The following is a 144,179-nucleotide window of genomic DNA, read 5'->3' on the forward strand; positions in this document are numbered from 1 at the left end:
TAGGTCTCCTGGCGTTTAACAGCGCGTCAGCGCTGTGTCCGCCAGGAGATCTTTTGTCAGCGACTATCATTCCCAGGAGACAGTCCTGGCCACGCGCATCCTTCCAGGCGATTTGTAACTGGAACGCGCGCTGTGGCCAGGCGCTGTCTCCTGGGAAGCGCAAGCACCCCACACGCATGCGCATACACACACACAAGCGCCCATGCACGCACGCACATACATACATACAGAGACACCCCCCCTGACACATACACACACGCGCGCACACACACACACACGTGCACCGAGGCCCCCCCCTCCCTCCCTCCCTCCCCCGCCGTCACCGTCGCACGCATACATACACACACGAGCATACACGCACACACACACACAAGTGCACCAAGCCCCCCCCAGCCTTTTTTTGAACTTACCTGGCCAATGTCGGGGACTCTGCTCAGCACGCGGCGCCCAACCTCCTGCTGGCGCGGCCCCGGGGCTCCACACCGCTCACAGGAGCCCCGGGCCGCGAGACGCAACGACTCCGTCTGTCTCCTCTTCCGGTCTGAACGTGGCCCCGCCCCCGTCACAGGCGACCGTGCCTGACTTCCGTGGCGGCCGCGGCGGCATTCCGGGGGCATACTCAATTCTATATTTAAAGTGCCTCCTACTGTGTAATGTGACAGGCGGCCTGAAATTATGTTTTGCGAGACGTTTTTATTGCAGAGAAACATTTGCAAATGGGAATATAAGCGCCCCTCAGTCCACACACTGATTTTCTAGAGGTTGACAACAGCCTCCTTTTGAGCGCATGGTGAATATCCACAGGAAAACAACATCCCCCCCATACCGCCCACTACAATCATCAATTGGGAATTGGAAGCACCCCCTTTAAGCACCCTATAAGAACTCACTGACTATGATAAAGCCCCAAGAAGCTCACCCTTACGGCCCACACTCAATAGCAACAGAGAAATATTTACGCCCTGATCATTAACCGAGAGACATTTCCCCTTCCTGCACAGACAATGTCAAACTGCACATCTCGTCGTGTTTCCGGTTCCTTTGAAAACATGTTAGGTTGATGAAAGTTTAAGTGAAAGGGGCACTTTAAGTCGTTCTGCAGAAGGATCAGGGGCTGCCTGGCTGTCCTGTCTGGTGCTGCGGAGACAGGGAAGGGGTGTGCTGAAAGCTGAAAGCAATGCAGCCCCAGTGCCAGACTCCCTTGCCTTTTCCCAGTTTGATGCAGAAGTATTTTACAAGGAAATAGAACAGTCTCTCACAAAAGTATGCAGAAAACGGTGAGACCTATTAAATGAGTGCAGAGTGGTGAGTAGTGAGTGCAGAGTGGTAATGCAGAGTAGTGAGTGCAGAGTAGTGAGTGCAGAGTAGTGAGTGCAGAGTAGTGAGTAGTGAGTGCAGAGTAGTGAGTGCAGAGTAGTGAGTAGTGAGTGCAGAGTAGTGAGTAGTGAGTGCAGAGTTGTAATGCAGAGTAGTGAGTAGTGAGTGCAGAGTGGTAATGCAGAGTAGTGAGTGCAGAGTAGTGAGTGCTGAGTGCAGAGTAGTGAGTGCAGAGTAGTGAGTGCAGAGTAGTGAGTGCAGAGTGCAGAGTAGTGAGTGCAGAGTGCAGAGTAGTGAGTGCAGAGTAGTGAGTGCTGAGTGCAGAGTAGTGAGTGCAGAGTAGTGAGTGCAGAGTAGTGAGTGCAGAGTAGTGAGTGCAGAGCAGTGAGTGCAGAGTGCAGAGTAGTGAGTGCAGAGTAGTGAGTGAAGAGTAGTGAGTGCAGAGTAGTGAGTGCAGAGTGCTGAGTGCAGTGTAGTGAGTGCAGTGTAGTGAGTGCAGAGTAGTGAGTGCAGAGTAGTGCACTTTTATAAGTCTTCACATCCACACTTACCACTTGAACAACATACCGAGGAAAGTGTTCCTCTCCATTGCTAACAAGTTTTACCTGGTTACTTTCCCCCTCTCTGCACACTCTCGCAAAATGTCCCTTCCTGTTACACTTCATACATGTTGCATTGCGGGCAGTGCAAAGAACATTGTTCGCAAGGTGGTTACTGCTGCCACACCTAAAACACTTTAACCCTTCGGTACCTCTAATAGGTTTTTCTGTCTTGACTTCTCTCGCTTTGACTTTCAAAATCTCACTGTCATTGTTGTCATCCTGATACCCTTCGGCATTAACTACACTACAAACCGGTTCTTTGGGTGGGTTCATTTCTAAAATGCACTGAGCAGTGAGTTCAATAGACTGTGCCCTACTAATAGCTTCTCTCAAGGATGGGTTTTTGGATAGGAGTTTCTCTCTAATGCCGGGATTGTGGGTACACTTTACTAACGGACCCCTGATGAGGGAGTCGTTCAGTTCCCCAAACTCACATCATTGGGTTAGACCCCTGAGAACTGCAATGCAATTGCTAAACGACTCTTGTTTACCCTGCACCCGAGAAAAGAACTTGTGCCTTTCTAGGACAACGTTTACTTTGTCACCAAAGTGATTTTACAATTTCATAAGAGTGATTTTGAACACATCTGAATCAACCTCATCATCTTCTAGCTCAGGATCAGGTAGGGCATCGTATATCTTTCTACCTTGGACCCCAAGATTGTGCAACAGGACATGTTGTTTTCGAACAGCAGAGAACTTTTCCCCCCCAATTGCAATAAGGTAGGAATCGAACAGGTTAATCCAATCTTTCCAATGTATTTCAGGATCCCCAATTTCATTGAAAAAGGAAGGAGGTTGACTCATGGACGAAGCAGCCATGGCGGAGGGAGGGGAAAAAATTCACATAAATCAAGGACAGAGAGAATGGTACTATGTATGTTATCACTATATGGGTTTACTTGGAGGTACAGTGGCACCCAATGGCTAGAGGTACTACCACGTTAATACATCCAGCATGTAAGGGTGGAAGGAGTATAAGTGCACTTGACTGAGGGGGCGCACATAAAATGCACACCTAAAGTACTCTATTGACGTACCAACTTATAAAACTGGATATATGTGAAGTACAAAAGGTACATGTAAATACTATTTGAATAGGAAGTCACAGGTTGTACGGTATCACTGAAGGTAAGAACTATGATGTACCACGAGGTCAAAATACCCCCAAATAATAACCAAAACACAGCAAGAGTATTGTATCCTGGAAAACTGAGGGGGAAACACAGGAGAACAGAAATCATCAATTACCCAATCAATCAATCAATCATGAAACTTGTATAGCGCACTACTCACCTGGCAGGGTCTCAAGGCGCTTGGGGGAAGGGGGCTGCTATTGATCGAACAGCCAGGTCTTGAGTTGTCTCCTGAGGCGAGATGGTCCTGGGTCAGCCGAAGATGTATGGGGAGGGAGTTCCATGTCTTGGCTGCCAGGTAGGAGAAGGATCTGCCTCCGGCGGTGGCGCTTCGGATGCGTGGTACAGCGGCGAGGGCAAGGCTTGTCGAATGTAGCTGGCGGGTGGGCGTGTAGAAGGTCAGGCGGTCGTTGAGGTACTTGGGGCCCAGGTCGTGCAGAGATTTGTGTGCGTGGGTGAGGAGCCTGAACGTGATCCTCTTGCTGACGGGGAGCCAGTGGAGGTCTCTCAGGTGGCCGGAGATGTGGCTGTGGCGGGGGATGTCCAGAATGAGTCGGACGGAGGCGTTCTGGATGCGTTGGAGTCTTTTCTGTAGCTTGGCTGTGGTTCCGGCGTAGAGGGTGTTTCCGTAGTCCAGTCGGCTGGTGACGAGTGCCTGGGTGACCGTCTTCCTGGTATCAGTCGGGATCCATCGGAAGATCTTGCGGAGCATGCGTAGGGTGTTGAAGCATGATGAGGAGACGGCATTGACTTGTCTGGTTATCGAGAGGGAGGAGTCCAGGATGAAGCCCAGGTTGCGTGCGTGGTCTGTTGGATTGAGAGTGGCGCCCAGGGCGGGGGGCCACCAGGAGTCGTCCCAGGCGGAGGGCAATGGTTCCAGGACGAGGACTTCCGTCTTGTCTGAGTTCAGTTTCAGGCGGCTGTCCTTCATCCACTCGGCGACGTCTTTCATCCCGTTGTGTAGGCTCGTTCTGGCGGTGGTGGGGTCTCTGGTGAGGGAGTGGATCAGTTGGGTGTCGTCGGCGTAGGAGATGATGTTGAGGTTGTGCTGGCGTGTGATGGCTGCCAGAGGTCTCATGTAGATGTTGAAGAGGGTGGGGCTGAGTGATGATCCTTGCGGAACGCCGCAGATGACTTCGGTTGCCTCGGATCGAAACGGGGGGAGGCGGACTCTCTGTGTTCTTCCGGTGAGGAACGAGATGATCCATTCCAGTGCCTTCTCTTGAATACCGATGTTGCTGAGGCGCTGCACTAGGGTGCGGTGGCAGACGGTGTTGAATGCTGCAGAGAGGTCCAGGAGTATGAGGGCCGCTGTTTCCCCGTTGTCGAGCAGGGTTCTGATGTCGTCGGTGGCTGCGATGAGGGCGGTCTCGGTGCTGTGGTTGGCTCGAAAACCAGACTGTGAGGGGTCGAGGGATCCGTTTGTCTCGAGGAAGGCTGCAAGCTGTCTGTTGATGGTCTTCTCAATGACTTTGGCAGGAAAAGGGAGGAGCGAGATGGGGCGGAAGTTCTTGAGGTCGGTGGGGTCAGCTTTTGGTTTCTTCAGTAGGGCGTTGAGCTCGGCATGTTTCCAGCTCTCCGGGAAGGTGGCGGTGTTGAAGGAGGTGTTGATGACGTCCCGGAGTTGTGGTGCGATGATGGAGTCGGCCTTGTTGTAGACGTGGTGGGGGCAGGGGTCGGTCGGAGATCCGGAGTAGATGGTGTTCATCGTGCGGGCTGTGTCTTCGGTGGTCATGTGGTCTAGGTGTGGAGGGTGGCGGTGGAGGGCATTGGTTCGACGGTTGGGTGCGTTGATGGTGCACTGAAGCTGTTGTGGATGTCGGCGATCTTGCGGTGGAAGAACAAGGCGAGAGAGTCGCAAAGGTCTTGTGAAGGAGTGATGTCGTTGTTGCCGGTGCTGGGGTTGGAGAACTCCTTGACGATGCTGAAGAGTTCCTTGCTGTCGTGGGCGTTGTTGTCCAGTCGTTCCTTCAGTGATTTCTTCTTGGTAGTGCGGATGAGCTGGTGGTGCTTGCGGGTGGCGTGTTTGAGGGTGGTCATGTTGTCTGTAGTCTGGTCGAGGAGCCAGGCTTTCTCGAGGGTGCAGCAGTTTTTCTTGGAGTCTTTGAGTTCATCGGTGAACCAGGAGGCTTTCTTGCTTCTGGGTCTGCTCGTCGGGTTCTTTAGTGGCGCGAGGTCGTCAGCGCAGTCGGTCAGCCACTTTGTGAAGTTGCGTGCTGCTTTGGTGGGGTCCGTTGAGCTGGCGGGTGGGTTCTAACTGAGGAAGGTGGTGAGCTGCTCGGCGGTGATCTTGCTCCAGCTCCTCTGAGGAACCTGTTGCAGGTGGTGGCGGGTCATGGTTCTTCTGAAGCTGAAGTGGAAGCAGCTGTGGTCGGTCCAGTGAAGTCCTGTGGAGTGGCTGAAGGTGATGCGCTTGCTGGATGAGAAGACTGGATCAAGCTTGTGGCCGGCGTAGTGGGTGGGGGTGTTGACCAGTTGCTTGAGTCCGAGGTTTGCGAGGTTGTCCAGCAGGGCGAAGGTGTTGCGGTCCTTGTTGTTCTCCAGGTGAATTTGAGGTCCCCTAGGAGGATGTAGTCAGCGGAGCGGAGGGCGTGCGGGCTGATGAAGTCTGTGATGTCTTCACAGAATTGTGTACGTGGTCCTGGTGGTCAGTAGATGAGGGTGCCTCTGAGGGTCGTCTTTGGGTCGGTGTGTATCTGGAAGTGGAGTTGCTCAGCGGCGGCGAAGGTGTTGTTGGAGTCGGTCGTGATGCGGATAGTGTTCTTGTGTACGATGGCGATGCCTCCTCCAGTCTGGTTGACGCAGTCTCTCCGGGTGATCTTGTATCCGTCTGGGATGGCGATGGCGATGCCGGGTGCGGAGGAGGCGTTCATCCAGGTTTCTGTGAGGAAGGCGACGTCTGGTGAGGTAGTGTTGAGCAGGTTCCAAAGTTCGATGGCGTGTCTGTGTATGGAGCGGGTGTTGAGCAGGATGCACTTGAGGTGGCTGTTGTTGGTGCTCGGCTTGGCGGGTGCGGTGCAGGTCCGGATGCAGGTGAACTTGCAGGCTTGGCAGGTGAATGGTCCGTGGGTGCGTTTCGGGGTGGCTCGGCAGCAGGCAGGGGTACGGCCGGCGTTGAGTGCGTTGAGGGTGGCGGCGTCGAAGGTCCGTCGCGTGGGCAGTGGTCCTCTAGGGACATCTTGTATTTTTTTGCATATTTGTTTACCCGGTCCCTCACTGGTCTTTAGGGTATCTCCCTCATTGTGTTGTGAGAATGAAATAGACACAGCTGGGGGACAGTACCGTGAGGCGGCAGCTAGGGAGGCAGGCAGAGGGCAAAACGAGGCTGTGAGCAGCAGCTACGGCAACGAGGGGGCACACACAGCTGGGGGCCATGCGGCGCGGGGTGTCCTGAGAACAGGTCACACTGGGATGTAGGGGTAACTATAAGGATACTACAAGTAGATTGACTTACAGTAGAATGTTTACATGTCCTGTATAGAATGGTTTATACTGAGGCAATACCGCATATAAATGAAGATATACATGGTGTGTGAATCACCGCGGAGAATGTAGTGACTCACTGGCACGAACCGTTGCTCAAACATGGACCGAGTTGCTAGAAATAGTAACCACGTCCCTAAGTTGTTAGCAAGGTGCGCGTACCACCGTCGATACACACTCAAAATAATAGTTTACCGAGTCTCCTCGCAGCTCACTTTTCCGCGGCCCCTAAATTGTTCCACATGAAAAGTATATGTTGCTTCAGGATGACGTGAAAGAAAACCAAGAGTCTCACTTGATTCATTTAAGTGAAATTGACACGAGAGTTATGAAGAGAGCTTCGCTATAAACCAAGGGCAACTCCTGAAAAGGCGGCCCCGAGGAGCTGGAGCGGCAATTGAGACACGAGCACAGGATTGCATCAGACACGAGAGGGCAGCGGACAAAGGGGAACACACAGGCTGCCGCCGACGCGTGCTCCCAGGCGCTGAAACACCGGAACAAGCGGCCGGGGCGTAAAGATCCGCGTTAGTCAGGATAAACACCGGGGCCACACCAGCACGCTGGCAGGGGCGGCCTTAGGCACGTGCAAGCTGTGCACCTGCACAGGGCCACCAAACCCCAGGGGCCGCCACGCCAATATATATCCTTAATGTAATAATCCTCTGAGGAGGGATACATATTTGCGTGGCAGCCTCCGGCTCTGTTCCACTTCCAAACACCCTGACTCCCTGCAGCCCCGCCCGGACCCCCTCTTCCAGGGGCCCCTACCTACGCTCCATGCCCAGGGCCACCATGAGCCCAGAGCCGCCCCTGACGCCGGAAACTCTTCAGAGGCAGCTAGGAACAAACTCGCCTTCCCCACGGGCACAACAGCGGGGAAACGAAGGTGAGCAGGCTACGGTGGGCCTTTTGTGAGGAGAACTGTAAAAGGAAACTGCCGGCCCCACAGAGAGACACACTCCGTAATTGTAGGATGACAGGCGCTGCTGACAGGATTCAAGGCTATCTGAACCGGCAAGAAGGGGCAACCTGGCACTCACGAACTACAAGGACCTGGAAGGTGGCAAAGGAGAATCCGCCCTTAGACCTATTGGTGATTTGCGCACTGTATAAGAACCTATGACTATGACTATGACTATGACTAATCCGATGACAGGTTATCACTTCTCAAACTCGTACGCTCGGACAGGAGGAATAATCCTCTCGCAGCAGGGCAGCCACTGACAAGGCATCAACCTCACAGGAACCGCGGCAAGGTCAATCACACCGCGTGAACACAGGGTCCGGCACAGGGAGGGATGTGGCATCAGATGGCACGAACTGTGAAGGGAAACCACAATCCACAGCTGTACTCACGCTTCCCTGGACCTTGAGCAGCTGAAGGTAGAATCAACTTTCTCCGCCAGGACCCTCACCATCTGCAGGAACCAGCACGAGGATCACCGAAGTACCCGTCACCAAGGATAATCATCTTTCACCTCATCAACATCAGAAGGTGACCTTCCTCACATAGCACATCTGTTTCACCTTGAACTCGAAGCAAATGGAGAGAGTACAGAAAGGGGAGGTGACAGCACGCCCCCCTGCGCCGGTTTCATCGCCAGTGTTGTAATGAAGACGCTTGACGCAGGAAGAACGACCTTTATTCTGTCACCCACTCTCCAAGACTGCCTGAGGGATGCCAACATTCTAAGGCAAGCTCTAGTGGGACATACCAACAGGGGAAGGGTAGAGAGGCGGGAAAGGAATGTACCACCTGAATACATAAACAGAAAGGAAGATTACAACACACTGCGAATCCCTCTCTGTGGCTTCATCACTGCGAATCCCTCTTCACGGCTTCATCACTGCGAATCCCTCTTCACGGCTTCATCACAGTGAATCCCTCTCCTCGGCTTCATCACAGCCAATGCCTCTCCGCAGCTTCATCATTGACTGAAGTGGAGTCTGAAGACCCAATCTATGTAGGGTCAGCCTTCCCATGCATGCAGACTTTTTTTCATACTTGTCGCTTGTGTGGTGGAATTGGATAGGAAAAAAAGGAAGACAACTCCCAGGGGACTAAGGACAATGTGATTTTATTTTACCAAAGCAAGCTCCTACTCTGAGACAGGGGTGGTTCCTCTTAGGGGCATTTGGGACAGTGCCCCTCCCTCGATGTAGCTGTGACACACTGCAGGTATGATCCATGGCGACTAAATACCCTTTAGTGTGGAGTGGGACAGGCTGAAGTACTGTGACCCCAATTATGTAGGATGAGGAGGCGGGCCCTGTCACAGTGCACCATGTGACATATTCCATCTGGATGTTGCCTGCTGCCTTAAGTATACACGTCCGATTGACCGCTAGCTTCAATGTGCCCAACCTGAAATGCGTATATTTGCTGTCTGTATATTTGCTGCATGACAGCGCTATGGGGAAAAAGACCCAGTCCACCTGTACTCTAACAGAGCGCTGGGTTGGCTCGCCCCGCTCCGCCAATCGCGATGCGTCTTTCAAGCTTTGAGTTAAAATACAGAGCATGAAAGCAGCATTGTGATTGGCTACGTTTGTAGCACTCTCGCCGCAACCACACAGGAGACACTAACTGCTGCGCTCCCCAGGAGGACTGAGGATGCAGAGAAAAGTGAGATCTGCCTTTCAAATAGTAAGATCATTTTGTGATTTATTTTTGTTTAATCTATTTTTTTGCTACAACACTTTAAAATAAAGTGCTCTGGGGGTTTTAGTCTCTGAAAAATAACAAGTAACAACAGGGACACTTTTAGGGGTGGGCAATAAATTATGCTCCGCTGGTGGAGTTTTGGCCACTCCGTGTAATGCACAGGGCCGGCTGCAGAATTTTCATCTAGATGGGCCAGGGGTGCATTCGCGTTGGACACGTTGGCCCAGTTTTTGTCGTTTCTGTAGATAACCTTCAAGCCCTAGATACATCATATCTACTTCCAAACAGGCACCATGATACACATGTCAAATCCGGTGTGTATACAGAGCAGGTTGAGGGTAGGGTAGTGGTAAATTGAGCTAAGGGTAATTTTAGTGCTTAGGGGTGAGTAGTGGTAATTGGATGTATGGGTAATTTAGGATTATGGGGTGGATAGTGGTAAAGGGATGTACACATTTGGGGGCCGATTCCGATTCGGGAAAAACCGCTCCGAACAGCCGTTCGGAGCGCTTTTCCCGTACAAATCGTACCCTGCAACGTCCCCCGTACGTACGACAAAGTACGATTCGTACCAGGAGCAGGACTCCTTACGAATCGTACAAAGACCGTACGACTCGAATCCCCGCACGAATCTCCCTCGGAACCCGCTGTACGCGACATCTGTACGGTTCGCGGCTGCTTTTTCCGACCCGGCAAGTATGATTCGTCTCGGGTACGCACCGTACGACCCTTTTCCTATGGGAGCTGAAAAGAGCCGTAAAAGCAGAGTTCACCCCGAAACAGGTACGGAACGGCCCCCACGGGTATGGTGCGTACCCCCCATGATCGCAGGGGTACACGCCGTACCCCTGCGATCATGGGGGATACGCGCAGTACCCCGCGATCTTGGGGTGTACGCACCGTACCCCATGTTCGCTGGGTGTACGGTGCGCACACCCTGCGAACGCGGGGTACGGAGCATATCCTCCATGATCGCAGGGGTACGTGCCGTACCCCTGCGATCATGGGAAGTACGTGCCGTACGCTGTGTATGTGATTGTGCACTTTTCCGTACGAATCGCCCTTACCTGACGTGGACCGCATGAATCGCGTGCCGATTCCCCGGCCGGATCGTACTCGTCGGGTCGTACAGCATGTGTACGAGTCGTACGGTTCACTGTTTCAGCCCTGCAATATGTACAGATCACGACGATTCGGACAGATTGACGGAATATGGATCGTACTACGCGACTCGGACGGACAGGTATGATTTGTACGGCGATGGCTCCGGATAAAAATCGTTTGGACGTTTTTTTCCCGGATCGGAATCGGCCCCTTTGTTTGTTGTAGTCTTTGTTTCTATTGAATTCATTAGACAAAAACCAAATACCAATGATTTGTGAGTTTGAAGTGGAGGACTGGAAACAATGACCATGTTTACATGGAGGGAGGTTTTCATCCTACACACAGGTGAATGCTTCTGCTACGTACAGAAAGCTTCCTAAATGGAATGGGGCCTGGCCAGAACTGCTGGAAGTGAGATTGAAGCCATCAACTCTGCAGTCTGCCATCTTCCTGTCCTGTGCACAGGAGTTGGGGAACACCATATTACTTGGAAGTGTTAAAACTGCATTTCTTCCAACTCAAGGAGCTGAGTAAAAGGAATAAGGTAGATAAACAATAATAGGTTAACATAACAGAAATCTACAAGAACTGGTGGCAAAGCAGAGACTCAAAATGTGAAGATGTACAGGAGAAAATCCTTGCGATCAAACGTTGAGGGTCCAAAAGAAGTGAGTGAACCCAGAGTAACCACAGTACACCTCCAAAGAGCTCCTATCCCCTGAGAGTCAGGGTGCCATCTCATCATAATTTCAAGATGAGGCCCCTCAACAAGATGCCACCTTTCATCCCAGACAGACAGGAAGCTGGGTGCGGGCAGCGTAACGGACAGACATCAGGTTCATGGTAACTCACTCTGGGTTAATCTCATGGGGTCCCACCACACCAGCCGTCCCCCCCCCACTGCAGTTCTGAGAAAAGTGCGCTGAGTTCTCACATCATCGGATCTGACGTTTGATGCCCAAGTCGATTGTACAGTTGGTACATGTTTCTATATTTTAAGAACCCTCAGAAAGGCGCTTCCACTCATTCTCTCGGAATTACATCGGGCCACTATCATCGCACTGATTACCTCTCGTCTCGATTACTGTAACGCCCTAGACCTTAACATCACCGCTGCATCACTGAATAAGCTCCAGGTGGTACAGAACGCAGCAGCAAGACTGACTCTCAATATTCCCACACACCAGTCTGCCAGAGAAGGGATCCGTTCCTTACGCTGGCTCCCTATCAGGGAGCGCGTTGCATTCAAGGTCTTAACCTCATCACTGCGGTGCGAATTCCGCGCCAGTGCTGAAGATTCTTATCGCGGGCGTGGCCATGACGGCTCCCGGCCGTCATCAGCACACGCCCACCGTGACTCATGACGGCTGGGAGCCGTCATCAGCGTCGAAGAGGTTAAGCACAGTATATAAGGCCCTGCATAGCAACGGCTCGTCCCAACTCAAACCCTTGTTTCAATGGTATACTCCAGGGAGGGCTCTGAGGTCATCCACACAGCACAAAGTGGTCTCGCCCAGATGTCCCAGATCCAGATGGGGTGGCCGCTCCTCTTCAGTTGCCGCTGCCAAGCTCTGGAACTCACTCCGCCCGCCATTGCCAATGTAAGCTCTCTTCCTGCTTGCAGGAAACTCCTGAAAACATGGTTATTCCCCTCTTAATCTGCTGTCGCGCTTCTCTCCCTTGCTCATGTCTGCCCAGCGCCTTGACACCTCTATAATATTAAACTCTGTGAAAAAAGCCTCACCTCCAAGAGTCTTCATCTCTGGCCGCGGTCAGGGGCGTCGCCCCTGCGGCGTGGCCCCTAGCGCAAGAAAACAACTGGGTCCCCATTTGAACTGTGAAATGCAGCAATTATCAGGGTTCAGTGGCCCCCTCTGGTCACCGGGCCCTGGTGCCCATGCACCTGCTGCACCCTGGTATCTCTGTTTTATCTTCTACTTACCAGGGTTCATGGCCCATCCTCACCCTAAGCCCCCCCCCCCCCCCCCAAGTAGCCAATTTCTAGCACAGACCCCTGCCTCAGTCTCTGGGCTGCGGCTCAATATCCAACCCTCTGGGGTGCCCCTCCCCACACTCAGGGGGCCTCATAGCCGCTCTTATACAGGCATGACTGGAATTTGAATGTTCGCCTTCCATATCTAAAAGAGCGAATAGAAGACGAATGCAGTTTAAAATGTGTTCACAGTTACACATATGACCCGATCGATAAGTTAGTAAAGTAAACAAAATCAGAAAGGGAATGCTTGAAATGAAAATGAACAATGTTACATTAAGTTTTATTTACGGATCACGTCCAAGCCCTTTGGAGAATCTCAAAAATGTGAACAAATGGTCAGTGTGTTTCTGTGGGAAGGTGTCATCCCCGCCCCCCCCCCCCCCCCCCCCCCCCCCCAGAGCTATGCACTCGCAACATGTACTGACCTACCTTGGACTTAACATTTAAACTTTGCCTCACAGCACGATCCAATCAAACAGTGGCTGCCGGGCTCAGGAAAGGCCAAGGCGTTCGGAGGCTTCATTTGTGTCCACGGGGTCTGGGGGGCAAAGGTGAGGCCCACAGAGAAGCAGGCAGGGCCGGCCTTGGATTGGACGACATGGGCTCAGGCGGCCAATATTCAGAGGGACTTAAAGAACAGTTTACAGAAAGGTCCTGCAAATAGCAACACCACCTACCTTGGCTCCAGTAATTCAGCTTAAAGTGCTTTTAATCATTCTTAACGTGCTGAAATCAATGTTTCGTAGCACCCCATAAGCCCCCTACTTTGCACTCCCATCTACCTCTCACCACTGCCGTCACACACCAACACCCTCACCCCCCAGCAAACAGCTTGGAACCTGTCGGAGGGAGCTAAGGTGTGGGTGAATAAGGTGAGCTGAGGGAGGTGCAGAAATGTGTGTTCTGAGGCAAGCCGCTGCCTTGATGTAGCCGGCCAGGGACTGACCTGGGAAAAGCATCTCCTGACTCATTGTATTCACCAGTAGTTGCGAGGGTGACACAAATTCTTACTTCCACCGAGGGTGCTAGTGAGGCAATGGCCGCCCTGATAGGAGGCACAGCAGGGTGGAGCCCCCAAACAGCAGTAAAAGCTACTCTGGAGAAGAAAACCCCCCAGAACAGATGGAAATCCAAATCTGCGCGGGTGCACCTCATGCCTGAACCTTTCCCCGGATCAAAGGCTGCCTGAAAGGACACTTGCTGGGCTACTAACCACGGACTTTGCCGCTTTCTAGGGCCCCGCTGCACGGGCGCCGCTACTAAGGACACGGATACACCACGGAGGGACTGCGAGGTCCAGCAGGACTAGCGAGCCACACCTGCAGCCTCTCCCCTCAGTGGCCACGCCCCCACCTGGGAGGCTTAACTTCAGTCCTTGCCGGGCAGGCGCCGCGCTAAGCCCGGGCCAAGGGCGGGCCCGTTCGAGCACGGGCGAGACCGGACCGGGCCACCCTCCTTGGCCTTTCCCTTTGAGCACCTCTTTTTCCATTCTGAGCTTGCCCAAGGACTATGGCTACTAGAGAAACGAGGAGCAAAACCATGCAGGCTGGTGGCCATCCACAGGTACTTTGGGCAATTACTTTGTCAAAGCTGGTTCAATGCTGCGCTGCCCCAGAGCTGCCGCGCTGCCCCAGAGCTGCCGCGCTGCCCCAGAGCTGCTGCGCTGCCCCAGAGCTGCTGCGCTGCTGCCCCAGAGCTGCTGCGCTGCTGCCCCAGAGCTGCTGCGCTGCTGCCCCAGAGCTAATGCGCTGCTGCCCCAGAGCTGCTGCGCTGCTGCCCCAGAGCTGCTGCGCTGCTGCCCCAGAGCTGCTGCGCTGCTGCCCCAGAGCTAATGCGCTGCTGCCCCAGAGCTGCTGCGCTGCCCCAGAGCTGCTGCGCTGCCCCAGAGCTGCCGCGCTGCCCCAGAGCTGCCGCGCTGCCCCAGAGCTGCTGCGCTGCCCCAGAGCTGCTGCGCTGCCCCAGAGCTGCTGCGCTGCCCCAGAGCTGCTGCGCTGCCCCAGAGCTGCTGCGCTGCCCCAGAGCTGCTGCGCTGCCCCAGAGCTGCTGCGCTGCTGCCCCAGAGCTGCCGCGCTGCCCCAGAGCTGCCGCGCTGCCCCAGAGCTGCCGCGCTGCCCCAGAGCTGCCCCGCTGCCCCAGAGCTGCCGCGCTGCCCCAGAGCTGCCGCGCTGCCCCAGAGCTGCCGCGCTGCCCCAGAGCTGCCGCGCTGCCCCAGAGCTGCTGCGCTGCTGCCCCAGAGCTGCCGCGCTGCCCCAGAGCTGCTGCGCTGCCCCAGAGCTGCTGCGCTGCCCCAGAGCTGCCGCGCTGCCCCAGAGCTGCTGCGCTGCCCCAGAGCTGCTGCGCTGCCCCAGAGCTGCTGCGCTGCTGCCCCAGAGCTGCTGCGCTGCTGCCCCAGAGCTGCTGCGCTGCTGCCCCAGAGCTAATGCGCTGCTGCCCCAGAGCTGCTGCGCTGCTGCCCCAGAGCTGCTGCGCTGCTGCCCCAGAGCTGCTGCGCTGCTGCCCCAGAGCTAATGCGCTGCTGCCCCAGAGCTGCTGCGCTGCCCCAGAGCTGCTGCGCTGCCCCAGAGCTGCCGCGCTGCCCCAGAGCTGCCGCGCTGCCCCAGAGCTGCTGCGCTGCCCCAGAGCTGCTGCGCTGCCCCAGAGCTGCTGCGCTGCCCCAGAGCTGCTGCGCTGCCCCAGAGCTGCTGCGCTGCCCCAGAGCTGCCGCGCTGCCCAAAAGCTGCCGCGCTGCCCCAGAGCTGCCGCGCTGCCCCAGAGCTGCCGCGCTGCCCCAGAGCTGCCGCGCTGCCCCAGAGCTGCCGCGCTGCCCCAGAGCTGCCGCGCTGCCCCAGAGCTGCCGCGCTGCCCCAGAGCTGCTGCGCTGCCCGAGAGCTGCTGCGCTGCCCCAGAGCTGCTGCGCTGCCCGAGAGCTGCTGCGCTGCCTGAGTCAAAGGAAGAGAGGGGAGAGACCACATATCTGACAAAATATGGGGCTTTTTTCTGTCCCGCAGCGCCGGCGCTGCGCCAACACACACACCCTTGCGCCACAGTGCAAAGGGGCAGCCATGATTCAGCAGTGCTTTTGAAAGGCCAGCAGGGCTGGGGAAGAGCCGGTCAAGTATCATGCACATCAGTACAATGCCTCCGAAAGGCCGGTGGGGCTGGGACAGAGCCAGTCACACGTCCTACACCTCAGTACAGTGCTTCTGAAAGTCTGAAAGGCCTGTGGGGCTGGGACAGAGCCAGTCACACGTCCTACACCTCAGTGCAGTGCATCCGAAAGGCCGGTGGGGCTGGGACAGAGCCAGTCACACGTCCTACACCTCAGTACAGTGCTTCTGAAAGGCCGGTGGGGCTGGGACAGAGCCAGTCACACGTCCTACACCTCAGTACAGTGCTTCTGAAAGTCTGAAAGGCCTGTGGGGCTGGGACAGAGCCAGTCACACGTCCTACAGCTCAGTACAGTGCTTCTGAAAGGCCGGTGGGGCTGGGACAGAGCCAGTCACACGTCCTACACCCCAGTACAGTGCTTCTGAAAGTCTGAAAGGCCTGTGGGGCTGGGACAGAGCCAGTCACACGTCCTACACCTCAGTACAGTGCTTCTGAAAGTCTGAAAGACCTGTGGGGCTGGGACAGAGCCAGTCACACGTCCTACACCTCAGTGCAGTGCATCCGAAAGGCCGGTGGGGCTGGGACAGAGCCAGTCACACGTCCTACACCTCAGTACAGTGCTTCTGAAAGGCCTGTGGGGCTGGGACAGAGCCAGTCACACGTCCTACACCTCAGTACAGTGCTTCTGAAAGGCCTGTGGGGCTGGGACAGAGCCAGTCACACGTCCTACACCTCAGTACAGTGCTTCTGAAAGGCCGGTGGGGCTGGGACAGAGCCAGTCACACGTCCTACACCTCAGTACAGTGCTTCTGAAAGGCCGGTGAGGCTGGGACAGAGCCAGTCACACGTCCTACACCTCAGTACAGTGCTTCTGAAAGTCTGAAAGGCCTGTGGGGCTGGGACAGAGCCAGTCACCCGTCCTACACCTCAGTACAGTGCTTCTGAAAGTCTGAAAGGCCTGTGGGGCTGGGACAGAGCCAGTCACACGTCCTACACCTCAGTACAGTGCTTCTGAAAGTCTGAAAGGCCTGTGGTGCTGGGACAGAGCCAGTCACACGTCCTACACCTCAGTACAGCGCTTCTGAAAGGCCGGTGGGGCTGGGACAGAGCCAGTCACACGTCCTACACCTCAGTACAGCGCTTCTGAAAGGCCGGTGGGGCTGGGACAGAGCCAGTCACACGTCCTACACCTCAGTACAGCGCTTCTGAAAGGCCGGTGGGGCTGGGCACACTAGAAGCAGTCACATGATGTAGGGGAGGGACAGAGGCCGAGCAAAGATGCCAAGGGCTCTAATGCAAGCACATCACCCGATTAGGTCATGAAATACAGGGTTAATTGTGGTTCAGATGGTAGTTTCCCGGGCCCCTGTGCCACTGCACCTGCCGCACTATTTATAGCCAGCCTGTGTGAAGGGCGGATGGGATTATGACAAAGGCAGTAACATGTCAGTCCGACACATGAGAGCCTGACATGTGACTGACTGTCCTGGCCAGGCTGGCCTATCAGAGGCCTCGCCCAGCCTCCCCGCAGGCCCAGGTAGCGCCAGGAAGCCCACACTTCCACACGGCAGCGCTGGAAGAAAGGGCCCTTTCACCTCACACACACACGGCCCTTTCAGGGGCCGGACAGACCCCGCTGCTCCTGGGCTGGGGATTTTCCAGGTGGCACTCGGTGAGCACAGAGGCCTCATTCATGGCGCTAGGCCGCGGAGCCCAGCAGCCTCGGCGGCTTCCGTAGGTGTGGGGGCAGGACTGGGGCCCCGCACCTCATAAACCCCGGGCCTGCTGCACCCAGACTTCCTAAGGCTTTCTTCATCTACTGCCCCAAAGAGAGGGAGTCCCGGCTCCTGGAGGGGAGTGACAGCCGAGGGCCCCAGGGAGTGACAGCCAAGGTCCCCAGGGACTGACAGCCGAGGGTTGTGCTGGAGACAGGAGGCGCTGGACAGCCCCAGGGAGTGACATCCGAGGGCCCCAGGGAGTGACAGCCGAGGGCCCCAGGACTGACAGCCGAGGGCTGTGCTGGAGACAGGAGGCGCTCGACAGCCCCAGGGACGGACATCCGAGGGCCCCAGGGACGGACATCCGAGGGCCCCAGGGACGAACAACCGAGGGCCCCAGGGACTGACAGCTGAGGTATTCAGACAGCCCCGGCCGGTGTGAAGCGGAGGTGCTCTGGGGGTCGCAGCTTAATTTAGACCCCACCCAGGGTTTCCTCTCAGCTTCGGTTGTTGTCTCACATGTGACGTTTCCTCATCTCTCGGAGGCACACAGGAGGTCCCAGGGAGGGAGGCGGAAGCGCAGAGGGGACCCTCAGCCCGGAGAGAGATCCCACTTGCACCCCCGGGGCCGAGATGAGACTGCTTTGCGCCCTGCTGGCCCTGGGCCTGTGGGGCCTGTGTCATGGAGGGCTCAAGAGGGCCCCAGAGAGTGCTCGGGGCCCCAAGCAGGAGGGAGCCCCGACCACCCTGGCAAAGGAGAGGGGCCCAGGGGCCAAAGCCGCCCGGCCAGTCAGGAGGGCCCCCAAAGCCAGCCCGACTCCGAGCGCCAGAGGGGCCCAGCTGCGAGAGTCCGGCCTCCTGCAGGTCATCCAGGCAGGTAAGGAGTGACGTCAAGAGGCGAGCTGCCCTCACGCACTGACCACCACGAGCTGCCCTCACACACTGACCTTCACGAGCTGCCCTCACACACTGACCACCACGAGCTGCCCTCACGCACTGACCCTCACGAGCTGCCCTCACACACTGACACCCACGAGCTGCCCTCACACACTGACCACCACGAGCTGCCCTCACGCACTGACCCTCACGAGCTGCCCTCACGCACTGACCCTCACGAGCTGCCCTCACACACTGACCACCACGAGCTGCCCTCACACACTGACCCTCACGAGCTGCCCTGACACACTGACCCTCACGAGCTGCCCTGACACACTGACCCTCACGATCTGCCCTCACACACTGACCCTCACGAGCTGCCCTCACACACTGACCCTCACGAGCTGCCCTCACACACTGACCCTCACGAGCTGCACCCACACACTGACCATCACGAGCTGCCCTCACACACTGACCCTCATGAGCTGCCCTCACACACTGACCATCACGAGCTGCCCTCACACACTGACCCTCACGAGCTGCCCTCACACACTGACCCCCACGAGCGGCCCTCACACACTGACCCCCACGAGCGGCCCTCACACACTGACCATCACGAGCTGCCCTCACACACTGACCCTCATGAGCGGCCCTCACACACTGACCCTCACGAGCTGCCCTCACACACTGACAACCACGAGCTGTCCTCACACACAATCACGAGCTCATGCAATGTGCATACAAAGTGTCACTCATTTGGATTGAGAATGCATTCACTTAACTAGCAATGTCACTCATTCGGACGAAGGTGTCACTCGTATAAACGACCAGTGTCTAAAATGCCTTTTGTTGTAATAAAGGTGTCACTTATTTGGAATAAGACTGTCTCTAACCTGTGCTAACAATATCCCTTGATTATATAAAAGTATTGGCGACGTGGACACAAAAGAAATCACTTATTTGGGCTAACAGGGACATTCAGTGAGACTGTCACTCATTTCTACTAGCATCACTCATTCTACCAACGTCACTCATTTGGATGCCCAGTGCCAGTGATTTGTACTGGCAGTGCCAGGTTCAGCAGGGCTATCTTCATTTGGATTTTCTTTGTCACTTCTTCGCAGGGACAGTCCAGTTCCTAGTTCTTTAACAGCATCCCACATGAGGGACACAAGCGTTCACTCATCCTAATTTACATTGACGGTAATATGAATTAAGAATGTCATTCATTTTACTATTATTGTCTCTTGTAGACGAACTGTCACACAGTTTTAATAAAGAGTCTCTAATATGGACTAGTAGTGTCACTTATATGTATTTATAGTGTCACTAACATTTGTTAACAATGTCACATACTTGTATTAACATAGTCACTCATTTATACTTACAGCGTTACTCATTTATACACAGTGTCACTCATTTATACTTACAGTGTCACTTATTTATTCTAACAGTGTCACTTATTTATTCTAACAGTGTCACTTATTTATTCTAACAGTGTCACTTATTTATACTAACAGTGTCACTCATTTATACTAACAGTGTCACTCATTTATACTAACAGTGTCACTCATTTATACTAACAGTGTCACTCATTTATACTAACAGTGTCACTCATTTATACTAACAGTGTCACTCATTTATACTAACAGTGTCACTCATTTATACTAACAGTGTCACTCATTTATACTAACAGTGTCACTCATTTATACTAACAGTGTCACTCATTTATACTAACAGTGTCACTCATTTATACTAACAGTGTCACTCATTTATACTACCAGTGTCACTCATATATACTAACAGCGTCACTCATTTATACTAAGTGTCACTCATTTATACTAACAGCGCCACTCATTTATACTAACAGTGTCACTCATTTATACTAACAGCGTCACTCATTTATACTAACAGCGTCACTCATTTATACTAACAGCGTCACTCATTTATACTAACAGCGTCACTCATTTATACTAACAGCGTCACTCATTTATACTAACAGCGTCACTCATTTATACTAACAGCGTCACTCATTTATACTTACAGCGTCACTCATTTATACTAACAGCGTCACTCATTTATACTAACAGCGTCACTCATTTATACTAACAGCGTCACTCATTTATACTAACAGCGTCACTCATTTATACTAACAGCGTCACTCATTTATACTAACAGCGTCACTCATTTATACTAACAGCGTCACTCATTTATACTAACAGCGTCACTCATTTATACTAACAGCGTCACTCATTTATACTAACAGCGTCACTCATTTATACTAACAGCGTCACTCATTTATACTAACAGCGTCACTCATTTATACTAACAGCGTCACTCATTTATACTAACAGCGTCACTCATTTATATTAACAGCGTCACTCATTTATACTAACAGCTACAGCTTCACTCATTTATACTAACAGCGTCATTCATTTATACTTACAGCGTCACTCATTTATACTAACAGCGTCACTCATTTATACTAACAGCGTCACTCATTTATACTTACAGCGTCACTCATTTATACTTGCAGCGTCACTCATTTATACTTGCAGCGTCACTCATTTATACTTACAGCATGACACCAACGGTGTGGCCTCTGTAGATCTCCCTTTCCAGATCAAGCATTGACTGCGAGAGGCCTGTGGCAAGCTCATAGTGGGCTGAGAGCCCGCCCATTGCTTTCTATTGGTTGGCTTTAATGCACGCTCATTTCCTTGCTTCTCATTAGAGGGCTTGTCTTCTTCTTCTTGTGTTATTCCTACCCTGAAGCATAGCCCCTCTGCCGTCCTTTGGATTGCCAGGCTTGTGTCCTTCCACTGGTCACATTCATAGACCTTCTTCTTTTTATCCAGCAGTCCCTGGGAGTGCATGTGTTTTCCAGCTCGCTCCAATGTGTGTTGCTTCCCCTGCTCAGATATCAAACTTTGAAATCAATATACAGTTTTGAGGTGCCGCAAGATATGTCTGCTGTTCCATCAGTATATTGATTTATTTTTTATTTTTTCTAAAAAAATATTTATAGACCAACATTGGCAACGCCAATGGCTTGACACTCACATTATAAAGGTGATACCTATACGAATTTCCAGTGCTTTTAGTTTTTTATTTTCGGTCTGGTGTTACCAGGGCTTTTTGATTTTACTAAGTTTAACGTAGGCATAATGAGATGCTGTGGATATGTCCTAGGGTGGGACTTTCATATTAACCAATCAGTAAATATTTGTATAGCGCTGTTAGTCATCCGTGAGGGTATCCAGGCGCACGATTGCAGGTCTCCGCCGCCCAGCCAGGGCTTGAGCTTCAGCCTGAATGAAGTCCGTCAGCGACGGTGATGGCCGGGTGATGGCCGTCCCAGGGCTTGGCGGCGAGGTAGGAGAAGGAGCGGTCCCCACTGCGGCTTCGGCGGATGCGCGGGGTCTGGGCGCGATCGCGCTATCTTTGACTGTTGTTGTGAGATGTGGCGGGGCGGTGATAGGTTGCAGTTAGTTGGAACCGGCAGTTGTGGCTAAGAGCCTTCCCTTGGCCAGCATTATGTCAGATCCCTTCAGTCACTCCAGCCTCTTCGCTTGCAGACGGGTGGTTTGTTGTAGACATGGGTAACATTTCCAGGAAACCGGCGTAGTTTCATGCACTGTCTACTTACGATGGTAATGCAAAAATACTGGGATTGCGTCAGTATGTCGCGTGGGGTGACTACACCATGTTTGCAACAATATTTCACTGCAGCAGCACGGCAACAGTGTGAATGACCAGGACACAAGCTGCTGCTGTTCGCTGCACCTGTGTTTTTTGCACTATTCTTGTAGCGCCGGAGGCATTCTTGCTTTTAAAGTAAAAGAGAACCTGTCACGAGCCTTCTCCGGCGCCGCCCCAACGATATGGAACTCTCTGACACCGGAAGTTCGCAGAATCCCCTCAAGAGCGGCTTTCAAACTGGAGGACAAAAGATTCCTAATAAACGAATTCTTACCTTAATTTAGCTAGGTTCACCTGCTCGAAGTCCCTGATCCTGCAATCATTGTACCTTTATTTCTTACTGCATAGTGTGCCCCCCTGAGTAGACCCCTATATACCACTTTATCGTATTACTCTCCTTGATTCATTTGTCTTGTAATGTTGTGACTATTCCTGCTTGGTAGTCTTATCCGATATCGATATTGCATTTGTTATTCCTCCCATCCTGTTGGAAAGCGCTCTGATATCCCTCGGGGTCTTGTTCGCGCTATATAAAACTTTATAAATAAATAAATAAGACACAAGTGTCAATTTGGCTCTAAAAGATAGTGCTAAATGTCGGTTTCGTACTTTTCATAATGTTGTGCAATTTCCTATAATTTTTGCGGAATTTCACTTACTTTCACAAAAGCACATTATGAGTATTACACACATCACTACTTTACTGTTATGGACGGGCGCATGAGTGAGTGACGACGTGACCTGCCGCACATACGTGTTATGTGCGGGTCCAGGAGTGCACGGGAATCATTCTGTAGTGCGTATGGACCGCAGGGTTGTATGTTCTTACAACGAACTCCGTTGTAACGCATGCCTTTACCACGCATGCGTTACTTCGGAATGCTATTTTCACGCTTATCCTTCTCTATGTATTTTTTCGTGGTGACGTCATACGTAGGAAAAAAGAAACGGCCTTTTCCTTCCTCTGCAACGCTGATTGCCTGCACATCTCGTCTAAAGGTTAGTGTTTTTTTGGGGGGGAAGCCCCCCACCCCCCTTTTTTTATTTGTACCCTTTACCACACATGCCTTTACTACGTACCTCGTAGTAAACGTATGCGTGGTAAAGGCTGTCGTTGTAACCACGCATCCGTTGGAATGCATGCGTGGTTAAGGTTTTCGTTGAAACGGTCTCGTTGTAGTGGCCGTTTCCCAGACCGCAATTGGGCGGCGGGCGGGGCGGCTCAGAGTTGTGGTGTCGTGAATTTACATTACTTTATAATATCCAGGCTAGACGTAGGTCAGCCCTACATACCGCGGCAGGCTATAGAGAGTAATGTGCTGCTTCGGTTGTACCATATCTGTGAGCTGTGAACTGTAGATTGTCCTTGAATATACGATTATCTTTCCGGGCTCCGCGGCCGGGTGTGGGTGGTGCTGTTATCTTGGAAACAGAAGTGTATTTGCTCCTGGGTGCTTCTGGTGGTGGCTGTTGGAGAGTTCCAGAGCTCGGCGGCTTGAACCGAGACAGCAGAGCCTCCTGCTGATTTCTTTTGGGAAGGTGGTACAATGATTAGTGGTACCAACCGGGAGCGTAGTGTCCTGCTTTGTTTGTATTGCTTGAATTTAACTTGTTTGATATTATCTTGGAGGCTCTGTGATGAATGCAGAGTGCCTTGAAGATGGCCCTTCAACCCTAGCTCGCCAGTGCAGGACGTGAGTCACGTTCCTTAGGGTGAAGGCAGAGAAGGACGCCTGTGGCAGAGGATTGGAGAAGCTGTATTTTCTATATTATGAATCTGGGTGTGCCAAGGTATAGGCTGTTGGCATAGTCAGGCCTGGTGGCTCTGAATCTCTAATATACAATGAGACCCAGTCCAACTGGCGAGCAAATCTATCAGTGACATATGGGGGGTCAAATACATCCCACTCCCCACTAGTCTCTTATCCACATAATAATGAGATAATGCACTGAGCTCTGCCTTATTTAAAATATCTGTTCTCCACGACAACCCAACAGAGCGAAGATCTCAGAGTGACCTCACTCTTAGTTGTTCACAACAGTCCACACCACACATTGGACTTTACTCTAAATAGAGGAAAAATGTGCGAGAAGCAAGTGACCCCTCACGGAAACACCACCAAGCGGGGTAACTGGTATGCAATTTCCAGACAGGCCCCTGTCTCATCATCGGTGGTCACTCGCTCCTCGGGAAAATAAAGGTGATAGAAAAGAAGACGTGTCCAAAACAAACAACATATAAAGTGCTGCAGTGAAGTGCAGAAAACTCTGCTAGTGACAAACACACACAAACATAATGATAAAGTGCCTAAAACCACACACAACACACCAATCCCTTATCCACTTTTATTCGTAGGGTGGTGATTGCGTGCTATTGAGTATTAAAAAGGCTGGTAGCTAGTCATGCGTACCATTACCTACAGTGCCGACATGTTTCACTGCTGTATAACGTAGAGCAGTTTCATCAGGGCTGCACTCAAGTGCTGCCACTTCACTCTTTTTGGACACTCAGCTCTATAACGTGCTAGGAGCAGCAAGGCTATGCATACCAGCCACTCCGTTATCAAACTGGGACCCTAAATACTCCAAACGTGAGTGTGCCCCTTGATTTGTAAATAAAAATATTATATCGTGACTAACTGGGAAGACGCCTTTCCTCAGCCGGCTCTGAATCTCTGCCTGGTATCCAAGATATGTGAAGACGCGACGCAGTGTTCTCATTGTGTTGGCGTTGTTCGATTGCGTCTGACTTGGCAGTTGCTGACTACACATTTCAACAGAAGAGAGAAGCATTGCGTTTTCAGGGGACAGGTGTGCCAAAGGCTTAAGTGCTGCCTGTGGAAGCAGGAGGCCTGACTCACAGCTTTTCCACTTGACCAAATTGTATGATCTTGGGCAAATTGCATTATTTTACTGTGCCTCTGACCTTTTATCCGCTGAAATGGAGAGCTCTTGGTGACAGGCTGAACATGCCACTGGTAGTGGCCACAGACACAACTGAACATGTTAAAGCACATGGGCATAACACAAGCCCATGCAGCCCCTGCGTCACAGAGGGGCCCCTCATTGGAGCCTGTGTTGTAAGTCGCGGTCATTGCATTGAGCAGGGAGCAAGCTTCAGTGCAGGCAGCGGCCAGGCGTCAAAGTGCAGAGAGGTCCCGGTTCCAAAGTTGCGCTGCATCGTTTTTTTCTTGTAGCACTGACACTCACTTCCAAGGGCCCAGGATCTGGATTTGGTCCCACATTTAAAATAAGCCTCTCAGCAGATGAGCCCAGGTGCTACAGATGACGTCTTTGATGCCCTGAGACTTCCAACAGAAGGCAAGCTCAGATCAAGCCCTTGGACAAACTAGAGTAATCAGGATGTAGGGAACCAAGTCCAGTCCTCTCACTCTCCGGACGGAAGCAGCAGGCAGCCGGCCAACACAGCTAAGCAAACAGCAAAGTGGCAGTCCCTCCTGGCAGCGCAACAGCTCTTCTTCCTGGCAGAATGTCCTTAGTCCAGAAGTGTTCCCACTCTGTAGTGTCAAAGGGCCAGCACTTATATCCATTTTGGTCTTTGAAATGGATTCAAAAAAAGAGGAAACACTTTTGCTGCAATAGTCTTTCTCTGACATTTTTCTATGTAGCCTCGGGAGGGGAGAAAAAAAGGTTTAAAATTTGAACAATGAATACATAACTAAATAAAGCAAGAGAGAGTAGCCGCAAATTGGTCTGATTGATTTTATTCACCCCCCAAACACATTAGCGGCACTTTACAGCGTTTGCCAATGAAGCGCTACTTTTCTTTTCTCATCTTTCTTTGAACAGCATTGTTCCCCAAGTGGGGAAGTGTGCCATTCATGGAGGTGCTGCAATACCTGCTTGATGAGTGGATTGGAAAATGTTTAATGTGATCCTTATCAGTTGCTTTCCCTATTTTAGTTCATAAAATGTGTACCGCAGCTCTGTGTTCAGGGATGTGGTCTTTTTAAACCATACTGCCTATGTTTTGTTAGGATATAAGCAATGGACATTGAAATGGGTCCCTTCCGAGCCCTGTAGTCATGTGCTTAACTTTTCAGGCAAAAACGCTCATTGATTTCTGAATAATGAGTGTAAAAGTGTTAAATTGTATTCCCTATGAGTGCTTGCTTTTTCCAGAATGTTGTTACTTTTTTCAGACAGCGCATTAATCTTGTCTAGTGTATAATTTGAATTGAATCTCATCTAGGTATTTACAGAGCGGCACAATTTGGTTGTAGTGGAAAGCAGTGCGGTTTTCTCTAAATGGGGAAGTATGGTGTCCAGTGGGACACCATACTCTCCGGATGTGGCACTTCTTTGGCCAGAGCTGCCGAATTTGGAACTGGGGAACCGGGCTCAGCCTTCATGACCAGTCCACCAGACCACTCTCCTGAGAGAGCACATTCCCCTGCCAGACCTAAGAAGGCCCCCCTAGACCTTAGAAGCCCGGTGTCTTAGCATCAGCAGGTGGACCCTAGGGGTGGCAAGTGTGGGTTAATCTTCAAGGCACTCCATACTGAGTTTCACCTCCAGTCGTGTCGGCAGGCATACGAAGCAGCACACCCTAGAGCGACAGTGACTCTGTCCCTGAGGTCACAAGACGCTTGAGGCCGGTCCACACTGATAGAGCGCGCAGTCCACCCGTGTCACCGAGATTACCAATTTCTTACACGCACTGGGCCCTGGCGTGCAAATCTAGATACAATAATGACATTTGGGTGAACCGGGTGAAGATTACCGTTTTTTCCTTCTCCTCCTGCACGCTGCTATGAGCAATTAAAGTTTGGTTTTACCTCTGCTTACCATGTACCCGACTTACCACAGGCACATTACTTATGACAGATCTGGAGCTATCAGGGAAATAGTATACAGGGGCCTAAGAAAAATACTCTTTATAAATCAGTACATACTTATCCACAATTTCTGCAAAATGACCACAGACACCTGATGATGTTAAAAGTTTTATATAGAAGTTCAAAGAAAATATGACAAGGCAATAAGTGATATGCAGAATAATACGTCAATCATCAGTATCAAAACCACCAGGTAACTATGAATTAAAACTAGGACCATCTGAGTATATGGAAGACTAAAGGTAGGAATTTAGAACAGAGCTAGTCACTGCAACTTTATACTAGGACATAGGACATGGATGGGACCTAGAACATGTACTTAACCTACGTTCTTTAGACTATTCTTGTTAAGTTCACCGCAATCATACTAAAGGTAGGGGAAAAAATTGGAACATACTAATAAATTCGACAATTCAGCAAAGTTCTAAAGGAAGGGAGAGATGTGGAACAATTCTAATAAGCAAAACGTATATAGTTTGGCATTTCAGAAATCAATCTCAAAGTCAAGATTATTCTCTTAAGAAGGAGAAAAAGATGAGTCTAAGTGAGAGAAGACTATGGAAAAGACGCAAACCCACAGTTCATATTTACCTAATTAGGAGTGAGAACTAACCCTGGCCACGGGTCAGTTTGGATAAGACGGGGACAAGGACCCTCAAGGATTTGGACTCCCAGAATGCGAGTAGACACAGCCCAAGGACAGTCAGGACAGGATACCCCTCAGGTTTTGGGTTAAGACTGGGCCTCCCAGGGTACGACCAACACCCACAGCTTCGGAAGCAACGCCAGCGTTACCCCTCTCTGCAAGTAATCCGCCAGTAACCCCGATTGGGTTTTCGAATTTCCCAGCAAAGTGCTTCGCCAGCACTTAGGATTATTTCCACCCCTTAGGAGTTTGTGGAAAGTATGGACAGAGTGCTCCGCAGCACTTTAGATTTGAGCACCTATAGAGTTCGTAGGGTCAGTGACAGGTCTGCTACTCGGACAAGTCGGACAATTTTCCTAAGCTAAACTAGGGCAGTTATACTGTTTTGGGGTCCCTCAGACCACCCACTAATGTTGCAAGTGACAGTTTCCCACATTATGATTGGTCAGGAGAGGTGGTGCGGTCATTACCACCTCCTAGAATTCGACTTTCCCACCCTAAATATTAAAATTTTCCTACCCGTCCCTTGGGTTCACGTTCCCATGCATAAGCATACAGCAGTACAGTAAAGTTCATAATAGGTAGCAACAGTATTGCTTCTTCCAAGGTGAGATTTGTTCTTCCCAGAGAGTTTCTCAGGCGCATTGTGCTTCAGGAGCCAGCTGGCTTGTTTCAGCTTCTGCGCAGTAGAGTTTTTCCCTGGTCACATGATGGTGCCCAGCAGAGCCTCAAGTATGGCTCCACTCCCGAATTTCCCAGCCCCAGAGACGCGGTACATGAAAAGTAAGCGAGAACAAATTAAAATCACATATAAAATGATCACACTGTATACCATGATGAAATTCTAAACATCCCTTACTTTATAATAACTATAGCATTACTGTTTAGTGCGAAAAGACAGATAGGCTAAAGCAGCTGTAGCAAGCACAGAGCGTGGTAATAGACAAGCGGCCATGTTTGCAGCAGTGCGCATGTGCAATAGACTCCCTCCAGAATGCGAGTGCGTCACATCACATGGGTATGACCGACGCATGCGCAGACTGAATTTCAGCGAAGCAGCCGTTTCTTTAGTGCAAGCTTCGTTAGTATGGGAAAGACATACAAGCAAGCATCCTGGGACACCCACGTGTTTGGAAAAAACGTTTAATAAATGATGAACAACTGGATTAATATGATTATACACTTTGGCGAGGTTCTTGTATGTGAGCAAGGCGCTTTACGTGCGAATCCTTGCTCCATCAATCCCCTCTTTGATGATATTTACTATCATCACCACATAAAGGAAACAGATGCCAACTTTTTCTCATTCATCCACATCACTCATTTGGATTTCAACAAACTTATTGTTGAGTTTTCTTTCAGCTTCTCTATGAGAGTGGTGATTTTTCACCTTTTTGTAGATTTCATTCCTTAATTCTTCTAATTCTAGTTCATCAATATTTCTTTTCACCCCCCTCTTATTTACTGTATATTTCTTTTTGCATTTCTGGCATTTGCAGCAAATGAAAATGATCAATACAACTACGCCTATTACAACTATTGGCATCAGTATTTTCCACAAAAGATTTCTACCTAGGTTAGTAAACCAACTACCTATAGAGGAGAGACCTCCAGTCAGTCTTGTCCAGGCACTGTCAACCTCCAATGGTTTGAGTTCTTTTTCCAAATTATTTATGTTCTTCACATATTGTTTTAATTCGATACTTTTATCAGGAATGTAAGGGCAACAATGTTGCGCTTTCAGCATTCTACAGACTCCGCCCTCTTTTGCTAATAGGGTGTCAAGAGCAAGACGGTTTTGCAAAACCATTGATCTGATCGCAACCATTTCAGTATTGACCATCAGGAATCCAGCAGCAGTGTCCGTTGATAGCCGGTCCACTACTGTAGACAATTTGCAGATTCTATGAGTGTTCAGAACTACGCCCATTCCAGGTATCAGTGCACTAAAAATATCACCTATAATTTCACCTACACTTTCACGTTTACTACGCACTAAGCCATTAGTCTCTTCATCGCTTCCAGCTGCATTATTCACATGGTATATTTTCGGGAAAACAATGCCAAAGTAGCAGCTTCCATACCAGTGATCCGGCAATTTGAAATAAGCCTTGTTCCCACATATATAATATATTCCGGGAAACACAGGTTCTGACCCATTTTTGAAACCCCAACCTCCAATTACCTTGTAATTATGTTCACACTCGCTCGAACCGATGAATACATTGTTATAGTACTCTGTCTTTTCCCTGTGGATACAAAGTTTCCCCTTTCGTTCAAAATCCAGCAACAAGGCAGGACTAGCTTCGCCTTGCGAGGTGTTATCCATGTGCTCAGCCCACCTAGGGACTCTATCCTTTTCGTCATTTGCTTTCTTCTGAAACTTTTCTCTCCTTCTGTCTGCCATCTTTATGAACATCTTTTCCTGCTCTTGCAGAGAACAGGTCAGATTAGCTTGTCTTGCTTCGTCTAAATCTATGTTGCCTATAGTCAGAAAATATTCTCCCATATAACGGGTCACGTCACTTTTAATATGTACAAGGTTCAAGTGTCCTCTAATAGGAAGCTCAGAAAATACTACGCCAGCATTTGAATAATAGTACTGCAAAGTGCTCCTATAAAACAAGCTAGCTAATATACTACAAGAAATTCCATAGGTTAAAGGTAGGTGGTGATATGTCACGCCTTCAGCCACTGAGGTGGGTAGCTTCATGCAGACATAACAGTCCTCTATTTCCATAGCTTCTACGTAATGCACTAACAAGTTAGCAAAAACATTTAAATGTGTCTTGTTTCTCATTTTGTGAAGGTGTAGTCCATCCTCATCTGATGCTTCTAAATTAGGTTGTGTGAGTGTCAGACTTACTTGTTTGTCACGTCTTTCTAAGCTTCGTGGTGTCTCCTCAGTCTGTACAGCCCCTACGTCTACTGCTGCTGGTTCAGTAGGGGACAAGTTAGGATTTTTACTTATCATAAAAGGTAGGAAAACTGTTAGTCCTATCCACATTACTATTAGCATTGCTATACTACACAAGCATATCTTACAGCAAGTTTTAAGACACCCACATCTGGATCTTCCAGAGACATTCGGATCAGACATTTTTAGCTTACAGGTGGCTTTTGCTACCCCTCTTCGTTTCTTTGTACCAGAGGCTCACTTCGGGGCTTTCTCAAGGAGGGTCTTCGTCAGAACTCCGATCAGCGATGGACTCTTCGTCACTGTTGCCGCTGTGGTGGGGCTCGTCAATTTCCTCCAACACAAAGTAAGTCCATTCAGGGCTCCGATACAGTCGGTTCTGTTTCTTTACTCTGTCGCTCTTTCTTAGCGACTTGCCTTGGGCTGCCTTTCTTTCACTTTCAGCCCTTTTTCGGTCTTTCAGTTTTTCTTCGACTGTCTTTAGTCTGAGCCTCAGTCTCTTGACGTATCGGGGTGCACTTCTGCCTCCGTGCCTCCCAGTAGTTGAGGAAACTTGGCCTTCTTCGTGCACTCTCTTTACTTTTTGTTGTGGCACCTCAGTTTCCCTGCCTGTCTGACTAGTTCCAGGTCGTTCATCTATTTCTTCTGCCTGGTCCCTAATCTGACCCTGCTCAGATTCAAATCGTACTTGCTTTTTATTTTTTGTTGCTTTTATTTCGGTTGTCTGAGCACGTTGGTCTATTTCTATCTGTTCCTGTTCATGCTCTTCGATCTCTTCGTTTTCTTCTGCATGAACGTCAGCTCTAATTATTATCTGTCCCTCTCCAGTCTCCGGAGTTTCAGGAGGAGTTTCGATGTCTTGATCTGACCCTACTTGGCCTACTTCCTGATCAGGTGTACTGTGATTCTCGTTGACCTGACCTTCTTCCTCTATTTCTAGCTCACCTGGACTATCCCACTCACTGTCTAAGTAGGAATATTTCCTGGTTCGTATTGGGTCATGAACCTGGTCGTCGGCGGGGAACCATTCAACGTCTCGACTTGTGCTCGGCAGTTCGATGTCAGCTAGCTCCGGACTTTCCTCCTCGGAAGCCTCTTCAGCTGCGCTGCCTTCAGCTCCAGTCGCGTTTTCTCCAGTTACCCGCTTTGTGTGGCTGGCGTGGATCCACTTCGGTACACCAGCATACTTTACAGCAGTTGTAGTGACGAGGATCACTTGTCGTGGCTTTCCCCACCTTGGTTTCAGGCAACTGCTCCCGGTGTGTTTCTTTAACGCCACCCAATCTCCTGGTTGCAGTTTATGTGCTGGAGTCTTTGGCCACTCGTCAGCTGTCTCTCCAATCTGCTGAGAGAGAGAACGCACTTGGTCACCCAGCTGCTTGCAGTATTCTAATACCATATCATCAGAAATGCTTAGCAGTTTGTGTCCGGGTACCCATGCCTGTCGCATCACTCTTCCCATTAACACTTCATGGGGACTTAGGCCAGTTTTTCTGTTCGGGATACTTCTCAAACTCATCAGCACAAGGGGTAAAGCCTCTATCCAGTTCATCTTTGTGGAATCACACATTTTGGCCAATCTGGATTTCAGGGTGCCATTTATTTGCTCCACTACCCCAGAAGCCTCTGGACGGTAGGCACAATGCAGTCTTTGCTCCATTTTAAATGCTTTACAGAGTTCTTCTAGGACATCGTTGGCAAAATGCCCACCTTGGTCCGTTTCGATTGTCTCGGGAATTCCGTACCTAGGTATCAACTCCCTGAGCAATAACTTGGCTGTAGTTAGGGCATCATTTTTCTTTGCGGGATACGCTTCCACCCACCGGGAGAATAGGCAAACTATGACTAAGATATATCTATACCCTTGACACCTAGGCATTGTTATAAAGTCTGCTTGTATTCTGACAAAGGGACCTACTGCCTTTCCAATAGTACTCTGTTCTACTGCAGTCCTCTTTCCTGCATTGAATTGCTGACACACTAGGCACCTCTGGCAAAGCCTTTCCGCCTGGTTCCTGAATTTTGAATTACAGAACACCTTGTCAAACACTCGACACATTGCGTCCCTTCCCATATGTGTTGGTTCATGTATCATTCTGACCATGGGGTCTATCAGGCTGTCAGGCAATACAGGCACCTCAGTCGAGTTTACCACCACACCATCATCTCTCAATTTGCATCCCTCTGCTGCCCACCTGCCTTTTTCTTGCCTGTCTGTTGCCTGTTGCAAATCCTTTAATTCTTCCCATGTTGACACATTCTCAAACAACATAAGTTGGCAGCTGGTTCCACCCCACAACGCAATTTGGAGGGACATTTGGTATCGGGCACAAAACTGGGCAATTTGGTCAGCGTACCTATTACCGGCGGTCACATCATCATTCCCAGATTTGTGAGCCGCGCACTTGACCACAGCCAATTCTTTGGGCAATTGGATAGCTTCCAGTAAGTTATGCACCACCTTTCCATTTCTGATAGGGGTGCCTGAGGAAGTCATGAATTCTCTTTGTAACCACAATTGGCCGAAGTCATGAACAACCCCGTAACAGTACTGGCTGTCGGTGTAAACAGTTATTCTTTTGTTCTTACCCCTCTTACATGCTCTTGTTAGCGCAATGAGCTCTGCCACCTGCGCAGATTTCACTTCGCATAAGTAAGATGCTTCTATGGTTTCCGTCAATTTGACCACAGCATAGGCAGCACACAGACCCCTGCTCTCATGTCTCAAACATGAGCCGTCCACGAACATTGTCTTATCCCCATCAAGTAATGCTATTTCACGGATGTCCGGACGGGGCTTAGTACTGAACTTAGTTAAATCGATGCAATTATGTTCCCCTCCCTCTTCAATTTCTACATCCAGAGGAACAGGTAACAGTGTTGCAGGGTTTAGGACATTGCACCGGGAAATGGTTACATTTTCAGCACCAATCAAAATTCTCTCATACTTAGTCAGCCGACTAGGTGTGAGGTACTGGGTCTTAGTTCTTGTCAGTAGGATTACAACAGAATGAGGAACATATACAGTGACGTGATGTCCCATGACAATGTTCTCACTCTGTTCCAGACTGACGCAAGTAGCAGCCACTGCTTTCAGGCATCCAGGTAATCCAGCAGCCACCGGATCTAGGGTGGCCGAAAAATAGGCCACCGGTCGTCTAATTAATCCGTGCTCCTGGGTCAGGACTGAAAGAGCACAATTCTCTCTCGTGTCACAGAATAGCTCAAAGGGCTTACTGTAATCAGGCATACCCAATGCAGGAGCGGTACATAGACAGTTTCTCAGAGTTACCCAAGCGTTCATGCTTTCACTGTCCCAACTGACGGGGTCTTCTACTCCTTTCTTGGTCATTTTTATCAGGGGTTTTGCTAGAGCCGCAAATCCTACAATCCATTTTCTGCAGTAACCCACAACTCCTAAGAACATTCTCACCTCTTTCTGCGTTCTGGGCAGTTCCATTGCTTTAATTATTTTGATTCTTTCTGTAGTAACTTTCCTGATTCCTTTTTCTATCTGGTGCCCCAGATACTTCACTGAGTTCTTACAAAATTGTAACTTGTCAGGTGACACTTTATGTCCTCCTTTTCCTAGGTGATTCAGCAAGGCAATTGTGTCTGTGACACAGTCCGTCTGGGTTTTAGATGCCACTAACAGGTCATCTATGTACTGTACCAAAACAGACTCTCTTGGCAGCACTAGGGTTTCAAGGCACTTTTTTAATATCTGGTTGAAAATCGATGGACTTTCGGTGTACCCCTGGGGGACACGATTCCAGACATAGATATGACTGTCAAATTCAAAACTAAAAAGGAACTTGCTTTCTGGATGCAATGGGATGGAAAAGAATGCATGGCACAGGTCGATGACGGTGAACCATTCTGCATTCCAGGGAATCTGATATAGTATCACGGCAGGGTTAGGCACCACAGGACAGCAAGGCACAACAATCTGGTTTACCTTGCGCAAATCTTGCACCACCCGGTATTTCCCACTAGGCTTTTTGATCCCAATGATAGGTGAATTACAGGGACTGCTCATCACTTCCTCTATTATTTCTGCTTCGAGCAGCCTGGTAATCTCAGTCGCTACTCCTGCTTTTACTTCTGCACTCATTTTGTACTGTCTGGTTTTGGGGTATACAGCATTGGTTTTTATTGCTATTTTAACTGGGTCCACATTTGCCATTAAGCCTACATCTTTTCCTGTGAAATCCCACACTTCTGGAACTACTCTTAACTGGAGCTCTTCAGGTAAATCCTCAACTGTTAAAGGTTTGATATCAGAATCTTGTCTGACCAACATCAGCTTGTACAAACCATCTTCATCGGGGGTCTGAATTTCGACGCCTTTTGGTGTGCAATAGATGGTACAATTCATCTTGCACAACAAATCACGTCCTAGCAGGTTCACAGGACTAGAATCACAGACCACAAATCTGTGCATTTCTTTGAAATTTCCTATAGAAACTTCCATTGGTTCAGTTACTGGAGTACTTATTATTTGATTGGAGACACCCACTACTTGGATCGCTTCTCCCGAGAGGGGTAGGTTAGGAACATCCACTGTTCTTACAGTAGATCTGGTAGCACCAGTGTCCAACAGAAAGGTGACGTCTTTTCCTTCAACCTTTCCTTCAATGTATGGTCCAGTCTGGTCTACCGGTAAGGAGGCGCCAAGCACGCACTCCTCGTCCTCCCCTCTCAGGCCCCGTCAATCTTGATCTTCACGGAGGAAGGTATCATTTAACAAATACTGTGGAATGATGGCATCTCTTTCATTCTCGATTTCCCATACTTCCGCCCTCTCATTCTGCTGACCCTGATTCTTAAAATTTTGTCTAGGAGCGCGAGGTACTGGAGGTAATTTTACCTGTTGCTGGTTCTTTCTTGTCCCCTCTTTCGGCACCTGTGGATTTAAACCATTTACAGGGGCATTACCGGCCTGCAGGTGTGGACACTCGTCTCTCCAATGCCCTATCTGGCCGCACCCATGGCAAGGAAACTTCTTCATGGCCTCTTCCCGACTCATTTTAGCTCGGGGCTTTCCTCCTCCCCCAGCAGTGGCATTCTGAGCATTATTACTAGAAGTCAATTTACTTAACTGTTTTTCCTGCTGTTCAGCTAATTTCACCTGTGCCCACATTACCTTTTCTTTGAGAGCCTTCTTTTTATTTTCGATTTCATCTTCGCAGTACTTTGCATACTTCAGGACATCATCTATGGGTTTTCCCTGCCAACTGATTTTATTATCTCGAATCCATTGGGATATTTCAGGTCTTAATCCTAGCACAAATCTGTACCTGAAATGGGTCATGTCTTTCATGTCTACATTATCGATTCCACTGTAAGTCTTGAATACTTGCAGTAACCTTTCATAAAAGGAATGTACAGTTTCATCACGTTCTTGGGTGGTTCTATCTATTCTGGTCCAATCTGTCTCTTTTGCAGGCACCTTTTTCTTCAGGTACTGTATGACCTGATCATACTTCCTCATTACTTCAGGTGAGGGAGCTCCGGTTTTCTCATCCCTGGGATATTCATCATTGGGCCAATTAATTTCAATTTTACATTCGGTCCATAGGTCTACAGGGACCACAATGTCGAAAAACCCATCTAGGTCTTTCAAGAGACATTTCTGAACTTTTATGAAGCGTTCTACCTGCCTGTACCAATCAACTGGTTTCTCCCGTAATTTCGGGAAGTCATTAGTAAATGACACAATATCCTGTCGGGACCAAGGGACGTGTACATATTTTCCTCCTGGGACCTCTCTCATGGGGCACAATTTTTCTGTCGGCTTTACTTCTTTTAACACAAATTCTGAAGCCTGAGACTTAGCCCTGCTGTCTTCCTTTTTCTTTGCCCACCGGGTTCTCCATTTCCCCACCTCTCCCCACTTCTGCAAGAGCTTCAACAATTCCTTTATCTGGATCTGTTTTCCCACTACATTCAAGCTTTCTAAATCTTTGTCTGAAAAGTCTACTCTGTATGGTTTCTGAAGGATTTTGGAGCGGCTAACATCAATTCCCATTTCTGTGGCTGTATCCATTATCCTTTCATGGAGCAACCTAGCATTTCGGGTAAGATTTTTGCTGATAAACAGTAACTCTTCTTCACTGTACGAGCTTAGGCGCTCAACTCCTACATTTCCAGCCATCATTTCTTCTATTTCTATTCTCAATTTATATATCTCTAATGCTTTCGGTTGGGGAGTGGCCTCCTTCTCCAGCTCCTTGGTCCATCTGTCTAATTCTTCTGGGGATACTACGGTGGCACTCCTAACCCCAGATGCACCTTCAATCAACACCTCTTTGGGTCTAGTCTGACTTCTTGCCCCCGACATACTAGTCCTAGGCTCTCTAATGGGCAAATCCATCAGGACCACAGATTCACATTCACTCTCTTGATCATCATCTATGAATACTTCCTTCCTCGGGGGAGGGATGCTAGGAGTAGGCAGTATTGGGGAGATAACAGGAGGACGAGGACTAGCCAGGTCATCTCTATACAGTGGAATAGCTGGAACAATAGTTACTGGAATAGTCAGGGAATCAGGATGGGGATGTATCTGGGCAATGGTTCGAACTAAATCATCTCGCTGTCTAGCCAGGGCTTCTTTCTCCTTCTCTCGTAAAGCCTTTTCTGCAGAGTTGTCATGCAATACCTGAGGTACCAAGGGAGGATAAATACTTGGAGCAGTCGGAGTGACCAACCGAGGTGGATCTTCTCCGAACGGCTGATAATTTGGGACCGTACATTTTGGTCTGCAAAACCCATCCCCATTACTGGTTTTACTGTCCGTACCCGTTCCTTCTGTATCACTATCCCTCCGACATCTGGGATACTTCGAAAAAGGGTTTGGAGAATGCACAGGTTCTGATTCTGCAACATAGGGAGGTGGATTTTTCATTAACAAATCTTCTAGGTGCTCATCCTCTGAGTCCCCCACGGGCATTAAATGATGGGTCTTTTCTTTACTTTTTCCTTTCCCCTCTTCTAACACCCCCATCATTGGAAACAGTCCTTCGGTCATCAAGGTTTGCCTTCACTGTTTCATTTTCTGCTCTTTGGTCTGTGCTTGAACCCTCGGATACCATTTACTTACTCCCTTGTCCATCCGGGGTCTATCTCGCTCTAGAGCCTCAATCTCCCACTCCTCCAGGGCTTCGTACTGGGTCAACCTAGGTCTAGGATGTAATTCATTCATGCGGGTCCTTAAGTTAAACAGAATCCGACCATTAAATGTACCTTCAACAGGGAAGGCTAGGACTCCGTCATCTGCGGTATACTTTGCCCAGTTTTCTAACCATACACAGGTATGGTACCCTTTATCAAACATCATGTAAGAGGCTGGAGTATTCGGCGGGGGAATGAGCACGCCTTCCCTCGTTCTAATGGGCTTGTCAGTTTTGAAAAAATTCTTTATTTTATCAGTAAATGACATTTTCCTTTTTATTCCATACATCATGTGCGGTCTACCTCGTATAAGCTGATCCTTATGAAATCCTAGGTACTTTGGATTCGGTATGAAATCTGGATACCACATGCAACTTTCCAGACTCGCTTCTAACTCGGCCTGATTAATTTTGTTTACCTTTGTGCTTCCAATGCTAGCGCGACTTTTTATTTCGTAACACCCAATCAACTCAGAGAACACAAAAGATCCTTAACCAATGGGTGCGCGGCCTTTCCGCAAGACAGAGTCTCACGCTTCGGCACTCACCCCTCCTTCACAAATTCAGCTCCACTACACACCCGCTGTTTTGACCAATACCAGCGCGTCACGGAGTGACGTCAGAGCAGCTTTCCGTCCGACTCCCTCCTTCACAAGGTAACGGAAACTTTTTACTCTCCCTAAAGTGCGAATGCAAATCTTAGTCAACAACACGCAACGTTTGCCACTATGTCTGAGTGTTCTAAAGAGATAAAAGAATTTTCTTTCACTGCTAGTAAACCACTTCTGTCTACTTTTCATTCACTCCGGATAGACTTCTTTGCCTAACCTTTTACATACGTAAAATAGAACCTGTTATTCCCCTGACTTATCCACTTCTTCCTGGGATATATACTAAGTCAGGCTTTCACCAGCGGACTAATTTACTTACCATTCAAGCCTCGGAGACCCTACTACTTCTTCCGTATGCGACCCTTACTAGGTGATATCGCAATGAAAGTTTTATAAAGGACTCGTAGCTATCATTTACTTCAGATGCAAACAAAGGTCCTAATTAGCGCTTCCAGTTATTCCTAACCCTGCACTAATGACTCAAAACCAGTGACTTCAACAGCTAACCGGATTCTGCTCACCGTTAGCTAAATACTTCCCCGGGGATTCAGACTACACTGAACATTTACAAACAATTTTTCTGTTAATATTACATACACACTAACAGCAGCAATGCAATATTCATATACATAGACATATATATCCTAAAAATTTCAAAATCTTTAAATCAATGTAATAATAAAAAAATATCAGCAGCATAGAAATTTCAGCAGCACATTTTATTTTCACGGTTTATTTATCAGTTATCCTGTCTACCTAATCTAACTAGTCCAAACCATCCTCTGGTTACCAGAAAATTACTGATAGAGCGCGCAGTCCACCCGTGTCACCGAGATTACCAATTTCTTACACGCACTGGGCCCTGGCGTGCAAATCTAGATACAATAATGACATTTGGGTGAACCGGGTGAAGATTACCGTTTTTTCCTTCTCCTCCTGCACGCTGCTACGAGCAATTAAAGTTTGGTTTTACCTCTGCTTACCATGTACCCGACTTACCACAGGCACATTACTTATGACAGATCTGGAGCTATCAGGGAAATAGTAGACAGGGGCCTAAGAAAAATACTCTTTATAAATCAGTACATACTTATCCACAATTTCTGCAAAATGACCACAGACACCTGATGATGTTAAAAGTTTTATATAGAAGTTCAAAGAAAATATGACAAGGCAATAAGTGATATGCAGAATAATACGTCAATCATCAGTATCAAAACCACCAGGTAACTATGAATTAAAACTAGGACCATTTGAGTATATGGAAGACTAAAGGTAGGAATTTAGAACAGAGCTAGTCACTGCAACTTTATACTAGGACATAGGACATGGATGGGACCTAGAACATGTACTTAACCTACGTTCTTTAGACTATTCTTGTTAAGTTCACCGCAATCATACTAAAGGTAGGGGAAAAAATTGGAACATACTAATAAATTCGACAATTCAGCAAAGTTCTAAAGGAAGGGAGAGATGTGGAACAATTCTAATAAGCAAAACGTATATAGTTTGGCATTTCAGAAATCAATCTCAAAGTCAAGATTATTCTCTTAAGAAGGAGAAAAAGATATGAGTCTAAGTGAGAGAAGACTATGGAAAAGACGCAAACCCACAGTTCATATTTACCTAATTAGGAGTGAGAACTAACCCTGGCCACGGGTCAGTTTGGAAAAGACGGGGACAAGGACCCTCAAGGATTTGGACTCCCAGAATGCGAGTAGACACAGCCCAAGGACAGTCAGGACAGGATACCCCTCAGGTTTTGGGTTAAGACTGGGCCTCCCAGGGTACGACCAACACCCACAGCTTCGGACAGCAACGCCTGCGTTACCCCTCTCTTGCAAGTAATCCGCCAGCAACCCCGATTGGGTTTTCGAATTTCCCAGCAAAGTGCTTCGCCAGCACTTAGGAATATTTCCACCCCTTAGGAGTTTGTGGAAAGTATGGACAGAGTGCTCCGCAGCACTTTAGATTTGAGCACCTATAGAGTTCGTAGGGTCAGTGACAGGTCTGCTACTCGGACAAGTCGGACAATTTTCCTAAGCTAAACTAGGGCAGTTATACTGTTTTGGGGTCCCTCAGACCACCCACTAATGTTGCAAGTGACAGTTTCCCACATTATGATTGGTCAGGAGAGGTGGTGCGGTCATTACCACCTCCTAGAATTCGACTTTCCCACCCTAAATATTAAAATTTTCCTACCCGCCCCTTGGGTTCACGTTCCCATGCATAAGCATACAGCAGTACAGTAAAGTTCATAATAGGTAGCAACAGTATTGCTTCTTCCAAGGTGAGATTTGTTCTTCCCAGAGAGTTTCTCAGGCGCATTGTGCTTCAGGAGCCAGCTGGCTTGTTTCAGCTTCTGCGCAGTAGAGTTTTTCCCCGGTCACATGATGGTGCCCAGCAGAGCCTCAAGTATGGCTCCACTCCCGAATTTCCCAGCCCCAGAGACGCGGTACATGAAAAGTAAGCGAGAACAAATTAAAATCGCATATAAAATGATCACACTGTATACCATGATGAAATTCTAAACATCCCTTACTTTATAATAACTATAGCATTACTGTTTAGTGCGAAAAGACAGATAGGCTAAAGCAGCTGTAGCAAGCACAGAGCGTGGTAATAGACAAGCGGCCATGTTTGCAGCAGTGCGCATGTGCAATAGACTCCCTCCAGAATGCGAGTGCGTCACATCACATGGGTATGACCGACGCATGCGCAGACCGAATTTCAGCGAAGCAGCCGTTTCTTTAGTGCAAGCTTCGTTAGTATGGGAAAGACATACAAGCAAGCATCCTGGGACACCCGCGTGTTTGGAAAAAACGTTTAATAAATGACGAACAACTGGATTAATATGATTATACACTTTGGCGAGGTTCTTGTATGTGAGCAAGGCGCTTTACGTGCGAATCCTTGCTCCATCAACCTCACCCATTGGTACCTCCATTGGCCTTGTTTCAGCAGGAGTCGCTGCAAGTCATCAGGGCTCGGCAATGCAGGATTTGCACGCACACCAAAATAAGGGCCTCATTAGGATCGCGGACGGACTTGCGTCCGTCCGCGACCCCAGAGCAGGAGGGAACCTCCGCATGGCATGCAGAGTTCCCTCCTGTGCAATTAGGATGTGACCGCCACCCTGGCGGTCACATCCTCTATTTTTAACATTGCGGCGGGTGCGGCTTCATGCTGCACCCGCGGCAATGTTAAAAATGCAGTCATTGCATGTGCATGCAGAAAGAGGCAGGCACCGCGCGGTGCCTGCCGCTTTCTCCATGCACATGCAGGGGGGTACCATAGGTACCCCCCATGTGCACCCCCCTTCACCTAGGGGGTCCGCAACGGGCCCCCGCAGTGAAGTTCCGTATGCTTTTCCACGGCGGAAAACCGCCGCGGAAAAGCATAATGGATAGCCCATCCTAATATGGCGGACGGTGTCTGAGAGACACCTTCACCATATTAGAGCTTTTCCGCCGCGGTTGTAATACGACCGCGGCGGAAAAGCTGCGGACAGAAACCAGGACCCCCCAGCCATCCTAATGTGGCAGTGGGTCTTTGGTCAGTCCGCTGCGGTTTTTCCGCATCCTCGGGGCCGGCGGTGGCTTCCGCCGGCCCCGAGGATGCGGAAAAACCGCAATCATATTGACCCCCTAAGTTTGCAGACTTCACGGTCTCTCTGCTTCATGCACAAGCACTTTTAACATGTGCTGCCTGCTTTGAAGTTGCTGGAATTATGCAGCAATTGAGGACAAAATTATGCTGCACTGTTAACTAAATTATGCAGCAAGAAAAAGGCTGCAGCGTAATGCGGTATATTTCCTGATACTTTATTATTTTGACATTTTTACACACACTAACAGTCTCTGCAAATATTTTGACTTGTTAGTACCATTTCAACAAACAAATGTAGCAGTGATAAAGGTAACGACTCAACCTATGCAAAGGACCCTTCAGTTCACAGCAACACAAGTCACATTTTTAGTAACTTTTGATCCGTTTGAGCGATAAACAATTTATTAGTTAAAAGCGTCAGATTATGCAGCAGACGGTGCATTATGTAACAATACGGCAGAGCCATAATTATGTGGAAAACATTTGCAAAATAGGATATTTTGCCATTCATGTTTGAACTGCTTTTGTGGAAAAGGGGAGGAAAAGCGCTGGTGAGAGAAACTGCACAACTGAGACAAATGGCTTGTGATAGCACTTTGAAGCGTATTTGGGACATTCTGTATTGGATACGTATCCCAATTTGTGAATGTATTTTAATGTCAATTTGAATTAAATAATGTAGTGAGCTGTAACTGGTCAGTGAAATGTAAAACAAATACTACAAATTGGTATGTTTTGCTCCTTCTGGCCACACCTCTGACTCCGCCCACTGCCCCAATCTTCGGGTTCTTTCCGCCCTCTGATTCTCCGCCCACTGTTCCCCTACTTTTTTCCCTCCACTTAGACCACTGGCTGTGGACATTAAGACATTATCGGGGTGCATTTGATATTGTCTCATTGGATCCGTCCAGCCACTCCAGCAACGTCGCAAAAAAATATAAAAATCGTAATAGTAGCATTTTGGATATCGCTATTCGACCCATTGGAGACACAGGTAGTCCCATCCAGAATGCCATGGAAGAGCGAGCCCCAACACTTGCCCTCCTCAAATTGCCTTCTATGACGCTCGCTTGTAAGTGATATATTTGCACCCCCAGGTATTTAAGTGAATCGTACGTATGGGTAAGAGGTGCTCGAGGTAAAGTCGCCTGTTGCTCTAGGGATTGAGGAACCATCGGGAACAGGAGGGATTTCTCCCAGTTTATTTTGAGGCCAGCGGCCCGCCCGAAAGATTCCGGCAGTGCCACCATTAGATCTTCTAGCACTGAGCAGTGGTTTCGGTTTTAGATTAATGCGTCGTCCACATGTAAGGATATTATGTGCCACTGGTTATGTGCCTTGATGCCCCAGTCCATTTCTGGGGTTCATAGGGTGTAGGCCAGGGGTTCCATCGCCAGAGCAAATATTATAGGGGAGAGGGAGCACCCCTGTCTGGCACCTCGCTTGATGCTGAATGATCTGAGATAAAGCGGCCAGTCTTTACCCCGGCCTGTGGTGAGCTATATAGTAATCAAATCCATGTTCATTAACATAGGGCCTATGCTATATTTTGAAAGTACCATGTCTAGATATTCTCAGCCCAGAGTGTTGAATGCCTTCTCTATATCTAAAGAGGGCTGTCAACACCAGTTCTCCCTCTGTGCAAGCCCATTCTAGTAATCGGGAAAGGCGTCGTAAATTAAGGCTCGTGTTTCTGCTAGGTATGAATCCGTTTTGATACAGATGTACCTGCAGGTGGCGGATCTCCGTCAATCTATTAGCCCAAACCTTGCCCAGTATCTTGTAATCTGTATTCAATAATGACAATGGGCCATAAGATCCTATTTGTTGTGGGTCTCTGCCAGGTTTGAGGATCACAACCACTACCGCTTCTGGCATCGAGGATGGCAGTGTGCCTCTCTCGTATGCATCCAGATATACACAATGGAGGCGCATGACTATTTATGTGCTACAAGTGACGTAAAATTCCAGAGGCCAGCCGCCTGCCCCTGGGGTTTTGACTGTTGCTAATTGCTGCATAACCACTGCTATTATTTCATCAGTTGGGATGGGGGCTTCTAGAGTTCCAGATTGATTGGGCAGGATTTGGGGGAGTCTAATGTGCTTTAAAAATGTCAGCGTATCTGTCCCCATTTATGATGAGGAGACACTATAGAGCTTTGCAAAGTACTTTTGAAAGGCTGAGCTTATCTCAGCTTGTGTGTTGACCAGGCGGCCCTCTAAGTTATATATGGTGGTAATTGGTGTATGGGTCATGTCTGTCTTTAATATCCAGGCTAGAGTCCTGCCGGCCTTGTCACCCTCTGTATACTTTTTCGCCGGATACCTTGCATAGTCAAGGACCCATAGCTTGTCTAGTGTCTCTTTGTGGAATAATCAGACCTGAGCTAGTGTTGGTGTTGCCTGTGGGTTCATGTGTAATTTTTGTTCTTGATTCTGTATTTCTTCCTCCAGAACCTCTAATTCCTTTGTAAGTGTCATGCGTGTCCCATATACCACTTTGATCATATGTCCCCATAAGACCACTTTGAAGGCGTCCCATTCTATACCAACGTTAGAGGCCATACCTTCATTATCCGAAAAATATGTTGTGATCGTTTGTGTGAGCAAGTCGGGCAGCGGTGCGTCTTTGAGCACCTCCAGGGGAAGGCACTACATTGGAATACTGGATCGGATTGGTCCACACGCCCAACATATTTGCAGAGGATTGTGGTCCGAAAGTGTGCGGGGAGATAGTCAGCATATGATATCATTGGCAGGTCGTGGAGACCAGAGTTGGGGGAGTATTCACTGAGTGTAGGGTCCAGTTTCCGCCATGCGTCATATAAGTGAGTCCTAGAGGACAAGGTCCGTAAAGTGATGTGGGAGGGCAATAGTTTGGGTGCCCTGTACTGGTGGGCTTGAGCGGTCTAGTGTATGGTGGGAGTGCAATTGAAGTCCCCACCCCATATTGGGGGTATGTTAGGATTTTGCAGTAACGCCTGCGTAAGCGTTTGTAAGAACTGGGCTTGACCTGAATTAGGGGCATATAATGAGATCAGTGCTGTTGGTTGTCATTTAATATCCCCTCTAGGGTCATATACCGTCCATTCGAATCAGTGCAAGTAGGTGGTGTTCCTGGTGCCACCCAAATCAAGGTTCATCTGGCATAGCTCGAATATGTGGTTCCTACCACCGTGCCCCTCCCCCTATTGCGCATGGATGTAATTATTTGTGTATTCACGTGCGTTTCTGTAGAAGCGCAATGGTGACCCCTCTTCTCCTCACGTATTGATACATGTGAGGGTGTTTTGCATAGCCAGTCAACCCACACACATTGCAAGTTAGGAGTGTAATATTATCTACTCGTGCAGCCATATGTGCAGAAAATGTATAATACGTAAGCCCATGTTTCTCCTCCGCAGTAATGTGTCCACCAAACTTGCGCATAGGTATATATGTTGCACTACATAACGGTGGTTAATTCTTACCATGGTGACAGAGTATATGTTTAGGCAAGGTTTGAGAATTTTAACTGAAAGCATTCCCCAACTCCTGCTCCCAGGCCCTAGCGCCAACAGGCAGCCAGCCAGCCACAGTTAGCTGCAATACAAGACTAAATAAGCATACATAAATGTATATAAAAAAATATATATATATTCCATCTAACACAGGATATTACAGTAGTCGACAAATACTAAATCTATAACAGCCACTTAAAGTGAGTGGTAAAGTTAGGGGCAGAGACTACAAATAGGTCCAGTATGCCCGCCTGCATAAGTTCATGGTCTGGGCTCCAGCATGACTCACTTAGCTGCGTTGAGGCAGGGGGAATCAGGGGACCTGCCTACAGCAGCACTCACGTTTACACAAAACATTAGCAAACCTGTATAATCCCTATTACATGAGGTTGTCTGCCGTCCGGGGCGTGATGTCCAGACCATCCGCTTCTAGGGCTGTCCTCTGTGAGTCTGTCAAAGAAGGGGTGTCTTCTGGTGTATTGTCGGGCTCAGAGCCGGAGGATGAGGGAGAGTGAAGGACAGCATATCAACTAGCATACTGCACTGCCTGTGCTCTTTCCTTTTCTGCTTGCACCTTGGTGGGACCCCATGGGCGGTGTCTAGAGCGCTGTCCTGCCTTTGTGTCTGCCATTGTCCACGAGATATGGAGGCCGGATCTCTAGTGCTCGCCAGGCTGTTTTGCTCCATCCAGTCCCATGCGGCTTCAGGTGTAGTGTGAAAGTTGTTCTTGTAATTATGTGGAATTTGCAGGGTGGCCGTGAATTGCAGTGCATACTTTACATTGTGTTTATGCAGGCTTTTCTTTTTTGCGAGGAAGAAGGATCTACGTTGTTGTTCCACCAAGGTATAGTCCGGTTAAATATGGATTATGGCATTTTCAATTGTCCACAGTCCGAGTGCTCTTGTAATCGGAAAGATGTGGTATCTGTCACGATAATTTAAAAGGTGAGCCCCCACCGGTGGAGCCCCTGGGTGAGGAGGGCCTCCGGGTACCCTGTGGGCTCTTTCGACTGCGAAAAATTTAGAATGCCTGCCTTGCATAATCGTGTCTGCGAACCATTGCTCTAAATACAGTTCCATATTTTGGCCTTTTGCCCGTTCTGGGAGACCTACTATACAGAGGTTGTTTCCACGCATTCTGCCCGCCTGGTCCTCCACCCTGTCGCGTAGGTATCCCACCTCCTTTTGTAGCAGCTTAAGCTGTTCCTCTGTTTCCTTTACCATGGGTTTCAGAGATGCCAGAGTTGATTTGGATTTTTCTATTTGTTCTTTTAGGTGTTTTTGATCCTCTCATACGAGGCCCATCTCAGTACAGAGCGGGCCAATTTTGGAGCGTAGGGTGGATTTAATGTCCAATATGGCTGCCATGATTACGTCAAAGCTATCTGTGTGATCAGGTGTTGCTCCTGGATGTTGTCCTGTTGTGGGGCCTGTCTCCGATGTCCTGTCTGCTGAATCAGATGTGATCCCTGCTTATATTTGAGGTTTCACTGATTTGGTTCTGCCCATTTTTATTATAGGGGGAAGTAGGAGGACCAGGAAGGCAAATGCCAGATGATGGGGCGTTGTGTCTAAATATTGCTGTGGATTTATGGTGTGCCGTAGCAACTGAGGGCCCCTTTTATAGGAGCCGATTCCTTCGTTTTGTGTGCATACAACAGTGTTGTGACTTGGTGATATTGCGTTGGGGTGACTTTGGCAATCCAAGACGTAGATCTGGTTTGTGGTGTCAGTTGATCTCCTCTATGGGTAATGCCTGAGTGCTCACAACATTGTTCAAGAGGGATCTAGGCTGTTGTTTCAATGCAGGTTTCGAATCCGATGCAGTATGGCACCAGTTCCTGAAAATGTAGATAGCCTCTTTGACACAGTTCTCAGGCCCATCTTGACGTGCCAGCCACAGCAGTATTTCTGGGCTGCTCCATCCGCACAGAAGCCTGGCCAACCACAGCCCGCCGGCAATGATCAAGGCACCGGGCGACCCCTCCTGTATATATACCAGGTCTGTAGCGCCACGTCTCTGATCCCCCGGGCTCCACATGGATAGCACCACTCAATGCCCCGGTCCGCTACGTTGTGTAGTCAGGCCACGAGTTCCTGAGCAGCTCCCACAGGCAGGTGCCTTGAGTGTCACAATGCGGTGCCAGGCTACTTCAGCTTTTCCAAGTCAGAGCCCAAGCACACCGCTGCACTCTGTCGGATATTTGGGGGCCTAAGCGGTTCCTTCCTCGTTGGGTCCTGGCCCACCCCAGTGCACCTCTGTCTCTGGGTCTATAGGCAGTTCCTGGGGCCCAGGGCCCAAGACTTCCGCAGCCCAATATCAGGGCTTTGGTGTTATGCAAAGCTATTTACCTTGGGGTCAGGCCTGTTGCTTCTCCCCACCATTGTTAGGGCTGCGCCCCGACCACGGGAGCAGCACCGGCTGTATCCCTGCTCACTGATGGGGGCTCCATGATTTCTGCACCGGCATCTTCAATCTCCAGCATGTAGCTTTGAGACCTCGCACCATTGATGTTTGGGTCTGGACTCGTTCCAGCTCCAGTTGCTTCAAGCCTTTGCGGTCGGGTCCCGCCACCAGGCCCCGAATAGGCAGTCAAAACCGCACCACTCATCACCTCTTTCGGCGGTTGCAGAATCATTCCCCCCACACGGGCAGGCTGCTGGTGATTCAGTGCTAGTATTTCGGGTGCACGTCGACAGCTACAATCCGTGCATGCAGCGTGAGTGCGCACACCCGGATGTCCGGGACAATGTGCGTCTCGGCTCCGGGTGTTATCTGGGCTACTGCGGGCAGGCCCCGTCGTAGAGTTCAGCGTCGGCAGCACAGGTCCGCACCCAGGGCCGGACTGACCGTAGTGGGCACCGAGCAATACCCCGGTGCGCCGCACGGGTGGGGGCTGGTTTGGGGCCCCTGGGGGCCGTTTTTGTTACAGGGCCGTTTTTTGCAGCATAGCTGCAGAATCGGCCCTGTAACAAAATCGGCTGAAAACCGGCCCGGCAAAGAGCTCGACGGCACCCACAACCCCCCGGGGGGAGGGGGGCCTGCTGAGCACTTTGCCGGGTCGGTTTTGGTTCCCAGTCCGGCCCTGTCCGCACCCCTCATCTCTGCTCTCAATGGCTGACGATTCTTCCCCCTAAGTCAGAATGTGAGTTGTTCAGCGATTGCTGCCCGTATGTGATCGGGCCCAGGAATGCACATCAAAACAGAATATTTCAGCGAGACGGAGCGGGCTCGGAACACGACTGCTCCGGTCCCCCTCTTGGCCACAGCGTCCCTGCAGAATCTTTATAGTGAAATAAACCAGAGGTGTTGGAGGTGCCGCCGCGCTCTTTGCCGGGGCCTGTTTTCAGCCGATTTTGGTACAGGGCCAATTTTGCAGCAAAAAAGGCCCTGTAACAAAAACGGCCCCCAGGGCCCCACCAAAACCGCCCCCTCCAGTGCGGTGCACCGGGGGATTGCCCGGTGTCCGCTATGGTCAGTCCGGGTCTGCACACAACATGGAAACACTTCCCACATAGGCTCAAAGTTTAGACAACAACCTTCCAACCACACGCCCACACATTAGCATACTAAACACGTGCACAAGCGCTTCAGCACCCCACTTATATTTCTAATTGTCTTCCCTCAGAAATGTTTGTCTAATTGAAGCTCTGTAAATACTGCGATACAATTCTATCTGCACACATGTGTAATGGGACGGAGCCCTGGCTCTGCCACCAGAGTGAAAGAGAACAGTATCAGAGAGATCAGGCTTTGTACCCAGTGTCACAGGTGGAGGTCAGGCCTTGTACCCAGTGTCACAGGTGGGAATTCAGACTATGTACCCAGTGTCACAGGTGAGAGGTCAGGCTGCTCAGCCAGTGTCACAGGTGATAAGTCAAGCTTGGTACCCAATGTCACAGGTGAGAAGTCAGGCTTTGTACTCAGTGTCACAGGTGAGAGGTCAGGCTACACAGCCAGTGTCATAGGTGAGAGGTCAGGCTTTGTACCCAGTGTCGCAGGTGAGAAGTCAAGCCTTGTACCCAGTGTCACAGGTCAGACGTCAGACTCTGTACCCAGTGTCAAAAGGTGAGAAGTCAAGCTTTGTACTCAGTGTCACAGGTGAGAGGTCAGGCTCCTCAGCCAGTGTCACAGGTGAGAGGTCAGACTCTCTACCCCGTGTCACAGGTGAGAGGTCAGGCTTTGTACCCAGTGTCACAGGTGAGAGGTCAGGCTCTCTACCCCGTGTCACAGGTGAGAGGTCAGGCTTTGTACCCAGTGTCACAGGTGAGAGGTCAGGCTCCTCAGCCAGTGTCACAGGTGAGAGGTCAGACTCTCTACCCCGTGTCACAGGTGAGAGGTCAGGCTTTGTACCCAGTGTCACAGGTGAGAGGTCAGGCTCCTCAGCCAGTGTCACAGGTGAGAGGTCATGCTTTGTACCCGGTGTCACAGGTGAGAGGTCAGGCCTTGTACCCAGTGTCACAGGTGAGAAGTCAGGCTTTGTACTCAGTGCCACAGGTGAGAGGTCAGGCTCCTCAGTCAGTGTCACAGGTGAGAGGCCAGACTCTGTACCCAGTGTCACAGGTGAGAGGTCAGGCCTTGTACCCAGTGTCACAGGTGAGAAGTCAGGCTTTGTACTCAGTGCCACAGGTGAGAGGTCAGGCTCCTTAGTCAGTGTCACAGGTGAGAGGCCAGACTCTGTACCCAGTGTCACAGGTGATAAGTCAGGCTTTGTACCCAGTGTCACAGGTGGGAAGTCAGGCTTTGTACCCAGTGTCACAGGTGAAAGGTCAGGCTCCTCAGCCAAAGTCACAGGTGAGAGGTCATGCTTTGTACCCAGTGTCACAGGTGAGAGGTCAGGCTTTGTACTCAGTGTCACAGGTGAGAGGTCAGGCTCCTCAGCCAGTGTCACAGGTGAGAGGTCAGGCCTTGTACCCAGTGTCACAGGGGAGAAGTCAGGCTTTGTACTCAGTGCCACAGGTGAGAGGGCAGGCTCCTCAGTCAGTGTCACAGGTGAGAGGCCAGAATCTGTACCCAGTGTCACAGGTGAGAAGTCAGGCCTTGTACTCAGTGTCACAGGTGAGAGGCCAGAATCTGTACCCAGTGTCACAGGTGAGAAGTCAGGCTTTGTACCCAATGGCACAGGTGAGAAGTCAGGCTTTGTACACAGTGTCACAGGTGAGAAGTCAGGCTTTGTACACAGTGTCACAGGTGAGAGGTCAGGCGTTGTACTCAGTGTCACAGGTGAGAGGTCAGGCTCCTCAGCCAGTGTCACAGGTGAGAGGTCAGGCTTTGTACCCAGTGTCACAGGTGAGAAGTCAAGCTCACTGGTTAGAGGCGGCAGACCTGTAAGCAGAGGACGGCCCGGGACCAGGGTTCAATTCCCTACGCGGCAGGGTCGTGGACCAGGGTCAGCGGACATGATAATTCTCACCTCGGTGCCTACTGTAACCAGGGATCACACTCGGCAACTCTGGGCATTAGTTTGCCTTATCTCCACAGTGGCCCCCCACATATGCCGGGGATGCCTGGTTTCACCTTGGAGATACCCAGCAAGGACCATCTCACAGGGAAAGCCAGGATGGGTTCCCCAGCGGTCTACAGCACTGAGATACCCCATGGCGGGGTGATACATGCGCTTTACAAGACACTATTACATTACATTACATTGTACTCAGTGTCACAGGTGAGAGGTCAGGCGTTGTACTCAGTGTCACAGGTGAGAGGTCAGGTTCCTCAGCCAGTGTCACAGGTGAGAGGTCAGACTCTGTACCCAGTGTCACAGGTGAGAGGTCAGACTCTGTACCCAGTGTCACAGGTGAGAAGTCAGGCTTTGTACTCAGCGTCACAGGTGAGAGGTCAGGCGTTGTACTCAGTGTCCCAGGTGAGAGGTCAGGCTCCTCAGCCAGTGTCACAGGTGAGAGGTCAGACTCTGTACCCAGTGTCACAGGTGAGAAGTCAGGCTTTGTACCCAGTGGCACAGGTGAGAGGTCAGGCGTTGTACTCAGTGTCACAGGTGAGAGGTCAGGTTCCACAGTCCTTGTCACACGTGAGAGGTCAGGCCTTGTACCCAGTGTCACAGGTGAGAGGTCAGGCTTTGTACTCAGTGTCACAGGTGAGAGGTCAGGCTCCTCAGCCAGTGTCACAGGTGAGAGGTCAGACTCTGTACCCAGTGTCACAGGTGAGAAGTCAGGCTTTGTACCCAGTGGCACAGGTGAGAGGTCAGGCGTTGTACTCAGTGCCACAGGTGAGAGGTCAGGTTCCACAGTCCTTGTCACACGTGAGAGGTCAGGCCTTGTACCCAGTGTCACAGGTGAGAGGTCAGGCGTTGTACTCAGTGTCACAGGTGAGAGGTCAGGTTCCACAGTCCTTGTCACACGTGAGAGGTCAGGCCTTGTACCCAGTGTCACAGGTGAGAAGTCAGGCTTTGTACTCAGTGTCACAGGTGAGAGGTCAGGCGTTGTACCCAGTGTCACAGGTGAGAGGTCAGGCGTTGTACCCAGTGTCACAGGTGAGAGGTCAGGCGTTGTACTCAGTGTCATAGGTGAGAGGTCAGGCGTTGTACTCAGTGTCACAGGTGAGAGGTCAGGCTCCTCAGCCAGTGTCACAGGTGAGAGGTCAGACTCTGTACCCAGTGTCACAGGTGAGAAGTCAGGCTTTGTACCCAGTGGCACAGGTGAGAGGTCAGGCGTTGTACTCAGTGCCACAGGTGAGAGGTCAGGTTCCACAGTCCTTGTCACACGTGAGAGGTCAGGCCTTGTACCCAGTGTCACAGGTGAGAGGTCAGGCGTTGTACTCAGTGTCACAGGTGAGAGGTCAGGTTCCACAGTCCTTGTCACACGTGAGAGGTCAGGCCCTGCACCCAGTGTCACAGGTGAGAGGTCAGGCCTTGCACCCAGTGTCACAGGTGAGAGGTCAGGCCTTGTACCCAGTGTCACAGGTGAGAGGTCAGGCGTTGTACCCAGTGTCACAGGTGAGAGGTCAGGCCTTGTACCCAGTGTCACAGGTGAGAGGTCAGACTCTGTACCCAGTGTCACAGGTGGAGGTCAGGCTCCACAGCCAGTGTCACAGGTAAGAGGTCAGGCGTTGTACCCAGTGGCACAGGTGAGAGTTCAGGTTCCACAGTCAGTGTCACAGGTGAGAGGTAAGGCTTTGAACTCAGTGTCACAGGTGAGAGGTCAGGTTCCACAGTCAGTGTCACAGGTGAGAGGTCAGGCTTTGAACTCAGTGTCACAGGTGAGAGGTCAGTTTCCACAGTCAGTGTCACAGGTGAGAGGTCAGGCCTTGTACCCAGTGTCACAGGTGAGACGTCAGGCATTGTACTCCGTGTCACAGGTGAGAGGTCAAGCTTTGTACCCAGTGTCACAGGTGAGAGGTCCCACTCTCTGTGACGTGGCAGACACCAGTCACCACAGACAGCCTGAAAGTTGCGAACCAAGGTCTGCATTCATTGTGTAACTGAATATCTCTTCATCCCCCCTTCATTCTCAGGCCGAGGGCAGTGCGAGGTCAACGGGATGCTGATGTATGACGGAGCTGCGTGGTCCCCAGACCCCTGCACCATGTGCATATGTGACCGGGGCACACAGGTGTGTGACATCACAGACTGCAGGGCAGTGAAGTGCCCCACGGGAAGCCTGCGGACCCCCCCAGGGCGCTGCTGCCCCATCTGCACCGAGAAAGGTGAGTGTCTGCCCATCCATCCACCCTTAACTTGCAGCGGAGCACGTGCACTCTGGCGCACCGGCTGTGTGAAATGTGTAGAGCTGGCAGTATGGCGTGGATAACAGGACGTTTTCACACACTCCCATTAGAGCCTGGAAAACATGATTGTAGCTAGTTCGAAAAAATAAATAAATAACTCTGAGTTTCTTCTGTTTAGTATGAGACACGGGCAGTGAATTCTCTACACATGCCTCAGAGCACACAGCTTGTCTGACTCATCTGCTATTACAAGAGGATTCAGGATGCATCTGGAAGGAGGGCTGCTTGCACGCACTCTGGTTTAGAGGCTGCAGGTCACATTTTTCATTACCAAACATGGAAGCCTGAGCTCTAATCCTGGCTGCTCACTAGACCACACTGTTTTATTCTCTTCAAATCTCGTCATCCCCGTTTGCCTCTGTTCCCTGATCTGCCAAACATCTGGGACTCCAGAATTGGGTTAAGTACAACCCCTCGGTCTTTTAGTCTTTCTATGTGACATTGTGGCGCAAAAGCCGGCGCCACCTCAACCAACCGCCACCAATGAGAGCACCCACTGCAAACCCACTGAGCACCCTCCAGACAGTCCTTTCGACCACATATCTTCCTTACGGACCACCTTGTACTCCTCGCTGCCGTGGCCATCCGCCCTCTGTGAGCTCGTCCCACACCCTGATAGTCCACTGAATGAAGTCCACGCCTTGCCTATACCTTCAAACCTCAAGGACCACTCCCACCGAATGCCGCTCTGCCACCACTTCACTCACAGCACCACCTCACCAACCATGAGCCATTCCCAATGCACCAACTAGCTGGACCAACCCCAAATCCACGTAACACCAGAGCTCAGCTCTCAAATGCACCAATGACAATCATCCAACAAGAACAAATGTTCTTGATGATCAACATTAAAAATCTCACTCAGAGCCTCGCATTGATCTGATTAGTGCCACAACTAATCTCACTCCAGAGCCTCGCATCGCTCTGATGAACGCCCAAACAAATCTCACTCAGAGCCTCGCATTGATTTGATGAACATAACAACAAATCTCACTCAGAGCCTCGCATTGATCTGATGAACGCCACAACAAATCTCACTCAGAGCCTCGCATTGATCTGATGAACGCCACAACAAATCTCACTCAGAGCCTCGCATCGCTCTGATGAACGCCACAACTAATCTCACTCCAGAGCCTCGCATCGCTTTGATGAACGCCAAAACAAATTTCACTCCAGAGCTTCGCATTGATTTGATGAACGCCAAAACAAATCTCACTCACAGCCTCGCATTGATTTAATGAACGCCAAAACAAATCTCACTCAGAGCCTCGCATTGATCTGATGAACGCCACAACAAATCTCACTCAGAGCCTCGCATTGATCTGATGAACGCCACAACTAATCTCACTCCAGAGCCTCGCATTGATCTGATGAACGCCACAACAAATCTCACTCACAGCCTCGCATTGATCTGATGAACGCCACAACTAATCTCACTCCAGAGCCTCGCATTGATCTGATGAATACAACAACAAATCTCACTCAGAGCCTCGCATTGATCTGATTAGTGCCGCAACAAATCTCACTCAGAGCCTCGCATTGATCTGATTAGTGCCGCAACAAATCTCACTCAGAGCCTCGCATTGATCTGATGAACGCCGCAACAAATCTCACTCAGAGCCTCGCATTGATCTGATTAGTGCCGCAACAAATCTCACTCAGAGCCTCGCATTGATCTGATGAACGCCGCAACAAATCTCACTCAGAGCCTCGCATTGATCTGATGAACACAACAACAAATCTCACTCAGAGCCTCGCATTGATCTGATTAGTGCCGCAACAAATCTCACTCAGAGCCTCGCATTGATCTGATTAGTGCCGCAACAAATCTCACTCAGAGCCTCGCATTGATCTGATTAGTGCCGCAACAAATCTCACTCAGAGCCTCGCATTGATCTGATGAACCCCGCAACAAATCTCACTCAGAGCCTCGCATTGATCTGATTAGTGCCGCAACAAATCTCACTCAGAGCCTCGCATTGATCTGATGAACGCCGCAACAAATCTCACTCAGAGCCTCGCATTGATCTGATTAGTGCCGCAACAAATCTCACTCAGAGCCTCGCATTGATCTGATGAATGCCACAACAAATCTCACTCAGAGCCTCGCATTGATCTGATGAATGCCACAACAAATCTCACTCCAGAGCCTCGCATCGATCTGATGAATGCCACAACAAATCTCACTCAGAGCCTCGCATTGATCTGATGAACGCCGCAACAAATCTCACTCAGAGCCTCGCATTGATCTGATTAGTGCCGCAACAAATCTCACTCAGAGCCTCGCATTGATCTGATGAACGCCGCAACAAATCTCACTCAGAGCCTCGCATTGATCTGATTAGTGCCGCAACAAATCTCACTCAGAGCCTCGCATTGATCTGATGAATGCCACAACAAATCTCACTCAGAGCCTCGCATTGATCTGATGAACGCCGCAACAAATCTCACTCAGAGCCTCGCATTGATCTGATGAACACAACAACAAATCTCACTCAGAGCCTCGCATTGATCTGATTAGTGCCGCAACAAATCTCACTCAGAGCCTCGCATTGATCTGATGAATGCCACAACAAATCTCACTCAGAGCCTCGCATTGATCTGATGAATGCCACAACAAATCTCACTCCAGAGCCTCGCATCGATCTGATGAATGCTGCAACAAGTCTCACTCCAGAGCCGCGCATTGATCTGATGAACACAATAAATCTCACTCCAGAAACTCACAACGCTCTGATGACCGCCACAACAAATCTCACTACATAGCCTTGCACGGCTCTGATTAACACCACAACAAGTCTCACTCCAGAGCCTTGCATCGCTCTGATGAACGCCACAACTAATCTCACTCCTGAGCTTTGCATCGCTCTGATGAACGCCACAACAAGTCTCACTCCAGAGCTTCGCATCGATTTGATGAATACAACAATAAATCTCACTCCAGAGCCTCGTATCGATTTGATGAACACTACAACAAATCTCACTCGAGAAACTCACAACAGTCTGATGAACGCCACAACAAATCTCACTCCAGAGCCTCACACAGCTCTGATTAACACCACAACAAGTCTCACTCCAGAGCCTCCCATCAATCTGATGAACGCCACAACTAATCTCACTCTAGAGCCTCGCCTCGCTTTGATGAACGCAACAACAAATCTCCCTCAAGAGCCTCACACTTCTCTGATTAACACCACAACAAGTCTCACTCCATAGTCTCACATCGCTCTGATGAACACAACAACAAATTTCACTCTCTAGCCTCGCATCACTCTGATGAACACCAAAACAAGTCTCACTCCAGAGCCTGGTATCACCCTGATGAATGCCACAACAAATCTTGCTCCAGAGCCTGGCATCGCTCTGATGAATGCCACAACAAGTCTCACTCAATAGTCTTGTCTAAGTTTAGGGTCTCTTAGGGCACTGTATTCCATAAAGTGGACAAGTCTGTAGGTAACCACTTTTTCTGTGAGTTTACTGGTAAGGGGTAGAAGAGGCGTGGGACAGTAGTTGGTCAAAAGCTGCGGGTCTGCGGAGTGGTTTTCAATAAAGGGATAACTTATGCATGTTTCCAGCTGGTAGCTATAGATGCTGAAGTCAAATGGATTTTACAACGGAAGGTAATAATGGGTTGGCCAACGCCTAGGGTGGGAGTGTGTGAAAGCTGAACTAGCTTTGATAGTTGCAGGAACTTAAGTGGCTTCTGCTTGTTTTTGGCGTTGAATCCCTTAGCAACTAAGGTGCTGCTAGGGATGGAAGAGATGGAAGGAAGTACATTCCGGCATCACCTGGAACCCGGCTTTTGACATTAACTAGGATTTCCCAATCTTGACGATGAAGAATGTGGATAAGAAGACGCAGAGATCCTGCAAGGGCGAAACCATATCACTGCGGACGGCGGGAAGGAGAAACCTTCCGGTTACTGAGAATGTCACACATGATGGATTTGGTGCTTTGTCCAGCAAGAAAGATTGATACTGACTTGAATTTAGGGCAGATTCTATTTAAGCCATGGAAGGGATGCTGCTCCCAGTGTGCGGCAATGAATGGGTGCATCAATCAATCAATCAAAGGTTGGTAAAGGTGAATTACTCAGCTGTGATGGTCTCAGGGTGCTGGGGGGAGGTGAGGAACAGATCCGTCTAAGGGCTGGGGTCATTCTACGAGCCAGGTCTTGAGGTCCTTCAAGAACTGGGGCAATGTGGGAGATCTCTGGAGGTGGAGGGGTAGGGTGTACGAGGTCTTGGCAGCGAGAAAGGAGAAGGACTTTCCTCCAGTTCTGGTTGATTCACGAGAAGGGCGTTGAAGGGATGGGCTGGTGTGGAGGGAGTAGGAGGTCCTGCAGATAGTTATGGTGGCGTTTCTAGAGGAGATCGGGACCTGGGTGAAAGTTGCTTGCACTTCCAACTAAGAGGAGGCTTGTTTCGACTTGTAGTTCTATCATGTTTCTAGGCTGTCGCAGTGTTTAGGTGGTTGAGGCAAATCACTACGAGGGCCTGTGGATGGAGGACTAGAGATTAGAGGTAGACAGGATGGTGATGATGGTGTGGAGAGTTAAAACGGACCAAAGACGGAGGGGTGCAAATTCAGAGAAACCTGAAGGCCTCGGTGCTCCAAACTCCATAGTTAAGAGTACTGTCAGATGTGGTTTCACCGTACAAGCACCGTGGAGTATCTGTCTGTCGCTTCCCACAAGAGAAGAGGCCAATTCGATGCCTTTCCTCACTCTTCTTTGTTGAGGTCACTTACAGGGCTTATCCAGGGATTCCATATTCTTCCCACTTCTTCCTTTTTCCCATCAGGATCTCTTCCTACACATACAACTTTACTTCTACAATGGAGCAACAATCAGGAAAAAACCTAGTCTGGCACTTGACCATGCCTGTGGTCAGCATCATGATGCCACCCGTTGACCAACATGGCCACCTTTCATGAGTCAAGAGGAACCAAGTCATGTCACCATGACCTGCCCAATCTCAGCCCTTGTACTAAGGGTGCTGCCAGGCCCTCTACTGTTTAAGAGCGTTGGCTTCCGCTATTTGGCAGGATGGAGCTGGCCCGACTCTGAGCCTGATTTAGAATTTGTTGAAGAGGTTACTCTGTCGCACATGTACAGATATATATCCGCCATATTACAAGTGTCCCTGGATATGATACACTTGCAAATGGCGGCCGGGATGTCTGTCACGTTTGTGATGGGCCAACCTGTCTGCAAACTCTAAATCAGGTCCCCTGACCACACGGATGAGCCCTTAACTTTGGACCTAACCTGCCATCTTTGTGGTCACTTTGTGGCCAGTTGTCTCTGGGGGAAGAGTGGTGTATTTTGTGTTCAGGAAAGGGATTATGTTAGAAGAAGATTGTGAGAAAACCTCAAGTACAACGCGGTTGATTTGGCAGGAATGTGCATCAGCGAGTGCTTGACATTTTGTAATTCATAATTTTCCTTTCAGGTCCTGCAGCTCCCAAACTCATCAGCACGACAGGGGGTCCCCGCTCTGACGCTGCAAAAGGAGAAAAGAAGAACAAACTCAAGGAAAAGGTGCAGAGAGAAAGGAATGTTCCAGAAGAGAAGAAGCAAGCCATGCAGCTCCCCAAGCACAAAAAGGAAGCCCCCAAAAAGACTCGGGATGTAGCTATCAGCAAACAGGGGGGCACCATCAAGAAAGATCCGCCCGCCGAGAAGGAGGTGGCTAACGCATCGAAGACGCCTCTTGCGGCAAAGCAAGCCCGTGGGCTGTCAAAAGAAGAGCTGAGTAGCCGTGTGAAACCTACCCGCATCACACCCCCAGTGGCAATGACTACGAAGTATCCTGGAGACAAAAAGCAGGAGGTGGTCAGCCCCCCAAGACAGGAGGCAAGTGAGTCTGGTAAGGAATGGTACAGGAACCAGACATCCATTTCATAGGGGGGAAATTTACTGGTCTGAGTTAGACTCTGGCGGAGGACGGGTACTCTGTTGGGATGGCGGAATAGATTCCCCCATCATCCTGAGGACCTCTGACCACCAAATCTAGAGTTACCCACCAGCCCAGGGACAACTCTTAACATTGACAGGACCACCGCTATGGTGGTTTCTGCCAGTGTTGTAAAACTTTGATGCCCGTCTCCGCCAACCATGATGGCAAAAGTCTGCTTTTTACTACACAGAGTTCTATTTTTCAAAAACAAAATCCCATAGCTGGAGTGTGGATCATTATTTTTTGTTGATTGTCCCTCACCACCTTTTTTTACTCGGTGGGGTTGGACAGCAAAAAAATCCTTCCGATCGCCCACTCTAAATTGGGAGGTAAGTCGGATGGATAATCTCTGATGGACCGTACTCTGTCGAGTTTGTTGTACGAATATGTCGGCAATGGAGTAGGCTCCATCATCAATATCGTTAAGGTCTTCCGGCATCTAAATCGGGCGGGTGGAAGGCCGAGTGTGGAGGAGAGGGTACTCTGATGCTGTTGGAACTCAGTGCTCCTTTGCCAAAGGCTAAATCACCCCTCAGTAATGATGCAGATTCACCCAAAAGCCAAGGGTCATGGAATGCCATCACACTGACCCCGGGTGACATCACAGCATTGACCCTTGGTCCTATTTTAAGCCCCCTATTTGTTGCTGAAGAGCTATGGCAAGGCCAAGGAGAGGAAACTAAATAAATCAAACAGGCTTGTAGAGCCCTTTCTGGTTTCTATTGCTGCCTTCATGACTGCTATGACCAACACAGGCAGTCTCTGGCCTATTTGACTGGCCAAGGCACTGGCCAATCAGATTAGCTAAAAACAAAATACTAGGCCTGGGCGTAGTTCACAGAGTTTTGGTAAGTTACAAAAAACTACGAAGTTCCACGAGTGGCGGAGTGCAGTGTGAACTGCAGTTTGTGCTGGCATTTCTGCCACTCGGGTAGGAATTCTACCCGAACGGCAGCTTGTGCTTGCAAAATTACTGTTCGTGATCACGAACGTACCATTCGCGATCGAGTGGGTAAAAAACTCTGCTGCACATTGCAAAGAGGAGTTTTTTGCACTCCGCGTGCTTCGCGCAGTGCGGAGTGCAGAAAACTCTGCAAACTCTGCGAACGGAGTGAAGTACAAAATACCTAGAACAGCAGCAGGATATCTGTTGTGCAGCCCTTCCACCATGGTGGACTCAACCTCCTCGAAGACTTATATGGGTATAATGAGGCAGACGAGGAACGGGCTTGAGCCATTATCCTTACTATACCCTTTCATGAAATGCTTTTAGAGATACCAGGTGTACCTCTGAATAAAGGTTATAACCTGGCAACACTGAAGTATTTTTAATAAAATCGGGATCCCGCCTTTATCCAGTTAGTGATATCCAAGAACTCTCTCCTTCCATTTAAGTCTTCGAGGAGGTTGAGTCCGCCCTGGTGGTATTTACCTACCGGGGTGTGGAGCGGTTACCGATGATGAAGCACGACACTGTTATGTGTGTGAGGTTTCCTCTCACATAAAGGATGACTTTCTTTGCAAACACAGCATAAGTCCAAAAAGCCCTTGGTTCCCGTCTGTTCCTACAACAGTCAGGTAACTAGGGAGGGGTCTGTGATATTCTCACACTCTTGTTGATGCCACCGTACTCATTCATGTGGTAGGTCTCAGTTTCCTGGAGGGACGTACGGCGGCCTCTCCTCCTCCCTCTCTCGTTGTGTGTTTAGGAGTTCTCCCGATGCTCTCATTCATGAAACCTCTTGGTAGACTGCCGTGCCTATGAAGGAACCCTGGGCTCCACTGGCCCAAACCCTATCACAATGAGCACAGACCCATGTCCAGAGGGGAAACATGTCTCAGAGGCACATGTATATTCAATAACTCACCCTCCCTGTGGGTGACGGCTCTGATTGTCTTTCCACAGCTGCCACGGTGGGCCCACTGCCCGAGAAGGAGGAGGCCGTGGACAAGAGGGTGGCCTCTGATGGACATGCCAAAGAGACACTGAAAGAGAAGAGGCCTCTTGAGGATCAGGAAGGCCGCCATCTTGGATGGAAGGGGGAGAAGGACAAGGTCTCTCCGACACCAGAGACAGATGCACACATCATGCCCTCCCTGCCCGCTGACTGCCTCCTGACGGAGACCACCATCGCTTGTGCCAACACCAAGATGAAGCGACTCCCGCAGCTGATCGACGCCGGACTCAAGACGCTATACTTGGCAGGTAGGAGGAAGCATGGGAGGTCATGTTTGCAGTGAAGTCAGTAGTGTTTATTGGAAACTGGAAGTGAGAGCAGATAAGCAACACCCTTCCCTTCTAGCCTCTTCCCTTCCTACATATTTTAACACCTTAGTAACCGCCTGTCAGTACCTCTCTCCTTGAGTCTACAGGCTTCATGTGTCTATCCCTGGTGACGTGTAATCCAGGGACTGGCTGTGTCCAGTATCTGACAATAACCACAAAAATTAGAAAAAAGGGTCCAAGGGATATATAATTTAGAGACCCACACCTGATCATATCCCCAGCTCCTACTTAGTGTATAACACAAGAAACACAGGGGGTCTACCAGCTTAATACTAGAGCTCTACTGTCAAAACCGAGTCCACAAGATCTCAGAGTGTGTATATCACAAAGACAGTGTGTTTGAGAGAAAAAAAGAGAGAGAAAAATTGTTAGAAAAGGCTTTTTGGCGTGTAGCAGCTCCAAATGTTAAGCGCACTACTTTACGATCTAAATAACGCGAGAACACGCATCCACAACTACAGGATGATGTCATCGCGGCCATTTTTGTAGTTCAGACCCTCGGTACCGACCAAAACATACCAGGGTACTGTCCCTATGATCAAGGGATCAACCTTTATGCACAAGGGTTTGGCCAAATGATATGACTGATCATTAAGTCTGTTTGATGGAAACCCGATCTGAATTGTTTTGGACTGGTTAGCCATTTATCAATACCCTATGATGTAACGGTCCCTTCGATGCATGTACAGTTCACCTATTTCTCTCTCTTTTTTTCTCTCAAACACACTGTCTTTGTGATATACACACTCTGAGATCTTGTGGACTCGGTTTTGACAGTAGAGCTCTAGTATTAAGCTGGTAGACCCCCTGTGTTCCTTGTGTGTCCAGTATCTCCCTTAGAGGAAGTTCACTGCAAATACTGTTCAATGGCAAATATAATTCCCCAAGTTACTACTCAGCCGACCTCTTGTTCCTGTACCTCACTCCTGCAGGCTCTTAATATAGGAACCCCTAGTCTGAGGGATTTTCTTCTGAAAAATGCAGACTTTTACCTTCATGTGATTCTCAAATGTGAATGTTTCCTTCATATCCCCCTCACCCTTCTACCCTACTCTGTAGATACAATGTACATTTCTTAGCTTCTCATCCAAGTGGTTTTAGTTTAAGGCATGGACCTTGTAGTCCATCATTAGTGGGCTGTGTTCAGCCTCCTGTCGTCTTCTAAAGATGTGCTCTCTAGCGTTGGACACAATTCTCCAGTTGTGGCCTCCAGAGCTGGGCACAACACTCCAGATGTGTCCTCTATTGGACACTGTGCTCCAGATGTAGCTTCAAGGGTTGGACACAATTTTCCAATGTGCCCGCCAGAGCTGGACACAATATTACAGATATAAACAAGAGTTGATCACAGTACTCGAGATGAGGTCTCCAGAGTTGGATGCAATACTCCAGATGTGTCCTCTAGAGTTGGACATGATTCTCCAGATGTGGTCTCCAGAGCTGGACACAATTTTCCAGAGGTGGCCTCTAGAGTTGCATGTAGTACCCCCGATGAGGTCTCCAGAGCTTGACATAACACTCCAGATGTGGCTTCCAGTATTCCATGTTGTTTGAGTTGTCTTCCAGCTGTGGTGGTAGGTAGGACACAAGTTTGCTCTAGTGTTTCCCGCATCTTCTCTGCTGCCATTGATAAGCGATCTTCGGTACTCACATTATATGCTTTGCGGGCTCTATGTTAAGAAGTTCAGGAGTTCTGTTGGCAGTTTGTCCCAGCCTCCGTAGGCGTTGGTGCTTATTGGCCCCCACATTTATCTCCTGGTTTATATTATCAAGTAGTTTTTGTGATAGTTTGATTTGTCCAATGATTTCTTTACATGAAGAATGCAGACGGTTCTTTTTCACCAAAGTGAATTATTGGAAAAAAGGAAACCGAGAAACCACATCGGTGGAAACCAAATCCTGGAAAACTAATGTCTAGGAAAGATACTTTGAGTAAATACCAATAAGTTGAAAATTAATGAATCATTTTAAAGGTAAATCTATTATAAGGAAAGACAATTCAATTGAAAATTACATTTAATAAAAGGAATAATTAATATTATTTTATTGTACTTAGAAATTGGAAAGTGAATTGCAATTAATCTGATATATAAATAAATATGTATACTCGCAAACACACATAGAAAAAAATCTTAATACAAAAATATATATATATATATATATGTGTAAATATAGATAGATAGATAGATGGAGGGAGAGAGTGCGAGAGAGAGAGAGAGATGGCAAAGGGGAGCATAGAGGAACAAGATGTAAACTTTGTAAAACAGAGAACTATTTTTCGACATGACTGCCATTTACACTTTAAAAAATGAGCAAGCAATGAAGCAATTAAAAAAAAGTTATTCTGTGCATTGGTTGCTTTTACATGGTAAATGTCGATCATTTTGAACATTTCCAGTAAGCAGTTTCGATGAAAGGGTTCCTCAGTAATGGTATTCTATGAACTCTGTTTTCTATAAAATCTCTTACAGCCAAGGACAGACTCACATTACTTCTCTTTGAAAGCCCTCACGTGTTCTCGATTCAAACCTGGGTTATACAGCACAGTCTAGAGTGTGCTTTGCACCATAGTGTTGATGTAAGTGTAGATACTCCGGGCCCGATTCACAGAACTAACTTAAGACAAAATCCTAAACTTACTACTTTTGGTATTCACAGAAGTTAGGATTTTGTCATAAGTTTGTCTTAAGACAGACTTGAGACAAAATCCTAACTTCTGTGAATACCAAAAGTAGTAAGTTTAGGATTTTGTCTTAAGTTAGTTCTGTGAATGTTGGTTATCTTAAGTGTTTTTGGTTTTCTTCTGGAATACCAAGGGTACTTATTTTTGTAGATTTACCTTCTGCATCTGGTTTTGGAGCACGTCTTTAGCTGGTCCAGGGTTCTTTGAAAGGTCTTCTGCATCAGAAAGATAACAGACCCCCTACCTGTAACAGGCATGCTATCTATGCGTAATGCAAGAGAAACTCTGACTTAGGTGTACTTTCTACTTTTAGCAGAGCTTAGAGACCCTTAATAAATAAACAAATACACGTGCATATCTCTGCAAATTCTGTGCATGTGTGAAGACACTGAGGATGGATCTCTGCAAGACTCCTAGCTCCTGTTATACTGAGCTTAAATTTACAAAGATTGGTTGATACGTCGATTGTGTGATGTCCTACGTCGCTCACGTGTACTAGTCGGCAACAATTGTAGATCAGAGCAGAAACCAACATGGTAAAGTAAGAAGAAGACTCAGGCTGAGCAGAGTGGCCACTACCAGGTGGTCACACTGCGGCTTGCGATAAACCAGATGGAGGACCAGTCCAAGCTCTCTCCACGCCTTCCACATCAGCATCAACAATCTGTCGCCCTACCATAACCTAACACTTTTGAAACTGACGCTATTTCAGAAAAACATTTTTACTGAAAACCATTACAATGAAAAAGTCTGACTCATGGGTTGTAAAATGATTTTTAGAATACCATTAATTTCAACTCCATCTCTTTCCCTACCCTTTGATTTTAGGATAAAGGAGCCCTATCCTTAAATCGAATCTTACCCAAAGTTTGTTACTAAACCTTGAACCTACCCTTTCGCATACATCAGCTCTTACTTTCATGACCCTCATCATTATTCTGAGCCTGCCCCTAACCGCGACACTCATTTTAGTATATACTCTTATTATAACACTAGCCTGACCCTGGTCTAAACCACACTCTGAACCCTATTTCTAACCCTCATCTTAGTATTTGCCCGTAACATAAGTAACCCTAACCTGACCCTAATCTCACCCATAATCCTTACCCTAGCCCTGACCGCAGCTCCCTACTAGTTGCGTACCACAATAGTACCGCCTCATGCAGGTTGTGACTCAGGCCCTGCACTGTTTGATGGTGTTGTTCGTTCTCACTTGGCCCCTTGCTGTCCTGGAGCCCTTTGGGTGGGGTTTAGCTTCCTCCACACAACACTTCTAACCACAGTGATGGTCACACTCCCAGGAGTGCTGGTATGGTGTCTGCTCAACTCAAGTCTCAGAACATGGTCACCCTCCCCATGAATGCCACCCAGGGCTCCCTCCCTGCCCCCCAGGTCTGTGCCACTGTCGAGCATCAATGATATGATCTTCATTCTCCCCCCCCCCTTCCCTCAGAGAATGAGATCGCCCACCTGCCCGCTGATGCCTTCGCTGGTCTCCCCAACCTGGAGTGGTTGGATCTCAGCAAGAACAAGCTGGACGATGCTGGAGTGCACGCGGATGTCTTCAAGGTAAGGTCCACCGAGGGGTCCCACCTGAGCAGGAGGCTTCCAGGTCTGGGATGATGAGCTGAGATGGACCATCCGCCTGTCACCGTCCTGGGGTGTGTTTGGGATTGAAGTCATGTTTAATGGGGTCTGAATGAACACTGCCCCTACTGGGGAATATTGTGATTTTTTTTATAACAATGGCCAGTCTGACAAGCAGCTTCTGGACACTCATGATAGCATGACTTCCAAAGTCCACCCCTCCCCTATGCATGCCTATGTATGTATGTATGTATGAACGCATGTTTTTATGTATGTATGAACATATGTATGTTTGTTAGAATGAACATATGTATGTGCGTATGTATGTATGAACATATATGTGAATGTTTGTATGTAAGAGCATATGTATATATGAACATAAGTATGTATGTGAGTACAAATATATTCATATATGTACGTATGAATGTATACGTGGATGTATATATAATTGTATGTAAGTATGAACATATTGTATTGTAATTGCATTTATATAGCGCTTACTACCACTGACGAGGCATCAAAGTGCTTTTTCGGCAAATAGAACACTACTCTGCGACCCATAGAGGATTAGTGTTGAATTGGTATAGTGAAACATGCAAGTACAATTTAAGTGGTGGATAGGTTAGTCAGTTATTGGGATTCGGAAGGATAGCAGAAGGATAGAAGAGGAAAGAAGGTTTGTATTTATATAGCGCTTCTAACCCCTGATGGGGTGTTGAAGCTCTTTTTTTGGCGAGTAGCACGCTACTCCGAAAACCCATAAAGGATTAGTGGTGAATTAGTATGTTGAAATATGAAAGTAATTTGAGTGGTGGATATTTGTCAGTTATTTGGAGTGAGAAGGATAGCTGAGGGGTAGAAGGGAAAGAAAGGTTTGCATTCATATAGCGCCTTTTACCCCTGATGGGGTGTTGAAGCGCTCTTTTGGTGAGTAGCAGGCTACTCGGGAACCCATAAAGGATTAGTGTTGAAAATTAGTATAATGAAATAAGAAGTAATTTGAGTGGTGTATCTGCTTCGCTGCGGCCGGAATTCCCCTGAGGTGCTGAAAAAATTGACGCGTGCGCGGTTGAGACGGCCCCCAGCCGTTCTCCGCACACGCCCACCGTGACGAAGCGGGATATATGTTAGCCAGTTATTTGGATTGAGAAGGGTTGGGGAGGGGTAAAAATGGAAAAAAGGTTTGCATTTTTATAGCGCTTGCAACCCTCATGAGGTTTGAAACGCTTTGTTGGCGAGTAGCACGCTACTCTGGAACCCATAAAGGATTAGTGGTGAATTAGTGTAGTGGAATATGGAATTAGAGAAGTGAACATGTTAGTCTGTTATTTTGATTGAAAAGGATAGTGGAGGGATAGATTACTTTTTTTTGGTCATAGCAGTAGGGGGAGGCTTTTGGATGAGTAAAAAGGAGTTTTGGAGGGGAGGAGCCAGAAGGAAGAGTTTAGGAAGGTTTGTTTTGGGGGATCGGTGTAGTAAAAGAGGTGTCAGGTGATGCAAAGGGTTATTTTGGTGAACATAGTGGTGGTATGGGGTTTGGGACAAATGAGAGAGTTGGTGTAGAGGATATATTGATAGATGTATAGGGTGAGAGATAGGGTAGTGCATTGGAAAGAGTAGTAGAAAGAAGTTTCAGATGAGTCAGAAAGTTGGGCTAGAAGATATATTGAGAGAAGTATAGGCTGAGAAATAGGGTAGTGCATTGGAAATGCTAAATTAGAAGAAATTGATAAATATATAGATCCATAAGTACATTGAAAGTATATAGATGCATAAAGGCGGTAAGTATATGCAGATTAAATATATTGATAGAGGCACAGGATGAGAAATAGGGTAGTGCATTGGATATGCTTTTTCAGGAGAAAAGTACCAGACACACAGATCCAAGTACATGGAAGGTACATAGATGCACAATGGAAGCAAGTACACGTAGACCTAAGATGATTATTTTCTTTTTGTTGTTGTTTTTATAACAACATAATTATTCTACATGTTTATACAAAGCGCAATACACAAAGATAGGCACATATCTATATTGAAAATAAATGTTTATATACAGAGGGACAAATACATTGGGTGGGTATTAATGAATGGAAAAATGGGCAGCATTCTTGGCTCTGGTCCCGACCAGTCTCGAACAGGCTCAAACAGGCACTCACCCTTGCCCTCTCCACCCTTAGCTTCGACGCCCGAGCTGAGACGCCCTAAGCCTTGGCCGTTTATAGCCCTAGTAGTCAGGTGACCCCTTCAGCCAATGGGAGCCCTAACACTATCCAATCACAACAGTAACCTTAAAATCTAGAACCAATAGAAGACCACGACCTTACAGCCAATCTTAGCCCTAGTCCAAGCACCCAATCAGTTTCAAAAACCCTGATCTCTATGTCCAATAGAGGCCCTAGCCCTACCAATGGTCTCAACCCTAGTCCAAGCAACCAATGGCACAGGAAGCCCTAGTCCCTACTTCCAATAGAAAGCCTAACCTACTTTTACTCCCACACCTAGTCCAGCAATCAATCACACCAGAAGCCCTAATCGCTACTTCCAATTAAAGGCCTAACCCTAGCCCTAGTCCCCCCAGTCCCTACAAACAATAACACAGGAAGCCCTAGTCCCTACTTCCAATAGATACCCTAACCCTAGCCCCAACCCACCATTGATTGAATCAAAGACCCAGAAACCAATCAGAACCCTCCAATACCCAACCAATGAGGACACTAACCCTAATCCAATAGAAAGACCAGATACAACCACCAATCAGTGTAGACCTGTATAAAACAATAGCAGAATATATAAGATTCCAGCGACCTCAGACAAGGTTTGCTGGCCAGGGCGTTGGAAGCTGCTTCTCCTGCTCAGAATCTCCTAGGAGACAGACAGGTTCAATCCACACTTTGGTAAGGTCCTAACAAACTTGTCCTCTAACAACACCGTTTGTAAAAAAACGTTACTCCCTCTCCTGGCCAAAAATCAAAGGGCACAGTCCCTATTAAACACAGTTTAAACTATTTACAGCATATTATTGCTGTCTCAGGGGGGATGGGGGGCTGGTTTCACTGACTTGTTAACAAAAAATGGTCACTGGGGGTGCACTGCTTAACATACAGGTCTTCGCACAGAGCAAAGTTGACATTTGGAGGGAAAAACTGATAGTCATGGGGAATGAGAGGGCAAAACTACAGAGTTTGGACTGCAAATCCCACAATTCAACAGGTTAAATGGAAGCAGTTACAGGCAGGAAAAACACAAGTTTAAACACAAAAACATGGGATAAATTATGCAATCACTGGCAGGTTAAAACAATTTTTTTTAGGTCCTGCCCCTACCCCTAAAGAAGTGGTCAAGAATCTAGGTATCAGAATTGATCACAAACTAACTCTTGAGGCACACGCTAATAACACTGCTGGCTCATGCTTTTACATCCTCAGTCTACGTAGAAGAATGTTTCCACTCTTACCCTCGCCCACCAAGAAAACGTTAATTCAAGCCTTGGTACTAAGTAGACTTGACTACTGTAATGCCCTTTTATTTTCGGCCAACGAAGGCTCCCTCAATAAACTTCAGGTTGTGCTGAATACTGCCGCCCGTTTTGTTGCCGACGCCCCAGCCGGAACACCCTCTGAATCCCTCCTTAACTATCTTCACTGGCTTCTGGTGAGAAAGCGGGTTAAATTTAAAATAGGCTGTACTATCTTCAAAGCCCTCAACGGCCAAGGCCCCTCGTATCTTACTAGCTATATACACCCCGACACGAGTGCTTAGATCAGGCTCTGAACTTTTGCTTTGCACCCCCAGAGTTAAAAAAGCGCGCAGGGGAGGCAAATCATTCTCCTACCTCGCCCCTGTATTTTGGAATAAGTTACTTTTTCATCTATGTAATTGTCAGAATCTGCTTCAGTTCAGTAAGCTGCTGAAAACCCACCTCTTCTAGTTCTATATCCTGGCTGTTCTCTGTCGTCCTAAGCGCCGAGATACCCTCATGGGTAATTCAGCGCTATACAAACCAATAAACTTCAAACTTCAACTTCAACATAAACATAGCAGGAAAGTATTGTTACTATCTTGCACTTCCTGGTGGGTACCTGCTCTGTCATGCCCCCTGTGGGTTGTATAAACAACTGCAGCTAAACCCAGATGATAATGCCCTCCTCACAGACCTCGTAATTGTTGAAAAAGAAAGTCAATGTTGGTTGACCTCCACATCAGGCGAGAGATTCATGGAGAGACTGGGGAGCCTCAACTGGGCCCTCACGTCTACGGATCACTCACTTATCAATCTGTTGATATCTAACAAAACCCCAAAGCAAATGCCCCAGCCTATGCTTTGGGAGTCCTGGAAGGGATGTCATGTCCCATTGGTTGAGAAACCTTGGCTGACACCTGCTCCTCCCAGTGGACAGAGTATGAAGTGAGCCTGTTCTTTCATTCACTCAGAACCTGACCAAGCTGAAGCGCCTCAACCTGGACGGGAACCGGCTGACGGCCGTCCCACCGCTGCCACCATTGCTACAGGAGCTGAAGATGAACGACAACGGCATCCAGGGGCTGCAGCGGCACAGCTTCCGCGGTAAGGCACTCGCCTAGGTCCGCTTGGCTTTTTCTTTATTTGAGGGTGTTGCGCTACAAAATAACCATATACTTTTAAGTTGCCTACAACATTGTGTACTGTATCTTTTTTTTTTAAACACACTTTATTGATGTTATTTTCTTTATCCTTGTACATTCCTGGATATAGTTCTTAATCAGTTAAAGTTTATATGTAGTTTGTCCTTTACGTTGCATGCCATCCGGTTACAGCTAGTATACGATTGTCATCTTACATAATTGACCAATTTAACAGGCTTCGGTGTCACTCTGCTAGTGCCGGCTTATTATATCTGGATGCAATTGCAAAGTGATAATTTAATAATCTACCCCCTCTCTCCCCCCACCCTCTGAGCTGGCCCCCCCCCATTGAGTAGATTGCCGTGCGTTTCTACCGTTACTACCCCGTTGACTCATGTAAGGGCCCATGCTTTGTAAGGCAGTGTGTTGTGATTTGGTCATGACCCTGATAGGTCCATACCTTGTAGCATTGGGGCATATAGATTTCTCTTATATGTTGTGCATTGTTGAGAATGGGGTAGGTGCAGCGGCTTTGAATGCCCCAAGCAGTAGGTCCCAGTCCATCGAAATCGGGTTCTTCCCTAGCCTGCGGCTCTCCTCGCGCCTCATGATTGCACTCTCTGCCCCCCTCCATCTGGTCACCTCCCCATGCCAAATATGCACCGCTTGAGGGCGGGCCGACTTCCATCTCTTTCTTATGGAACGCTTTGCTATAAGAAAGGCTAAGTTGGTGAAGCGGAGCTGAACTTTCTGTGTTTTTGGGCTCCCATGCAGTCCTAGTATACAGCCTGCAGCCGCGTCTCCTATAGCTAGGCCGGTGACAGTACCTACGGTGTGCATGACCTGCGACCAGAACCCTCTAAGACGTGAGCAGTACCCTAGCATGTGCAAAATACCTGCCTCTTCTGTCTGGCATCGTGGACAGCAATGCTGGGTGTTTGGATACACGCGCTGCAGGCGGTCCGGAGTAGGGTACGCTCTGTAGAGCATCATGTACTGTATATGTTTAAATGTTGCGTTGCGTGATACCTTTTTGGGGTATTCTAAGAGGGGAGCCCACTCCTTATCCGTCAGTTCCTTTTCCAGGCCTCCAGACCCTTTGTCCCGGAGTCCATTGAGTGGGATTCCTGGGTGAGCCCGAGTTCCCTTGTAGAGCCATGTTATCAAATGGCGTCCTTCGCCCATGAGGTCCGTAGCATTGGGTACTGTATCTTCACTTACTGAAATCAGTCTGATGCCTAATATTCAGTCTGTCAATCATCTCCAGCAAGGAGCTCGTCCATTCCACCCTAACAGACAGAAAGAAGGGAGAGATGCACGAGGAGGGTCTCCATGCTCGTGCCAGCCTTCCTCGGCTGGAGATAGCACTAGATCTGTCCTGGCTTCTTCTGAGTGCATGTACTACATGCTGTGCAAAACAATGTAGCCACTCACTCACTTACTGTCCCATCCACACACTCACTTACTATCTCACACACTCACTAGGGCACTAATTCACTGTCTTATACAATAACTAACACTTGTTCACTCTATCAGTATCTCATCCTCTATTCACTCACTCATGACTCATCCGCACGCACTCACTCACTCATTCACTCAGTTAATACACCTTGTGCTTTAGTAAATGTTTTGAGCAAGCCAAGTAAAACAAAGCTTGAACAGGTGAAAGTATTTCTTATTTTTGGAAGTAGAAATGCATTTACAGGCACATGCAATAAACATGCCATTTGCGATTCCTTATTAACGAAAAATAAGGATTCGCTAATAAGGAAGCGCAAATGCCTATGCATGTAGGAATCACTGAGGAAATAGCGATTCGTACAAATTCCTTAATTGCGACTCGCACATTGCGAGTCGCAATTAAGGAATAGGAGATTGCATGCACAATTTGCAAGTACCAATAGGTACTCGCAAATTAGGCCTGCGATTTCAAGGGTGCAAGGGTGTCAAAATGACACCCAGTTGCACCCCTGAAATAGTGATGTGCACCTATGTTGGGCACACACATGCCCCAAGGGCATATATGTGCGCAACATGAAACTTGGTTTTTCAATGTTTTGACAAATTACCATCAAGTTCAACTTCATGGTAATTTGCACCCCCTATTAGCAAAACCGTTCTTCTAAAGTGGTTCTAGCATTGCATTTAAGGAATCGCAAATTGCGTTTCCTTAATTACAAGCGCAATTTGAGAAATCGCAAATAATTGCGAATTCTCAAATTGCGAGTGCCTTGAACCTTGATGCATCGCAAATGCCCTTTTTGCCGATCAGCCGATTTTTGTGAATTGCACCGTTTGCGCTCGCAAAAATGGTTGATACATGTGCCTGATAGTTTTTTATAATTCTTGGAGTAAGTGACTTCCATCTGAAACAGAATAAAGTTTCTAAATTTGTGAGGTGCCAAGTGGGATCCTTTTTGCTTTTGCTTCTTTTTTTACTTTTTATTTTATTCAGGTTCTCAGAATTTTTTTTATACAGAGACAAGAAAATAAACCCAACAAAAGGGAAAACATAAACAGTCAGCCATTAAGTGCGAATCTGTGAAAAGTGGTATTTAACATCTGACTCTGCACTGATCAACCCTCACCCTTTGGGCGTCTCTTTGGGTTTCTTCCACCTGTCTCTTTAGTGTGATGCACTTGGTTAGTGCACACTCTGGTGCTCTCAACAAGAGACATGAACAAAACCATCACCACAATCACCTCAAACACAAACATGTCCAGGCCTTTACTCCTAACCCCTCACGTGCGTCTTTGAGGGAGGCTTCAGACTGTCCCTTCTCTGAGCTCAAGCAGGAGCGGCTTGACTTGAGAAGGGAGGATGGGAACAGGTTCTTCAAAGTTCTCAAAGACTGCATAGAACTCCCCTTCTCTCCCTCTTGGTCGTCATCTTTGGGTTTTAATTAGTATTTGCACTCGAGGAAGGAGATCTATTTATCTTGTTTGTGTTCACTTTCTTCGTTGATTGCTATCAGCTTTCCTAGGTCTGTAACTCCTAGACCGGGGCCAGCCCTTTCCATGTGGTCCACAAAGAAGGTCTGTCTGCCAGAAGCTGAGGATTGTACTTACTGTCAGATCTGGACATCACGACTCATAATTACAGGGTGTGTGATTTATTTTTTATGTATACTCTCAGGAAGCGTCATAACAAGACTGACAATCTCATTTGCAGCCCACAGAACTTTATTTGGCCCACTCTCCAACAGAATCCTCTCATAGCCGTAGGAGTCTTTATTTAAATATTCCATAATTCAAGACTTATCATTTGTGGATCCATTCCTGAATTTACTGTTTGTCATTTGCTGCAAGAGTACTAATTAATGCTTGCTTCCCATTTCTCGTCCTGATGATGACCCTTTACAAATAACCTGAAGCGGTCGAAACGTTGACCATATAATGGTGTACTGTACTATTTAAGAATTTCAGGGCCCTGCAACTCTATGCTAGAGTTTAAATCAAACAACTGTGCTTCCTCCACAGTCTCTATTTATGTATGTATTTTATAGCACTTGTGCACTTCATACTCACTTTCACAGCACCGTTGCGTCGTTTTGGAACACCTCTAGTCTAATTTCAAATGTATATGTTAACAAGGTTAAATGATTTGGTCTTCATAAGATTACAAATGTTGAGTAGTCAAATAAAATATATTCTTTCTAGTAAACCTAATCTATGATGGTCATTCGCTAGGTTTCCGTGAATTTGAGGACACACTTCCCCCAGCAGCGACCTTTGTTTTTATGCTTCTTTTGGTGGCAGAACTTCAGTTTACCAGACTTTATTCCAAGCTGACACCATGTGAAAATCACTGACCCACTTGTAGTTACCCACCTGCTGAATTATTTAGAGAAAAACTCTGTTCTGAGACTTCCAGTTGGGTTTTAGGTAAGCTTGTCACACTTGTTACGTGAAATGCCAGAGATGAAGCCATTATGCCACGTGACGCAGTTGAGATGACATTCAAGGAAAAGCACCTACTGCAGGAGCTGGAAACAACCCCAACGAACGGAACACGAGTGCTTGTGTTCGCATAATACGTAATTTTGCGCAATTTTTTTTTCTGCGCAAAAGTGACCTCATTCTCAAAATGACAAATCAGCATTTTGTGTAATTTTGTGCAGTAAATTTATAAAAAGCAATCCGTTTTAATATTTTGTCACTACAGCAGGCATTTCGAATGCATTTGTCTGACTCAAGCGGGAGACTAACACCAAGGTGGCCACCGCCTTCCTGTAATCTTGCCAGAGGAACAACCTAAGCCGTATCCCGCGAGACTTCGTGGCAGCCATCTTGGGATGAGCTCTTCCCAGTGTCAAAGACAAAACCCACCTGCAGCTGGCACACCCTGTCACTTCTGCATTTGACTGTGTTCCCTCGACTTCTCCCTGCCTTTCTCCCTCCCATAGATGCTTCTCACCTACTTGTGCAGTTTTTTTTAACTTCAGAATCCCTTTGTTATTTATCATGTTACCCAGATTAACAAATAACCAGCCTGTTTTTGAGGTGTACTAAACCACTGGCATGTTATTCCACTTTTCCAAGTTTGTCTTCAAAATCAGCTAGTGAATTCACAAATCACAATGTCGACAGATTGTAAGTCCACTGAAAATCAGGGTTGTATACCCCGAGAGCGCTCCCAGCCTTCTCAGGTGGCCCCCCATGGTTCTGCTGCCCCATTATTTCATTGTCTACTTAGATTCGCTTTCCTGCAGTTACAACTCCAGCTGTGCACTATTTAGAAGTACAACATCTGCATAATTTCAGTAATCTTGTGTTATTGGATTGACAGTCTCAGAGTTTCATTAAATCAGTCAGCGCCGCTGTCAACATTATTTACAACTTCACATGCATTGAAGTCTCAAACGAGATATAAGCACTGGGACGCTTTAGGCTGTGCACATAGAGGACTAATGAATGTAAGCAGAAGCAACAAATATTCATCAACTACTAGGGTGCTTTAAACTTCAATAAGCACTGGCAAAACCAACAGATCTTGCCTGTAAGACTTATTGACTTTGACGATATTTTTTACATGCTGCTCAGAATCGAGGCTGCTGTGCTTCATGGTTAAAAAAAAAGCCATCACTAGGGATAGACGGAATGTTTTATTCTGTCTAAGGAAGTGACAGAATTGTGGTCACTACCCATTACTCTTTAATGCGAGTTCCGGCCAAATTCCACCCATCGCCACGTGGAAGGATTTTTCTCCCACGAGGCTCCAGAAATTGTGAGCTGGCGAGTGAAGTTTGGCTTCCCCTGGCGTGATTTTCTACAGTCGGTCACGATCGGTCGCAGTCAGAGGCCTTCCGTTTTTTGTAGATTTTGCTGCTGTTCGAGTAGATTTTCTACTCGAGCTGCTGCAAAAGCAACTCGAATGGCTGAGCGCTCTTGCGCAATGGAAGGCGCCTAGCACGCAGATTTTTCAGCGCTGCTCGTTCTACCAGTGCTAAAATGCAGCTCGAGCTGCATATTCTCTGCCCATTGGTGGAAGTCCACAGAATCTCGCTGAGTTTTTATGTAACTCCGCGGGATTCCTCAGAGTGAAACTCAACAAGTTCTGCCCACCCCTAGCGATGACGCAGAATCCCCACCATTTTGCAGGCGCGCGCATGTGTTCAGCACTTCTACAAAAGGACGTAGGCTTTATTATTTATCTATCTAAGATGGGTATTGTAACATTTAAAAAGTTGTGTGAAAGCACTATTTTGAAATGTTGCATGAAAGTGCTGTCAGCAATTTTACAGATGAGCAGGTTGTGGGAGCGAGTTTGGGACAGGGTGAGGGTAAAGAAAAACAGCGGGAGGGGGTGAAACAACACAGCAAGTGGGCGAAGAAGGCACAGAAAGGAGAGAACAAAGATGAATGAGTGTAACTTGGAGTGCGTGACGAGAGAATGACATGGGCGAGAGAAAGCAACGCGAGGGCATAGTGGGGGGAGGTAAGCATATGAGCGGAAGAGAACAATGTTAAGGGACAGAAGAAAATCACGCAAGGGAGATAGCTGGTAAACACATGCATTCTCATGGAATGCTTAAACAAAAGGAAGAAAGCCCCTCCTTAAAAGCAAGCAGAGGAAGCATATAAACCAGCCAATCACAAATATGGTAAAGAGGCTATGTTCCGTGGTAGGGGCAACCACATGGATTGGCTGAAACAAGTCAAGCCATCCAATAGCAAGCAAGCAAATAAGAGTGGCAGTAAAGCCCACCAATAGTAAGCAAAGGGCTTCTGCAAGTCCCTACATGTTCCTGGTAAGCCCACAATTTGTCTTTGGCAACCAGAAACTATGTGCTGTCCAGTAGGCTGGACCTAAAAATGACCAGAGTTCCTGTGATCATATTTTTTAAGGTCTAAGTAACCTGCAGAGCAGGCTCTCTGATAAGATATTGATACTTTCATATGGATACCTTTGCATTGTTGTTTATTGAGTGCTCAGTCTTATAAAAGTCCCAAGCACTAGAGCAATAACATTCATATACGCCAAGAACTGACGCGGGCCAGTGTGCAGTGCGCGCTCAGGGTCCCTCCCACTAACACTGCTCTCTTTCAGGTCTCTACAAACTGCTGACCCTGGAGCTGGAGGGCAACGGCTTTCATGATGGCAACGTTTACCCGCTGACCTTCAAACCCCTGCGGAGCCTCATCTACCTGCGGCTGGACCGGAACCGCTTCCGGGCAGTGCCCTCGGGTCTGCCCACATCCTTACAGGTGAGCATGGCTGCGGCTGAGTGTGCAACCCACCATCACCATGTGCGTGGAGAGCCCCTTGCCTGCTCTGGGAACTACTGGGGTGCAGGGGGGACTTGGCAGCACCTTCTGTTTGGTACCTTCCACTTGCACTAATCTAGTGCAGAGAATCCACAGTTACCTTCCACCTGCACCAGCCTAGCACCACAGGTGGCTTCCATCTGCACTGCCACCCTTGAGTCCCTAAGACACAATCCAGCTTCCTAAGTTACCACCTCAGGGTCCTTCAAGCCACCCTCATCAACCTTCAGTGACGTAGCACCTGACAGTCCCAGCAGACACGTTCCCGCCATCCACAGTCCAGAAAGCGCCTGGTACCATTGCCCACCACTCGACCAAGATCTTCAATGCCATGTTCATTTCTGGGATCTTCTCAAACATTGGAAAGAGACATTCTTTCTTCCTCTATTGAAAAACCCCAGTTTAACTATAGAGACCCCAACAGTTTTCGGCCTATCTCCCGGATTCCTTTCCCGGCTAAGCTGGTAGAGAAGGCCATGAATCCCCAACTCACCTCCTTCAAAGATACCAGCCAGCTACTAGACAACACCCAATCTGGATTTAGAAGCCGCCACAACACGGCGACAGCGCTTATTGTGGCCACTGCGGAAATGAGGATTACATTAGATAAGGGCGGTAGTCCATCCCTTATCTTGCTCGATCTGTCCTCGGCATTCGATACGGTCAATCACACGTTACTGACTGACCGTTTACAGAGGATTGGAATTGAAGCTGCTGCCTCGGCACTGCTGAGCCTCTTTCCATCTGATCGCATTCAACAGGCTCCCTTAAGGAGTTGACCTCTGAACCTTTTCAACTGCCTTGTGGGCTCTCTCAGGGCTCATCGTAGAGCCCGAACCTTCTTAGCTTTCATGTTACCCCCCAGCTAGCCTGATTAAGACCTAGAGCCTGTCATTAGTATCCTATGCTGACGACACCCAGATAGAGGCGTCACTCTCCAACAGTAGCGAGAATAGAGGGGAGGCCTTTCGGTCCTGCCGGAGAGCTGTTGGCAAGTGGACGGATGGAAATGGCCTTAAGTTGAGCTCCTCGAAGATTGACATTATTCTTTTTGGCAACAATATCTCCTTTGCGTCCCCGTCTTGGTGGCCTCAGGAGCTAGGGCTGCTCCCTCTGCCGGTCAAATAAGTTAACAAATCTAGGCGTTGTAGTCGATGAGAAACTAACTTTTAAAGATCCAGTCTGTTCATTTACCTCTGCGTCCTATCACGGGCTGAAAATCATAAAGAAAATTGATACAATAATTTCCCCAGCCCCTTTAAAAAGGGTTGTGACGGCTCTTATACTTTCCAGACTAGACTATTGCAACAATCTCTACAAAAAAAGAGTTTTGAGTACACTCCAGGTTCTGCAAAACTTGGCAGCAAGGATGCTTCTGAATGTGCCCAGATCTCCCTCGCCACTCGAGAGGCAAGCAGGCTACCCTGGCTTCCCATCAAACAACACATTGTTTTTAAGGCTCTCTGTGCGGCGTTTAAAGCTCTGCATGGTCAGGCTCCAGAGTCCCTGGAAAACAGCTTTAAATGCTATGGGCCCGATTCACAGAACTAACTTAAGACAAAATCCTAAACTTACTACTTTTGGTATTCACAGAATTTAGGATTTTGTCTTAAGTTTGTCTTAAGACAAACTTAAGACAAAATCCTAACTTCTGTGAATACCAAAAGTAGTAAGTTTAGGATTTTGTCTTAAGTAAGTTGTGTGAATACCTTCCCATTCATTCCTATGGGCTAGGAGGCCCATAGGAATGAATGGGAAGACATTCTCAATTTGTGATTCGCAATTAGAGAATCGCAAATTGAGAATGCAATTTCAAAGTTCCCAGGGTGTCAAAAGGACACCCTGTTGCACCCCTGAAATATGCATGTGCACACATGTGGCGCACATACATGCCCTAAGTGCGCCACATGGCACTTTGAAAAATGCAAAAAAGTGCATTTTTCAAAGAAATCGCAAAGTACCACCAACTTGAGGTTGGTGGTAATTTGCAATTTCTTAAGGCCAAATCGCACTTTTTCTGTGCTTCATACATTGCATTTAAGGAATCGCATTTTGCGATTCCTTAAATGCAATTGCAAAACAGATAATCTCAAATTTTGCAATTCTCTAATTTGCGATGCCCTTCTGGGATGGTACATCCCCAAAGGCCTCTTCCCGTATGCAAAGGGGCAGGTTCTGAGAATCGGCCCGTTTGCAAACGGGAAAAGGGCTTGATACATATGCCCCAGGGGGGGAAAGTGAAAAATTGTCTCAGCGAGTGAGTCACTGAGAGATCGAAGGAATTAGGAAGTGAGTGTCTGAGTGAGCAATTGAGGCACTGGGTGATCAAGGGGTTAAGTGAGCGAGTGAGTGAGTTACTGGGCATGTCAGAGGGTGAGTGCATGAGCTTCTGAGTGACTGACTGCCCTTGTTGAGCATTTTGTACCAAAGACCGGTTGGCACGGGCACAGCCCTCAGAAGTGATGCCCAAGTGCCGCGAGCCTTAAAGCTCCCCGTCTTGTGTGTGGCACTTTGCAGCTGCGCTTTACACAAACTGCGAGATAAATGACATATGCAAGTATGTTTTCCAAGTCTCTGTTCTTCTGCCCCCTCTTCTCGGGCATGAAGAAAAACCCCGAATTCCCAGCCACGGTGAGTGCCGGCCACAGGCACGCGCGTGGCCCTCCAAGAATGCGCGGCGCTTGTTCCCCTGAAGGCCGAGGCTGCGCCTGTTTTCTTTGGACGCTGCTCTCTCCTTCGCTGGGGGATTGTCTTCCCGTCAGAGATATTTCGAGCCTCGCCACCTCCCTTTATGTCTCGAGCGTGGCTCTGTCGTGGGAGGAGCGCCAAGAGGTGGCCATGGGACACGAGGCGCTGCCAGGCCGGGGGCGCAGCCGGGGCCTCTCTGCGCCCCACAGACCCGGCGCCCCCCTCTGTCCTCGGGGTCGGGACGGTCTGGCCTGAGAGCTTCATTTACACACAGGTCGGGCCTTCCAGCAGCCCCAGCCGTCTCGACACTGAGACTATTAAAGAAAACAAACAAACTGTGGACATATATAGAGGGGCTTTGGGTCCGCGGGCACCACCCGCTGGGCCATGAAAAAGAATTCTCTTGAGTGAAAAATGGTGGAAAGTGTCTTTTTTCATTTTATTTTTATATCGATGTAGAAAACCAGCTAATAATTTTGCCTACAGTTTGGGCGACAAATTAAATGTGGATGTAATTTAATCTTGTTGCAAAGTCTTTAAATGATATTATAAAACTGTAATTGTCTAAATTCGAAATTCGACCAGATGACGTAATCTTGCCCCCTTCAAAAAAAGTTCTTCCTCCTCACATACATGACATGGGGAATGCTGTGCTCAGGGTTAGAAAAATTCTACTGCTGCGCTTGTGTCTCCCATCCACTTCCTCCTCACATACATGACACTGTCAAGTCAAGTCAAGTCACGAAATGTGTATAGCGCGCTACATACCCAGAGGGTCTCAAGGCGCTTGAGGAAGGGTGGGGAATTAATTGTCGAATATCCAGGTTTTAAGTTGCTTTCTGAATGCTAGGTGGTTCTGAGTAAGGCGAAGGTGAGTGGGAAGTGAGTTCCAGGTTTTAGCTGCGAGGTAGGAGAAGGATCTTCCTCCCATGGTGGTTTTGTTGATGTAATTCTCTTGTTAACGGGGAGCCAGTGGAGGTTTCTCAGGTGTCCAGAGATGTGGTCTTTACGCAGGATGTCTAGTATGAGTCTGGCTGATGCGTTCTGGATGCGTTGGAGTTTTTTCTGGAGTTTTGCGGTGGTACCGGCGTATAGGGTGTTGCCGTAGTCCAGGCGGCTTGTGACCAGTGCGTGGGTGACCGTTTTTCTAGTTTCGGTGGGGATCCAGCGAAATGTTTTTTTGAGCATGCGAAGAATATTGAAGCAAGAAGATGAGACGGCGTTGACTTGTCTGTTCATAGAGAGTGAGGAGTCCAGGATGACACCTAAGTTCCGTGCGTGGTCCGTAGGGATGGGTGCTTTTCCAAGGGACTCTGGCCACCAAGAGTCGTCCCAGGCGGAGGGGGAGGTACCTAAGATAAGGACTTCTGTTTTGTCTGAGTTCAGTTTCAGACGGCTGTTCTTCATCCACTCGGCTACTTCTTTCATTCCTTCATGTAGGTTGGTTTTGGCGGTGTTAGGGTCTCTGGTGAGTGATAGGATCAGTTGAGTGTCATCAGCGTAGAAGATGATGTAGAGGTTATGTTGGCGAGCGATGGCTGCAAGGGGGCTCATGTATACGTTGAATAGGGTGGGGCTGAGTGAAGATCCCTGTGGTACGCCGCAGATGACTTCGGTGGCTTCTGATTTGAACGGAGGAAGGCGAACTCTCTGAGTTCTTCCGGCAAGGAACGAGGTGATCCATTCCAGAGCTTTTCCTTGGATTCCGATGTTTCTGAGGCGTTGTATTAAGGTGCTGTGGCAAACTGTGTCAAAGGCTGCGGAGAGCTCAAGGAGGATGAGGGCGACTGTGTCTCCGTTGTCTAGCAGATTTCGGATGTCGTCTGTTGCTGCGATGAGTGCGGTCTCAGTGCTGTGTTTGGCTCGGAAGCCGGACTGAGAGGAGTCGAGCGATTTGTTGGTTTCGAGGAAGGCGGCAAGCTGATTGTTGATGGCTTTCTCAATGACTTTGGCCGGGAATGGGAGGAGCGAGATGGGGCGGTAGTTTTTGAGTTCGGTGGGGTCAGCTGTGGGTTTCTTCAGAAGGGCGCTGAGTTCGGCATGTTTCCAACTTTCCGGAAAGATGGCGGAGTTGAGGGAGCAGTTGATGACGTCTCGGAGATGTGGTGCTATGATGGAGTCTGCTTTGTTGAAGATGTGGTGAGGGCATGGGTCTGTGGGGGATGCTGAGTGGATGGAGTTCATCAGGCGGATGGTGTCCTCAGTGGAGATTGGGTTCCAGTCATTGAGGATGTTCAATGGGGGTGGGGGTACTGCAGAGGGTAGGGTGGGTTGGTGTTCGGGTCGGTTGTCGAAGCTGTTGTGGATGTCTGCAATCTTGTTGTGGAAGAATGAGGCTAGGGAGTCGCAGAGGGCTTGAGAGGGGGTGATGTCGTTGGAGTTGGCTGAGGGGTTGGTAAATTCCTTGACGATGTTGAATAGTTCCTTGCTGTTGTGGGCGTTGCTATCTAGTCGGTCCTTGTAAGCGGCTTTCTTGGCAGATCGGATTAGTTGGTGGTGTATACGGGTGGCATTTTTGAAGGCGTCTTTGGTGCTGGTGTTTGGGTCTTTTTTCCAGGCCTTCTCAAGGGAGCGGCAGAGTTTCTTGGATTTCTTAAGATCATCGTTGAACCAGGAGGCCTTCTTGGTGCCTAGTTTGATTTGACGTTTTTTCAATGGTGCTAGGGTGTCGGCGCTGTTGGAGAGCCATTGGGTGAGGTTAATGGCTGCTTGGTCCGGGTTTGAGGAGTGGGCGGGGGGATTTTGAAGAAGTGATGAGGAGATCTGGTCGATGGTGGTTTTGTTCCAGTTTCTTCGCAGAGTGGGTTGAGGATGGTTGTTGGAAGTGGTCTTGTTGTAGGTAAAGTGAACGCAGCTGTGATCCGTCCAAAGGAGAGCTGTGGTGTGGCTGTAGAACCAAGAAAAGCCCACCCCAAGGAGGAGTAGGGGCTTGGCGGTGCGGGAATCACCCGAGTCTACTCTTACCCTCCTTATATAATAAAGTGGACCCGGAAACCTTCGTCTGCAGAGAGAACCACCTTTATTACAATAGCCTGGGCTACGGAACAGAGTCCCAAGCTCGTCGGAGACAAAACCCAGGAGGCTGCTGCTTTACTCCACAGCGAACAAGCCTTATATACATGTTTACTCCACTCTTTTGGCATTCAGTCCATTGTTCAATCAGGGCGGTGTTTGCAGTTGATGACCTGATCAAGGCGGTGTTTGTAGTTGATGACCTGATCAATGCTCAGCATTCAGACCATTGTTCACTCAGCCTGATCAAGGCTCGGTCAGTCAGACCATTGTCCAGATAACCTGATCACGGTGTCAACGACGTTTACCAAGCAGGAAGCAGAAGATGAAAAACAAGCTTGTTTACACAGGCCGTAGGTGTCTCATGGCTTTCTGTTGATGAATTGGCTAACTGCAAAGAACAGGGGGGTTTGGGTATGTGATAGTTTTGAGCGTCAGCAGAAATGGAGGCTGTTGGCAGGGTTTGTCACGAGATGGCAAGGAATGGAGGAATGTAAGGAAATTAATAGAACCTAGTGAACACTTATTTTCTTCAACACGGGGAATGCTGTGCTCAGGGTTTGATACATTCTACTGCAGCGCGTGTTGTCTTCTTGCACTTCCTCCTCACATACATGACACAGGGAATGCCCGCCCCATGAATTGTGAATTTTGTGGGCGTTACTGTCCATGTTCTAACAGCAGGTCTTGCAGTCTCCCTGCACTTGCTACATGGCACAGTGAATGCTGCTCCCAGGGTTAGATAAATTATACTGCAGCGCGTGTTGTCTCCCCTCCACTTCCTCCTCACATACATGACACAGGGAATGATGTGCTCAGGGTTAGATACATTCTACTGCAGAGCGTGTTGTCTCCCCTCCACCTTCTCCTCACATACATGACACAGGGAATGTTGCGCCCAGGGTTTGATACATTCTACTGCAGCGCGTGTTGTCTCCCGTCCACTTCCTCCTCACATACATCACACGGTGAATGCTGTGCTCAGGGTTAGATACGTTCTACTGCAGCGCGTGTTGTCTCCCATCCACTTCCAAGACACGGTGAATGCTGTGCTCAGGGTAAGATACGTTCTACTGCAGCGCGTGTTGTCTCCCATCCACTTCCAAGACACGGTGAATGCTGTGCTCAGGGTTAGATATGTTCTACTGCAGCGCGTGTTGTCTCCCATCCACTTCCTCCTCACATACATGACATGGTGAATGCTGTGCTCAGGGTTAGATACATTCTACTGCAGCGCGTGTTGTCTCCCTCCACTTCCTCTTCACATACATCACACGGTAAATGCTGTGCTCAGGGTTAGATACGTTCTACTGCAGCACGTGTGTCTCCCATCCACTTCCAAGACACGGTGAATGCTGTGCTCAGGGTTAGATACATTCTACTGCAGCGCGTGTTGTCTCCCTCCACTTCCTCTTCACATACATCACACGGTGAATGCTGTGCTCAGGGTTAGATACGTTCTACTGCAGCGCGTGTTGTCTCCCATCCACTTCCAAGACACGGTGAATGCTGTGCTCAGGGTAAGATACGTTCTACTGCAGCGCGTGTTGTCTCCCATCCACTTCCAAGACACGGTGAATGCTGTGCTCAGGGTTAGATATGTTCTACTGCAGCGCGTGTTGTCTCCCATCCACTTCCTCCTCACATACATGACATGGGGAATGCTGCGCTCAGGGTTAGATAAATTCTACTGCAGCGCGTGTTGTCTCCCATCCACTTCCTCCTCACATACATGACATGGGGAATGCTGCGCTCAGGGTTAGATAAATTCTACTGCTGCACGTGTTGTCTCCCATCCACTTCCAAGACACGGTGAATGCTGTGCTCAGGGTAAGATACGTTCTACTGCAGCGCGTGTTGTCTCCCATCCACTTCCTCCTCACATACATGACATGGGGAATGCTGCGCTCAGGGTTAGATAAATTCTACTGCTGCACGTGTTGTCTCCCATCCACTTCCAAGACACGGTGAATGCTGTGCTCAGGGTTAGATATGTTCTACTGCAGCGCGTGTTGTCTCCCATCCACTTCCAAGACACGGTGAATGCTGTGCTCAGGGTTAGATATGTTCTACTGCAGCGCGTGTTGTCTCCCATCCACTTCCTCCTCACATACATGACATGGGGAATGCTGCGCTCAGGGTTAGATAAATTCTACTGCAGCGCGTGTTGTCTCCCATCCACTTCCTCCTCACATACATGACATGGGGAATGCTACGCTCAGGGTTAGATAAATTCTACTGCAGCGCGTGTTGTCTCCCATCCACTTCCAAGACACGGTAAATGCTGTGCTCAGGGTTAGATACATTCTACTGCAGAGCGTGTTGTCTCCCCTCCACCTTCTCCTCACATACATGACACAGGGAATGTTGCGCCCAGGGTTTGATACATTCTACTGCAGCGCGTGTTGTCTCCCATCCACTTCCTCCTCACATACATGACATGGGGAATGCTGCGCTCAGGGTTAGATAAATTCTACTGCTGCACGTGTTGTCTCCCATCCACTTCCAAGACACGGTGAATGCTGTGCTCAGGGTTAGATATGTTCTACTGCAGCGCGTGTTGTCTCCCATCCACTTCCTCCTCACATACATGACACAGGGAATGATGTGCTCAGGGTTAGATACGTTCTACTGCAGCGCGTGTTGTCTCCCCTCCACTTCCTCCTCACATACATGACACAGAGAATGATGTGCTCAGGGTTAGATACATTCTACTGCAGAGCGTGTTGTCTCCCCTCCACCTTCTCCTCACATACATGACACAGGGAATGTTGCGCCCAGGGTTTGATACATTCTACTGCAGCGCGTGTTGTCTCCCATCCACTTACCCCTCACGTTCATGACACGGGGAATGCTGCACCCAGGGTTTGATACATTCTACTGCAGAGCGTGTTGTCTCCCCTCCACCTTCTCCTCACATACATGACACAGGGAATGTTGCGCCCAGGGTTTGATACATTCTACTGCAGCGCGTGTTGTCTCCCGTCCACTTCCTCCTCACATACATCACACGGTGAATGCTGTGCTCAGGGTTAGATATGTTCTACTGCAGCGCGTGTTGTCCCCATCCACTTCCTCCTCACATACATGACACAGGGAATGCCCGCCCCATGAATTGTGAATTTTGTGGGCGTTACTGTCCATGTTCTAACAGCAGGTCTTGCAGTCTCCCTGCACTTGCTACATGGCACAGTGAATGCTGCTCCCAGGGTTAGATAAATTATACTGCAGCACGTGTTGTCTCCCCTCCACTTCCACCTCACATACATGACACAGTGAATAATGTGCTCAGGGTTAGGTACATTCTTACTGCAGAGTGTGTTTTCTCCCTCCACTTCCACCTCACATACATGACACAGTGAATAATGTGCTCAGGGTTAGGTACATTCTTACTGCAGAGTGTGTTTTCTCCCTCCACTTCCACCTCACATACATGACACAGTGAATAATGTGCTCAGGGTTAGATACGTTCTACTGCAGCACGTGTTGTCTCCCTCCACTTTCTGATCACCTACATGAGACGGTGAATGATGCACTCAGGGTTAGATACATTCTTACTGCAGTGCGTGTCGTTTTCTCTCGCTTCCTGCTCAGATACATGACACGGTGAGTGCTGCGCCCAGGGTTAGATACATTCTTACTGCAGAGCGTGTTGTCTCCCTACACTTCCTGCTCGGCAAACAGCATTTACAACACTGTTTCCAGAACGCATGCCTTCACAATGCGGTTGTTACAACGACGCTTGTTACCACGCGTGCCATTACATTGCAAGTCGTATCAACGAGTTGCTGTAGGGGGCGTGGATTATTATGGAATGTGTTGGATTTTATATCAAACACCTTCCCTGCTGTTGCACAAACTGGAGTAGGAATAGTAATTAACACTATTCCTAAGTACAGCGCGCCCCCTACAGCAAGTTGTTGATACGACTTGCAGTGTAATTGCATGCGTGGTAACAACGCGGTGGTTGTAAAAAACACGTTGTAAAGGCATGTGTTATAAATGCATACGTTGCAAGGTCATATATTCTTCCTGCTCACCTACATGACACGGTGAATGCTGCGTCCTGGGCGAGGTACCTTCCACTGCAGCATTTCCCTGCTATTGTGTGTGAAAAAGCAATGTCCTGTGTACACTCACAGTCACTCCCTGCACCCCTTGCACCCACAGGAGCTGCACCTGGACAGTAACCGCATCGAACAGGTGTCCGAGGGCCTCCTGAACAAGACGATGAACCTCTCCGTGCTAGTGCTAAGCAACAACCGGCTGCAGGAGGACCGGCTTGCCCCGCGCGCCTGGATCGACCTGCTGTAAGTCCATTTCCGGTCCTCTGCATGGATGAAGCCTAATGTTCAATTCTAGTGCCCACTTCTGGTCCCCTGCATGGATGCAAGCCTAAATTCTAATGCCCACTTCCGGTCCCCTGCATGGATGCAAGCCCAATGTTGTTCAATTCTAATATCCTCTTCCGGTCCCCTGCATGGATGCAAGCCCAATGTTGTTCAATTCTAATGCCCACTTCCGGTCCCCTGCATGGATGCAAGCCTAAATTCTAATGCCCACTTCCGGTCCCCTGCATGGATGCAAGCCCAATGTTCAATTCTAATGCCCCCTTCCGGTCCCCTGCATGGATGCAAGCCTAAATTCTAATGCCCACTTCCGGTCCCCTGCATGGATGCAAGCCCAATGTTGTTCAATTCTAATATCCTCTTCCGGTCCCCTGCATGGATGCAAGCCCAATGTTCAATTCTAATGCCCCCTTCCGGTCCCCTGCATGGATGCAAGCCTAAATTCTAATGCCCACTTCCGGTCCCCTGCATGGATGCAAGCCCAATGTTGTTCAATTCTAATATCCTCTTCCGGTCCCCTGCATGGATGCAAGCCCAATGTTCAATTCTAATATCCACTTCCGGTCCTCTTCCTGGATGAAGCCCAATGTTCAATTCTAATGCCCACTTCCGGTCCTCTGCATGGATGAAGCCTAATGTTGCTCAATTCTAATGTATGTACGGAAGCCTAATGGGCATTGCTAATGTATGTCTGCATAGCTACAGGTGAAGTCTTCATGGATATGTATTTTGGCAAAACGAAAGGTGCATTTCAATGTATATGTGGCAGCCAAAGAGAAAAGTGTGGTTTCTAACGTAGAGATGCGATAGGTGCAGTTCTGATGTATATGGATGCATGCAAAGTGAAAGGGGGAGTTATAACATATATGCTGGCATTCAAAGTGAAAGATGCAATTCTAACATATGTAGATGCATGCATAGCGAAATGTGTAGTTCTAACGTATATCCATGCACACACAGCGAAATGTGTAGTTCTAACGCATGGGTACTCACAAACTTTCTCTCAGGGGCCAAATTTACGGTGTGGTTTGTGGACGAGGGCCGCAATGGTGGGGGCGGAGTCAGTGAGAGAGGGGGGCGGGGCTAGAACCAAAAAAAAACTGACCATGAGGTTGAACACAGGCCCCTGCTGCGTGTGTCTTCGTCCACGGAGCCAACAGACCCAGCATACACACATTTCTCTCTCTCTGTCTCCCTCCCCCGCTCTGTCTCCCTCCCTATCTCTCTGTGTCCCTCCCTCTCTCTCTCTGTCTCCCTCCCTCTCTCTGTCTTCCCCCTCTTTCTCTCTCTCTCTCTCTGTCTCCCTCCCTCTGTCTCTCTCCCTCTCACTCTCTCTCCCTCTCTGTCACGCTCCCTCTCCGTCTCCCTCCCTCCCTGTCATTCCCTTCCTCTCTCTCGGTCTCCCTCCTTCTCACCCTCTGTCTCCCTCCCTGTCCCCATCCCTCCCTCTGCCTCCCTCCCTCTCTCCCTCCCTCCCCCGGTCTGTCTCATTCACTCTCTCTGTCTGACTTCCACTCTCTCTCTGTCTCCCTCCCTCTCTCCCTCCTCCCGTCTCCCTCCCTCTGTCTCTCCCTCCCTCTATCTCCCTGTCTCCCTCCCTCTCCCTCCCTTGACTCTCTCCCTCCCTCGTCCTCCCTTGACTCTCTCCCTCCCTCACCCTCCCCTGACTCTCCCTCCCTCAGTCTCTCCCTCCCTCGCTCTCCCCTGTCTCTCCCTCCTTCCCCTGTCTCTCCCTCCCTCGCTCTCCCCTGTCTCTCCCTCCCTCCCTCCCTCGCCCTCCCCTGTCTCTCCCTTCCTCGAAAAAGAAGTCCACATGGGTCAGCATCAGCAACATTCTTTAGGTGCAGATAAACACAGAAGAGATAGGGGGCTTCAGTCCCTGCTGCATGCGTGTAGGGCGCTGTCTTATAGCACCCCCGGGAGCTGCCGTACACTGGACAGCGCACAACAGCCCTTAATATGCAGACATCCCCTGCTGCTTCACAGCGCTTAGAGAACGGCGGGGACGGACGGGATAATGCAAGCGTCTGCATATTTGCGATTAATGACACTCCTTGCTTTAGGGAAGGGTTTCTCGTAACAGTGACTTATTTGCATGAGGTAGGAACCCTGGTTCACTAGAAACTCCGAGTGAGGGGTGGGCTACGGTTGGAATCCTTATTAATTAACTAACCCGAGAAAGAGCTTGCACAGTATGATGCATAGCCGCTACCCCCCCAACATACACACATTTTGACTGTACCCTTCACCCACCGAATAGACTTGTGAAATAAAAGGTTTTTCAAACTGTGTGTTTTTTAAAATGTTATTGCATAGTGGCTCACTTATCCTACTCCGATATGTTTTAATATGTCGTGAGGAAGTTGTTGTAACATGTATGCATTGTATATACCGCATATTTAAAGGCATTGTCGATGTTGCATGATTGGTTAAATGACCTCCGTGTTCACACACCAAGCTTCGCTCTGCTGGGTGCTTCCTGAAGCAGATCGCCCAAGGATACCTAAAGATGCGAGTCTATCTCCTTCTGTGCAACACTTAAGCTCTGAGTGATGCTCTCTAATTGGAGGGGAGCTTCTCGCCGCTGCATCTGAAGGGATTGGCTTTGTTAGGGAGACGAGCTGATTCGGAAGTGTGTTTGCACGTGTGCGAGGAGGACGGGAGACTAGTCGAGGTGTTTGACTGTTGGAAATACTGCCAGAGTTTACATAGCGTAACCAGATTGGTGTGGTGTCACCCCATGTGCTGTCCGCACCCCACTAGTGACGCCTCTGAAATATCACGAAAAGCAAGAGCTCTTTGCTGCACACATCGAACCACCTTCCACAGCCTTCCAAAAATGTGCAGCACATTAGTAATGACACCCTATTGTAGAGGGTGCACGAGAGCCAGCTGGACCGCTGCAGCAGAGATTAGGTGTAATCCGGAGGGCAGAGGTTCCAAGTAAGGCTGGGCTGGCTCAGACTATCATCCCCTCAGTGTTGATAAAACAAATGCTACTCGGGGAGCATGAGCTTCGACAGAGGAAATATATGTGCCACATACAGGCGTGCAACGCCTATTGAGTTCAAATGCCCCCCCCCCCCCCCCCCCCCCCATCCCCCTCCCTCCTCGTGTGTGGCAGCCCGGAATGAGACAGCTTGCCTGGCGCGCACACAGCCCCGAGCACTTCACAGGTCTTTGAAAGACCATTAACGTGTTAATGAGGCTTTGTTCTGTTTCACCTCTTCAGAGGCCCCTGCAGCTCCACTCTATGGCTGGAATCTCCCGGCCCCCCTAGAGCAGAGCATCTCCGAGTACAGGCAGCTGCAACCGGCGATGTTTCCTGACACTCTCGAAAAAAAAAATGTTTTAAAACTGGTACGATGTCTGCACGGTCCGTGGGCCGCCAAGGAAGGCTTGCCGGGCCGCTGGCGGCCCGCGGGCCGTACTATGAGTACCCCTGTTCTAACGTATATCCATGCACACACAGCGAAATGTGTAGTTCTAACGTATATCCATGCACACACAGCGAAAGGTGTAGTTCTAACGTATATCCATGCACACAAAGCGAAATATGTAGTTCTAACCTATACTATGCACACAAAGCGAAATGTGTATTTCTAACGTATATCCATGCACACACAGCAAAATGTGTAGTTGTAACGTATATCCATGCACCTAGAGAAAGGTGCATTTCTGACGTATATCTTTGCACACCAGCGAAAGGTGCAGTTCTAACCTATATCTATGCACACACAGCAAAAGGTGCAGTTGAAACGGATCTATGCACGCAGCCATAGATGCAGTACTAACGTGTATCTTTGCACACTCAGCCAGAGGTGTAGTTCTCATGTATATCCATGCACCCACAATAAAAGGTGCAGTTCTAACATATATCCGTGCACACACAGTAAAAGGTGCTGCTTCACCATTACAGCCACTCCCCAAACTCACCCATACAGCCACTCATTCACCCTCTCCTTCACCATTACATCCACTTACACACCCACTCCCTCACCCATACAGATACTCACACAGCCACCCACTTTATCATACATTCACTGACACACCCACTCGCTGACCTATGCAAAATTCACACACCCACTCACGAATACAGTCTCTAACATGCCCACTCACTTCTATACACCACTTGCACACCCACTCACTCACCCATACAGGTGCTGTCACAGCCACTTACCTTAGTATTTATGTTTAATACTCAGTACATTTTAGAAAACAGTTACAGGATGATGACATCAGCGATGTCATCAATGATGCCATTTGAGATGTCATTAGTGATGTCATAAGTGATATCACTGACAATGTCATGAGTGATGTAATATGTGAGGTCATATGCAGTGCATTGTGGCGGCGTAAATTACAGTTAGCTCAGGTAACAATAACGGCTGAATTTCTCTGGTTTTGTAGGAGTGAAATGTGAACCTAAGTATAACATCCCAGTAACCTCTGTTTTTTTCCAGTGAATTTCTAAGTGTTTTAAAACATTTATTTTCTTACTATAACCTACCTGTAACCTTTGTTTTTTCAGTGAATTTCTAAGGTTTTAAAAAAAAATCGATTTCCTAACTGTAATATGTGACCTTTGAAAACGGGTGTGTGAGTAAGGGCTAGAGTCTTAGTGAGTGTGTGACTGAGTGTGTGAGTGTTTCAATGTGTTTGTGACTGGGCGTATGAGTGTCTGAGTGGGTCTGGGTGTACCTGCATAGGTGACTCACTGGGTATGTAAGTGAGTGCGTAAGTGTCTGAGTGGGTCTGTGAGTGAGTGCATGAGTGTCTGAGTGGGCCTGTGAGTGGGTGCAGTCTCTGAGTGGGTCTGTAAGTGGATGCATATGTGTCTAAGTGGGTCTCTGACTGAGTGCATGAATGTCTGAGTGGGTCCATGAGTGTGTGAGTGAGTCTCTGATGGGGTCTATGAGTGGGTGTGTGAGTCTTTGTGTGGGTCTGCGATTGGATGTGTGTCTACGTGGGTCTGTGAGTGAGTGCCTGAATGTCTGAGGTGGCCGGTGAGTGGGTGCATGATTCTCTGAGTGGGTTTGTGAGTGGGTGAGTGGGTGAATGAGTGTCTGAGTGGGTATGTGAGTCAATAGGGGAGGGGGACCCATGGCCCCCCTTCTTGAGCCATTTTTGGCCCTGGGGACCCCATAACCCGGGCCTGGCCATAAACAATTGAAAGAAAGGGCCTTGTGGCCCCCTTTCACAGGCCAATTCTGGCCCCAGGGACACAATGCCCTGGGGCCCGGAATTTCATGTATTTTATTTTTAATAGGGGAAGGGGATCCCCATCCCCAGGGCCATTAATAAATGGGGGAGGGGACGGTGTGGCACCCTCCACAGGCCGATTTGGCACCAGGGACCTATTCTCCTGGGGCCAGATCTTTTATTATTATTTTTTTTTATTAGAGGAAGGGGCCACATGGCTCTCCTCCCCTGGCAGATTTCGGCACGGGGGACCCCATCCCCTGGGGCCCAGCTAATCCCCAGGGCACCCAATGTGCAATGGCACTGCAGGGAAGCCTCAAGGCCCCGCCCTCTCAGCTGGCTCCCCGCCTCTTGTGGAAGCCGACATTGCTCCCACAAGCAGATAGCTGCTTTAAATAGCAGCTCTCTGCTTGTGGGAGCAATGTTGTTACCTGTTTCCCTGTATGAATATTTGAGTTTAGGGAAGCTGGTGAAAACGCCTCTTTCTGCAAGCGGGAGCTGTTGGACAGCTTCCGCTTGCAGAAAAAGGAGCTATGTTTGCTTTTGTTGGGTGGGAGGTGTCAGCTCCCACCAAGCAAAAGCAAACAGCTACCTCCCGAGGGTGGACACCTCGGGCGGTAGCAGGAGCCGGTGCTTGGAGGTATCGGTCCCCAAGGCCATCCATTGCTCCATGAGGAGGGCCTCGCAGCCCCACCCCACTGTAGTATTGAGGCGCAGGAGGTCCCCGGGTCTCTACATTAACTAATTTCAGCATCAGGGAGGTGGCAAACCCCAGGGCTGTGGGGGTCCGTGTGGGCCCCCTGCACTACTCTGTGATTTGCCCCGGTGAAGCGGCGCTCCTCTGGGTGCCTGCATGCATATTTTTAGGTGCCCCCCTGGGGAGGTGGAAGTCCTCAGGGCTGCTGTGGTGGACACGTGGCCCATCCACATTTATTTTTACAGTTTAGCCCAGGGGAGTCGGCGGTCCCCAGGTCATGGGGCGTGTTGTGCGGGCACCCCCTCATACTTTTAAAGCAGTGCCCCGGGGTGGTGGGTACCCAGGGCTTTTTAAAGCCTAGGAGGGGGCCCTGTGCGCGCCCCTCCTTTTTATAATTCCTCATGCCCCACTCGGGGGCTCATTTCAAAACAAGCACAGGGGTACAAGGTGGGAAGTAATTTATGTTGAATTAATTAATAATTAGTTGATAATTTACATTAACTAATTAATTGATAATTACATATGGTAATTGTGTGATCTTTTTATGTGTGAGTTGTGGGGTTTATGGGGTAAAGGGTGGGGTATCATAAATAATTAGTTCTTAATTAATATTGATTATTTACCTCAAAATTAAATATGGAATTTGCGTAATTAATTTTAGGTGTGTGTTATGGTGCTTATAGGGGTAACGTGTGGGAAGTAATTTATGTTTAATGTATTAATAATGTATTGATCATTAATGTAATCAAATAATTCATATTTAATTAGGGTATTTTGTTTATATTTTTTGTTTGTGGGTTTTACTTTTTTAGGGGTATACTATTAGTTTTTTTTAATTGAAAATAAGTTTAATTGTGTAATTAATTTTTTTACTGTTTACCTCTATAATCCCCACAAACCACTGGTATCATTAAAGTGTGGGAAGTGTATTACTTTTTGAGTTTCAATTTGTTTTTTAATTAATAATTATTCTTTAATTGGCAATTAATTATGTTAATTATATAAGTACATTTTCTATATAAAATGTAGATGTGGGCTGTGAATTGTGTGGTGTTATAGGGTAAGAAATAAAGTTTATAGAACTTTTGCGTGATGAAGCACTTGCAGGACAAGCCTCTTGCAGGAGAGGACTCTTGCATGACAGGACTCTTGCACTACAGGACTCTTGCATGATGGAACTTTTGCACTACAGGACTCTTACATGACAGGATTCTTGCACGACAGGACTCTTGCACGACAGGACTCCTGCACTACAGCACTCTTGCACGACAGGATTCTTGCAGGACAGGACTCTTGCAGGACGGGACTCTTGCAGGACGGGACTCTTGCAGGACGGGACTCTTGCAGGACGGGACTCTTGCAGGACGGGACTCTTGCAGGACGGGACTCTTGCAGGACGGGACTCTTGCAGGACGGGACTCTTGCAGGACGGGACTCTTGCAGGACGGGACTCTTGCAGGACGGGACTCTTGCAGGACGGGACTCTTGCAGGACGGGACTCTTGCAGGACGGGACTCTTGCAGGACGGGACTCTTGCACCACAAGACTCTTGCACCATAGGACTTTTGCTTGCAGGACCGGACTCTTGACCGACGGGACTCTTGCACGACGGGACTCTTGCACGACGGGACTCTTGCACGACGGGACTCTTGCACGACGGGACTCTTGCACGACGGGACTCTTGCACGACGGGACTCTAGCACGACGGGACTCTAGCACGACGGGACTCTTGAACGACGGGACTCTTGCACGACGGGACTCTTGCACCACAGGACTCTTGCACCAGAGGACTCTTGCACCACGACTCTTGCACGACAGGACTTTTGTGCGACAGGACTCTTGCACAACAGGACTGTTGAGCGACAGGACTCTTGCACAACAGGACTGTTGAGCGACAGGACTCTTGCACAACAGGACTGTTGAGCGACAGGACTCTTGCACAACAGGACTGTTGAGCGACAGGACTCCTGCAGGACGGTACTCTTGCAGGACGGTACTCTTGCAGGACGGGACTCTTGCAGGACGGGACTCTTGCACAACAGGATTTTTGCAGGACAGGACACTTGCACGACCAGGACACTTGCACGACCAGGACTCTTGCACAACAGGACTTTTGCGCGACCGGACTCTTGCACAACGGGAATTTTGCCCGACAGGACTTTTGCACGACAGGACTTTTGCACGACAGGACTCTTGCACGACAGGACTCTTGCACGACAGGACTCTTGCACGACAGGACTCTTGCACGACAGGACTCTTGCACGACGGGCCTCTTGCACAACAGGACTCTTGCACAACAGGACTCTTGCACGACGGGCCTCATGCACGACGGGCCTCATGCACGACGGGCCTCATGCACGACGGGCCTCGTGCACGACGGGCCTCGTGCACAACAGGACTTGTGCATGACAGGACTCTTGCACGACGGAACTCTTGCAGGACGGGACTTTTTCGCGACAGGACTCTTGCACGACCAGGACTCTTGCACGACCAGGACTCTTGCACGACCAGGACTCTTGCACGACCAGGACTCTTGCACGACCAGGACTCTTGCACGACCAGGACTCTTGCACGACCAGGACTCTTGCACGACCAGGACTCTTGCACGACCAGGACTCTTGCACGACCAGGACTCTTGCACGACCAGGACTCTTGCACGACCAGGACTCTTGCACGACCAGGACTCTTGCACGACCAGGACTCTTGCACGACCAGGACTCTTGCACGACCAGGACTCTTGCACGACCAGGACTCTTGCACGAGCAGGACTCTTGCACGAGCAGGACACTTGCACGAGCAGGACACTTGCACGAGCAGGACACTTGCACGAGCAGGACACTTGCACGAGCAGGACTCTTGCATGACAGGACTCTTGCATGACAGGACTCTTGCATGACAGGACTCTTGCATGACAGGACTCTTGCATGACAGGACTCTTGCACGACAGCACTCTTGCACGACGAGACTCTTACATGACAGGACTCTTGCACTATATATTTCGTGGGGCCAGGAAGTCTGAACAGATCATTTCACACACCCACCCCACACACACAGGGCAATCGCAGAGTATGACAGCCTGCTGGGAAGGAGGGCACATGAGGGCACCCAAGTCTTCCTACCATTAGCAAACCACCCAGATCATTCTTAGCTCTGGGGTGAAGGGGATCTGTGGTCCCTGGACTAAAGCTCACAAGGACCCTCCCAAAGTGATAGATCGTACAGCGCCTAGAAGCCCTAGGTAGTATGTTATATGTATTTGTAAAGCGCGCACTATCACTCGCGAGGGTATCCGATGGGGCCTGGAATATATAAACACCCCTCTTTAATATCACTCAATGGAGGGGAGGGGGGGCTCTATATTTCAGACGCGGATTCCTACATATAGGGCCCGCCAGGTGGCTCTGGTCTGTCATACGAGGAGCACCCCGCTTTCAAGCCGTGCACCACGGCGTCGTGCTCACACTGCGCACAAGGAGGCGCTGTGGTCCGTCCTCTGGGCTCCGAGGAGGCTGGGGCCGGGTCCAAGCCGTGGTCCGTCCTCTGGAGTCTCAGGAGGCTTGGCCCGGGTCCGAGCCGTGGCACCACGAGGAGGCCTGGCCCGGGTCTGAGCCGTGGTCCGTCCTCTGGGGTCCAAGGAGGCTTGGCCCGGGTCCGAGTCGTGGCTCTGTCCTCACTCTGTGCTTGCCCGAGGCCACGCAGTGGCCATCAGGAGGGCGGGCCCCTAGTCACGGAGGGCTGCCCCCGCCCATCTTTGGCCAGCCACTCCTCTCCCATGCAGGCCTTTCCCTGTTGGGGGAGGCGTGCCTTTGACACATGTCCGGGGCGTCTGGGAGGAGCCTCCAGGGGTACATTATCCCCTTGCTCCAGTTGCCTAGTACGCCCCGCAAGGGGCGTGAGTATTATGTTTACCATAAGGGGCAGCACATGGTGGTTCGCCACAGTGCTGCCTGGCTCATCAGGCGGGCAGGTGGCGAGAATGCGGCCTGCCCTTGGATTGCCCGTAAGATAACCCACTATGATTACATAACGTTGTCCGGGTCCGAGCCGTGGTCCATCCTCTGGACTCCGAGAAGGCCTGGCCCTGATCTGAGCCGTGGCACCCTGAGGAGGCCTGGCCCGGGTCCGAGCCGTGGCACCCCGAGGAGGCGTGGTCCGTCCTCTGGGGTCCAAGGAGGCCTGGCCCGCATCCGAGCCCGGCCGCCGCCGGCTGGGGCTCCAGGGCCCACAGCCCTCGGTTCCGGGGGCGATGGATGACACCTCAACTTTCCGCTCTGGGCGCAGCCAATGTTTGATGAGCCGTGGCTCACGTTATTCTTGGCCTCGCCCTCCGGACTCCTGGCTCTGGGGGCTGTGGACGAGGGGCGGCACTTTCAGACCAGTGTGACGTGGGTCCACAAATAGGTGGTGGGCAGGCAGCTATAGGCAGCAGGGAGCAGTAGAGAGGGAGCTATAGGCAGCAGGGAGCTATAGAGATGGAGCTATAGAGATGGAGCTATAGAGAGGGAGCTATAGAGTGGGAGCTGTAGAGAGGGAGCTATAGGCAGTAGGGAGCTATAGAGAGGGAGCTTTGGGCAGCAGGGAGCTATAGAGAGGGAGCTATAGAGAGGGAGCTATGGGCAGCAGGGAGCTATAGAGAGGGGGCTATGGGCAGCAGGGAGCTATAGGCAGCAGGGAGCTATAGAGAGGGAGCTATTGGCAGAGGGATCTAAAGACCGGGAGCTTTAGAGAGGGAGCTATGGGCAGCAGGGAGATATAGAGGGGGGCTATGGGCAGCAGGGAGCTATAGGCAGCAGGGGGCTATAGAGAGGGAGCTATAGAGAGGGAGCTATGGGCAGAGGGATCTAAAGAGAGGGAGCTTTAGAGGGGGAGCTATGGGCAGCAGGGAGCAATAGAGAGGGAGCTATAGAGAGGGAGCTATAGGCAGTAGGGGCTATAGAGAGGGAGCTATAGAGAGGGAGCTATGGGCAGCAGGGAGCTATAGAGAGGGAGCTATAGAGAGGGAGCTATAGGCAGTAGGGGCTATAGAGAGGGAGCTATAGAGAGGGAGCTATGGGCAGCAGGGAGCTATAGAGAGGGAGCTTTGTGCAGCAGGGAGCTTTGTGCAGCAGGGAGCTATAGGCAGCAGGGAGCTATAGGCAGCAGGGAGATATAGAGAGGGAGCTATAGGCAGCAGGGAGCTATGTACAGCAGGGAGCTATGGACAGCATGGAGCTATAGAGAGGGAGCTATAGGTATCATGGAGCTATAGAGAGGGGGCTATGGGCAGCAGGGAGCTATAGATAGGGAGCTATAGAGAGGGCGCTATAGGCAGCAGGGAGCTATAGAGAGAGAGGTATGGGCAGCAGGGAGCTATGGACAGCAGGGACCTCTAGAGCTGGAGCTATGGACAGCAGGGATCTATGGGCAGCAGGGGGCTATGGACAGCAGGGAGCTATGGGCAGCAGGGAGCTATGGGCAGCAGGGAGCTATGGACAGCAGGGAGCTATGGACAGCAGGGAGCTATGGACAGCAGGGAGCTATGGACAGCAGGGAGCTGTGAACAGCAGGGAGCTATGGACAGCAGGGAGGTATTTAGAGGGAGCAGTGGGCAGCAGGGAGCTATAGGTAGCAGGGAGCTATAGGTAGCAGGGAGCTATAGACAGCTGAGAGCTATAGGCAGCAGGGAGCTATGGGCAGCTGGGAGCTATAGAGAGGGAGCTATGGGCAGCAGGGAGCTATGGGCAGCAGGGGGCTATGGACAGCAGGGGGCTATGGACAGCAGGGGGCTATGGACAGCAGGGGGCTATGGACAGCAGGGGGCTATGGACAGCAGGGGGCTATGGACAGCAGGGGGCTATGGGCAGCAGGGGGCTATGGGCAGCAGGGGGCTATGGACAGCAGGGAGCTATGGACAGCAGGGAGCTATAGAGAGGGAGCAGTGGGCAACAGGGAGCTAGGGACAGCAGGTAGCTGTGGACAGCAGGGACCTATAGACAACAGGAGCTATAGGCAGCAGGGAGCTAAATGCAGCCGGGAGCTATGGACAACAGGGAGCTATAGGCAGCCGGGAGCTATGGACAGCAGGGAGCTATAGAGAGGGAGCTATGGGCAGAAGGGAGCTATGGCCAGCAGGGAGCTATGGACAGCAGCGACCTATAGACAACAGGAGCTATAGGCACACCCTCCTCCACCAATCCACCAATCAAGGTGCCAGTGAGGGAGGACCCCAGCTGGGGTCTGTGCCAGCATGCATTTGGCTGTGAACTTTCTCCTGATTGGTTGAATGCGCCTGTAAGGGGGCGGTGAAGTCTGAGTCTTGGAAAACGAGAAACACCCTGTCAGCCTTTGCTCCACAGATTTGCTTGAGTAATCTGTGGTTTGCAGTGATGCAGCACATTTCCCAGAATGCAGTAGTCTACAACCTGAGACGTGTGACACTTGGCAGGGCTGGGCCAATGGGGAGTCTGAGCAGGAGCACAGTGACGGCATGAGGGCAGAGTGGAGGCTTCTGTCTTTGGAGTGAGGGAGACAGGAATGGGCTGTTCTGGCCCCTGCCTCTTCGTGAAGTGGAAAGAGGCCTCGGCTGCCCGGATCTCTCGGTGCGGGGGGAGCTGCGCTGTTATGAGCTACTCTGTGTGTAGTGCTGGTGGCTTTGTGGCTTGTCTGAGCTGTGTCTGACATGGCTGAGGCATGTCTGAGCTGTGTCTGACATGGCTGAGGCATGTCTGAGCTGTGTCTGACATGGATGACGCATGTCTCAGCTGTGTCTGACATGGATGACGCATGTCTCAGCTGTGTTTGGCATGACTGAGGCATGTCTGAGCTGTGTCTGACATGGCTGAGGCATGTCTGAGCTGTGTCTGACATGGCTGTGGCATGGCTGAGCTGTGTCTGACATGGCTGAGGCATGTCTGAGCTGTGTCTGACATGGCTGTGGCATGGCTGAGCTGTGTCTGACATGGCTGAGGCATGTCTGCGCTGTGTCTGACATGGCTGAGGCATGTCTGAGCTGTGTCTGACATGGCTGAGGCATATCTGCGCTGTGTCTGACATGGATGACGCATGTCTCAGCTGTGTTTGGCATGACTGAGGCATGTCTGAGCTGTGTCTGACATGGCTGAGGCATGTCTGAGCTGTGTCTGACATGGATGACGCATGTCTCAGCTGTGTTTGGCATGACTGAGGCATGTCTGAGCTGTGTCTGACATGGCTGAGGCATGTCTGAGCTGTGTCTGACATGGCTGTGGCATGGCTGAGCTGTGTCTGACATGGCTGAGGCATGTCTGAGCTTTGTCTGACATGGCTGAGGCATGTCTGAGCTGTGTCTGACATGGCTGAGGCATGTCTGCGCTGTGTCTGACATGGCTGAGGCATGTCTGAGCTGTGTCTGACATGGCTGAGGCATGTATGAGCTGTGTCTGACATGGCTGAGGCATGTCTGAGCTGTGTCTGACATGGCTGAGGCATGTATGAGCTGTGTCTGACATGGCTGAGGCATGTCTGAGCGGTGTCTGACATGGATGACGCATGTCTCAGCTGTGTTTGGCATGACTGAGGCATGTCTCAGCTGTGTCTGACATGGCTGAGGCATGTCTGAGCTGTGTCTGACATGGCTGAGGCATGTCTGAGCTGTGTCTGACATGGATGACGCATGTCTCAGCTGTGTTTGGCATGACTGAGGCATGTCTGAGCTGTGTCTGACATGGATGTGGCATGTCTGAGCTGTGTTTGGCATGGCTGAGGCATGTATGAGCTGTGTTTGACATGGCTGTGGCATGTCTGGGCTGTGTTTGACATGGCTGTGGCATGTCTGAGCTGTGTCTGACATGGATGACGCATGTCTGAGCTGTGTTTGGCATGACTGAGGCATGTCTGAGCTGTGTTTGACATGGCTGAGGCATGTCTGAGCTGTGTTTGACATGGCTGAGGCATGTATGAGCTGTGTTTGACATGGCTGAGGCATGTCCGGGCTGTGTTTGACATGGCTGAGGCATGTCCGAGCTGTGTCTGACATGGCTGAGGCATGTCTGAGCTGTGTTTGACATGGCTGTGGCATGTCTGGGCTGTGGTTGACATGGCTGTGGCATGTCTGAGCTGTGTTTGACATGGCTGAGGCATGTCTGAGCTGTGTTTGACATGGCTGTGGCATGTCTAAGCTGTGTCTGACACGTCTGAGGCATGTATGAGCTGTGTTTGACATGTCTTTGGCATGTCTAAGCTGTGTCTGACATGTCTGAGGCATGTATGAGCTGTGTTTGACATGGCTGTGGCATGTCTAGGCTGTGTTTGACATAGCTTTGGCATGTCTAAGCTGTGTCTGACATGTCTGAGGCATGTATGAGCTGTGATTGACATGGCTGTGGCATGTCGGAGCTGTGTTTGACATGGCTTTGGCATGTCTAAGCTGTGTCTGACATGGCTGAGGCATGTCTGAGCTGTGTTTGACATGGCTGAGGCATGTCTGAGCTGTGTTTGGCATGGCTGAGGCATGTCTGAGCTGTGTTTGACATGGCTGAGGCATGTCTGAGCTGTGTCTGACATGGCTGAGGCATGTCTGAGCTGTGTCTGACATGGCTGAGGCATGTCTGAGCTGTGTCTGACATGGCTGAGGCATATCTGAGCTGTGGCTGACATGGCTGAGGCATGTCTGAGCTGTGTTTGACATGGATGTGGCATGTCTGAGCTGTGTCTGACATGGCTGTGGCATGTCTGAGCTGTGTCTGACATGGCTGTGGCATATCTGAGCTGTGTCTGACATGGCTGTGGCATGTCTGAGCTGTGTCTGACATGGCTCTGGCATGTCTGAGCTGTGTTTGGCATGGTTGAGGCATGTCTGAGCTGTGTCTGACATGGTTGAGGCATGTCTGAGCTGTGTCTGACATGGCTGTGGCATGTCTGGGCTGTGTTTGACATGGCTGTGGCTTGTCTGCGCTGTGTTTGACATGGATGTGGCATGTCTGAGCTGTGTTTGGCATGGCTGAGGCATGTCTGGGCTGTTTTTGACATGGCTTTGGCTTGTCTGCGCTGTGTCTGACATGGCTGAGGCATGTCCGAGCTGTGTTTGACATGGCTGAGGCATGTCTGAGCTGTGTTTGACATGGATGTGGCATGTCTGAACTGTGTTTGACATGGTTGAGGCATGTCTGAGCTGTGTCTGACATGGCTGAGGCATGTCTGAGCTGTGTTTGACATGGATGTGGCATGTCTGAGCTGTGTTTGACATGGCTGAGGCATGTCTGAGCTGTGTCTGACATGGCTGAGGCATGTCTGAGCTGTGTTCGGCATGGCTGAGGCATGTCTGAGCTGTGTTTGACAAGGCTGTGGCATGTCTGGGCTGTTTTTGACATGGCTGAGGCATGCCTGAGCTGTGTCTGACATGGCTGTGTCATGTCTGGGCTGTGTTTGACATGGCTGTGGCATGTCTGGGCTGTGTTTGACATGGCTGTGGCATGTCTGGGCTGTGTTTGACATGGCTGAGGCATGTCTGAGCTGTGTCTGTCATGGCTGAGGCATGTCTGAGCTGTGTCTGACATGGCTGAGGCATGTCTGAGCTGTGTCTGAAATGGCTGAGGCATGTCTGAGCTGTGTCTGACATGGCTGTGGCATGTCTGAGCTGTGTCTGACATGGCTGAGGCATGTCTGAGCTGTGTTTGACATGGCTGAGGCATGTCTGAGCTGTGTCTGACATGGATGACGCTTATCTGAGCTGTGTCTGACATGGATGACGCTTGTCTGAGCTGTGTTTGACATGGCTGAGGCATGGCTGAGCTGTGTCTGACATGGCTGAGGCATGTCTGAGCTGTGTCTGACATGGCTGAGGCATGTCTGAGCTGCGTCTGACATGGCTGAGGCATGTCTGAGCTGTGTCTGACATGGCTGAGGCATGTCTGAGCTGTGTCTGACATGGATGAGGCATGTCTGAGCTGTGTTTGACATGGCTGAGGCATGTCTGAGCTATGTCTGACATGGCTGAGGCATGTCTGAGCTATGTCTGACATGGCTGAGGCATGTCTGAGCTGTGTTTGACATGGCTGAGGCATGGCTGAGCTGTGTCTGACATGGCTGAGCTGTGTTTGACATGGCTGAGGCATGTCTGAGCTGTGTCTGACATGGCTGAGGCATGTCTGAGCTGTGTCTGACATGGCTGAGGTGTTCTTGTTCATGTCTTCTGTTGTGTTTATAATGTGGGCGATGGTTGATGATGTCTCTCTGGTAAGGTTGTGTAACGCGTACCTTCTATTGTGTGCCTCTGTCAGCGCTCACATGTTTATGTAGTCTTCCATGTGTGTATGCCTGTCATGTAGATATAAAGCAAAGACAATGAGATGATGGACGGAGTGCTGAAACTCTTCAGTCACTGATCTGGCTTGAATCCATCATCGTTCTTTAGCTCACTCTGCCACCCCAGTTCAGACATGGCCATATGCAAATCAGTCTGACCCTGTGCCTCATGGGAACAGTCCAGCCCGAACTGCCAAGCCATGTCTTCCCTGGACCGGAAACAAGCTTCCTAGGACCGGTTTCTGGCATTGCAGCCGTCTTCAGCCCGTCTTGCTTGAATCCAGTGGCAAAGTGAGCAAGGGACTCACGTCTGAGCATACCCTACCACACTTATGGCGAACAAAGCGGTATCAAAGGGGGTGGTGATGGACGGAGCATCTGAACCAATCAAACACTCACACCCAGTCAACAGATCTGAGTTTAATCCATCACCGTTCTTTAGCCCACCACGCCACCCCAGTTCAAACCTAGCCATATGCAAATCAGTGTTGACCCTGTGCCTCATGGGAACAGTCTAGCCCGAACTGCCAAGTCAGGTCCTCCCTGAATCAGAAACAAGCAGCCATCATCTCCTTGTGTTTGCTTTGTTCGCACTAATTTGGCAGGGTATGCCCAGACGTGGGTTCCTGGCTCACTTATGTTATGTTAAAGGAACTTGTAAAGCGCAACGTTTACCTGAAGGTGTCCTGGCACCAGCTACTATCCCCTGGGTAAATAAGTGGTAGACAGCAATTTCAGTTTAAAAAGTCAGGTCTTTCATCCCTTCCTGAATGTCACGAGGTCCATGGTGTTTCTTAGGAAAAAAGGAAGTTCATTCCAGGCTTTTTCAGCGGGTGCAACAAGGCTTCTTCCACCCCAAGAGGCTTTTTTGTGGGTGGTGCTACCACCAACTTGGCTTCTAGGGAACGCAGGGTTCTTTTAGGCAAGTACCACTGCAGATGCTGTTTCAGATAATCTGTGCCTCTGCCTTGGAGAGCCTTGAAAACGGTGCAAAGGGCTTTGAAGCGCACCGGTTTCCCAACAGGCAGCCAGTGAAGTTTTTTAATTTCCTTGGAGATGAAAGCAAGTTTAGGTGTGCCAGAAAGCAATCTCGCTGCCGCATTTTGCAACAGTTTGTTCATGAAGCGTTCCTTAGGCTCAGATAAAGGCTATTACAATAAGCACTCCTGGACAGGATAAGTGCCGTGACCACTGTCCGCTGACTCAACCAGCAACAAGCATTTGCTATGCAATAGGTCTCGCATTTGCGAGAGTTTGAGCTATTGGCAATGTAAATGACAATGCCTTTTATTTGTGTTGGTTTGTAAAACAGACAAAAAAAAGGCATTGTCATTTACAATGTCAATAGCTTAAACTCTCACAAATGCAAGACCTATTGCATGATGGGAAAGCAAGACAAAATGATACTCGGAATCTCAGAGTCAAAGGGCTTTGTTAGGCGCGAAGGGATACTGCATTGTGTGCATTATTGGCCAGGTGACCGCGATTCACCAAACTGTGATCCTGGGCAGATGGCAAATTATGTGGCCCACTCCATTATCTGCGCTGTTTGAGTGACACCTAAAAACATGATGCATCCAAACATACAGAAAAAAACAATACTTTGAGAGTTTTAATCCTGAGTCGAATTTGATTGTGGCAAAAAAAAAATCAACTGTATTTGCTGGCGCTGAGAAGTCTTCTGCACTTGGGCTGCTGTATGAATCTAGCTATTTGAACTTTAATATATCTCGAGTGGTACGAGTTGGTGGCCGAGTGCTGCACAGATCCTTGATAGATGAAGGGACTAGAATGTCGAGTTTCACAAAAGTAAAATGTGAGTTTCTCCAACGGGAGGCACTGTACAGCTCTCCGGTTTCCCATGTATGTGTGCGAGTAGCTAATCTGGCTCATCAGGGTCAGGGTGAGCTCCCCCGTGCGTGCATTAGCCCTGGCTTTTATACTGAGATATAGTACTTCAAGGAGCAGACTGGAAGCCATGAGAGCTTGGGCTCATTGAGACACAAATCTTGTATATGCGGCCATGGCGTAGCTTCCGTGGGTGCAGCGGCACCGGGGCCTACTGATGATCCCGGATAATTGCTGTATTTCACATTTGAAACAGCGGCTGGGCATTCCCTCCCTTGCACTAAAGACCCATCACTACACTCTGACTACGTGACTACTTTGGAGAGATCACTTTTGAGGGACGGACACGTTGGCTCCTTCCGAGTACACTGCACGTTTCCAAAAACACGGCAGTACGATAAAGTAAGTGCTTCCCAGCACGACTCTGTCAGCACCAAGGACGGGAAGCCACCTTGCCTGTCCGGCAAAGAAGGGTGCGATGAGGTGAGGACGAATGGGGCACGAGAAAGCTATTCCCAAGCTCAGGAATTACACGGTGATGCGACCCACACATAGTGCTTGGTTTCCGATCTAACTTATGCCAACCCCGAGGGCACAAGCAAGCACTGAAGTGCCATTTCCCGGCCTGCTAGAAAAACTGGGACTGGTTTTGTACCTCCAGCCCCTTCTGCAGCTGGAGAAAAATGAGAGTCCATTCATCACCCAGCACACTCCTGCTAAAGGCACTTGAGAGGAGACCCGTGAGCAGCGAACTCCTTGCAGATAGAGGAGCCGGGGGCAGAGAGGGCAGAGCTGCACCTTCCACAGCGCCCATGGGGCTACCACCATACTGAGGCACTCGCATGCAGGCCGACCCCAGACACACCGCAGAGCACCGTCCCACCTAGGATGCTGGAGACACACACACGCTTCAGTGCCCCCGTCATGGGTCGCAAGCAATACAAGCGTGACCCGGGCAGTGCAATTAAATATAGCATGGCTATCTAATGCGAATTACCTCCTATAAAACGGAGTGGCTGGCGTACAAGCATAAGAAATAGGAAAGTAATTTCTGGTTACCTGCCCTGATCCTTGCTCAAAGCACAACATACACACAATCCCCAATTTACACAAATGAAGACACACAATACCGCAACTCCGCTGCGAGATCACCATGATGTGCTAGTGGAATCGTGTGGCAATAGAAATCGGACTAACTGAAAGTGAAAAGCCAAATGTGTATATCGCCAGTTTAGACTGTAAGAAGCGTTGTAAACGCAACAAGAGAAAATTAAGTGTGCACTCATTTAAAATATATACCGCAACAAAAGTGTAGACGTGTAAAATACATACCGCAATGAAGCAGAGCAACTAAAAGAACAAGTTACCAGTCTAGGTTGCTGCACGCTTTCATGAAGCAGAGTTGCTGGCGGGGGCGAAACCAAGAAGTCAGGCATCCTTGCCCGTGACATGGGCGGGGCCTGTGACGTGCTGGAAAAGGCTGGTGTTGCTCGTTGTGCCGGAGAAAAGGAGCTCAGCGAGGGGACGGGACAAAAGAGCACGGTGAGTGGAGGGGGGGATTTGTGTGTCTGTGCGCGTGAGCCCCGTGAGTGGTGGGGGAGGGGGGTGCGTGTGTGTGCGCGGGGGGGGGGGGAGAATGTGTGTGCGCAAGCTGACTTTGCCTGTATGTGTACGCGGGCGATGGCCAGAAGCTGACTTGCACTGAATGTTGAGAACAGGGGATGTGCACTGCGCCGGCTGGGCGTGCGCGCCCACGAGGTGAAATCGCCGATGGGAAACTCGTGCACATCCCCTGTCTCACATTCATCGGAACACGCCAACAAAAGATGTCTCGCAGACAGCAGGCTTACGCCTGCTTTTTACGTCTGCGAGACCTAAAAAGGGAAGAATGTTCTTAATCATTCTAAGCACATAGAAGGTGTCTGATGACACTGCATTAATCAGGTCGCCAAAGTTAAGCTTGTCATTAACCATAACTACCAGGTTTTTTACTGTCCTCGAGGGTGTAGGAAGAGTGCCCGTTGCTACCGGCCACCAGATGGGGGTGCAAAAATTGGCATAATTTCCGCAAAGGATGACCTCCGTCTTGCCTGAATATAATTGTACAAAGAAGGAGTGGTTCGAGTTACAGATCAATTAGTTTACAGGTTATTCTGTATTACTCCATACAGATAAACACCACATATACATTTCACTAAATATCACTGAACAAATTGAAAGATGAAATATGCAATATTCAAATTCAAATTGCATTTATTCTTGCAATCGTTTTACTTCTGTAAATTTTTCAACATGGAATGTCTCATAAATCAACAATATTAGTTCAATGTAATTGTGAAGTCATTACATTAAAAGTGCTCTCAGTGAGAAAGGGGAGGGAAGTGCAGAGGTTGTGAGGGACTGGGTAAAGGTGGTGTGACATTTAGAACATCACATTAAAATCGAATACGCCTTTACAATCAAGGTAGTATAAATGTTCCCAAATCACATCACACATAGGTTAGGTATGTTCATTTCTTTAAGTCCTATAGTGTGTTAGGTTGGCGTAGTCTACGTTTCGACCCCCATGTACGCTTAAGGGTTATTCTTGCCTCATGTTGGGGTCTTCGTCAGGACAGTGGATAGAGAGCATCAAATTAATGGTCAACGTCTGTGCCGTCGTTTCTTGGGCCTGGGCTTGCTCCTTAGAATTTTGGACAGTGCTCCTCAAGGGTGAATAAAGGTTAACTTGCCACGTGTGGTTTCCGTGGACATTCTTTGAGTTCAGTGCATAGCGAGCACCGTTCTTGTCGGCGTGAAGCAGCAGCCGTCAGCACACGTCGCTCCCTCGATGGATCTGGAGAGCGACGTGTGCTGACGGCTGCTGCTTCACAAGCTGATATTCCAATCACCTTCCTTCTGACCGCAGCAGCACCACCGGACGGGACGCACAGCATGTCTTTTATCTAGGTTCACCTCAATTAGGGCGGTTACCATCTCTTGTTCCCATCCGCACCCCTTCTGGAACCGTAATCACACGTGGAAACTCCACCCCCGGCCTATCCTTCTGAATTACTACAGCGGCGCCATCGGATGGGATGCTCAGCTTGCCTTATCACCTCGGTACCAGAGGTCTTGCCCTCTCTTCCCAGTTGGGCCACGTCAAGTCACCGGTGCCTATTGGAACCGAGACACAGACATCTCCTAGCTTCAGCCATTATTGAGTTCGCCAAACCTTTCCTTGGACCTCCTCCTGTAAATAGGCTTGCATATTAGGCAATACATTGGTTGTCCTGATGATGATCCTTCATTTTAACAGGATCGAAACGCCGTCGACAGTTGATGTAGTTCAAACACTAGTTCCCCACTGTTTGACATAAATGCGTTTTTACTACATGAGTAAAGCTAGATTGATTCTTTCTATTTTGCACTAGCTGCTCACAAATTGTAAAATTGCCTGTTAAACCTCCTACCCTTGTAAATTGTTTGTCTAGCCTTGTTGTTTGTTGTGGATACAGGATTGTGTCCCACTATAAACATGTTGTTTTGAAATGTTTTCTATCCTTGCCATTGATTAAATTCAGGGTCCGGCTGGACACCTTACTTATTATAGTGCAGATTGTGGCCTATAATTATTTTAAGTCTGTACATTCTGTTTTCTGTCAAGGACCTTTGTTTATTGTTATTACTAATACCCTTGGTCCTTGCTTACCGAGTGGGTTCCCTTGTTTTTCCTAATAATATAACGATGTTAGAGGCAGATTTTGTATATGATAAATCACGTGAATGCTCTCCTGCTTGGTCTGTCTCCACAGAAAGCTCGAAACCCTGGACCTGTCCCACAACCGCCTGGTGCACGTGCCCTCCTTCCTGCCCCGGGGCCTGCGCCAGCTCACGCTGCACCACAACCAGATCGAGCGCATCCCGGGGTACGTCTTCGCCCACATGAAGCCGGGTCTGGAGTTCCTGCACCTCTCGCACAACCGCCTGCGGGACGATGGCATCCACGGCACCTCCTTCCTGGGCCTGTACAAGTCGCTGGCCGAGCTCCTACTGGACAACAACCTCCTGCACGCCGTGCCACGGGGGCTCCTCAACCTCAAGGCGCTACAGGTGCTGCGTCTCAGCTTCAACAATATCAGGTACCTGCACCACTCTGCAAACGCAGCCTCCAGCTCCAGGGGTGACTTCAGAACCAAAAGGACTGCAGGCTTCTAACCCAGGAAACATGCAAGTGGTGGGCGCTAAAAGAACTCCTCAAGTCTAGAAAGGGGTGCATCTTCACAGCGCCTGGCGGTGCAGAGCAGCAAAGTTAACTTGTAGGCACTTCATGGGATGTGCTTCTGTAGTCAGGGTTTGTGCAACTTGTGGGACTTCATGAAGCTCTCTGAGGCTCATTCACAGAAGTAACTTAATACAAAATCATGAACTTACTACTTTTGGTAGTCACAGAAGGCATTTAGTAGTCTTAAGTTAGGATTTCGTCTTAAGTTAGGATTTTGACTTAAGTTAGGATTTTTTCTTAAGTTACGATTTTATCTTAAGTTAAACTAAAGACTAACTTAAGTTAAATTTAAGTTTAGCTTAAGACAAAATCCTAATTTAAGAGTACTAAATGACTTCTGTGAATGCCAAAAGTAGTACGTTTATGATTTTGTCTTAAGTTAGTTTTGTGAATCGGGCCCACTGTGTGTACACATTTGTGTATGCATGGGCTCGAATGCACCCACGTATGGTTAATATGAGTTTTCTCTGCCCATTAGTGGTGCATCACATGTTCATTAAAGGTTTACATCAATGTGCACTGGCTTGCCTCTCATGCACTTCCATCCATCACAGATCGGTGCACGTGCAACTACATGAAGGTGGGCGGGCCAACAAAGTAACAGGGGCAGTCGAGCCGAGCCAAGGGTCAGCCCATGCACAATATGAGCCATGACAATGTTTGGCATGTAAATCATGGGTGGGCGGTAAAGTCTGCTCCTCCAGCAGAGGTTGCGGAGCTTTGCACACGCCGCAGTCTTCTTTGAGCATGGAGTTTGAGAAAAACTGACAACCACTACATTGCATAGTTATTTCTTGTCAAGGGTAAGTTGACAAGTGGGAGCAAGAAAATCAAGCGTTAGACTGCTTCAAGATTTCTGAACGCAGGTGGTCGTGGCAGGTTGCTTCTGCTCGTGTTGAGAAAGCTGCACTCGATTAGAAAATCTGCTTGAGCGGCAGAAAGAAGCTGTGCCCTGTGGTGCATGTGTGGTGCAGTTCATGCTTATTTTACAAGCTCCCAGTGCTAAACATTAGCTTGAGCAGCATGACGTACCACAACTCTGCTGCTCAAGGAACCTCACTGAGGTTTTAGGTAACTCCGCAGAACTCCCCAGAGTGAAATTCCGCGAGTTCCGCCCACTCCTAGTCCAAATCTCTTTGTAGTCCTTGGGAAAATATGAATGGTGATTCTGGAGGAGCATTTGCGATGTTGACTGGAATTTGGAGAATTAGAATGCCCATCCGAGGGTCATGTACTGAGAGTCTGGGGCAGCTTAGAGGTATTGATAGCCTGGCACAGGATAGAGGTACTGTGAGCCCGATACAGGGTCACGTACTAAAGACCGGCACAGGGACAGGTACTGAGAACACATCACAGAGTCATGAAGTGAGAGACCATCCCAGGGTCATTTGCACCCAGCACAGTGCCATGCCCTGAGAGCCCATCACTGGGTCAGGCACAGAGAGCCCATCATAGGGTCAGGCACTGAGAGACCATCACAGGGTCATTTGAATCCAGCCCAGTGTCACATGCTGAGAGCCCTTCCCCGGGTCACAAACTGAGAGCCCATCACAGGGTCAGGCACTGAGAGACCATCACAGGATCAGGCACTGAGAGCCCATCACCGGGTCAGGCACTAAGAGATCATCGCATGGTCAGGCACTGAGAGACCATCACAGGGTCAGGCACTGAGGGACCATCATAGGGCCAGGCGCTGAGAGATCATCACAGGGTCATTTGAATCCAGCACAGTGTCACGTGCTGAGAGCCCAACACCGGGTCACAAACTGAGAGCTCATCACAGGGTCAGGCACTGAGAGATCATCACAGGGACATTTGAATCCAGCACAGTGTTACATGCTGAGAGCCCATCACCGGGTCACAAACTGAGAGCCCATCACAGGGTCAGGCACTGAGAGCCCATCACAGGGTCAGGCACTGAGAACCCATCACAGGGTCAGGCACTGAGGGACCATCACAGGGTCATTGGAATCCAGCACAGTGTCACGTGCTGAGAGCCCATCACCGGGTCACAAACTGAGAGCCCATCACAGGGTCAGGCACTGAGATACCATCACAGGGTCATTGGAATTCAGCACAGTATTACGTGCTGAGAGCCCACCACCGGGTCACAAACTGAGAGACCATCACAGAGTCAGGCACTGAGAGAACATCACAGGGTCAGGCACTGAGGGACCATCACAGGGCCAGGCACTGAGAGATCATCGCAGGGTCTGGCACTGAGAGACAATTACAGGGTCATTTGAACCCAGCACAGTGTCACGCGCTGAGAGCCCAACGCCGGGTAACAAACTAAGGGCCGATCACAGAGTCAGGCACTGAGAGACCATCACAGAGTCAGGCACTGAGAGACCATCACAGGGTCAGGCACTGAGAGATCATCGCAGGGTCAGGCACTGAGAGACCATTACAGGGTCATTTGAACCTAGCACAGTGTAACACCCTGAAAGCCCATCACAGGGTCACTCACTGAGAGTGCAGTACAGCAGGGCCAAGTACTGAAAAGCCTGTCTTGAGGTGATTTTCTTCTGTAATCACAGAAGACCACTCATTGTTTGTCTTTTGTTTCCCTTCGCAGGTACGTGCCCCTCAACTCCATCTGTGACATGCGTGTGCCCGAGGACTCCAACCTTGTCTCTGTCCACTTGGAGAACAACCTCATTGACCGGCACCTCATTCCACCCATGGCCTTCTCCTGCATCAAGACATACTACAGCGTGATCCTGCGCCCACAGCAGAACGAAGACGAGGAGTACTAACAGATCCTACCAGCGGGCAGAGGGTCCGCCCCCACCTCTCAGGCCTTCATCACATGGCGACCAGATGAATCCAGGGCTCTGCTGACCACGAGGCCAGTCGTGGGCTTTACTGTTGCAAACAATTGTCATCAAAATCTTTTGTTCAATGAGTTCAATTTTAGTGAACCAAGACTACAACTCCCAGAGTTCCTGGAGTGGAAGCCTGGTGTCCCAGTGAAACAGAAACCATGGCCCACATATCTCATCTCCCTCTCCCGCCTGAAGAATCACTTCCCAACTTCGAAAGCACCTTTGGGCGAACATCCGGCCTTCATCTCACTCGTAGGTCTCTCTTCCTCTTTCTCACCACTTATCCCACTTCACAGAACTCAAGAGTTGAGCATTTGTATGAATGGAAATTAATTACCACTCTTGACTACACCACAGGAAGTGATGTCACACAAACTTTGATTTGAGTGATAGCACAGGTAGTGACCAGTGAAATGATACGAAATAATACAGAAGCAAAGTAAAAGGATTAAAAACAGCAAAACGCCTCAAATGTAAAGTCAAGGCTGCCTGAAGTGGAGTAGCGCAATTCCAGGAGAGCTCTTGTCAACACATCAAGGGTCTGTGGGAGGCCTTTGGGGGTGTCTGAAGCTTCCAGGAGCTTCTCTGCGCCCAGAAGACCTTTGAAAGGAGCTGCACTAGGAGCGCGACCTCTTGTCCCCTTGTACCATATATTGTAATGTATTGTAATTCCATTTATATAGCGCTTACTACCCGTGACGAGGCGTCAAAGTGCTTTTTTGGACATTTAGCGTGTTGTGTGTGAGACTCAAGCCAGCCTTCCGAATGTGTGAGTCTCACTCCCTTGAAGTCTCTGCAGTTTCCCTCTTTTTCTTCTCGACTCCGGGCCTTGCAGTGGGTCTCAGGGGTGCAGAGGGGAGAGCTGCTGAGGGGACTCCCCTGGCAGCAGCAGCTGCTGGTGCATCTGTGACGTCATTACTCCGCCAGGCAGATTGGTTCCCTATATAGCACCTTTTAAAGTTATAGGACACATTGAAAAACATGCTCCAAGAGTAGACGTCCATGATCTAAGGCTGGCTTCATGGTCAGAGGAACCATCATGAGCATGTGCCCTTTAATGAGAAGCTCTCTTTGAAGCTGACCGAAGCATCACAACATATTCTCACCGATGCTTTAAGTCATTCCTGTTTTAAGTACTTCTCCCGGAAGTGAGCATCTCCCCACAGCACCCAACCAGCCCGTCCCCTGTAGCAGTATTTTCTTTTGCATGATGCTCCTGACCTCACCTCCTGGAAGCACCAGCCTGTTGTACTAGCCTGTCCTGCAAGTACTTTCTTTTGTGTGATGCTCCTGAGCTCAGCCCCCAGAAGCACCAACCTGTCCTCCCTGTGGCAGTATTTTCTTTTGTGTGATGCTCCTGAGCTCATCTCCTCACAGCACTAGCCTGTCCTTGCAGGATTGCCCTTTGTGCGACAGTCCTCAGTACATCTTCGCCAACTCCAGGCTGCCCCCTGTAGAGTATTTTCCATGACATGATGCTTCTAAGCTTATCTTCATGCAGCACCGGCCTGTCATCCTTCTAGCAGTATGTTTGAGGCACGTGTGCTGTAGATTACACATGCTTTGCATGCTCCTGTCATCTAGTGTGGGGTCCGAATGTTTGCAAGTTGTTTTTCTTCAAAGAAGTCTTTCCAAGTCACAAGGTGAGGTGACTCCTCCTTTCGGTGATAGTGCGCATGGACAGAGACTCCATTGTTAGATTGTTTTCTTTCTGCCATCGGGTTCAGACTTGTATTGCTGCACTCCGGTTTGAAACCGCCCTTCGGTGAGCAAACCACTGTACCCTCAACGGTATTGTTATCGTACGCATTTCCCTCTCACTGCATATCGATTTGAACGAGAACGTTTCCCTCTTCGGTCGAAAACATTGTGGGCAGTCTTCAGGCCTATCAGCGTCGGTCCAGACTTCTACCAATGGCACAGACACCGTTTCAATTCTGTCTTTGGTGGCTCTCAAAGTACACTCGCACCGATCTAAACCAAGTTTGCAACTTCTGCCTCTCACCGGAGAGCAAGGAAGAACATTGTAAGGCTTGTCGGTCGTTTTGATCGAAAAAAAGACCCTACGATATCGTCAGGCTCAACGATGAGAAATGCAGCGCCAAAGCACTCAACATACGCCAGATATTTTCGGATGGGAATCCGAAGATGAAGAAGCAAAAGCTGCAGAAGAAGAGGGGGCCTTTTCAGTCCCAGAATTGGATTCCAATTTAGAAATCAAATTGGAGTCCAACAAAGTTCCAGCGGGACAGGGTGCAGTGAGTACTAAAGCCCCCTCCCCACATAAACTCTCTCCCACTAAACATAAGGCTTCGGCACCAGCTCTGCCTTCGGGCCTTTGTCGGCTCCAAGACAATGTTTCTGATGCCCTGCCCACGGGCCCAACACCGAAACAAAAAGTCAAGCTTTCCAGCTCGGGATTGAGTCGAGATAAATTGTCTTTCGATCTGAAAAATTCCACTCCAAAACACAAATCTGCTTTGGAGACGAAATCTTCCTCTTTGAAACACAAGTCTGCTTCGGAACCAAAACCTTCCTCTTCAAAGGATAAACAGGACAAAACTAGTTTGGCACGAAAACTTCGGAGCCAAAATCAAAACAAGATCTCCCATATACACCGGAACTGATCTTGGATGTCATGAATGACAGATTAGACCCAAAACAGAAAAAGGTATACATCAACCCAGATACTAGGCACATTTTAGCTAAAACTCCTTTAAAAAAGAAAGTTACTTCAGAGGACACTGGGTATAGGATTCCTCTTAAGAAGAAGGACTTTGCTACAAGTCGTATCCACCCTACTTTGCCTTCCCCTCCACCATCTTCACCAATACCACAACTGCCAGCCTCCGATGCATTACACATAACAGGGGTCTCCTCATACACAGCCTGATTTAGGAGATGATGATGAGGATAACAATGTTCCTTTACCAACAGATCCATGGGAGGATTATAATATTGATCCTCATATAGATAATGATCCAGATTTATACCCTGCAAAACCATATCCTGCAGATAACGTTTCTTATCAAAAGCTGATTTCAAGGGGGGCTGCAGCTTACCATGAAGTTACACTTCGCAAAGAGACTTTGGATGACAACTAGGGTCTTCACGTAAGACTAGTCAGAGTCTCCCTATGTTTAAGGCATGATGAGGCATGCAGATGAGATTTTTAAGGACCCTGTTCGTGCCTGTATTTTAACACTCAGGGTTAACAAGAAATGCAAACCATCACCATCTGATCCTGTTTTTATTAAAGGACATCTACCCACAGTTTCTAATGCTCGTAAAAGAGCAAACTCACAGACCTCTGGTGAAGCACCTCCCCCGGATAAAGAGTCTAAATTAATTGACGCATCCGGTAAGAGTGGATTCTCAAGCCGCTAACCACTGGTGTATTGCCAACATGCAGGGCCTACTAGCTAGGTTTGACAGGGCACAATGGGACGAGATGGAAGGCCTCCTTCAATACCTCCGAGAACAGCACAAGAAAAAGGCACAAGAGCTTGTCCAAGAAGGAAAACGTATGTCTAATTCTTCTATTGGATTTGCTCTCGATGCTGCTGAAACTTCAGCGAGAGAAGTTAACACCAGCATTCTTTTACGTCGGCATGCCTGGCTTAGGATTTCATTTTTAGTCCAAAAGTCTATTTTAAGTACCTCCTTTGACAAGCAATATCTTTTCGGAACTCAAGTTGAAGAGGCTTTTGAAAAGATGAAAAAAGGCACGGACATGTTGAAATCTATGGGAGCGCTTCAGTCTCCATCAAGCACAGGCTACTTTCGCTGCCCGTTTTATGGATGAGGTTCCAAAAGTACATCCTAAGATCCTAACGCTTCCTCATATAAGTCCAACACGCAACCCTAATCCTCTAGAGGTTTCTACAGAGAAGGGGCAGAGGAAACAATTTCAAAGGTAGGGGTAAGAGCACGCCAACGCGTAACTCCCCTTCCCCCAATATACAGTGACTTGCCTACACTTTATTGCAATCATTTAACACCTGTCGGGGAAGACTTCAACAATTTCTCCCCATCTGAAAATCCATATCATCAGACAAATGGGTGCCAGACATTATCTGACGTGGTTAGTGCCTGGAGTTCACCAGCAATTCTCCCAATGTTCTACCTCGCAACCACAAACTCTCATCAGAGCACCTGCTGCTTCTCAAACAAGAGGTACAAGCTCTTTTAGCAAAAGGAGCCATAGAACCGGTTCCATTACAGTTCCAAGGTTCAGGGGTTTACGCTCTGTACTTTCTGATCCCCAAAAAGGACGGCTCGTTAAGACAACTTTTGGATCTAAGGACGTTAAATCTAGACATACTATCAGAACATTTCCATATGGTTACGCCTCAACAGGTACTTTCACTTCTACAGCAAGGCGATTTTATGTCCAAACTGGACTTAAGACGCGTACTTTCACGTTTCGGTACACCTAGCACATCGCAGATTTCTCAGATTTGTGATAGCAGAAAACACTATCAGTTCAAAGTACTCCCACTTGGAGTAACTACCGCTCCCAGAGAGCTCACAAAATGTCTGGTAGTAGTGGCGGCACATCTCAGAAGACAACAGATTCATGTCTGCCCATACCTAGACGATGGCTCATCAAAGCCAGCACACACCAAAAGTGTTTACAATACACTCAGACTACATTAGACCTACGCCACCGATTGGGGTTCACAGTCAATGCACAGAAGCGTCACCTTCAGCCTTCACCAATACAGTCCTATCGGGGAGCGACTCTAAACACCCGCACAGCTCTGGCCTCGCCCAATGCTGCCAGAATTCGAAATATTCAAACTCTGCTACTGCAATTTCAGACCAACCAATAATTAGCAGTCAGGACTTTCATGCAACTTCTGGGAATTTTTGCATTATACATTGCAATAGTGCCTCATGCAAGGTTACAAATGCGTCCTCTACAAGAGTTTTTAGCACGTCAGTGGAATCAGTCTCAGAGTCCATTAACAGATCTAGTGTTGGTAGACAGCCTCACCCACCGCTCTTTGCAGTGGTGGAACACACACAACTTATCAAAAGGGTGGCCCTTCATTAACCCTGTTCCACAACTCGTGATAACAGCAGACACATCCCTCACAGGTTGGGGTGCCAGTCTTTACAATTTGACAATTCAGTCTGAGCGGTGAGTTTTCCGCACTCTGAAAAACTCTGGTTTGCGTTGCAGAGTGGAGTTTTTTTCCTCACTCGTGTTCCTCAACGTCATGCTGGCGAGCGCAAGAGAGGGAAATCACCTCCCGGTAAGATTTTTCCTAGCTCGTTATCGTCAACATCAAGTTGGTGAGCATGGAATTCAACCTACCAGCGAGATTTCTCAACGCGGGCAGTCAGATTTCTCATTGCGAGTGGTCGCGTATGCTTGTGACCGCTCATGTTAAGAAACCGTCCATTCGGTTTGAAAAAGCTGCAGCTCGAGTAAAAATCTACTTGAGCAGCAGAAAAGAAGAAGCGCCTGCTTGCACTGTGCACGGTGCCGTCCGCAATGATTACACAGTGCAGACAAACACCTGGCACTGAAAATCACTGCAAACGGCATTTATCTAACACACTCGGCTGCTTCCGAAGCTCTGCGCAGCAGAGTTTTTTTTTTACTTCGCGGAACTCCGCGAACTCTGCCCAGGCTTACAATTTAGGGACTATGGGACAGCAAGCACAAAAGTCTTCACATCAACTATCTAGAGCTTCTAGCTGTGTATCTAGCTTGAAAGCTTTTAAGTCTCAAAAGATAGAGAAAGTTGTCTTAGTCCGACAGATAATATGACAGCAATGTACTATGTACAAAAACAGGGGAAGACACATTCTCTGAAACTGTCACGTCTCTCTCAGACCATTTGGCCCTGGGCAATCCCTCACAAAATTCATCTTCTGGCAGAGCACCTCCCAGAAGTGAATAATCAAATTGCCAACATCCACAGAAGGATGCGGCAACAAATGCACGAGCAGGAACTTCATCCCCAAATTCTCCTTCCAAACTTTCAACAAAGGGGATTCCCACAAATAGATCTGTTCCCTACAGTGGACGAGTCACAATGCCCAAACTTTGCCTCCAGGTTCCTGCACCCTCTCTCCAAAGGCAGTGCTCAGGGATAGTTGCCTCGGCCTTTCCACCTCTCCCTCTCCTTCCATTTCTGGTTTGGAAGTTCAGGCAAACATCACTCATGTTGGTTCTAGTGGCCCCCACATGGGCTTGTCAACCCTGGTTCACCACACTCTCGGAACTATCATTGGTTCCACATCTAAAGCTGAATCCCAATTCCAGCCTTCTCACTTAGAACCCTGGAGAAGTCAGATACCCAAACCCCAAGGAGCTCAATCTAGCGATCTGGCTCCTGAAGTCCTAGACTTTGGAAACGTACATTTGCCGCCAGATTGTACGACTATTCTTAAGGAGGCAAGAAGGCCTTCCACCAGAGCATGGTAAGCGGCAAAACGGAAAAGATGTGTTGTATATTGTAACAAAAATATTGATCCGCTAGATGCGTCTATCCAAAATATTATTTGTTACCTTTTTCATCTACAGCATGCTGGACTATCCTACTCATCCATTCGATGGCACCTTGAAGTAGAAGACACATATTTGCAAAACAGACAACATCTATCTTTGTTTAAAGTTCCAGTATTTAAAGCCTTTATGGAGGGCCTTAAAAGAGTCCTGCACCAGTTTGGAATCTGAACATTGTGCTTACACGACTCATCGGTCCACCTTTTGAGCCATTGCACAATTGTCCTTTGCTGTTTCTTTCGTGGAAGGTTGCCTTCCTCATTGCTATCACTTCACTGAGGAGAGTTGGTGAGCTACAGGCATTAACCCTAGAAGAACCCTTCGTTCAGCTTCATAAAGATAGATTAGTTCTTCGCACCAATCCCACAATTCCTTCCAAAAGTGTTTTCTGCTTTTCATATTAACCAATCCTTTGAGTTACCTGGTTCTTTCCTCAACCTGATTCAGTAGCAGAAAGAGCTCTTCACACACTTGATGTCAGGAGAGCGTTGTTGTACTATATTGAAAGGACAAAAGATTTTTGTAAAACAAAACAACTGTTTGTTGCATTTGCTCCACCTCACAAAGGCAATCCTATCTCTACATCTAGCATTTCAAGATGGATTGTTAAGTGCATTCAAACTTGCTGCGCAGAAGCTAAAAGAACTTTATACCTCCTGGGGCACATTCCACTCGTAAAATAGGGGCATCTATGGCCTTTTGTGTAACATTCCTATACCTGAAATTCGTAAGGCAGCAACATGGTCCACACCACACACATTTATCAAACGCTATTGTGTGATTGTATTAGCAAACCAGCAAGCCAATATAGGGCAGGCAGTGATAAAGACTCTTTTTCAAACAACAGCAACATCTACAGGTTTGCCACTGCTTTGGGAGAATACTGTTGTGTAGTCTAAACAAAGCATGTGTAACTTCAGCTCACATGCCTCGAACAGATTATGTTAATTACCCAGTGAGCATCTGTTCTTGGCATGTAGAGCTATAGTTTCACATGCGCACTCCCATCTCCCCAGACATCTGTAGTTGTTGCAGTTCTAATTATTCACAATACATACTCATGGACATCTCTGTACTACACTCACTCGCTCCATTCTCACTCTCTGTGGGAAAACAATCTAAGAATGAAGTCGATGCCCATGCGCACTATTACCGAAAGGATTCGTCACCTTACCTCGTGACTAGGAAAGGCTTCTCCGAAGAAAAACAACTTGCAAACACCCGGACCCAATACTAGACGGCAGGAGTATGCAAAGCAGGTGAATCTACAGCTCTACCTGCCAAGAACAGATGCTTACTGGGTAAGTAACATAATCCTTACTTTTGTGTGATGCTCCTGAGCTCACCTATGGGCAGCACCAGCCTGTCTTTGAAGTCTTTTCTTTTGTTTGATGTTCTTGACTCATCTCCATGCAGCTCCAGCCTGTCCTCCGCTGTAGCAGTATTTCCTTTCATGTGATAATCATGAGCCACTCCCCTGCAGCACCAGCCTGTCTTTGAAGTCTTTTTTGTTTGATGCTCCTGATGTTATCTTTCACCGCACCAGCCTGTCTCCCCTGTAGCAGTATTTGCCTTTTTTGTGATGCTCCAGAGTTCCTCTCCCGGCAGCACCTGCCTGCTCCCTATCTGGATTTTTTCAAAGAGGTAGGTCGACATGTTTCAGCTTTTGACCCCTCCTCTAAGGTGTTGTGGTATTCCTCAGGACAAAATGACAATGCCTTTTATATATGTGCTGTTTTTAAAACAGATGAATAAAAAGAATTGTCATTTACAATGCCAATAGCTTTAACTCTCGCAAATGTGAAACCTATTGCATTGCAAATGCGTACTATAAAATTTTTAATAAACGTTACGAGAGAGCGCAGGACAAACCTATTTGAGAAAATAGTGCTTGGAGGCTGTAATTAAAGCTTCCAAGCAACAACACACATAACAGGGGGTGTCGCCATGGGAGGCTACAAAATGAGAAAAGGTGGTACAAAGGAGGGACTACTAAGTCTTCTGACCAATGAACAGCCACGGTTTACAGTGGACAATGACACAAGCCAATGAAAAATGTGGGCGGAGCTTCAAGTCCCTACCTCAATACAACATGCCTCGCAGAGCAGCGCTTGCGCTGCCCAGGCTCGCCCTAAAAATGGTTCCCACACAAATGTGGCTGCAGACATCAGGAAGGATGCTGCATTAATGTGGGAGCAGTCAGAGCCGTATTCCATTGAATGCAGTGGCCATCTTGAAACATCAGTGTGGCTGCCGCATTCATTTTGGAAGAGTTGTAAAAACAATTTGGATTGCAGATCAAGGTCTGATATTGGCAAATTGAACAATATCAGGGGTTACTCTTATGCTTGTTATAAAGATCCAGTGAACCTCGCCGAGCTCGCGAAGGCAGTGGCTCCCTGTGTCTCTCCAGACCACTGCTTGGAAGGAGCCTTGAATTTAAGTACCACATCATAAGGCAATCCAGAAACGTTTGCTGTGATTTTAATTAGCCCCTTTATTTCCATTGACTGGATGACGCTATTGCATTGCACTACTGTTCAAGCAGGCGTATCACCTATACAGCTCTCAGCGGCCATCTTGAAACTGGAAGATTCTGTATCAAGATGGCCTCCAAATTCAGGATCAGTTGAAGCTGCTGGGGTTGCTGCAGAGGGGGCAGCCTGAAGAAAGGGGGTTCTTGCAACACCAGGAAAGACTACATGTTTACAGATGAATGAGGGGCCGGAACATTTGGTGAGACTTTAAAACAATGCAAACTGTTTTTAGGAGGATCCACACAACAACACCTTTGTGCTGAGCCACAATGTGCACATTGCTGTCAACAAGCAATGGTTGAAGCGAGGCCCAAGACAAGCAGCAGAAAAGCATACAAATAAAGTCTTACTTGAAGCATAAGCTGCATGAGATTTTAAGACGCTATACCTGTCAGGTCTTATTTTTTAATAAAATCATTGGTTTTGCATTTTGTACGCAGCATTTTTTGTACATAAAATGAAAAATAATGCCTCACAAATATTATTGTAAATTTACATTATTGTTTACATCATATTTCAAGTAAGCATATATTTAGCATGTGCAATGTGTTGCTTTAAGTAGTGCTAGGTTTTTAGTGCTAGGTTTTTCATTTTTTCAAGATTGCTTCTGCATTCACCAAATAGTTCCTGCCGGCTACTGCTGCTCCTCAAAAAACAATGCAAGCCCTCCCTGAGGAAAAACACACCTTGCGAGCAGCAGCATAACAGTGAGGGAGAAGTACTCTGAGAAAACCTCCTCCAGCTTTATTCATTAGGTCAAGCCTAGGCAGCGTGCATGCTCTGTCTGCAAGACCTGTTGTTATCTCCTCTATCGGCTTTTGGCATGCACGTGAATTGCCATTTGCTTGTTGTTGTGCCATTTAGAAATATGGGATTTTTATTGGTGTATTATTCTCCCGCCTTTGCGTGTTTGGGTCACGGCCAGGTAATTTTACTCATTGTTTGTTTGCGTTGGCCATTCCAATATGTCCCCAGTTCCTCCTAGTCATCCTGAGCTGCCTTTTTATTTTGTAGGCTATCAACATCGTTTTAGGCTTTCAGGCCGTTCCACAGAGCAATGCTCTGTTCAGCACCTGCACAGTGGAAATTTCTGTCCGGTAGCTGTTGAGCTACGCCAATAGCTCTCACTCAAACAAATGCAAGACCTATTGCATTTCTAATGCTTGTTTTTTAAAAGTCATTGATATAAGCGGGTTCTTTGAAGTGCGGGCATACAGACGAGCCTCCATCAGAAGAAGATAGAAAATACCCACGCAGACGGGAAGGACATTACTCCCATGGTGATTAGGGGTTATACATGCCCTTTCTCACCTTGTGTTTTGCATAATTGCAGTTCTTACCCCCGGTCTTGGTATACCCATACACCTGTGCATCTTGTAGCCGCAGTTCTGGTTGAGTACTTTTCCCTCTTAAACAGTTGTATTCTCACTACATGGTCCACTGATTGACACGTCGACTACTGCGACCCACTTAATGGTCCATTTTAACCTACTTTCAACGTTATCCCTTTCTGCCTGGACTGCGAATGTTCTGCCTTTTAGTGATTCGATTGACTAATTGAAATCCTGCTTATCACGTCTCTTCTATTGGTTATAAGAAGTTGACCCACCCACAACGTGGAGGTTTTTGATTTACATGCTCTTGGCTGCTGCATGGGACTCCCAAAAAACAATCTAGCCTTGATGAAGTTCCCACGGGAAAGAAACGCGTTGGCTGAGGCCTTTTAAGGAATTGAAACAATAAAAGAACTTTTTCTAAATACTTCAACTTCTCTGGACTTCTAATTCTGGTGCACCATCCCTCCCCATAGAATTGATATTAGCTGTAGGAGGCAGATAAAGATGTCCATAGACAGGTCTAAAAACTGTTGCAAGTAGAACGACCAAAGAACGCAACCTGTGCATAGCTGGTCAGTATGAGCCAAACAGACTAAGTCAAAACATGGAAGTCCCAGATATTACAATAAGTAATGCACAAAGTAAAAACACTTCGCAAAGCCTGAATAGTCACAAGCAACTGCTAGCATGGGACCCATATCTGTTGATTTCAGAAAGGAGGAGTTTTTGACTGTGATAATGCCGGGTATATCATCATCACTCTGCCGTGAGGACCGGCAAGATTTTATATTCGGAATTTAATTTTCTAATAGTCTTTATTTTCCTGTAGTACTTTTCTCGCAGTGTTACCTGTGCAGTGAGGGGACACACACTTATCTAATGGCACACGCTGATCATAAAGTGAATGCTGAAAGACCAGTGCTGTCTTTTAGAGATGGATTTGAATCTCAAACAGTTCCCGATTGTCCTGATGAAGGACTGGTACCTCCTACAAGCTGTAACTCGTCGATGTACTGTCACTGGCCCACAGTCAGATGTTCATGATCCACAATTTTTATTTCCGTTTGTTGTAAACAAATGTGTTATTTAAAGACTGGGATGCCTGTACCACCCTACATAACTACCCAATACCAAAGGGATCAGTAAAACTTTTTAATGTTAAATGTTTGTTTTCATGATTTGAAAGTAAGAACCTGTGTTACCCAATTGTCTATATGTATTTTGTTTTTTATGTAAATGAGTGCTTGTAATTTAGTATGTCTTTAAACAAATTATATCCAACTTAACCTGAATTATCACCATCCAGAGAAACATAAATATTATTCTACTTTTTAAACTCTGGATAAATCACTTTTTCTTACATAATTTTGAAGTCCTCATGTCAACAACTACAGGGGAAGAGCAAAGGTCGGATTTAGATCTCGGCGGACGAGTCACAACAGCGACGGATATCCCGTCGGCTGAAATATAGATCCCATTATATACCATGAGATTTATATTCCGGCGGACGGGATATCCGTCACCGTTGTAATGGAGTCACCCGTCCACCGAGAGCGAACTCAGGCCACTAATTTGGATCTTGGCAGACATAGGATATAGCATGATATATATTTTTATATTTCAGTGGACGGGATATCTGACGCCGTGGAGTAACCCGTCCACCGAGAGCTAAGTCCGGTCCTAAGAGATACCTTTGCTGTCTTGGCGCCCACGCAAGGTACCTCAGGTGTGTGGAAGTCATGGAAACCAATTTAATGTAAAAGGGTCAGTTTTACAAAAGTAAGAAACACACAGTGGGATCTGGAAGCAGAGACAGAGAGAGGGAGGCACCAACCCGGGGTCAAAGGAACAGGACACTCAGAGAGGGAGGCACCAACCTGGGGTCAAAGGAGCAGGACACTCGGAGAGGGAGGCACCAACCCGGGGTCAAAGGAACAGGACACTCAGAGAGGGAGGCACCAACCCGGGGTCAAAGGAACAGGACACTCAGAGAGGGAGGCACCAACCCGGGGTCAAAGGAACAGGACACTGAGAGAGGGAGGCACAAACCTGGGGTCAAAGGAGCAGGACACTCAGAGAGGGAGGCACCAACCCGGGGTCAAAGGAACAGGACACTCAGAGAGGGAGGCACAAACCCGGGGTCAAAGGAACAGGACACTCGGAGAGGGAGGCACCAACCTGGGGTCAAAGGAACAGGACACTCGGAGAGGGAGGCACCAACCTGGGGTCAAAGGAGCAGGACACTCAGAGAGGGAGGCACCAACCCGGGGTCAAAGGAACAGGACACTGAGAGAGGGAGGCACAAACCCGGGGTCAAAGGAACAGGACACTCAGAGAGGGAGGCACAGACCTGGGGTCAAAGGAACAGGACACTGAGAGAGGGAGGCACAAACCCGGGGTCAAAGGAACAGGACACTCAGAGAGGGAGGCACCAACCTGGGGTCAAAGGAACAGGACACTGAGAGAGGGAGGCACCATTCTGGGGTCAAAGGAACAGGACACTCAGAGAGGGAGGCACAAACCTGGGGTCAAAGGAGCAGGACACTCAGAGAGGGAGGCACCAACCCGGGGTCAAAGGAACAGGACACTCAGAGAGGGAGGCACCAACCCGGGGTCAAAGGAACAGGACACTGAGAGAGGGAGGCACCAACCTGGGGTCAAAGGAGCAGGACACTGAGAGAGGGAGGCACAAACCCGGGGTCAAAGGAACAGGACACTCAGAGAGGGAGGCACCAACCCGGGGTCAAAGGAACAGGACACTGAGAGAGGGAGGCACCAACCTGGGGTCAAAGGAGCAGGACACTGAGAGAGGGAGGCACAAACCCGGGGTCAAAGGAACAGGACACTCAGAGAGGGAGGCACCAACCTGGGGTCAAAGGAACAGGACACTGAGAGAGGGAGGCACCAACCTGGGGTCAAAGGAACAGGACACTGAGAGAGGGAGGCACAAACCCGGGGTCAAAGGAACAGGACACTGAGAGAGGGAGGCACCAACCTGGGGTCAAAGGAGCAGGACACTGAGAGAGGGAGGCACAGACCTGGGGTCAAAGGAACAGGACACTCGGAGAGGGAGGCACAGACCTGGGGTCAAAGGAACAGGACACTGAGAGAGGGAGGCACCAACCTGGGGTCAAAGGAACAGGACACTGAGAGAGGGAGGCACCAACCTGGGGTCAAAGGAACAGGACACTGAGAGAGGGAGGCACAAACCTGGGGTCAAAGGAGCAGGACACTCGGAGAGGGAGGCACCAACCTGGGGTCAAAGGAACAGGACACTCGGAGAGGGAGGCACCAACCTGGGGTCAAAGGAACAGGACACTCAGAGAGGGAGGCACCAACCTGGGGTCAAAGGAACAGGACACTGAGAGAGGGAGGCACAAACCTGGGGTCAAAGGAGCAGGACACTCAGAGAGGGAGGCACCAACCTGGGGTCAAAGGAGCAGGACACTCGGAGAGGGAGGCACCAACCTGGGGTCAAAGGAGCAGGACACTCGGAGAGGGAGGCACCAACCTGGGGTCAAAGGAACAGGACACTCGGAGAGGGAGGCACCAACCTGGGGTCAAAAGAACAGGACACTGAGAGAGGGAGGCACAAACCCGGGGTCAAAGGAACAGGACACTCGGAGAGGGAGGCACCAACCTGGGGTCAAAGGAACAGGACACTGAGAGAGGGAGGCACCAACCTGGGGTCAAAGGAGCAGGACACTCAGAGAGGGAGGCACAAACCCGGGGTCAAAGGAACAGGACACTGAGAGAGGGAGGCACCAACCCGGGGTCAAAGGAACAGGACACTCAGAGAGGGAGGCACCAACCTGGGGTCAAAGGAACAGGACACTCAGAGAGGGAGGCACCAACCTGGGGTCAAAGGAACAGGACACTGAGAGAGGGAGGCACCAACCCGGGGTCAAAGGAACAGGACACTCGGAGAGGGAGGCACCAACCTGGGGTCAAAGGAGCAGGACACTCAGAGAGGGAGGCACCAACCCGGGGTCAAAGGAGCAGGACACTCAGAGAGGGAGGCACCAACCCGGGGTCAAAGGAACAGGACACTCGGAGAGGGAGGCACCAACCTGGGGTCAAAGGAGCAGGACACTCAGAGAGGGAGGCACCAACCCGGGGTCAAAGGAACAGGACACTCGGAGAGGGAGGCACCAACCTGGGGTCAAAGGAGCAGGACACTCAGAGAGGGAGGCACCAACCCGGGGTCAAAGGAACAGGACACTCGGAGAGGGAGGCACCAACCTGGGGTCAAAGGAACAGGACACTGAGAGAGGGAGGCACCAACCCGGGGTCAAAGGAACAGGACACTCGGAGAGGGAGGCACCAACCTGGGGTCAAAGGAACAGGACACTCAGAGAGGGAGGCACCAACCTGGGGTCAAAGGAACAGGACACTCAGAGAGGGAGGCACAAACCTGGGGTCAAAGGACCAGGACACTCAGAGAGGGAGGCACCAACCCGGGGTCAAAGGAACAGGACACTCGGAGAGGGAGGCACCAACCTGGGGTCAAAGGAGCAGGACACTCAGAGAGGGAGGCACCAACCCGGGGTCAAAGGAACAGGACACTCGGAGAGGGAGGCACCAACCTGGGGTCAAAGGAACAGGACACTGAGAGAGGGAGGCACCAACCCGGGGTCAAAGGAACAGGACACTCGGAGAGGGAGGCACCAACCTGGGGTCAAAGGAGCAGGACACTCAGAGAGGGAGGCACCAACCCGGGGTCAAAGGAACAGGACACTCGGAGAGGGAGGCACCAACCTGGGGTCAAAGGAACAGGACACTCGGAGAGGGAGGCACCAACCTGGGGTCAAAGGAGCAGGACACTCAGAGAGGGAGGCACCAACCTGGGGTCAAAGGAGCAGGACACTCAGAGAGGGAGGCACCAACCCGGGGTCAAAGGAACAGGACACTCGGAGAGGGAGGCACCAACCTGGGGTCAAAGGAGCAGGACACTCAGAGAGGGAGGCACCAACCCGGGGTCAAAGGAACAGGACACTCGGAGAGGGAGGCACCAACCTGGGGTCAAAGGAGCAGGACACTCAGAGAGGGAGGCACCAACCCGGGGTCAAAGGAACAGGACACTCGGAGAGGGAGGCACCAACCTGGGGTCAAAGGAACAGGACACTGAGAGAGGGAGGCACCAACCCGGGGTCAAAGGAACAGGACACTCGGAGAGGGAGGCACCAACCTGGGGTCAAAGGAGCAGGACACTCAGAGAGGGAGGCACCAACCCGGGGTCAAAGGAACAGGACACTCGGAGAGGGAGGCACCAACCTGGGGTCAAAGGAACAGGACACTCAGAGAGGGAGGCACAAACCCGGGGTCAAAGGAACAGGACACTGAGAGAGGGAGGCACAAACCCGGGGTCAAAGGAACAGGACACTCAGAGAGGGAGGCACAAACCCGGGGTCAAAGGAACAGGACACTGAGAGAGGGAGGCACCAACCTGGGGTCAAAGGAACAGGACACTCAGAGAGGGAGGCACAAACCTGGGGTCAAAGGAACAGGACACTCAGAGAGGGAGGCACAAACCTGGGGTCAAAGGAGCAGGACACTCGGAGAGGGAGGCACCAACCTGGGGTCAAAGGAACAGGACACTGAGAGAGGGAGGCACCAACCCGGGGTCAAAGGAACAGGACACTCGGAGAGGGAGGCACCAACCTGGGGTCAAAGGAGCAGGACACTGAGAGAGGGAGGCACCAACCCGGGGTCAAAGGAACAGGACACTCGGAGAGGGAGGCACCAACCTGGGGTCAAAGGAGCAGGACACTCAGAGAGGGAGGCACCAACCCGGGGTCAAAGGAACAGGACACTCGGAGAGGGAGGCACCAACCTGGGGTCAAAGGAGCAGGACACTGAGAGAGGGAGGCACCAACCTGGGGTCAAAGGAGCAGGACACTGAGAGAGGGAGGCACAGACCTGGGGTCAAAGGAACAGGACACTCGGAGAGGGAGGCACAGACCTGGGGTCAAAGGAACAGGACACTGAGAGAGGGAGGCACAAACCCGGGGTCAAAGGAACAGGACACTCGGAGAGGGAGGCACCAACCTGGGGTCAAAGGAGCAGGACACTGAGAGAGGGAGGCACCAACCTGGAGTCAAAGGAGCAGGACACTGAGAGAGGGAGGCACAGACCTGGGGTCAAAGGAACAGGACACTCGGAGAGGGAGGCACCAACCTGGGGTCAAAGGAACAGGACACTGAGAGAGGGAGGCACAAACCCGGGGTCAAAGGAACAGGACACTCGGAGAGGGAGGCACCAACCTGGGGTCAAAGGAGCAGGACACTGAGAGAGGGAGGCACCAACCTGGGGTCAAAGGAGCAGGACACTGAGAGAGGGAGGCACAGACCTGGGGTCAAAGGAACAGGACACTCGGAGAGGGAGGCACAGACCTGGGGTCAAAGGAACAGGACACTGAGAGAGGGAGGCACAAACCCGGGGTCAAAGGAACAGGACACTCGGAGAGGGAGGCACCAACCTGGGGTCAAAGGAGCAGGACACTGAGAGAGGGAGGCACCAACCTGGGGTCAAAGGAGCAGGACACTGAGAGAGGGAGGCACAGACCTGGGGTCAAAGGAGCAGGACACTCGGAGAGGGAGGCACCAACCTGGGGTCAAAGGAACAGGACACTGAGAGAGGGAGGCACAAACCCGGGGTCAAAGGAACAGGACACTCGGAGAGGGAGGCACCAACCTGGGGTCAAAGGAACAGGACACTGAGAGAGGGAGGCACAAACCCGGGGTCAAAGGAACAGGACACTCGGAGAGGGAGGCACCAACCTGGGGTCAAAGGAACAGGACACTCAGAGAGGGAGGCACCAACCCGGGGTCAAAGGAACAGGACACTCAGAGAGGGAGGCACCAACCTGGGGTCAAAGGAGCAGGACACTCAGAGAGGGAGGCACCAACCCGGGGTCAAAGGAACAGGACACTCGGAGAGGGAGGCACCAACCTGGGGTCAAAGGAACAGGACACTGAGAGAGGGAGGCACAAACCCGGGGTCAAAGGAGCAGGACACTCAGAGAGGGAGGCACCAACCCGGGGTCAAAGGAACAGGACACTCGGAGAGGGAGGCACCAACCTGGGGTCAAAGGAGCAGGACACTCAGAGAGGGAGGCACCAACCCGGGGTCAAAGGAACAGGACACTCGGAGAGGGAGGCACCAACCTGGGGTCAAAGGAGCAGGACACTCAGAGAGGGAGGCACCAACCCGGGGTCAAAGGAACAGGACACTCGGAGAGGGAGGCACCAACCTGGGGTCAAAGGAACAGGACACTGAGAGAGGGAGGCACCAACCCGGGGTCAAAGGAACAGGACACTCGGAGAGGGAGGCACCAACCTGGGGTCAAAGGAGCAGGACACTCAGAGAGGGAGGCACCAACCCGGGGTCAAAGGAACAGGACACTCGGAGAGGGAGGCACCAACCTGGGGTCAAAGGAACAGGACACTGAGAGAGGGAGGCACAAACCCGGGGTCAAAGGAACAGGACACTGAGAGAGGGAGGCACAAACCCGGGGTCAAAGGAACAGGACACTCAGAGAGGGAGGCACAAACCCGGGGTCAAAGGAACAGGACACTGAGAGAGGGAGGCACCAACCTGGGGTCAAAGGAACAGGACACTCAGAGAGGGAGGCACAAACCTGGGGTCAAAGGAACAGGACACTCAGAGAGGGAGGCACAAACCTGGGGTCAAAGGAGCAGGACACTCGGAGAGGGAGGCACCAACCTGGGGTCAAAGGAACAGGACACTGAGAGAGGGAGGCACCAACCCGGGGTCAAAGGAACAGGACACTCGGAGAGGGAGGCACCAACCTGGGGTCAAAGGAGCAGGACACTGAGAGAGGGAGGCACCAACCCGGGGTCAAAGGAACAGGACACTCGGAGTGGGAGGCACCAACCTGGGGTCAAAGGAGCAGGACACTGAGAGAGGGAGGCACCAACCTGGGGTCAAAGGAGCAGGACACTGAGAGAGGGAGGCACAGACCTGGGGTCAAAGGAACAGGACACTCGGAGAGGGAGGCACAGACCTGGGGTCAAAGGAACAGGACACTGAGAGAGGGAGGCACAAACCCGGGGTCAAAGGAACAGGACACTCGGAGAGGGAGGCACCAACCTGGGGTCAAAGGAGCAGGACACTGAGAGAGGGAGGCACCAACCTGGGGTCAAAGGAGCAGGACACTGAGAGAGGGAGGCACAGACCTGGGGTCAAAGGAACAGGACACTCGGAGAGGGAGGCACCAACCTGGGGTCAAAGGAACAGGACACTGAGAGAGGGAGGCACAAACCCGGGGTCAAAGGAACAGGACACTCGGAGAGGGAGGCACCAACCTGGGGTCAAAGGAGCAGGACACTGAGAGAGGGAGGCACCAACCTGGGGTCAAAGGAGCAGGACACTGAGAGAGGGAGGCACAGACCTGGGGTCAAAGGAACAGGACACTCGGAGAGGGAGGCACAGACCTGGGGTCAAAGGAACAGGACACTGAGAGAGGGAGGCACAAACCCGGGGTCAAAGGAACAGGACACTCGGAGAGGGAGGCACCAACCTGGGGTCAAAGGAGCAGGACACTGAGAGAGGGAGGCACCAACCTGGGGTCAAAGGAGCAGGACACTGAGAGAGGGAGGCACAGACCTGGGGTCAAAGGAGCAGGACACTCGGAGAGGGAGGCACCAACCTGGGGTCAAAGGAACAGGACACTGAGAGAGGGAGGCACAAACCCGGGGTCAAAGGAACAGGACACTCGGAGAGGGAGGCACCAACCTGGGGTCAAAGGAACAGGACACTGAGAGAGGGAGGCACAAACCCGGGGTCAAAGGAACAGGACACTCGGAGAGGGAGGCACCAACCTGGGGTCAAAGGAACAGGACACTCAGAGAGGGAGGCACCAACCCGGGGTCAAAGGAACAGGACACTCAGAGAGGGAGGCACCAACCTGGGGTCAAAGGAGCAGGACACTGAGAGAGGGAGGCACCAACCTGGGGTCAAAGGAGCAGGACACTGAGAGAGGGAGGCACAGACCTGGGGTCAAAGGAACAGGACACTCGGAGAGGGAGGCACAGACCTGGGGTCAAAGGAACAGGACACTGAGAGAGGGAGGCACAAACCCGGGGTCAAAGGAACAGGACACTGAGAGAGGGAGGCACAAACCTGGGGTCAAAGGAACAGGACACTCAGAGAGGGAGGCACAAACCCGGGGTCAAAGGAGCAGGACACTCGGAGAGGGAGGCACCAACCTGGGGTCAAAGGAACAGGACACTGAGAGAGGGAGGCACAAACCCGGGGTCAAAGGAACAGGACACTCGGAGAGGGAGGCACCAACCTGGGGTCAAAGGAACAGGACACTGAGAGAGGGAGGCACAAACCCGGGGTCAAAGGAACAGGACACTGAGAGAGGGAGGCACAAACCCGGGGTCAAAGGAACAGGACACTCAGAGAGGGAGGCACAAACCCGGGGTCAAAGGAACAGGACACTGAGAGAGGGAGGCACCAACCTGGGGTCAAAGGAACAGGACACTCAGAGAGGGAGGCACAAACCTGGGGTCAAAGGAACAGGACACTCAGAGAGGGAGGCACAAACCTGGGGTCAAAGGAGCAGGACACTCGGAGAGGGAGGCACCAACCTGGGGTCAAAGGAACAGGACACTGAGAGAGGGAGGCACAAACCCGGGGTCAAAGGAACAGGACACTCGGAGAGGGAGGCACCAACCTGGGGTCAAAGGAACAGGACACTGAGAGAGGGAGGCACAAACCCGGGGTCAAAGGAACAGGACACTCGGAGAGGGAGGCACCAACCTGGGGTCAAAGGAACAGGACACTCAGAGAGGGAGGCACCAACCTGGGGTCAAAGGAACAGGACACTCAGAGAGGGAGGCACCAACCTGGGGTCAAAGGAACAGGACACTCAGAGAGGGAGGCACCAACCTGGGGTCAAAGGAACAGGACACTGAGAGAGGGAGGCACAAACCTGGGGTCAAAGGAACAGGACACTCAGAGAGGGAGGCACAAACCTGGGGTCAAAGGAGCAGGACACTCAGAGAGGGAGGCACCAACCTGGGGTCTAAGGAACAGGACACTGAGAGAGGGAGGCACCAACCTGGGGTCAAAGGAACAGGACACTCAGAGAGGGAGGCACCAACCTGGGGTCAAAGGAACAGGACACTCAGAGAGGGAGGCACCAACCTGGGGTCAAAGGAGCAGGACACTGAGAGAGGGAGGCACCAACCTGGGGTCAAAGGAGCAGGACACTGAGAGAGGGAGGCACAGACCTGGGGTCAAAGGAACAGGACACTCGGAGAGGGAGGCACAGACCTGGGGTCAAAGGAACAGGACACTGAGAGAGGGAGGCACAAACCCGGGGTCAAAGGAACAGGACACTGAGAGAGGGAGGCACAAACCTGGGGTCAAAGGAACAGGACACTCAGAGAGGGAGGCACAAACCCGGGGTCAAAGGAGCAGGACACTCGGAGAGGGAGGCACCAACCTGGGGTCAAAGGAACAGGACACTGAGAGAGGGAGGCACAAACCCGGGGTCAAAGGAACAGGACACTCGGAGAGGGAGGCACCAACCTGGGGTCAAAGGAACAGGACACTGAGAGAGGGAGGCACAAACCCGGGGTCAAAGGAACAGGACACTGAGAGAGGGAGGCACAAACCCGGGGTCAAAGGAACAGGACACTCAGAGAGGGAGGCACAAACCCGGGGTCAAAGGAACAGGACACTGAGAGAGGGAGGCACCAACCTGGGGTCAAAGGAACAGGACACTCAGAGAGGGAGGCACAAACCTGGGGTCAAAGGAACAGGACACTCAGAGAGGGAGGCACAAACCTGGGGTCAAAGGAGCAGGACACTCGGAGAGGGAGGCACCAACCTGGGGTCAAAGGAACAGGACACTGAGAGAGGGAGGCACAAACCCGGGGTCAAAGGAACAGGACACTCGGAGAGGGAGGCACCAACCTGGGGTCAAAGGAACAGGACACTGAGAGAGGGAGGCACAAACCCGGGGTCAAAGGAACAGGACACTCGGAGAGGGAGGCACCAACCTGGGGTCAAAGGAGCAGGACACTGAGAGAGGGAGGCACCAACCTGGGGTCAAAGGAGCAGGACACTGAGAGAGGGAGGCACAGACCTGGGGTCAAAGGAACAGGACACTCGGAGAGGGAGGCACAGACCTGGGGTCAAAGGAACAGGACACTGAGAGAGGGAGGCACAAACCCGGGGTCAAAGGAACAGGACACTGAGAGAGGGAGGCACAAACCTGGGGTCAAAGGAACAGGACACTCAGAGAGGGAGGCACAAACCCGGGGTCAAAGGAGCAGGACACTCGGAGAGGGAGGCACCAACCTGGGGTCAAAGGAACAGGACACTGAGAGAGGGAGGCACAAACCCGGGGTCAAAGGAACAGGACACTCGGAGAGGGAGGCACCAACCTGGGGTCAAAGGAACAGGACACTGAGAGAGGGAGGCACAAACCCGGGGTCAAAGGAACAGGACACTGAGAGAGGGAGGCACAAACCCGGGGTCAAAGGAACAGGACACTCAGAGAGGGAGGCACAAACCCGGGGTCAAAGGAACAGGACACTGAGAGAGGGAGGCACCAACCTGGGGTCAAAGGAACAGGACACTCAGAGAGGGAGGCACAAACCTGGGGTCAAAGGAACAGGACACTCAGAGAGGGAGGCACAAACCTGGGGTCAAAGGAGCAGGACACTCGGAGAGGGAGGCACCAACCTGGGGTCAAAGGAACAGGACACTGAGAGAGGGAGGCACAAACCCGGGGTCAAAGGAACAGGACACTCGGAGAGGGAGGCACCAACCTGGGGTCAAAGGAACAGGACACTGAGAGAGGGAGGCACAAACCCGGGGTCAAAGGAACAGGACACTCGGAGAGGGAGGCACCAACCTGGGGTCAAAGGAACAGGACACTCAGAGAGGGAGGCACCAACCTGGGGTCAAAGGAACAGGACACTCAGAGAGGGAGGCACCAACCTGGGGTCAAAGGAACAGGACACTCAGAGAGGGAGGCACCAACCTGGGGTCAAAGGAACAGGACACTGAGAGAGGGAGGCACAAACCTGGGGTCAAAGGAACAGGACACTCAGAGAGGGAGGCACAAACCTGGGGTCAAAGGAGCAGGACACTCAGAGAGGGAGGCACCAACCTGGGGTCTAAGGAACAGGACACTGAGAGAGGGAGGCACCAACCTGGGGTCAAAGGAACAGGACACTCAGAGAGGGAGGCACCAACCTGGGGTCAAAGGAACAGGACACTGAGAGAGGGAGGCACCATTCTGGGGTCAAAGGAACAGGACACTCAGAGAGGGAGGCACAAACCCGGGGTCAAAGGAACAGGACACTCAGAGAGGGAGGCACCAACCTGGGGTCAAAGGAACAGGACACTCAGAGAGGGAGGCACCAACCTGGGGTCAAAGGAACAGGACACTGAGAGAGGGAGGCACAAACCTGGGGTCAAAGGAACAGGACACTCAGAGAGGGAGGCACCAACCTGGGGTCAAAGGAACAGGACACTGAGAGAGGGAGGCACCATTCTGGGGTCAAAGGAACAGGACACTCAGAGAGGGAGGCACAAACCCGGGGTCAAAGGAACAGGACACTCAGAGAGGGAGGCACCAACCTGGGGTCAAAGGAACAGGACACTCAGAGAGGGAGGCACCAACCTGGGGTCAAAGGAACAGGACACTGAGAGAGGGAGGCACAAACCTGGGGTCAAAGGAACAGGACACTGAGAGAGGGAGGCACAAACCTGGGGTCAAAGGAACAGGACACTGAGAGAGGGAGGCACAAACCTGGGGTCAAAGGAGCAGGACACTCGGAGAGGGAGGCACCAACCTGGGGTCAAAGGAGCAGGACACTCGGAGAGGGAGGCACCAACCTGGGGTCAAAGGAACAGGACACTGAGAGAGGGAGGCACCAACCTGGGGTCAAAGGAACAGGACACTGAGAGAGGGAGGCACAAACCTGGGGTCAAAGGAACAGGACACTCAGAGAGGGAGGCACAAACCCGGGGTCAAAGGAGCAGGACACTGAGAGAGGGAGGCACCAACCTGGGGTCAAAGGAACAGGACACTGAGAGAGGGAGGCACAAACCTGGGGTCAAAGGAACAGGACACTCAGAGAGGGAGGCACCAACCTGGGGTCAAAGGAACAGGACACTGAGAGAGGGAGGCACCATTCTGGGGTCAAAGGAACAGGACACTCAGAGAGGGAGGCACAAACCCGGGGTCAAAGGAACAGGACACTCAGAGAGGGAGGCACCAACCTGGGGTCAAAGGAACAGGACACTCAGAGAGGGAGGCACCAACCTGGGGTCAAAGGAGCAGGACACTCAGAGAGGGAGGCACAAACCTGGGGTCAAAGGAACAGGACACTCAGAGAGGGAGGCACAAACCCGGGGTCAAAGGAACAGGACACTGAGAGAGGGAGGCACAAACCTGGGGTCAAAGGAACAGGACACTGAGAGAGGGAGGCACAAACCTGGGGTCAAAGGAACAGGACACTCAGAGAGGGAGGCACCAACCTGGGGTCAAAGGAACAGGACACTGAGAGAGGGAGGCACCAACCTGGGGTCAAAGGAACAGGACACTCAGAGAGGGAGGCACAAACCCGGGGTCAAAGGAACAGGACACTGAGAGAGGGAGGCACAAACCCGGGGTCAAAGGAACAGGACACTCAGAGAGGGAGGCACAAACCCGGGGTCAAAGGAACAGGACACTGAGAGAGGGAGGCACAAACCTGGGGTCAAAGGAACAGGACACTGAGAGAGGGAGGCACAAACCTGGGGTCAAAGGAACAGGACACTCAGAGAGGGAGGCACCAACCTGGGGTCAAAGGAACAGGACACTGAGAGAGGGAGGCACCAACCTGGGGTCAAAGGAACAGGACACTCAGAGAGGGAGGCACAAACCCGGGGTCAAAGGAACAGGACACTGAGAGAGGGAGGCACAAACCTGGGGTCAAAGGAACAGGACACTCAGAGAGGGAGGCACAAACCCGGGGTCAAAGGAACAGGACACTGAGAGAGGGAGGCACAAACCTGGGGTCAAAGGAACAGGACACTGAGAGAGGGAGGCACAAACCTGGGGTCAAAGGAACAGGACACTCAGAGAGGGAGGCACCAACCTGGGGTCAAAGGAACAGGACACTGAGAGAGGGAGGCACCAACCTGGGGTCAAAGGAACAGGACACTCAGAGAGGGAGGCACAAACCCGGGGTCAAAGGAACAGGACACTGAGAGAGGGAGGCACAAACCTGGGGTCAAAGGAACAGGACACTCAGAGAGGGAGGCACAAACCCGGGGTCAAAGGAACAGGACACTGAGAGAGGGAGGCACAAACCTGGGGTCAAAGGAACAGGACACTGAGAGAGGGAGGCACAAACCTGGGGTCAAAGGAACAGGACACTCAGAGAGGGAGGCACCAACCTGGGGTCAAAGGAACAGGACACTCGGAGAGGGAGGCACAGACCTGGGGTCAAAGGAACAGGACACTCAGAGAGGGAGGCACAAACCTGGGGTCAAAGGAACAGGACACTCAGAGAGGGAGTCACAAACCCGGGGTCAAAGGAACAGGACACTGAGAGAGGGAGGCACAAACCTGGGGTCAAAGGAACAGGACACTGAGAGAGGGAGGCACAAACCTGGGGTCAAAGGAACAGGACACTCAGAGAGGGAGGCACCAACCTGGGGTCAAAGGAACAGGACACTGAGAGAGGGAGGCACCAACCTGGGGTCAAAGGAACAGGACACTCAGAGAGGGAGGCACCAACCTGGGGTCAAAGGAGCAGGACACTGAGAGAGGGAGGCACCAACCTGGGGTCAAAGGAACAGGACACTCAGAGAGGGAGGCACCAACCTGGGGTCAAAGGAACAGGACACTCAGAGAGGGAGGCACAAACCCGGGGTCAAAGGAACAGGACACTGAGAGAGGGAGGCACAAACCTGGGGTCAAAGGAACAGGACACTCAGACAGGGAGACATAGATCCCGGGAAAAGGACTCTGAGACACAGGACAGGGAGTCAGGGAGATATAGATCCCGGGAAATGGACTCTGAGACACAGGACAGGGAGTCAGGGAGACATAGATCCCGGGAAATGGACTCTGAGACACAGGACAGGGAGTCGGGGAGACATAGATCCCGGGAAATGGACTCTGAGACACAGGACAGGGAGTTGGGGAGACATAGATCCCGGGAAATGGACTCAGAGACACAGGACAGGGAGTCAGGGAGACATAGATCCCGGGAAATGGACTCTGAGACACAGGACAGGGAGTCAGTCATAAGGGCTCTGAGACGGAACACTCTGGCAGGAAGGATCTCACAGGTTTAGGGGGTGAAAGGCACTGGAAACTGGGGCAGGGAGATGAAGACACGGTGGCAGAGACATGGCTACTGGCATAAGGAGACACAAAGAGGCATATGTACACGGAAATGGCATGGCGCTGCGGTACATTTTGCAGCGCAGTGCTGAGTTAATTCAAAACCATGGTGCAAGGGTGCCTGAATTGCAGGGATGATTGTTTATGTGCAGGAAGGAGTTCCTTCCTGCACGTAAACAATCATTAATGGCGTTCTGCTCTTTCTATGTGTTCTGAAAAGCAAAAACATGAAGAAATAAAAGTATTTCTCTTTGTTGCGCCAATCTAGCTAAGGCCTGCTTTTGCACGGCGTTTGTGTTTGCGCCGCCTCAGTTTACACATTCTTGCTAACCTGGAGCAGAACCACAAAGCAATGGCTGTTGCGGCGGAACGCCTTCAGCAACACCTATCGCACGCCCCTTTCACGCACATACCCGTGTGAAAGGGCACCATATATACACAGCGGCATTAAGCCATGCACAGTGGCTTAACGCCGCTGTGTATATACGGTGCAGGGCATTGAAAAAAAGGGATATTCCGGTGGCGGTAAATATGCCCTAAAGTGCCATTAAATAGGGAATCTGGGACAGGGAGACACGGACAGTAGGACAGTGATGGTAAGAGCTCTGATACAGTGAACTGCGCACAGTGGACCAGGGAGACACTGACCCTGGGGCAGGATGAAATATACAGGGTGAGAATGGCAATGAGCAGGGAACAGGCACGAGAGCAGAGAGGCGCGCTCACTAGAAGAGGTGGAAACACAGAGACAAGAACGATGAGAGCTAGGACAGGCGCCCATCAAGGGGGCAGGGAGTTCCGCTCACTGGGACAGTGAGGCGCAGACACTGGGACAGGAAGCACACACCTGACAGGGAGATATAGACGTGGGACAGGAATGTATAGTCATCAGTTCAGGCAGCAGAGACAGGAACTTCAGGACACTTGGAAAGGGGCTCACATTGGGACAGTGAGCATAGATATGGGACAGGCAGGCACAGACACTCTGGTGGGAGACCAGATCCTGGAACCCGGATACTTGGATGAAAGGAGAGTGAGTCCAGCAGACTGGATGCAGGAAGCTGGCTCTGTATATGGTATGCAACCACTATGTGGATACACCGTGCAGAGGCCATGGGTTCCCTAGAAGTGTACAGGGCTCAATGTGAAACCCAAAGTGCTCTATTAGTGGTAGTGTGGGCGAGCAGCCTTAGGCCTAGCACAGAGGAGGGTAGGGCATTTATTGCACAACAGTGATCAATAATGGACACACGACTCTCTCCATTACATTGAGGGCCGGCCATTGGCTATAATGAAGTGTGTAATTACTATTCTAACTCCACGCGTGCTTGATACCAGGGTAGGTTATAAAGTGGTCCGGGGCAAATCTAACTGCACTTTTTTTATACACTAGCTCGAAAGTACCTAAGTATACTACGGGGACGGATCCTCATAACGCACCGGTCGGCACAAAGATAGCGTTTGTCTGGCTCTGACAAAGTTAACCCACAATATGAAGACCAAGCTGGTCTTCACAGCGTGGGTTATACATGCCCACATGTACACACGCATACACGCACATCACACAAACACAAAGAGATACACATTCACAGATACACACAAGCATGCTTCCACACACAGACACATATATACAAACACATGCACTCACCCATCACACAAACACACAGAGAAACACGCCTACGTGCTCACACACACAGATACACATGCAAACAAACTCTCTAAATCAGGCAGTAAATCAGCCTCCCTGTCTTCCTCTGTTTAAACTGCAGCTGCCCCAGCTTGTCTCTTGTACTCCCACCTTCCTGTCCAGCCAACCATATGCCGGTGTACTGGGCAATCAGTGTGACAGAAACATGCTACTAACCATGGTACAAACATCCAACAAGCCAATCACAGGAGGCCTGGCCGGTGCTGCTGAATAGCGGGTGGGCTGTGGAATGGAATTAAACAGAAGGCTCAACTAGAGCTAGGTATGGAGTGGCTGCCATCCAAAGTATCAGAGAGACCTGCAGAAAGTACAGAGCGAGGCCTTACGGATAGCAGCAGGTGCTCCTTGCATCACAAGGACAGCGGACCTACAGAGAGCTAAGCATTGAGATGCTGGACAGCAATCTCTGCAAACTCAGCGAGAAATTCTATAAGGGATTAGATCAAAAGGAAAACCCACTGATCAAGAAACTTTCTGACATTTCTGCAAACCCGTTTGACCTCTCTCCACGGCCCATCACAGCGCTGGCCATGTGCACTAAACTTCACCTGAGAACAAAGTGGTGCAGATCAAAAAGAAAACAAAAAAAAATTCAAAATGATTGTTGAGTGATGAGGCTTCCGCCTCGGTATCCAAAACACTCCACTGTCAGAAGGAATCTGACGGCCAGAGAAGAAGACGTAGGCTAGATAAAGGGCCGCCTGGCGTGCGCCTGACTCTCGCCCGGCTCACAGCCCTTCAGAGTCCCACAGCAGTCAGCATGTCGTTCCCAGTCAGCTGACTTCCTTCCCGGCTCCGCCTCCCCACAGTCCCATCTGCCCCTGGCTGGCATAGCCTGCACCCGCCACCGGAAACATTCCAGAAGTGAATCATGTCTGCAGGCCAGTCCCTTCTGGAACATTCCCTTGGCAGCCATCTTGATGTCGTCTGTCGGCCAAGCTCCTCCGACTGGTCGAGGGCCAGTGGGCTGATTCTGAGGCCAGCCCGCTCCTGGAACCAGTTAGCTGGGCTTGCAGGCCATTAGCAGCTATAAGTGCTTTCTGCTGACGTAAACAAAATGACTAATAACACTGTCAAGCAACATTATTCTTTTACAGATTGACGAGCACTTCTCTGTTTGTAAACTATCTGCCCCACCTGTGCTCCTCTGTTTGTATACTATCTTCCCCACCTGTGCTCCTCTGTTAGTATAGTATCTGCCCCATCTGTGCTCCCCTGTTTGTATACTATCTGCCCCACCTGTCCTCCTCTGTATACTACCTGCCCCACCTGTGCATCTCTGTCCATATACTGTCTGCCCCACCTGTGCTACTCTGTTCGTATGGTATCTCCCCACCTGTGACACTCTTTTTTCATATACTATCTGCCCCACCTGTGCTCCTCTGCCCCACCTGTGCTCCTCTGTTTGTATACTATCTGCCCCACCTGTGCTCTTCTGCCCCACCTGTGCTCCTCTGTTCGTATACTATCTGCCCCACCTGTGCTCCTCTGTTTGTATACTATCTTCCCCACCTGTGTTCCTCTGCCCCACCTGTGCTCCTCTGTTTGTATACCATCTGCCCCACCTGGGCTCCTCTGTTTGTATACTATCTGCCCCACCTGTGCTCCTCTGTTTGTATACTATCTGCCCCACCAGTTCTCCTCTGTTAGTATAGTATCTGCCCCATCTGTGCTCCTCTGTTTGTATACTATCTGCCCCACCTGTGCTCCTCTGTTTGTTTACTATCTGCCCCACCTGTGCTCCTCTGTTTGTATACTATCTGCCCCATCTGTGCTCCTCTGTTTGTATACTATCTGCCCCACCTGTGCTCCTCTGTTTGTATACTATCTGCCCCACCAGTTCTCCTCTGTTAGTATAGTATCTGCCCCATCTGTGCTCCTCTGTTTGTATACTATCTGCCCCACCTGTGCTCCTCTGTTTGTTTACTATCTGCCCCACCTGTGCTCCTCTGTTTGTATACTATCTGCCCCATCTGTGCTCCTCTGTTTGTATACTATCTGCCCCACCTGTGCTCCTCTGTTTGTATACTATCTGCCCCACCAGTTCTCCTCTGTTAGTCTAGTATCTGCCCCATCTGTGCTCCTCTGTGTGTATACTATCTTCCCCACCTGTGCTCCTCTGTTAGTATAGTATCTGCCCCACCTGTGCTCCTCTGTTTGTATACTATCTTCCCCACCTGTGCTCCTCTGTTAGTATAGTATCTGCCCCATCTGTGCTCCCCTGTTTGTATACTATCTGCCCCACCTGTCCTCCTCTGTATACTACCTGCCCCACCTGTGCATCTCTGTCCATATACTGTCTGCCCCACCTGTGCTACTCTGATCGTATGGTATCTCCCCACCTGTGACACTCTTTTTTCATATACTATCTGTCCGACCTGTGCTCCTCTGCCCCACCTGCAGTCCTCTGTTCATATACTATCTGCTCCACCCATGCTCCTCTGGTCGAATACTATCTACCCCTCTGTTCGTATAGTGTCTGCCCCACACATGCTCCTCTGTTCGTATAGTGTCTGCCCCACCCATGCTCCTCTGTTCGTATAGTGTCTGCCCCACCCATGCTCCTCTGTTCGTATAGTGTCTGCCCCACCCATGCTCCTCTGTTCGTATAGTGTCTGCCCCACCAATGCTCCTCTGTTCGTATACTATCTACCCCTGTGTATACTATCTGCCCCACCTGTGCTCCTCTGTATACTATCTGCTAACCTGTGCCCCTCTGTATATTATCTGCCCCACCTGTACTCCTCTGTTCGTATACTATCTGCCCGAACCGGTACTCCTTTGTTTGTATTCTGTCTGTCCCAGCTGTACTCCTCTGTTCGTATACTATCTGCCCCGCTTGTGCTCCTCTGTTTGTAGTTACCTAGACCCACAAATAGTCATAGGAGCAATGGTCCCATGAAGGACGCAGAGTCCCTTCAGAGCGGCGAGAGGAGGTTCTTTGCCCACTGTGAATTTTAGAACCACAACTATTTGAAGATCTAGGCAGAGGTCTAGGCAGAGGGATACGCCCGGACTATGAACAGACCATTAAGGATTTAAACCTTTTGTTGTTCTTTGTTCTCGCTAGTCTCATTGGAGCCTATGCGCCCATCCTCTTCACGCACAGGCCCACAAGGGCTTTTTTCAGGGTACCAACCCTTTCCACACCCTTTTCTCAATACCACTGTCCTGAAGAAGACCCCGGCATAAGGAAATTACTTGCTTACAATCCTATAGGGGTCGAAACGTCGACATCGGATACTCTAGCCAGTTACAACAACAGCGATGAACCACTGTGTTCTATGTTATTCGATCATGGCTATTGAAACTATGGATACTGTATGAATGAATTGGCTTATTTTTGAGCCGTCATGTTGTATAAATAATCAACTGTATGAATCACACTTCCTTTCATTCACAACCTCATCCTTACCCCAATCACAAACACATCCACCTTAACTCTCCCTTCCTGGGGCACAGATTTTTAACACTGTATGAATAGTTGTATGACTAGCTATATGTCCAGTGTGATTAAATAACACTGTGCACTAAGCACAAAAACATTTTTCTTTATTGCTTTTGATGAATATTGTTTCTTTCTATCCATAATGAACTATCCACTAGGACCATTGTTCCTACCTCTGTTTGTATACTGTCTGCCCCACCTGCACTCCTCTGCTAGTATACTATCTGCTCCACTTGGACTCCTCTATTCATATGCCAGGCGACCCCTGCCTGCGCCCCTCTGTCTGTCTGTCGGCTAATCCCTGCCTGTGCCCCTCTGTCTGTATGTCGGCTAACCCCTGCCTCTGCTCCTCTGTCTGTATGTCAGCTAACCCCTGCAGAACAGATTTATGACCAAACAGAAATAATTCCCAGAGTGAAATGTCTACGTAGGTGGATTTTGTTTATAATTGAAGAATTTCACCAGCCACTGCTCTTTACTACATTAGATCATTTTTCACAGAATTACGCTAAATCTATCACAAAGCAAGTTGTTTTACTAGATTTGACCAATTATTTCCTATTGTGGAAATGCAGTAAGTAGAATTCATAAAGATTAAAAAAATAAGTATAGATATCTATATTGTTGGCTTCATGAACTGAGGCGTTTTAGTCGTGTCTGCCATTTCACAGTTCGTTCGTATAACCTTCTAGTTCTTAAACTGGTGAATGGCTCTGATGTATGCTTCTAGGTCTCCCTTCCCCCACCACTCCCTCTGCAAAGAAATAAAAATAGGACGGAGCGTTTCCAGGGCCAGATCTTTCTCGCTCCTTTTCTCTTGATGTTGCTATCTTTACATAGCTTGCACTGGACACAAAGGTATTGGAGCGCTCTACACGAGCACTATTACATTACATTACACAAGGACATGTTGATTTTTCTTGGTATAGGAATGTTAAAATTAACAGATTTGCCCAGAGTCACACGGTGGTGAGAGACGGCCCGACCCCTCTGAGCAACAACGCGGCTACAGACTCTATGGACACACCGGCACCTTGAGGATCGCAGTGGTGAGCCCCGCGAAGCGCGCGCGGGGTTTCTGGAGGCGGTGGAGCCTGCGGCGCTTTTCATCCATAATGCCTGACTTTAACAAGGCGGCCACAATAGCCCTCAAATGTGCCTGGAGCTGAAGCTCCGTGACGGCCCTGCTCTCCAGGCTACTGAGGTGTTCTTTGTAGCACTCCACTCTGGAATAGAGAGCGGGTTCCAGCGCCGGAATTTGGTTGGAGGCGCTTGGGCATAAAATCGATGCCCTAACTTGTGTAGCTGGCCCCGAAATTAGATTTTTGGGTTGCGAGCACCGGTCAGCAAGATGGCGCCTGCCCCGAACTGACCGGTTGCGGATTACCCTAAATTACAACTTATGACTGTTGGACCCGGCCCTTTTGGGCAGGTTCACCCCTAGACT

At 49.8% G+C, this 144,179-nt stretch overlaps 1 protein-coding gene across 2 annotated transcripts; it reads left to right on the forward strand.

Moving 5' to 3' along the window:
• Nucleotides 1-13,777: 13,777 nt before the first annotated feature.
• LOC147684319 (extracellular matrix protein 2-like) lies at nt 13,778-112,490 on the forward strand. 2 transcript variants are annotated; one of them, XM_086940204.1, is made up of 10 exons: nt 13,778-13,869; nt 52,478-52,669; nt 58,207-58,623; nt 60,620-60,919; nt 65,137-65,252; nt 69,705-69,837; nt 76,426-76,583; nt 86,514-86,653; nt 108,494-108,820; nt 111,542-112,490. In XM_086940204.1, exons 2-10 carry the CDS (start codon nt 52,504-52,506, stop codon nt 111,720-111,722), a joined length of 1,938 nt encoding a protein of 645 aa, XP_086796330.1. In that variant the 5' UTR covers nt 13,778-13,869; nt 52,478-52,503; the 3' UTR covers nt 111,723-112,490. The 2 variants fall into 2 exon arrangements, with proteins under 2 accessions (XP_086796330.1, XP_086796329.1); XM_086940203.1 differs by lacking the exon at nt 13,778-13,869 and adding an exon at nt 17,247-17,988.
• Nucleotides 112,491-144,179: the final 31,689 nt, after the last annotated feature.

This window comes from Lissotriton vulgaris, chromosome 10 (assembly GCF_964263255.1).
Source record: "Lissotriton vulgaris chromosome 10, aLisVul1.2, whole genome shotgun sequence".
Taxonomy (NCBI): domain Eukaryota; kingdom Metazoa; phylum Chordata; class Amphibia; order Caudata; family Salamandridae; genus Lissotriton; species Lissotriton vulgaris.

Bases quoted from the DNA above. Each gene is read 5' to 3' on its own strand.
- LOC147684319 (XM_086940203.1), top strand. From the start codon at position 17,745: ATGAGACTGCTTTGCGCCCTGCTGGCCCTGGGCCTGTGGGGCCTGTGT. The intron at 52,670-58,206 runs GTGAGTGTCTGC...TTTTCCTTTCAG, and splicing joins CCCCATCTGCACCGAGAAAG to GTCCTGCAGCTCCCAAACTC. The intron at 58,624-60,619 runs GTAAGGAATGGT...GTCTTTCCACAG, and splicing joins ACAGGAGGCAAGTGAGTCTG to CTGCCACGGTGGGCCCACTG.